Here is a 144,179-nt window from a genome sequence, read left to right as displayed (position 1 = left end):
ATTGTCTCATGTCTGAAAGAAAGAAAGTAAATATGCACAAATTTTTGCCAATGCCACCAACAAAAATGGAAAAAATACATTAAGGGCGGCTTCGTGAAGAAGTTATACAAAGAAGCTATAAGAAGAGCTGCAGTGGAGAAACAAGACAGCAAACATACCCGTGGGATAATGAACGTCCTCGTGACAAATGACACGACTGCGAGTAGGACGAAATCGCAGGAGCCCTTTTGTCGCGAAGTCGCCATCGGTTGAGTAAATAAGAGCGCGGCTTGAGAGTAAAGAAGTCATCGCGTTGCGTGTCGATGATACAGATAGCAAGAGCGGGACCTGGACCAACTAGACATCAAAGTCAGTTTGTCGCGTCCTCTGGACGAATACTTCATATAAAAGTTCTTTGAAGACGAAACAAAAGCACCGCGTAAGGTGTCAGGGAACACGCAGTAACGTCGCTAGGATGCCGCACGTGATGCATTTACTGTGGTACAAAACAAAATTAAAAGAAGGCCGTGTATAGAGTGCCGTCCGAGGGTATTATAAGCACTCCACTATATGGATGTCCACCGCTGTGTTCTAACAAAATTACCGCGGCTCGTACTACATCGCTCTAGACAACGGAAAGCAAGCAAACCTAACCTAAACATAGAATAGCACCATCTAACGCACGCAAGGAAAGCATTTAAAACACCCAGACTACCCTAAGCCGTAAAAATATACTTCTGGGTAAGGATGAAAAAAAAAACAAATAAGGCAAAAGGCGGTCTCGAACCACCGTCTTTGGGATCAATGACCTAAGACGGATTCTCTAGACAACAACGACAGACGCTTCAGCCGGTGCTAGCTTAGTCTTAAATATTCGAATGTCGTCGAACGGCACTCTAGCCATGCCTGCAGCCATCACCTAGAGTTCCGTCGGAGAGCACTCTAGACACTGGGTTAAAAGAACACAAGAATAGAGGCCATAGGAAAACATAATGTGACGGCGTTTTTAGATCGTTCGTCTGGCTTGATGTGTTACAATTCCATACACTCTGTGCATTGTACACTCAAACCGGCAAGGATAAGTCAGAGAATACCTGATTCTGACAGTGTCTATGCCTTTGGGTATGAAGTGTTTGAGGAAAACAAGGGTAAAGTCGTACGTATATGAACCTACGAATAATCTCGGAACTGTAAATATGTACAAGACCAAAATGTTCGAAAAAATTAGCGGTAAAAAAATGCACAAAAATTCGTAAAGAGGAAATGAGGGGACAATTAAGCAATTTAAATTGCCAGGAACCAATGAATTAGCCGTTATCACTGTGGAATGCGCCGGTCGAAGATTTACTGAGCTTTCATTGCCTAGTGAGAACACGTGAGAAAAGGAAACGTTATTGGAGTGTTCAGCGGCGACTGGGATTTTCCATAGTGTCAGTAATTAGATGACGGCGCTTGTAGAGGGAATAAATAAACCTATACTCTAGATACCAAAAATACCAAAACTACGAACTGAGTACCAATGATAGGCTATGGACGCCCCGAGGTACGCCATATCTACTATCGGCGTCAAATAAAAGGCGAACACGAAAATATGAACCAGAACATGCGAAATTAAAAATACTACGGTCCCTAGAAATATTTCCAGGTGCCATAAAAATACTGTTCGTAGAGTTCATACAATGGCTTGGTATTGGTATGTTGGGAAATCCACTTTATCACGGTAGCGGTAAAAAAGAGAAGAAAGAAATTAGCGCTTTTGAGAAGCAGGGCGCGTCGTTCCGGGTCGTAAATTTTACACGCGGGCAAGTCTATCTTGAAAGTGATACACGTGGCTACATTCGGCAAAATATCCGCGCACCACGTTGTCCACAACCTACAATGGAAAGTTATGCCGCAGTCATCAGATATGAGGAGCGTTTTGTTTAAAAATACAGCGCTAAGTCGGAAAAAAAACCTTCCCTGGCAGCACCGAGCCGAAGTCTAGGCTGTTGAATGAGAGAGTTTAAATTGGAACTAAAATATAAAGAATCCACATCGTTTCTCGAGTGATCCCTGCACCTGGGGTAACAAAAATCAGCCCCAGCAGGGGCCGAAGTACCTGAAACCGCTGGCCGCCTTTGAAGGGCGCGACCTCAAACAGGACGCCATTTTCTCCCGAATCGCAGCTACCTTGGCATCAAATTTTACTCGCGACGCCGCCTAGCCACGCGAAATGTAAACAAATGGCGACAAAAATAAAAAAGGGTTTCCAATGAACACGACAGATGGCGTCAATTGTCGAATGGAGCACTTTTGCTTTTTGCGAGAAGTTTGTAAGTCATCGTTCACTCGCAAATGATCGGCTTTGTCGTGGTCGAGAAAGAGTTAAATCAAGCAAGAAGCACCAAAAGTCATAAAAAAAACTCTTGGACACTCCAGGAAGAAGTATGGGCAAACCAGTGTGCACTGGGCTAAGCAGTAGGACGTTGTGATTTCTTGAAACAGATTCAATTGATCGTCGTCAGCAAGTTAAGAGTAAGTATTTTGCGTGTGTTACTAAAGAGGAAATTTTGTGCGCCATATCAAAAAATTTGTGAATATTTTCAATAAAACATTTGGCCGATGGCCGCCATACACCCTTATGCGAAATTTGCGCTCACGATTTTCGCTCACGGCGTTCTGCACTCCTCTTGGTGACGGCGCGTAGCTGCTGTGTTATGCGAAGTGATCGCCGCATCCCCGAACCCAAAAAGACGGGCGATATACTCTGACATTGTTCCATAGCGCGTTATCGCAGAGCCCCATGTCTCGCGTCTTTCGCTTCTTTCTTCTCCCGCGTTGTTTCACTCTTTATGTTCCGTAGCTTTGCTCTGTCGGTTATCTGTTAGGGCGTCATATCTTGCGCCCTCTCGGCGTACCGCACTCCCGCGAACACTTTCACCATACTTCCCTTTTCCGTTTTCCGGATCGCTTTGTGTCCTATACCGGCGGTGTTCTCTTCGGTCGGTGGATTACAACCCGGCACGACGCCGCCGTAAAACCTGTGGAGCGGGCGTTGGAGTGCTGCGCACCAGAATGCAACTAGTTTAAAAAGTATTGGCGCAGCGTAATCGAAAAAAAACAAAATATGTTTTCCCAACAAAACAATTTTCAGAATTGCTGTGATATCAAAGAGAAAAGAAAGTTAGCTTCGAGGGGTTTCTTCACTAGTGGGATAATATGGTTTCCTACCATCTCAGTTAGCAGTTTTTGGTGAAGTGGAAGGTGTATTTAGAACTGAATTGCGTTGTGGTTTGGGGTGGTTCGTAATGATTACTTTTATTTGTAGAGTGGAAGTGCGTTACATCATTCATCATTTTCTCTGAAAATGACGAGTAAAATCTTTTTGGCGACTGTGGAAATGTATATATCGGTGTATTAGCCAGACGGTAACCGTAACATTCATAAAACCTTTGTCGTGTAGTGTGTAGTAAAGGCTGTCAGCATCTTCACCAACCAGGTGGATTACAGTGTTGACAGAATTGGCAATCCAGGATATCGTAGTTTTACGTGGTTGCCGGAGAGATGGTCAAATTCATGGGTGATGGTGGAGTTATGTATTTAAAAATATACGCGACCAACATGTTAGCAATATGTACTACATGGTGGTCATGAAAGACGCCCCGCAGGCTGCGCGTTTCCGACAGCTTCTGTCTCATCGGTGATGGGGCCCACAATCTGCTTAGTCGTGTTTTATGCTTGGTTACAACGAACGATTCTGAATGCGCAAGTAATCACGTCAATAATATTTTCATGCAATACCATTAAAAGCATTCCGTCAAATCTCAATCCAGTGATTTTCACAGCCACACTAACGGTGAACTGGCCACTCAAAGAATCTAAAAACTGCATGAAATCACCGCACAAGCATCATGTCATTCATAATGCACGATGGCGCGAAAAGCGTCACTAGTAGGTGGACAGTGTATTTTATGGACTTAGACTGTGCGGGACGCAACGGGCATGAGCGGGCGGTATTGCTTTAATATATCAACGCCGGCATGCGAGGGTACACTCATTGAAAACCGCATAAATCATCCATCAATAATTGGTGTAGCTGAGTGAAAAGTGTACACAGCGGGCACTTCTACCTCAAAAAAAAAGTAGAGTGCTTTATATCTTGCAGTTTCAGCGAGTGACACAGCCTCTTGCGATGTTGCGTCAAAAAACTCAAGTGCCTCTGTGCCAGTAGGCAATCACACTAACGATACAGGAGGCCGCATCTGCAGAATGTTTTCTCCTCTTCCAAAGAGACGCATGAGGAGAGTGAAATTTCTACACTAATTCGGTTTGCTCCTGTCAAACTGTTTTTTAGCACCTCGTGACTTTTAGGGTGTGTTTAGGGAGCTAAACCATTTGTAATAATAGCGTGCTATGCCAAACACGATTGTATTGGACGCTATGACACATTTGTCAAAAAATAGTATGAATGATGAACATTTGTAGAATGGGAAGACGAGGGACCAGCTCGCACTACGGACGCCCAGTTCGCAAAGCCGGTTTCCGCTCGTTGTAGCGCCCGCGGGCGCGTACCACTTTGGCAGAACTGTGAAAGCCGGCAGACCAAATCGTATAGACCCCGCCAGTCATGCATGATAAAGACGATGATACAGTTGAATATAACAGTGACTCTTACGAACGCATTGAAAAGGGACAATGGAACATGTAAATAAACAATTTCTAACCTAAATCAATGCGTGGTGGTGTGCCCCTCAGTGATACATATAAACCAATCGTCAGCATCATTATGGTTCAAACATAGTGCGACTTAGTGCACCTTCGCCACGTTTTATACCTCACGCGTTGTAACACACATACGCATCTAAGAATTTCTAAAATTGGCCGAAGATTCTAATACTACATAATGAAATTTTGGGCGCAGCATGAATTGCAATCTTATCGTCGAGGGCGCATACCTGCAGCTACGCCATAGTGCAATTCTGGATTTTTGCGTCGACGACGCTGAGCTTATACTCGCGCTATAGTTCCTCTATATCGCCCGGCGTAAGAGTTGCCCGTGTGAATGTCACATGCCATGCGTTCTACTTTAATACAGCGAAGCGCGCTCCCTGTGCTGCGCACAAGACACCCTTACCATTTAGTTATACTCCAGTGAGCGGCGACTGTTGCGGGGGTGGCAGCAGTGTCGGCCGCTCATCTGATAAGCAGCCGGCTATACCCGCAGTCGCGCAGTCCCGTATGGGCCGACTCTTCCCACCCACTACGCTGACTGCGGCACGGCGCTGCGGCACGGCGGAGGCTTCTACACGCGTTAGTGGGTGGCTTTCTCGCACGACTTTATAGCTAAAGAAACTCTGCTCCTAGGGGATCTGTAAAGAGGAACTATAGCTTCAGCTGCTCGATTGGCTGTTGCTGCAGGCGCGACTAAATTCTTCGTCAGCGAAACTGGTGGCGTCATTGGCGAACGCACCAAGACTCGGGCTAGTCTCGCATTATCTTGCAAAGGGTTGTCGCCACAGGGCTCGTCTCGCGCGGAACTTTCGGCAAATCGCCTTCCTCCTCTCTGTTTTGTCAAGGTTTCTTCGCCCCAGTTTTGACCTCGTGCTGTCTGATGTGTGGTTATCGTTGTCTTCTTTACAACGAGGCCGATGGCGAGGGACGTCGGAAAGCTATTAAAGCGGGTGCCTAAGTCTGCTTGTCTAACGTAGCACGTAAAATACTGTGCGTTTTGTGGGTTTTGTGTTTCCCTGGATAGGGAAGCGGTGCTGTTTTCTTGCTCTCAAAAGTTGCAACCCACCTAATCGCCAACCGCGTGTACTGTTTGGGGACCCTTGTTTCCCCACGCCTCGTCTGCACGTTTTCGCAAGTTTGGAGCCGCCATTTTGGGCAGCCAGCGCGTCAGTCAAGTCGCGACCTCTTCGTGACCCCACGCGACGCGCTGAACCGGCTCGGCCCGAACGTGTGCGCGAGGGGGCGGGAGAGGGAGGACCAGTTTGTCGCCTACCTTCTTCGCGCCACCCTCTCCCCGACCAGGGGAAGACCTGCTCTCCCCCCCCCCCCCCCCCGCTGAGCTGACCTGCGGGACGCGCGCGGATTCCTCCGGGGGGGGGGGGGGGGGACTGGGCGATTTGGTCGGAATCGGTTGGCTCGGCAATGCCTACTCCGAATGCCCGATGACGATGACCCCAGTTGGCTCCACGAACTCTGCTGAGAGATTCTGCCCTGATCGGTCGCACGGGATGCCTCCCCTGCTCCCGCGGACGTGATGGCGGGTATCCAGGTCTTAGTCCCGCGCCTTCAGCGAGCGACAGGAGTCACTGTATCCACGCAAGCGATAGTCGTGTTGTCTGGTATATGCCGTGTATCTGCCAGGCAATAAAGCCCCACTTTGGATTGCCGGAGCCTGTCTACCGTCTATGAGTACCCGAACCCGTGCGGGAGCCTTCGGATTCCGCAGGGCTAGTGTACGGCACGTAGCGTTCTCTAGCTAGCCGGGGCCTCTGCTATCAAGTACGCTAACCCACATTAGCGCCCAACCAAAGTTTTTTGCTATGACATGGCGGGACCCCCGCTTCTCTTTGCTTGATTCCGAAGTTGAGGGCTGGTTGTCGGACGAGATTGCTCGTGCTAATGGTTTGCGGGACGCCACTGTCGACCCGCTGCTGCCCGCCACCGCGCTTACGCCAGAGCTTTGTCGATGCTGCGCCGATCTCCTCGATCACCGACGCGCCGCGCAGGAGAGTTACGGGAGCTATGCCACTTCTGCCGGCGAAAGGCACTCTGCCAGCCCGACAGATGATTACCTAGTCCCGTGCCTGTCGGCCGCCACCACTACGCCCAGGCCCATCTGAGCCCAGGCAGCGCTATCCAAGCACGCAACCAAAGCGCCACGCAAGAGAGTATCCCACTTCTGCCGGCGTGCCGCACGGTGTCGGCGGGCGACACGCTTCTTGCGACCACCTGCCGTTACCGCGGGCTGCAACGAGATCATGCCCTCCGGGCCTTGTTCGTAGCAACCCTGCGGTGATGTTTGCAAAGGAAGAGCTGCGCCGCAGCTCTAGTGCACCCGACCCTGCCGTGTACGAGCCTCACGGCTTAGCGGTGCGGTTGCCTAGTTCGGCGGCGCGTTTGCCCCACGAACGTACCCCCCCTCCCCCGCAGACCTCGCAAGCGGTTACGGCTGGGGCGCACGTCACCTGCCTTACGCCAGCGTTGTCTCGTGACGAACCACCCTTGCCTTCGGCAGCAATCGATCTCGTACAAGCCCTGATCAACGCGTTGCGCGCACAACCAAGCGTCAGGCCTAACAGCTCGCTCGGTAGCCTCAGAATACCCTAGTACGGCGGTTACTCTGACCGCATGATGCAGCGGAGTACCTAGAGGCGCTGCACCGCTTTCAGGAGGCGTCGGATATGGACGACAGCGTAATTATAGTACGTGTTCTGCCTATATCGCTGACAGCCCAGGCTGCACGGTGGTACCGGCTGGTGGGGCGCGACGCTCGTACGATGGGAGAATTTAAAGCGCTCTTTCGTAGCGAATTCCTGCTCCCAGATTACGAACGCGGCATGTTGAATGAGCTAGAGATGCGAACTCAACACGTAGATAAGTGGTCGAATACGTCAGAACAATGACGGAGTCGTTTTACTTGCAAAGCCATGGCGTCTTAGGCGGAAAAGGTTGAGAGGGGGACGAGACAAGCCCACCAAACTTTTGCAGCGTACCTTCGAGGCAGTCAGTTTGCCAACCTCAATGAACTGGCCAGCGAAGCAAAACGCATCGAAGCCGATATTCTTGCTGCTCGCAGCTATTGCCCTCCTACCCCAGCCCCCGCCACGCTGGAGCTAAGGTGCGCATGGCAGGGTGCGTCCCTACATCTCATGCTGCGCGCCGCGGCAACAGCAGCGTACGCGGAGAGCACGGAAATAGTGCCGCGCGATGTGTCGGAGCGCGCGCTCGACCCGTACTCGTAAGCCATGCAGGCGCGTCCTGACGCCCAGCAAGGCATGCCGCGACACGGCTATGGCCGGGGACAAACCGCGCATGAGGAACCTAACAGCTACGCCCGTGTGGAAGGCTCGAGGGGACCGAACGCGCAGCGCGACGATCAGGGAGCAGTAGCGCAATCAGAACCAAACTGCTACGCCCGTGTGGCAAGCCAAGGGAACCCAGCAGCGTTACGCGAACAACGGCTTCAAATTGCGTGGTCGCATTGCGGCATCGTCTGCTACAAGTGCCGCGCTACGGGACCCTATTCCCGCGACTGCACCGGTCCCTGCCCGGCGCCGGAAAGGCAGCGCATTTCGGGAAACGCCAACCGCCGTCGGTGAGCACTTCGTCACCGACATCTATGGCTACATTAGGTAGTGAGCCTTAGCCCCTATCCCGATGGCATGCATGGTGGAACGCCCCAACGCACTTGCGCCTTTAATTGCCTTTACGATCGCTGGTCGAACGTTTGCGGCGTCGTTGGACAGCGGAGCGTCTGCTACACTGTTGGAAGATGATGTCCTCGCTCATTTGCATCGGAGAGCTATTGGATAGCGAGCTTGCGACTTCATTTTCAACCTTGCAAGCGGGAACGCCAACTCTGGCGGTTCCGCGAGGCTGATGGTCCGATGGGAGAAACGAGTGCGACACCACATAATCGTACATCTTCCTGGCCTGGCCGTGATTTTCTGGCTCGTACGGGCATTGTGATTGACATTGCTAACGCAGGGAATAGGGAAGGCTTTCATACAGCCCTACTACATTTACAAAGCTGGCCGAGGTATCGGAAGCGCGCTCTGCTCCGAATACCGCCCGCGCGGCAAACCGTCACCCCCGGCAAACACGCAACGCTGCCGAAGACGCTTGGCACTCTGGAGGCGGCCCAAGCGGGCAGGGAAGCCATGTCTCCCACCTGCGCAGCCGTCACCGCGACAGTAGCTCGACGAGCGCGCCTTGCGCTTCCAAGAGTTCGCGCGGGCGCTAGCCGCATCCCGCGGCGCCCCACGCTCCCACCCATCGCGCAGCGCAACGAAGGGAGCCCCTAAGGGACGGCCGCCACCCCGCGCCGAATCCCGGGCAACCCCACCTTACCGCTCATGCCGCCAGTAGCCCCTGCCTACAATTCCGGTACGGCGTTCTGCAGCGATGAGTTCTTTGAGGGTGAGCATAACTATCCGTTTACTAAATAGCCTGTACATCATCATCATCATCAGCCTATCTACGCCAACTGCAGGACAAAGGCATCTCCCACTATTCTCCAATTACGTCGGTCCTGTGCCAACTGTGACCAAGTTATCCCCGCAAATTTCTTGATCTCATCTGCCCATCTAACTTCCTGCCGCCCCCTGCAACGCTTGCCTTCTCTAGGGATCCACTCTGTTACCCTTAATGACCAGCGGTTATCTTGCCTTCGCATTACATGCCCTGCCCACGTCCATTTCCTTTTCTTAATCTCTACTAATATGTCCTTAACACGGGTTTGTTCCCTAACCCACTCCGCTCTCTTCTTGTCCCTTAATGTTACACCTATCATTTTCCGCTCCATTGCCATCTGTATCGTCCTCAATTTAAGTCGAACCCTCTTAGTGAGCCTCCAAGATTCTGCCCCTTAGGTTAGTACGGGTAAGGTGCAGCTGTGATACACTTTGTCCTTCATGGACAATGGTAGGCTGCCATTCATTATCTGAGAATGCCTGCCGTATACACTCCAACCCGTTCTTACCCTTCCAATTATCTCTGCCTCGTGTTTGGGATCCCGGGTCACCACTTGGCCTACGTAGATATATTCGCTTACCACTTCCACTACCTCGCCCCCTATCCCAAACTGCTGTGCTGTCCCGAGCTTATTGATCATTACTTTGGTTTTCGGCATAATATTTTCAGTCCCACGGTTCTACTCTGTTCGTCCAGTGTGGAAAGCATGCTTTGCAATTCGTCCCCCGAGTTACTTAGCAAGGCAACCTCATCAGCAAATCTGAGGTTACGGAGGTATTCTCCATTAACCCTTACTCCCACTTGTTCCAAATCCAACGTTCTGAATACTTCTTGTAAACATGCTGTGAGTAACATTGGAGAGATTGTGTCTCCTTGTCTGACACCCTTCCTTACAGGTATTTTACTGCACACCTTATGGAGGATGATGGTAGTTTTGGACGCTTTGTAGATATCCTCTAGTATTCTTACATAATGCTCATCTGTCTCCTGGTTCCGTAATGCCTTGATAACTGCTAGGGTTTCGACCGAGTCAAATGCTTTCTCATATTCTATGAGGGCTATATATAGGTGTTCAGTATACTCAGCGCACTTCTCTATCACCTGATTGATCGTGTGAATATGGTCCATTGTTGAATAACCTTTACGGAACCCTGCTTTTTCTTTAGGTTGACTGAAATCTAAGGTTGCAGAAATTCTGTTAGCGATTACCTTGGTAAGTACCTTGTAGACGACTGACAGTAAGCTGATAGGCCTGTAATTTTCAAGTGCTTCATGTCGCCTTTCTTATGGATTAGGATAATGTTCGCGTTCTTCCAAGATTACGGTGCACTTGCCGTCATTAGGCATTGCGTATACAGGTTTGCCAGTTTTTCAGGTGCAATTTCTCCGCCATTCTTCAGGAGGTCTACTGTTATCTGATCCTCACCAGGTGCTTTGCCCCCTTTCATTTCTTTCAAAGCCTTCCTTACTTCTTCGGTCGTTACTGGTAGGATGCCTATCTCCTCTGAACTACTGTCTCGCTCGGCATTATCCTGGATGTCCCGGCTACTGTACAGGTCCCTATAGAATTAGGCTAGATTTGAGGAGGGACCGCTACAAGCTAGTACGAAAGATTCGGATAAATCAACTAACAGTAAGACGTAAAGCAGAAGAATTCAGGATCGCGCTGCAGAACCGATATTCAGCTCCTAACGATGAAGCCGAGCTTACGACACAGGAAACCAGCAGCAACCTTACACTCATTATCACGGAGTGTGCAGTAGAACTCGGGGGCACTATGGCTAGACAGGATACTGTTAAGCTTTCACAGGAGACGAAAGATCTAATTAGGAAATGGCAAACCATGACAATCTCTACCGCAGCTGACAGAATAGAAGCAGCGGAGCTTTCGAAATCAGTCAATAAGCGCAAGACAGCTGACATACGGAAGTATAATATGGGGAGCATCGAATACGCTGTAAAGAATGGAGGTAGCCTGAAAGCAGTGACGAGATGCCTTGGCAGGGGGAAAAATCAGATGTATCCACTTAAAGATACGCAAAGCAATGTCATCACAACTAGGCCTGTACATAATATATATATATATATTGTTTTTTGTTGATGTTTTTGTTGGGCTCAGGGTAGAGCCGTGCTCTGAGATGGAGCAAGGTGGCGGGGCCACAGGGTGTCCAGTAACAGCTGGTAATAATGTCGGCGCCAAGTTGTAAATACCGTAATTACCCGATTCTAACGCTCCCCAAATATAACTCGCACCCGATTTTTCTGGCAAAAAAACCGAAAAACTTGCCCCTCCGCTTGTAACGCGCACGGAACTTTGTGAGCAAGAAAAACGAATGCGAGAGAAACGGGCGATTTATTTCTCGAAGTAATCTCACTCACCACACTCCTCGTCGCTCTCCGCTGGCCACAACATCTCGTCGTTGGTGCCGTCAAGCGCGTTCGCGATGGCACACTTCTGAAGGAACGTTCAACCATGGCCTATGGGTCGTGGCCCACGCCTCGCACGCCAGTCCTGCGAGCTTCTCCAGAGGCGCACGCTTCAGCCGACCGCTCGTTTTGAACGAGTAGGAGCCGCTGCTACCATTGCTGTTATCAATCTCGCAAGTGGAACGATTTGACAATTTGTGTGAACGCCGATAGAAAAGCCTAGGCACCTTTGCTATGCTTTATGCGTCCGAAAAATCGTTGCTAAAAGGTTTGGTGCCTTCTCGAGATGGCGATGGCGATGGGTGGGACGAAATTTCCTGTTTTGGCAGTTTCGGTTTCGTATCCGATTCTATTGCGCATGAGATTTTTTGTCCTATTTTTCAGGAAAAGAAGTGCGTGTTAGAATCGGGTAAGTACGGTATTTGTGAACCCGAATCATTTACAGGACAGGAACAGCCCCAAGTCTGAGGAATGAGGCGGCGCGGCCGCCGAGGCGTCCGCTAACACCTGTTATTGCTGTCGGCGCCGAGCGCAAAGCAGTTCGTATTATTCAGGCGCGTTTATTTGCTCGTTTGATTGATTGTTTCGCTTTGTTCATTTTTTTGGTAGTTCCTTTTTTCTAGGATGCGTTTCTGCTGTATCTACAAGGAACTCCTGCTGATATACATCCCATCGGAGGTGGCCTCTGACCCCTTCAAGGTGGTTATCCCGTGAAGTCTGCGAAGAGCGGTTTTTGAGCTGTTTCCACAACTCGCGAGCGGCCGGTCACGTGTGTAATCCTAAGGCTCACATTTTAGGTTCTGGCACTCCGTGATTTGGCTTGATAACCTGGAATTTAGTGTGAGGGATACCGGTGGCGGCCCTCGGCCCTGAGCGCACGAAATTCCGAGTTATCCAACCGCTGAACCAGTGTTAGGGTTTCTTGTTTTGGCGCTAGCCTGGCCCGAGCACCCTGTTTCGCTTTCTCACTCGGACAGCAGCAGCATGGAAGTTGGGCGTTGTTTTGCTTTTACTCCCGAGTTGTTTCTGCAGCCCATCCTCCCTGGCGTTTGTCCCCGGTCTCGTCATGTCGCCCTGAGCCGCACCACCCGCGACCGGTTCCAGCAGCAGCTGGTGCGTACCACCGCTGGAAGCCCAGGCCTCGTCCGTATGCCGCAGCCCGCTTGACGCGGTTCAGCGGCGATTGAGATGCGGCCATCTGAACAGGCACTCCTGGCGCCTCTCCGAGGAACCTTCCACGAGTGCTTCACAACTGGCAGCACCCGAGCACTCCAAAATCTGCTCTTCTGGGCTGGTCCCTTGCTGGCCCGGCCTGCACACTGTCGGAGCCACGACCCCGTGTCGACTGGCTCTTCTTGTGCCCTCACGAAAATGGTGGCCGTCCCTGCGGCGGACGTTGCTCGCCTTGCCGGACGAACGACTGGCTTAAGAGGACCCTCCTGTCAGAGGAGACGTCAGCCCGCCTGCGGTCCTGGCCTGCTGTTTACATCTGCTGCTTTGGCCTGCTGTTCCAGGGCTCCAGTCACTACAAAGACGCGCTGGACTGAAGGTGTGTCGTGGACTGTGCGTGTAGTGTGGTGGTGCTTCGAGATGGGAGAACTGTTATGGACTTCGAGGACCTTTGTTGACCGGGGGCGAGTGCTGTTAACTTTGGGGATGTGTTGTTGCTCGGCAGCGGTTTTCGAAGCGGTGCAGGCTCGGTCTTGAGGAGGGGGGGATTGTGGGGACCCTTGTTTCCCTACGCTTTGCCTGCACGTTTTCGCGAGTTGGGAGCCGCCATTTTGGGAAGCCGGCGCGTCGCATAAGTCGTGACCTCTTCGTGACCCCACGCGACGCGCGAACCGGCTCGCCGCGAACGCGTGCGCGAGGGTGCAGGGGTGGGAGGACCAGTTTGTCGCCTTCCTTCGCGCCACGCTCTCCCCGCAAGGGGAAGACCTGCTCTCTCCCCCCCCCTGAGCTGACCTGCGGGACGCGCGTGGATTCCGCCGGGAGTGAAATGGGCGATTTGGTTGGATAAGGTTGGCTCGGCAGTGCCTACTCTGAATGCCCCGATGACGGTGAACCCAGTTGGCTCCACGAACTCTGCTAAGAGATTCTGCCTTGATCGATCGCATGGGATGCCTCCCCTGCACCTGCGGCCGTGATGACGGATATCGAGTCTGAGTCCCGCGGCTTGAGCGAGCGACATGAGCCACTGTCTCCCCGCAAGCGATAGTCGTGTTTTCTGGTATATGCCCTGTATCTGCCAGGCAATAAAGCCTGACTTTGGATTGCCGGAGCCTGTCTACGGCATGTGAGTACCTGAACCCGTGCGTGACTCTTCGGATTCCGCAGGGCTAGTTTACGGCGCGTAGCGTTCTCTAGCGAAGCTAGCAGGGGTCCTGCGCTATCCCGTACGTTAGCCCATGATTGTAAGCATCAGGAATGGGCATTCATAATATTCCCCGTGAACCCGGCACCATCATCATCCATCGTGGCCATCAAGGGATACGCTCCTCGATCACTAATAGCCCTCCTCGCACTGTCATTATCATCTCTGGATAACCAACATCTCGCGCCCAGTCTTCTCTGAACTTTCAGAGTCAGCAATGTGATAAACGCGATCTCCAGGAATAACCCTGTCTCTCTCAAGTGGTGTAGCATGCTTTTCATTCAGCTGTGCACCTCTCCCGATCCCATCACTGGAGCTCCGTTTAGATCGGAGGTGACTTCAGTCGGGCAGCAACGATGGTCCAGCCTGCCTTCAGGTCCAGCCTGCCTTCACCCTCACCGAACGCCAGTGCGATTATCGGTTTTTGGTTTGTCTTTGCGGTGACGATGTTGAAGAGTGGCTTGGTCAGTTCAACCGGGTGAGCACATTCAACAGATGGGACAAAATTACGCCTACCTTCCCTCGCTGGAACCCTGGTGTAATGCGACGCTGATGGGGGTTCAAGCGTACGCGGAGAGCAACCGTCGACCGAAAGGCCGCCGGAGAGCGGCACACAGGTTATATGCGCAGCGCGCCCGAAGGAAAGTAGACCGGGGAGAGAGAGAGTACTGCACATGCGCAGCACCTAGCGCAGCACCGCACACCGGCGGAGTGAGAGCACGCTGCGCCGCACACGCTCTCACCTGGGCACGCGCCGGCGCCAGTGCGTCGGCCGCGGCTATGACGCAACACAATCCAACACAATCCACATTAATCTAATCCAATCCAAATCCAATCCAATCCAAGCCAAGCCACGCCAATCCAATCGAATCCAATCCAATGCCCCTGAGAGAGAGTGTTCGCTATCAGGGAGGAGAGTGGGAGAGTGGCTGCGGACAACAGCGGACGCACGCGGACAACAACGGACGCAGGCAGGAAGAACAGGGTCGCCGACAAGAGATGCTCTGAGTGTCGCATCTAATAACTTCAAACTACAGAACATCTCATTTTCTCTGTCGAAGAGGCGAAGACCCGGATTCTCAACAATGAGAAAGACCTCCCTGATTGGACCAGCTTTGTCGAAATCGCTGCGTCGCTTTTTTGAGACATCCTCAAACCGGTCAGATGGAGCCAAAAGGAAACTGGCGGTCCGTGTACAGCACGCGGACGAAATGTACTCTTCGTACGTCGAAGATGTCATCGCACTGTGCCGTCGAGCTGACAAGGACATCTCGGAAACCGACAAAGTGCAGCACATCATGAAAGGGATAGCCTCTTTCGCCTTTATGTTCTTGCGGTTCAGAACCCTACCACCACTGCGGATGTACGCACGATCGGTAGGCGTTTGGATCACCTGCAGTCCATTCGTTCACAACATGACTGTTCCTGCTCCTTTTCGGATTCCTGCTCCCTTTCGGATTCTGAGCTCTGTACTCTGATCCGAAAAATCATACGACAGGAGCTACCGCAGGGTGACACACATTAGCTGCTCCCAGAACACTCACGTACAAGCCCATGGTCTGCGTGACTTGATCAAAGAGGAGCTGGCGCACATGATCGACGTCCCGCAGCATAGGGGTACTGCTCCTCGGAACGTCCAGTCGCACTATGAAGCTATTACGAGGCCCTCCCTGTCCATGGAGCAGATCGCCCGTTTTACTGCTATGGTCACGTGACGGCTATTTCTGGGCCTTCGCCTTCACCGCTTTTATTCCAAGCATGGCGAGAATGGCGTCGAACAACTCACCGGCCAGTGTGTTACCACTGGGGGATCAGAGGGCACATTTCGTGGTTTTGTCTGCGACGCCAGCCGGACTAATGCCGAGAGTACGCACTGTATGAACGCGATGCCTACTTTCGATACGCCCCTCGCCAGCGCCTGTACTCGCCATCTCCGCGCCAAACTTTGTCTGCTCATGACGCCAGAAACTTCCCTCGCCATGCCTGAACGACGCGATGTCTTTCGCCTTTACCCTTCCGACGCGCTTTGTCGCCGCTCCATCGTGTCTTCAACTTTAATGTCGCCAACCAACAGCAAGAAAAGTAGACGATGGAGTTTTTGGACGGAAAACTGCATGTTTTGCACCGATTGAAACTCTTCCCTAACTTCCTTGCAACCTGTTATCTGTTCTCCGTGAAGAAATTGAAGTGGAATCGTCAGTGGATAAGGCGCTGGTATTTCTTTGATTCATGCTGATCGGTGTTCTCGTCTGCGTAAGGTCAAGATTCCATATGGCGGTCCCTGTCTACATGGCGAAAATAATCAAGACATCAGGCCCTCCCCTTATTTTACCATGCGCGCATTAATTGGAGGACTCCATCATTCTATTCAATGTGCATTCTATTCGATGTGGTGGATTGCAGATCGGCGCCAGATTGGCGCCGGCTCTATACGCTGCTTGTGAGTATGTGAACACATGGTGATGTACAGGGGAGCTCGTTAGGTGTTCCTAAACAGCTGCGTCGACACAGTCACAGAGCCTTGCAGTTGAGGTTGTGTGCTATGGGACGGAGTGACACCGACGTGGTCACGGCGACCCCCAAGCCCAGTAGTTTTGTCGAACCAGGTCGCAGGGTACCCAATGTGTGATACGACTGTAGGGGGCAAAGCAACGTTCGTGTAGATAACGTGCTCGTGCTTTGGTAGCGTAAGCTGCACTGGCCGAGGTTGAGCAGTTTTGCGTTTACCTTGAAGGGCCCTGGTGCGCAAGCGTAAGAAGCATCCGATTGGATTGAATTGGATTTAATTGAGTTATTTTGAATTCGATCGGGAACCCAATCCAATTGGAGTATGGGTGTGTAGAGAATTGGGTAAGCACATTCGCTGGCCTGCAAATGCTATAGGACTGACGTCATAGCCGGAGCAGACACACTGGCGCCGGCGCGGGCCCAGCTGGGCGCCGCCATTGCGCAGCAGCCTCTCTGAAGCAACCCCGGAGCCGCTTGATAGCCATTTCACGTTGCTCCTAGAGATCCGTGGTGCGCATGCACGAAGACCAGTGACCGGACCGGACTGGATTGGATTGGATTGGATTGGACTCGAAATCGTTTTAGCAGCAGTAAGAATGATGATCAGCTAATCCTAGACCAGCAGGAAACCTAAGAATAATGAGCCTAAACTTAGCTATCCTGGCATGACCGCACTAAGCCACTGCTAATTTTTCCGCCTCTGTGCAGCGGGCGTGGCGTTTCGCGTGGGCCGCTTTTCAACCGCCGTAATGTGGCCCCATGTGGACGGGTAGTGGCTTGCTATCCGTAATGGTGATGTACCTCCCTGGAGGTGCGCGATATAGTCTATACGGTAAACTTTGTGACGGGCAGCCTCTGTTGCACGAAGCCGGTCTTCTTGCGTGTGCCGATTAGTGTCTGTGATCGTGTACAAGTCTTTATAAGGCTGCAGCTGGTCAGCGCTTCGAGATTGGGGAAGCGGGGACGTCCCGTGACAATGCGTCGTGCTTAGTTGAGCAGCCTTTTGAGTGCAACCTTGTTATTGCGACTGACCGGTGGTAAGGAAGTCCGCATGCAAAACTATATAAGAGAAATGGCTGCACCAAATGCCGCATCTTCATTTTATGGACCCCCATCATATTGTTTGAAATGCATCGCAGAGCATGGACAATTGTCTGTACGTCAATAATTTCCTTTGTAACCAGCTGGAGGCTGCAGAATTCTAGTCAAGATTCATGCCCAAAATTCTGATGGACGGTTTTCTTAAAGCCCCTTGGCTTGCACACCACAGTAGGTGTTCCTCCTACTCCGCCTCTGTAGCCGTTAAACGCCTGCCCCATTAAGTACCCCAAATTTAGGTCTTTCTGGTACAATACTGAGTATCTCCAAACAGAGCGTGGCCTTTTGTGCACCGACGGACCCTGGTGCTTCTACACGGTGACATCGTCGGCATAAATGGCGTACTTAAGTCGAGCTACCACTTCCAACCGGCACGGAAGGCCTCTAAAAGGATTCGGATATGTTGATGACTACATTGTCTTCTGCCACGGCGCGGACATGATGCGGGACACGATTGACATTTTGAAGCAGTTTAAGCAGTGCGGGACGGATAGAGTTTCACCACCGAAGTCATTACTGATAACGCACTGAAGGTTTTAGATTTGCTTATAATTTTCGGTTCGGACCACGTTTGATGGGAGTTCAGTCCGAACAGTGAAAAACCAATTTTCATTTCTCATCCTGTCACTAAAACAGAGTTAGCAATAGAATTAACCGTGAATTGACTAAGGTCCTCGTTGAAAAAGGCGTGCAAGCACCGAGCGCATCTAGTGTTGCATGTCAGGTCACTCGCCTCAAGCAGGCAGGCTTAGCTAAAGACTTAAGAAGGGCTTTTTTCGGCAGTGCACCTAGTTGTGAAAGGCATCAAGTGCACGCATGGACTCACTGAGGAAGTGAGTGAAGTGGCCCGTCGGGATGAGAGGATGGTGGTTGTTCCTTGCAATCATGGTGTGGCTCACCGATTGAAGAAGGTTGCTGGGAGGTTCTATGTCAAGGTTGTGTTCTCGGAACCCAAACAATTGACCCCTTTGTGTGGGGCTATTGCCAGAAACGTCAACCAAAAGAAAGAAACTCGAGCAGAAGGCTGCGGGGTCAAGCATACGTAAAAGGTGCAAAAGGCGTTGTTTACCGGATCCCTTTCGATTGGTGGATCTTACTTAGTCCAGACTGGCAGGTGCCTGAACATCCGTCTTCGAGAACACGCCTCTTCCTTAATTTAAGGGGACCATATGTTCACATCAGACCACTGTAGGAAGCATGGCTGTGTGCATCTTCTGTTAGAAGAGAGGTCCTATATATGCATTCACAGCAACGTACTCGCGATGTGGCGGAAGCTTACGTCATTTTTTGTATAATAGGAACAAAACTCGTGTCAGCGCTCCATCCGTGTAACCCGGTAATGAGAAATTTGGCTATCTTGAAGATAGCTTCCAGTGCAGCGAGTCTCTTGGCTTCACAGTGCCCGGTCATGCTGCCATCAATCCGCCAACCTTCGCGCCAAACACTGGCCAAATGTTGTGGCGCATGTGTGATTGCGGATTCCTTCATGATTGCTGTGGTTTAATTATGTTGGTGGTCTTGTGTGTATGATGTGCTGGATGGGTTCGCTGAGTCGGTATTTTCCGCTTTTGGTTTTAATAAAACTCACGTATTAGCGCTCATCCTGTGTAAATATAATCTTTATCCCGCGTTTGTCTGCACTTTTAGTCACTATGACTCCATACCAACTTGCCCAGTTGTCGGCGCTCGTAATATTGCAGAAGGTCTTGCATGAAGCATAGTGGTTCTGTGGCTGCTTCAACTCGAAAGCTTTAGTCTATCTGTCTGTCTGTCTGTCAATTCAGTCTCCCACTGAAATGTCAAAGGAACCCTTCACAAAACCGTTTATGTGGGCAAATCATTTTCAAACAAGCAGATCTGCTGGTGTACTTCATAATTTTAAACATTGCTATAAATAATTGTTTTGCTTGAGGCAACTCATCAGTAGATAACTGATACTAGCTATCTTAATCAACTTTGACGCTCTTAATCAACAATAGACGTGACTGCAGCTTTTTTAGCACAGACAAAAACGTGTTTAAAAAATTAAACGCCCAATACAAGAATGGCTCGCGGTGAAGCCTGGAGCTCGTGTCTTGATCACCAAGCCAAGTTTTACCACAATGCCCAAATACACGGCACTAGAAGCACTAACCCGGCAGAATTCAATTGAATTACACCGAGACAGGAGGAAAAATCGTTAGAAGTAGGCGGGGAGAGTTGAAGGCCAGCGACGTAACAGCGACAGCAGGAGACTATCGCGTTTCTACGACATCAGCAGCGAATCTAGGAGATACGCAATGCATTTTCCGACCACATTTTGATCCCCGGATAGCCGCCCGAAAGCAGCCTTGCTACCCAACGGACGACGGAGCAGAAATCGCCTGCCTAATCGGCACGGCTGTAGCCAAACAAAATACGTTTCTCTGTCTGTCTCTGTATGTCTGTCGGTCTATCTGCCCGTCCGCACGTCCACCCATCCGTTCATAAATTTGTCTGTCTGTCTGCCTTGTCTTGTCTATCTGTCTGTCTGTCTGTCTGTCTGTCTGTCTGTCTGTCTGTCTGTCTCTCTGTCTGTCTGTCTGTCTGTCTGTATACATCAGCACAGTTGCGTAATTTGCTACCGTTGAATGTTGTATGTATTAGCGTTGGTGCTTTTTTAACTACTTTGCAGCATTGCACACTGTAACTTCCTGTTTGAGCACGCGTGATACCTGCAACCTTTTTAAATAGTGCACAAACGCAGACAAAATATCGTACCACTACCCTACGACTCTACTGAAATGGGTTGAGGCAGCTAAAAAGGATAATATACACTGCCACTTTTTGGCACTTTGGCACCTTTTGGTAGTGCACTGTATTGCGAGAGTTTCGGTAGCAGCAATGGCCGATATGCAATTATTTTTATTACTTACTTTCAACCACATTCAGTTATGGTGAAAACAGAGTAAGAAGGACGTTCTAGCGCCCGTGGCAGCCGAAGGGCAGCGTTATTAGAACCCTTCCAGGGTGATTGTGTTCATAAAAACCCCCCACAAACAATAATTAGTGCGCTGGGCAGCACCGTCGTACCACGTGTGAGCACCACACACCACATGCAGTAGGCCTTTACAACAAACTGTTGACTCCTTTTTTATTTTAGAAAAAAATCTCTATACCAACTAGGACTGGCAACATAATGAAGTTTGCAACTATTCAAACTATACAGAACTAAGCACTGCAAACCTTCTGCAGATGCCCGTTTGAAAAAATCGCCATTCGTCTCACGTTTTTGGAGCGAACGACATTACAAGAACCTTTGTGCCGCAGCGGAGAAAACACAAGAAGAAAGCAGAAAGCAGAAAGCAGAAAACACAATTATGTTACTGTTTGTTTGATATTTGGTATTTCTTTTCAGTATTCAGTATTTGTTTCAGTGCTTGGTATTTGTTTGTTTTGTTTGAGTTCCGATTTTATTAGTCGTTATTTATGGAAATTTGCCTCACCGATATTGGGACCAAGCTGCCTGTCTAATGTACCACATTTGTATTTTCTCCTCACGGATCGTTAAGGAGCTGAAACGCTTATGATTATATCAAATGAAATTATATACGTAGAAGCGCAGTCAGGCAGACTTTCGGTGGTATTAGCGCGCTGAGTATGTTATTCTACCTACGCACGTCCATTGTACTATCGTCTTTATTGCCTCATTTCTACGGCAGTTTTTTAATGGCCTTTTGTAGCACCAGGTCTCCCTAGCAAAAAGCCACCTGAACAGAAAGTGTTCATTGTACAAACCTACACTGCTGGGAAATTTTATTTTAATGGAAAAAAGGTTAGGTTGCCTGACTTTTACCAATTATATATATAAAGAAAACCTCGTTCATCGGCAAGTACAGCTCTTTCCAGAACAACATCGTCTAAGTTTTTCTCCAGTCAGCTCTCTAGGTAACCAGTCTAGTCTCCAGGTTAAATAAAGGTTTCTCCCATCACCTGAGAAAGAGAGGGGTGAGAGTTGAATTAGTTTTCCGCACGTTACACATAAACGCAAAGACATGTTTCACGACAACACTATCTTTTTTAGATAGTGCAGGAAATCGCAGGGTCCCGTTGCCTAGACAAAGAACTTAGTAAGAGGAGGAAATTTATTTTTCACCTCAGTTAACGTTTTACCCGTTTAAAATTAGGCCGTATATCTGCGGCTTCCGCTGCAAATGTAGACGACAAACGACAGTCGACTGGCGCCACAACGAAGTAAATAGCTCACTACTCTTTCCCGCTCACCTTTCGTGGTTATCCTCTCCCAGCTCGTTCCCTCCAAGATAACACGCAAGAGGTTTGCTCAATTCAATTTCAATGGACCGAATTCATCTGCTCTTGTCGGCTGCTTCCATGCCAACAAAGCCGTACGAAGCAGACGCGCATGCATTGATGCAGCCTACTCCAACGTTTATAGAATCACATTGCGCTACTCCAAGAGTGCTCCAAGCGGATTGTGGAAGCTATCTCGCGGTATTCTTTCTTAGTGCTGCCGTTTGATTTCTTTAAATGCCTCCAAAGGAACTAGTAGTGCTGGGAATATCAGCCGACGGAGTGAATTTTTTGGTGCAGTTGTAGTATTTCATTTGCTATCGCAAAATCCTAGCACCCTTGAATTTTTCATTTTGTATTAATTTTCTGCCTTACATTTGCACACTGTATTGTTTTTGTTCAACAATGCTAGCAAGTATGAACATCGCGACTGGCCTTAGATGTTCAGATTTGGCGGTGGTTATAATAAAAAATTGCGGCCCTTCTGTTTCTTTTTGATCGGGTGGCTCAATCAAGGCAGACTGTGAAGTGCGGTATTCAGAGTCCCCTCATGCACTCTATTGGATCCCTCCACTCGCCTGAAGGGATCACTCAGCAATGCTTATGCATGGGGAAATCGTTTCAAGAATCCCCTCCTGGAGACTAAATTGGAGAATGAATAGAGAATACCGGGTCATAGTTTAATTTCTGCGTTTAAGTAGCCCAAGAAAAACTATCGTCTGATCTTTGGCATTTTTTACGATAGACCGCATTAAAATAAACAATATTTCTCGAATACGCAGGTTCTTGCAAAGCGGTGCTTTTGAATGGGTGAACATAATAAGGAAGAGCCCACGTTTTGCTTTTCCGAAGTTGGCTGTTAAAAATCCGCAATGATTATCTGCGCTTACTTTATTTTTCTTTACTACGGCAGCACCCATCACTACTATCATGCATCGGCGAGTTTTACGGGGCTACGAGTACATTTTCAGCGTTTTGTTAGCACCTGTTGCTGTGGGGAGCACTTGCTTCAGTGCTAGCTAACTTTCTTGAACAAAGCCGATGAAAATAACCTATCTGACAACGATCAGTCGAGGTATGGAAAGGAGCCTTCATTATATTTCCGCAGCAAGAGCAAAATACGGGCTCCTAGAAATGACGCTTCCGGTTAAGAATTGACTATCCATCTATCGACACACCGGCGATGTGGGAAGGCGAAGCTTATAAAATTCAACTCAAACACCAACCGGACAAACTCAGAAGCAAACGAACACTACTGCAGGAATGTGCGCACAATGCGAACGCCTGTTTTTTTGTCGGCTTTATTAACTGCACTAAGAGAGTGACCTACCGGGCGGTACTGATATGGGCACAGCATGGTTTCCCTAGCGCACAAACATAATCCAAATCGGCGGAGGGATGCACTTGCTCTTTGATTTTGCACCCCCATGTTCTCCTGCTTCGAACGTGCGGAAGGGCACATTCTGATTGACGTCGGCAACGTAGCGCGCGGGGCCAGGGTTCTCCTCCGACGAGTGGCCGCTAGGGGTCAAGCGGGAGCGGATGCGCATCACGTCGGATCCACAAAAATGTTTTCTCTGGCGGTACAAACCAATTTTTTGGTTAGGAAGTGGTGTGTGCTTCTGTCGGAACATCTGCAGAACCCGTGGACACCAATTTTGAACCTGTGAGTGGATATTTAAGACTTTTGTGGACCCTTTACCGATGGACCACTGCGAACGGCTTGCCAGGCCTCGCCTAGCTTAGGCTTAGCTGCTGGGCGTCCCGGGCTGCCGCTGCCGTCGGTTGTTTCTCGTTTCCCGACGGTGGCTCACGCGTGGCCGGCAAAAATGGTGATGGAAGTGGCAGTCGAAGGCGCGGATATTTATTCGTCGGAACTTGAGAATCCATCTGGAGCACGAAAGTGACCACGAAAGTTACGAAATTACAAGACCAAGGACACTGGGAGAAACAAATCACCTACGACATGTGCACTGCAGCAGCCTTTGAATACCAAAAAAGGTTAAGGTGTCACCCGCCAGGGAACGTAAAGCTCTGCAGGCTGGCAGGAAGGCCTAGCGTCTCGTGATTACCACGACTACCCCACAAGGACCACAAGGTAACTCTGCGACCAAATGAAGGATTAGAGCTCAAGCTTTTCTTGTCTATGTTGGGGGACGATTAGACTCTCGCCAACTTACACTGGAAAAAAGGAAAAGAAGAGGATCAACTCGTACTGAACTATATTTAAGGTACCATCACGTAGAGCACGCCGAAGAAGGCAGCCGGCCTTAAAGCACTCGCACTGAAAGTTACAGTCCGGAAGCAAAGTGTACGAAGTTACAACGTACATGGCCGCCACAGAATGCTGCAGTAAAGGCGTGGTGCACGGCATTGACCGACGCATCACCGAAGAGGATTTGGAGGTGGGCCTGTCTCATGCAACGAACCCGCCCGTTCTCGGATTTCATAGGACGGGTACAAGTGGGTAGGATGTGTACAAGTGGGCCATCGGTACGCCGTCAGTAACAACGGACCTTGTGAGAAATGTAGAAAATGTGGAATCCCGCCGTCCCCGAGCGGCGAACACGACTGCAAGCCAAAATGTCAACTGTGCGGAAAGGATCACGAAACGGGGTACAGAAGGTGCAAACCTCTCTATCGCACCCCGTACTTAATTAAGAGGCAATGGGAGCGTAAGCTCGACGAGGAGACAAGAAAGCAAGAAGAAGAGAACGGAAAACAACGGCAAGGCAGTGGGCCTTCAACCAGCAAGGACACGCAGCGAAAAAGTCGTCAAGACCAAAGCCGGGACCGTGGATGAAGAAAATCCCGTAAGCGCAGAGAGTCCAGAAACAAGTAGGTCTCGTTTCTTCGACTACCATTGGTTGACGAATGAAACACCGAACAATACAACGAACTTGAACAGTGCCAGTGTTGGTGGCCGTAGGCTGGGGAAGTGGGGTCAGCCAGGAAGCAAATGCAGTAATCACAAACGAGCTACAGGAGCAGAATAGATCGCAGAAGGAACTATTTAGGGAGTTACGGGAGCAAAAAAATTCTAACTGAGCAACTACAAGCCATGCAGAGACAAATATAAGAAATTAGGTCCGCCAAACAATCGGGGCAACTTGGCGGAGAGTCGATGCTGGTGCTAAACACCTCTCTTTCTGAGAAAACAGAACTCAAACAAATCCTTTGTAAGCTGGAAGAATACGAAGCTAGGTTCGCCACGTTATAAGGAGTTTTCGTAGCACTGACTGAATAGATTAAGAGTTTGAAAAGAATTGAGGGCAGACTTCTTGAACTGCACAAACGTGCGGATCGACTGCAAAAATTGTAAACTAGAAAACTACATTAGGAATAAGGACATTTTTAGAGTCGATGAATCGTGGGACACATCCTCATTTCTTAGTTTAGCAGTGGAATAGTACGGGATACGGCAGCAAATGTGCGGTCTCACAAGCTTTCCCGGACAATGGCGGAAATCGTCCGGAAATAATTGCGATGCAAGAATGTGGGGAACATTCTAAATTGGCAGGATACAAAGCATACCCCCCCCCCGGGTGCCGGAAATGACACTTGGGTAACCACTTTCCTTCGAAGAAACGTAACGACTATGCCGCATGAGACTGGGAACACCGAGATATATGACTCCTTAATTGATGTCATTCCGCTAAACCGTAACGACAATAGCTTATTCGTATTAAACATATACAGTTCGCCCAAAGAAAGGAAATGTGACTTTGAAGACCTGTTCCTTAGAATCAAAGGGCTTGCTAATAGTGCTGCCCTGCTAGTTGTGGGTGGGCTTTAATGCTCCGCATGCGGCGTGGGGGTATAGGCAAACCTTGGTCAGGGTAAGGATACCAAACGAAGAGATTTAGCGACACGACCTGCTGCTCATCACTGATCCCGCGAGCCCCACTCGGCAGTGCAACAGTGTGTCAGTGGGCGCGACAACAGAGGTTGCCCTCACGCACGGGGGAGTCGAGGCCGAGTGGCTTAACACGGGGGAAGACATGGGGAGCGACCCCAAAGTCATATAGATAGTTGTGAGCAATAGTCCTCCGGTTCCGAAGAAACGCAAACATAAAATAACTTACTGGGAAAATTTCCGAAACGCAGATGCGTCGGTGGGCGAACCAATAAGCGACATCGCGTTTGAAGTAGAAAGATATTGGATGCCGCACTAGCGGCAACGGATGAGCTAGAAACAGATAGAAGCATAGAAGCGATTTACAGTCATCTCGTCAGCCTGTGGAGAAAAAAGGAAGTGAAGGGGGAACCTCAAAGTAAGAGGTGGGATTGCTGCCTTTAGGGATTGCTGCCCTAAATTAAAAAAATCGAGGAATACTCTATGGAATGGACTTCAGTAAACTGAGAGAACATATGCGATCAGATTAATGTGAAAATGGAAACGTGAAAACGTGGAAGATACTTAGATATCTCCTTGACCCAAGCACGAATAAGTCCGAAGCGCGACAGAGACTACAAATCCTAACTTATAAATTCGACGGAACCACTAGAGAGTTGTTAGAGGAACTCCGGAGCTGATACATGGGGCCGTCCTCCCGAGAAAGTCTTCCCGACTACAAGGGTCCAGTGAACAAGACTCTCGACGCCCCGATCACGATCGTGTAGGTTAGAGCCGAGATAAATCACCTCAAGACAACGGCCGCCAGACCGGAGAGAGTCAGCAATAAGAAGTTGAAGAAAATAAATGACGAATCGATTCCTTCAAATCACCAGCTATATGCAGCGAAGCTAGGACAGGGGCGAGGTTCCACAGGAATGTAAAACGGCTAATCTGGCACTCATCCCGAAACCCGGCCAGAGACTAGGTTTAGAGAATCCAAGACCGATCTCCATCACATCGTGTGTTTGCAAGTTAATGGAACATGTATTTCAAACAAGACTTGGTGGGTATCTAGAAGACGAGGGGTTGTACGCAGACGCCATTATAGGTTTTAGGGCGGACCTTCCGACTTTGATATATTGCTACATATCAAGGGTCATATAATTGACAGTACGAGTAAAGATACGAGAGCCTTTGTTGGCCTCGATGCAGCCAAAGCTTGCCACAACGTCAGACATTCGACCGTCCTGAGCCACCCGAGCGCGCTAAACGTGGGGACCAAAACATACAACTATCCCAGCGATTTTTTTTTCAAATGGTAAAGCTAACATTGAGTTAGGGACGCCTCCCTCCGGAAAATCGAACTAGGTAACTGGGGCACGCCTCAAGGGTCGCTGCTATCTCCGACATTGTGTAACGTAGCCAAGATAGGAATGTCGGGGAGGCTCGATAAGATAGAATACCTGAGATACACCATCTATGCGGACGATCTCACTCTGGTAATGAACCGAGGTAGTGACGGGCACATTGAAGATGTGCTACAGGAAGCCATATATGAAATCGACAATTACCAAGAAACTTTGAGATAGAAGTGCTCGGCCGAAACATCCCACGCACTGTTCCTCGTCCCTGACGACAAGCGGAAAGCGAGCAGGAACAGCCTCAACATAAGAATCAAACTAGGAGGACGGCGAATCCCCGGGTGGGACAAGATCAGAGTACTGGGGCTTTATGTCCAGGACACCGGCAGAAACACGAATGCTATACGTCGACTAGAGAATGTGGTTGCACATGTTTGCAGACTGGTTAAATGCATCTCAAACAAGCAAGGGGGGATGAAAGAGCCCAACCTCCACAGAGTTTTTCAGGCCTTCGGTATCAGTAGAATCCTTTCCGTAGCCCCGTACATGAGGCTCACAAAATTCGATAAGAATAAGTTGGACATAACATTATGAAAAAAATCAAATGTGGCTAGGTCTTCCCCCGAACAAGTCAACGGCCACATTTCCTAGTTTGAGCGTATCGAACACTTTAAATGAACTCATAGAGGCAGCAAAACCATCTCAACAGGGGAGACTGTTGGGCAGCAGGAGAGGTCGGAAAATCGTCTAACGTCTGGGATACCAGACCAGTGAACTAGCCAAAGATTTGATCAAGGACAAAATTAAGGTAACACCCATGCCCAGAAACATGCATTCTGCATATCACGTAGCTAGACGCAAGAGCAGGGCCAAAACTCTCCAAACCAGATACGGTGGACAGACGGACGTCCTTTACACCGACGCAGCGGCAAAGCAGAGTAAAGAGTTTACGCAGCTGTAGTGGTTACTGAAAGCAGGGCCAATATCTCTTGTTGCACGTTACCGAGTACGAAAGCCACGGAGGCCGATGAGGTAGCCATTGCATTAGCAATGACGCGGCCGGAAACTAGAACGATAGTGAGCGACTCTAAATCGGGCACCAGAAATTTCGACCGAGGGAGGATCTCCAGCGCCGCTTGGAGTATCCTCGCAAACGTAAAGAACTTTGCAACGGAAGAGGTAGCGTTAGTGTGGACACCAGCTCCTTGGGGACTCATTACGAATGAGAAAGCACATGCGACCGCCCGATGTCTTATAGTCCGGGCGATCGCCGACAACGCCGCCGTAGCTGATGTCCAATCATTGGCATCGGCCTTGCATGCCCAACCTTTTTCCCAAATGACAGCGAACGGAGGGCCGACGGACTACAGCGAAATAACGCAATAATATAGACTGGAGAGCAAGACGCTACTTCCGCCAGATCCTCCGCTAAGTAAAAAAGAGGAGATTTACTGGAGACGTTAACATACCGGAGTTTTCCAGAACCCAGTCCTATATAGTTAATGGCATCCCAAAGTCGTTGAAGAAATGTAGTGGTCGAGCGGACCTCGTCCACATGGTGTCGATTTGTCCTTCGAACAAGAAACCGCCCCGAAACGTAGCATCCTGGGAGGCATTTCTGCTCAGCCGAACCTCCGAAGCACAGCCCAAAATCATTGGTTTCGCCCTAGAAGCCGCCAAGTCCCAAGGGATACCGGCCGACTGATGCGGGAGGGGGCACTTAACGCTCCTTTGACTGGTGTGTAATAAAGTTTTCATTGACTGACTGACTCCTTCGACCACGCGAGACATCTTGTGTTCACCACCCACGGTTACAGATGTGGTGAAATTGTTCATTTTCGGAAGGGCGCTGTTTATAGGCTACAGACGACATGACTGCAAGCTTAAAACCTCTCTTCTACAATCCAATCACCATCATCATCACCATCATCACAGTCGTGGTCGTCGTCTTCATCATCATAATCATCATCAACAACAACAACAACAATCTAATCGGCTCCACTGCGGGAAGAAAGCCTTCCCAATTGACCTCCAGCCGTTCCTACGCAGCGCTGCTCTAGCGCAGTGTATACAGGCTCTTCAACCTGTGGTTGCTGCACCACTCGCCCACTCTCAGGTGGAAGCGCCAGCGGCGTAACAGGAAACTTTCTAGGTGCATCGCTCCACTGAACAAAGAGATAGCGGCGTATGCGGCCAAATTGTGCATGGAAAACTGACAAAAAATGTGCAAAGGCACACAAGGGCAATTGTCGGCGGGCAAGACCTGGAAATTGTTGCGTCCCCTCATCGACCCCACCCAAAGGAAGTCGATCACGAATCGGAACCTGACCAAAGTCATCAATAATTACGACGGGGATAACGCCGAATTGCTCAGGGACCTCCAAAAGCGTTACCTCCAGACCGAAAAGGGGCGTATCTGCTAACACAAGTGTACGAGGGTACCCCACAAGCATCGTCAGACAGTTTCGGGCCCTTTTGCCTCTCTCCTCCTTCATAACCTCTAAAGAAGAAAGAAGGGGACCCCTAGCTAGGAGCTCGACACACCCTTCACCATCTCCGAGCTATGGGCCACCATCGATGAAAGCAACAAGAAAAGCTTGGCCCGGGGCGGGCATCATCACCTATAAGCTGCTCTTCAACATGTGCACCAGAACGGCCAACGAGCTGCTGCAACACAACAAAGAGTCATGGAAAACGTTACGAATACCTCAAGAATGGAAGACGGCCAAGGTCCGCTTCATCCCGAAGCCGCGCAAACCACCGTCCATCGAGAACCTGCGACCCATATCGGCCACGTCCTGCGTGGGCAGTGTCATTCAGAGGATGGTGTTGCACAGGCTGCAGAGACACCTCGAGGAAACAGGACAGATGCCAGCGACCATGTTCGGTTTCGGCAAACATCTCGGAATGCAGGACGTCATGGTTCAGTTGCCCGAACTCGTCATCAAAGAAGCAACCAGATCGAGCCCTAGAGCTATCGTGGCCCTGGACTTCAAGGGGCGTTCGACAACGTCACCCACACCCGCAGACTGCGTCACCTGAACGGAGCCAACTGCGGCGACAGAGCTTTCCACTACGTCCGCAACTTCTTCGAGGACAGAGGGGCCGTTCTGAATATATTCATTGCAAAGACGGACCCGATCAAGCAAGGAAAGTGAGGAACACCCCAGGGATGCGTAATATCGCCCCTGCTATTCAATTTGGCACTGCTACCCCTGCCTAACCTGCTGGAACGCATTGACGGGTTAGACCACGCTTTCTACGCCGACGATATCGCGGTCTGGACTAACAGGGCCAGATCGGAGGGGTTGATGAAAAAAACACTGCAGCGCGCAGTGACGACGGTCCACGAGTACACCAAATCATACGGCCTGAGCTGTGCCCCCCAAAGCCCGAGCTCCTAGTAGTCCAGCCGGGCTTCAGCAAGAGGAACTAATGTGGCCTGACAATCGATATGCACGGCATCCAGGTCGAAACCACTCACCAGTGTCGGATCCTGGAGCTGTTGCTCCGCAGCGACGGCAAGGTGGAGGCTGTAGTAGACAAGATATGCCTAATGTCGGAGCAGGTCCTCCGCATACTCCACCGCGTAGCAAAATAGAATCGGGACATCAGGGAGAACAACGTGCTGCGCCTGGTTCAGGCCTTCTTGGTTACCAGAACCACTTTCTCGGCATCTTGCCTTAACCTAACCAAAATTCAGAAGGCAAAACTAGACGTCGTCTTCAGAAAAGCCACGAATCAAGCCCTTGGACTATCCGCATACACGTCGACCAAACGGCTGTACGAGATGGGGTTCCATCTCACTGTAGAAGAGCTCGTGGAGGCGCACCTCTCTAATCAGGGGGTGCGTCTCAGGGGGTCCGAACACGGGAGGATATTGGGAGAGATCGGATGGAGGCCTGAACCGGTGCAAACGTCCGGTCGCGTCCCCGAACGTTGGACAGACAAGATGAACACAAAACCCCTCCAACGTAACATGGCGCCGGGGGAGGATGATGACAGGAGAAAAGCGCCGCCAAGGCTTTGGAAACGCCCTTGCAAGGCAACCCCGACATCATGTACGTCGATGCCGGCCTGGTCAAAGTAAGCGACAAGGCCAATTTAGCCGTAACAAGAGATAGGCGTGTCGCGGTGGCGTCCACGAGGACAAGAAACGAAACAAACGCTCAAGAGATGGTGATCCCCTTAGCACTAATCCACCCAAGGGCGACGCACGTCGTGACAGCCAGCGAGAAAGCCTACGCGATCTACCGGGGGGGGGGAGGGGGTGATCACCTCCGATGCGGCACGTGTCTTCAAACGACACAAAACACCAGACAACGAGGTCCATCTGATTTGGACCGCCGCGCACTCCTCCCTGGTCGGCAACAACATCGCCGACTATTACGCCCGAGGGGAGGTGCAGCAGGCAGGGGTCGACTCGTTGACACCAGTCGCTATCTATAAAGATATCATTACAATGTACTGGGAAAATAGACAAACACTACCGAAGCCTCTTCACTCCCTCACCCGCAGGGACCAGACGATAATACGCGGCAATAAGGCAGGGTCTCTGGCCCACCCAAAAGTCCTGCACAAATTGCACCCACACCAATACTCCGAGCTGTGTCCGTTCGGCCGGACAACCAAAGAAACTTTAGAACACGTCATCCTAGAGTGCACCGCAATAAAGGCATCAATACCCGACACACCCTCCGCTTCCCCCTTCCCCTTAAGGAACGATAGGAAATCCTACGGCTCAGCCCACGTCCACGAGAGCCTGGCGGCCCGTGGGCGGGAGTTGCTAGCCCGGTACGGGGCCAGGAAATGAGGCTCCACTCCTGTCGGCGGGTCCACGCCCCGCCCCCCCGGAAAGCTCACTCTTTCGTATCATAAAGTTTCATCAATGAATCAATGAACCCCCGAATTACTTTATTTCATCCCTCGTTAGAGTAATGGCCTTAAGGCAGGCGTTCGCAGACAGGGAACAAAGTCATACCGCAGTGCCGCCCCCCCTCACGAGAACTACCCACCTGCTCCCACAAAAGGTGTCAGGGTCAGAACGCAGAGCAAACAGGAATGGTTCTAAAATTTATATTTCTATAAGATGGAATTGTAGCACATGAAAGATATTTCTGAGACGTTTTTACTTTCATGTGTAACATCGGCATGGGGAAAAGAATCGCAACACATGCAGAATGTTTGTGAGCAGATGTTTTCACATTCATCTGTAACACCAGAAAGTAGAGTAAGTCCCATGGGCAATGCGGCATCAATTTGCCAACACGGTGCCGAAAGAACGTCAATTCTCCACAAAGAAATGAAACATACTGCACATCTGTCTCTTGTAAACTGTAAAAAAAAGACAACTTGAAAATCTTACTCAGGCAGATGACTAGGTTTGTAAGTGTTTGTCCTTATGATAAAGAGCACGAGACGGGACACGGGGTGAAAGGAATGAATTGACGCATATTATTTACGAGAAAAGGTTGAAAAGGACAACATCTGAAATACATGAAAAAGATAAGTGTTTCTCAAGATGGCCTGCTTTTGATATCCGCCGTTCCGGGGCTGAAAGAAAAGAGCTTTTGGATGGTGCCATCAGGAATCCTCGGTTGCCATAATCATGTCATAACAAAATTAGACACGTCCCATTGCGTGAACGTAAGGGGAAATTTTGCGCCCCTCTAAGGTGATTATAGGTGCGGCTGCCCTCACAACCCTGCCTCCCATGTGCGTACGCCTATCGCCCTTCAAATTCTTCTAGATCCATCTGTTGGGTTCCATCTCTTTTACACTAAATGTCAACCGGTTGTCCATTCCCCTCACAAATTGGCAGCCGGAGTCCATTTATTCTTTTTATTTGACTAACGATATCTTCTACTATAGGTTGCGCTCTGGTAGTTCGTTTCCTGTCCTTCACTGTTACTCCTAAAGTTATTCTATTAATTGCCCCTTCAACAGACATAGGTTTGCCTTCTGGTTGCTTAGAAAGGCACCAGGTATGTCATCACTCGTAGTATGCTCTTGTTGAAGATTTTTTGGGGGGACAGAGTTACTAAATTTTAAATATTGAGACTACTTGCCGAGTGCTCCCCAGCTTGGAGCCATTTCGCATCGGATTTCTTACTCGTGGTTGGGGTTACACTAACCACCTATTCGAGGTAGTTATATTCTTTTACATCATTTAGCCTTCCGTTCCGAAAGCTGAGGAGAACGATTTTGGCATGGTTATTCCTCATTACTTTAGATTTATTCATATTTATTTTAAGCTGTATGCCTTGCTTCATGATTGTATTTCCTCAAGCATTGTTTGCAAGACTTGCACAGTCTCACTCAGCGAGACTATTTCGCCTGGAAAGGTCAAGTGGCTCAAGTATCCCCTTTTTATCATTATTCCTCCGGTTTCATTGTAAAGCTATCTAAATACTCCATCCCCCTAGCCCCCTCGCACGAAGAAATGCTGGGAATAATATCGGTGAGACGGTATCACGTGGCTTAGTCCCTTTAGGATCGGCAATTAGTATCTGCTTGAGGGTAATCCGTTCTGTGCATTCCTTCTGTGTGTGTTCTTGAAGTCGTATGTAGTCTCTTCTATTCCATGGTCTTTTAATGATCCTAGCGCGGGTGCAGTGAGTACGGAATTTAGCTATTTATTATAATCTATAAATGCCTTGTAAAAGGCCATGTATTGTTCAATGCGGATTTTTTTATGCGTTGATTGACTACATGGACGTGACCCATCCTTAAGGGCCTTTTCCTAAACCCAGCCCGCTCTCTGGGTTGTTGGGAATCCAGGCGGCTGCCTATGCGGGTAATTATAATTTTGACAAAGGGCTCGTAGAGAACAGAGGGTAGCCTGATGGGCCTGTAATTCTTCGGAGTTTTGTTATCTCGCTTCTTATGAATCGGAATATTTTGGCGTTTTTCCAGGCTATGAAGAATTTTTGAGTTTTTAAGCATTGCGAAATTAGTACAACCTTTTCCATTAGATTACCCGCCTTCTTCAAAAATACAGTTTTGCCGTCGTCACATGCAGTTTTTCCAATTGTCGTGCGTTTTAGAGCATTTCTTATTTTCTCATTATATACGGGTGGGAAAGCGCACGCTGAGCTTCTATACTCAGTAGTTCTCTTCGACTAACGCCACTGGCATTGAGCCTGCTGTAGAATCGCTCTGCTAGCTTTATAATCTTGTACAAGCGTAATGTTACTCTGGTGGTATTTGACCGCGTACATATTGTTTTTCATTTTTTCTATAGTGTACTACCGCTGGGCACGTCACTCTACGCATACCTTTCTCCTTCTTTTCTGTCTTCCTCTTTTTCCTGATTGTCCCCTTTCCCCCGTGCAGGATAGCATGCTAGCCCGTAGCCTGGTTAACATCCCTGCCTTTCCTTTACCTTTGTATCTCTCTCTCTCTCTCTCTCTCTCTCTCTCTCTCTCTCTCTCTCTCTCTCTCTCTCTCTCTCTCTCTCTCTCTTGTTTTGCCGATGGCTCGCTGACTCATAGATGCTTCCAAGCTTGCCTCTGTCTGCAGCGTCTCCTCTATCAGTTCAATGTGATATGCCCCATGTCGCTTGTTTTACTTCTGTTCTTCTGTTTTGATAGCATCATCATCATCACCATCAAAGGATAAATTGGTCGCAGTTAGCACAGGACCGGGATAAATGCAGATTATTAGGAGAGGACCTTGGCCTGCAGTGGGTGTACATAGGCTGTTGATGATGATTCAGTTTCAATAGCATGGCTAACTTAATTTGATGGGCTGTACTCGACGTTTTATGTCCTTACATGTGACCCCATTTGTTCCTTCGTTTTCTTTGTTTTTTTGTTTCCTAAACGTTGCTTCTCTCAGAGCTCCTGTTGATTCTCCGATTGAAGATTTTCCGATTCTCTGAAATAAAAATATGCTAAACATCACATTATTTTTTACTAACTCGTAACATTCCTATGCCCTCTATCTACATAGTGAGTTTTTGACAGCAGATAAGACTTGAGTATCCAAAGACTGGTAGAATTTATTGGCATTATTTATCTTTTATTTATTTTCACCGATAACGCAAATTTTTAAAACTATAGAAAGAAGTACCTCATTTCGCCAATTATGTACTTTTGCGCAGATACTGGCGTACTAGAGGACTGGTTTGCTTTCGCTTTTTGATTTTTCATATTTTGATTTCCGATTTTTGATTTTCCAGGTTCATTTTAAGGAAATATTTATTTATTCTGCTTTCAATTTCTTGGTTTCTCTACGCTTTGGCCACCGAATAATATCTTTTTGCATCACTTTGCATCACTTTTTGCATTGCATTGTGAACAGGTGGCTTGGCAGATTCGTCGCCACAGTCTTCGGCATGGTAGACCCGTGGAGCGTCTATCGCTACCCGAGCACTACTACGGAACCGGGTGCTCCTCACGTGGCATAAGACCATGCGAGAGCCTGGATACCACCCGGAAGTCGCCGCAAGACACGCCCCCCCCCCCCTTCCCCCCCGTGCGATTGGTATTTCTAAAGCAAAATTATGACTGGTCTCGCCGAGTGGTTTCGCATGCTTGTAAATTTTACCTTCATTTGACCGCAGCTGCGCATAACCTGACTAATTTAGCCAAGCTCAGAATAAGACCACGTTCGCGACTGCCACCACCGCTTCTGTCTTGGCGCCTGCTCCCTCCACAGCTAGTTAACAACCGACCACGGGACTTGCCGCGTTCATGCGAGCTCGGCCATTGCAGAGATGAGTCTGGGCGGTTCTTCCAGCGTAGTGCGGTATCTGTACGGTTTAAGCTGGAGGCGTTAAGCCGCGTTTGACCACCTCGTGGATATCGCCCGCCGACCCGTTGCGCTCGCAAAACGCCTGTGGAAAAAGGTAATTTGCGGACGAAAGGTATGAAACTTGCACCTATATCAAAGGTTTACTAACTCAAACAAAATATTAACCAAGATAGGCGAGCTCTGGCTTTGCATGTTCTTGTCAGCTGAGCTAAGCCGCACTCATATTTTGCTAAAGGCGCTGCAGCAAGATCGTGACGCGCGCTTTCCGCGGTGACTCTTGGCTGTCACCTCACCGCACGCGCACACGTGCCCTAGTGTTTGCTGTCTACTCTGGACGAATTAGTGTCAGCCTAAGCAGTTTTGTTGTTACTAGCGAAAGAGCGCAAACCGTGTAACCCCGAGCTTTTTTACAGATCCATGACGGGCAAAAGTCGCGTAACTGTCATTATAATGACGTAAGGGGAAATATTGATCGAACCAAATTCCGAAACACCAAAAAATAGGACACATGGTCACCAGCAGGCGTTCCGTTGTCCGCCCCCGGGATAAACAATTTACGCCGCCTGGAAGGTTTTCCCCTCTACCTAATGAACAATAAATGCTTACATACACTGGAAAAAATTATTATCTTACCAAAAAAAACTGACTAAATAAATGTACGTATTTCGGGCTTGTCCCAAAACAAAGGCTAAACTGAAAAAAAGCGTGGAAAAGTTACACACTTCCTAGGTCCGCCATGCCGAAGAAGGAGGCGGCGAATCTGCCAAGCCATCTCTGCACAATCCGCACTTAGAGACCGCCACCGGAGCAGCTGACGTAAATATGAATCTCTACTGAAGAGAACACGGGTACAATAGGATTTGGCCCTTGCGCCTGTGACGTGGTGAGACGACGACGAAAGGGATGCCGGCGATTTGTACTGAAAAACATGGTATATACTTCCACGCTCTTGGCGTTAGGGTGTCATACAGAATGGGTTTGCCCAGCCGGAATACCGTTGATTGCTCTCCCCTGTTTGTGTGGGGAGAAGCAAGGTCGACCTCCAGCTCTGGTGTTTCTCCAGCCTAACACTACTTGTGCAAGGTCTGCCGAGATGTAATTTCTGGAGTTCTTTTCGGTATTTGTTGTTGTTTCTTTATTTTCAAGATAAGTTCACTATAGATCTCCTATTAATCTGTTATAAAGATGAAATTTGTTCCTTCCGCAAGTTCGAAATGTTTGTGGAAATATAGGGCGGAACGCGGTAGCCTGTTCTCGCAATTTTTATTACTATGATCAGGGTTCCTTACCAGCTTTTGTAGTCGAGTGTTCAATCAAGTGGGAACGTATATAATGAATATTTTTTCTTTATTTCATTTTCATTAGGCATACTTGTTTTCCCATTTTTGATGTTTTCTAAGATATGTTCGTCTATTTATCTCTGTTTTCTCCTAAAGAGACAATGCTTGTGTTCCTTCACTGAATTCCTCATTTTTTTGCGAATGCAGGGCGTTCAGCCTGTTTGCCTAGTTAGATTTTTTATCTTCATGTCTAAAGATGCATATTTTGGTCTCGCTGTGTACGTTTGGTAAAATTTTTACGGTAGCATTTTTCTCATTGTAGGTTTCTTAAACTTGTGTTTGGCCAAGGAAATTGGTTTGCGCTAATATAACTAATAAATGCTCTACTTCCTGCGTTTGTACATTTCTTTTGAAAAGGACCGGTGACGCAGACCTCTAACTTTCGCAATTTTGTATTGGAATTGCCCATATTAGTTTCCGAGCCAAGTCGAGTTTTCATTTTTGGTGGGAACACACAAGATGCATATTTTTTATCTGTTCTGTTCATTTTTGAAAAATACCTTTTTTCCCACTTTTTGACTTTTTCAAATTCTCTTAACAGTTGGCATCAATTTACTGTGATGGTTGAAGATTTTAGTAATACAGAGGCCAGGTGTGGTTTCCTTAGTGTAGCAGTTGCCTTGAGCGCATATTAGACACATTTGAACGGGCGGTTACATTTGCCAGGCCTGATGCACCTAAAAGAATTGCAACGGGACGCATCTCCAAGCAATGGGATGATGCTGCATGGTCGTCGACCCTCATCATCACAAGGTGAAAATGAAGCTTCATGTGCTCTTGGAAGACAGTTTCAGACGGCGCCGTTAGAAAATGTTTTCTGCCTTCCGTAAGTAACTCGCAAGTGTAGCCGCGCGGAGAAATCCTCACGAAAGGGTTCCACCACCGGCACATCAAACTTAAACCCGCTTTTAAGGTGGATAGCCTGCCCCACCAAATCCCGATTGCAGATGCACTGGCGCTCACCGCGCTCACCATCGTCACATTTTGCAGTGCCTAATCCACCGCAGCCAACGTGTGTGGGAATGTGGCTTCGTAAGGTGGCATGCTGCACCCGTACTTGGAGTTTTGGATGGCGTGAGGACGTTTGGGAACAAGGCAGGGATTAAGGGGAGAAAAGGCTCCTCCAAGACTCCTAATGATGCAGAGATAGGGCAGGGAGTGGCGACAAGAGCGGGAGGGTCTTTGGAGGTGTAGGTGGTGACGGCTGGACGTGTGTCCACAAGACACTACGGCCAGTATCCAGCAGGCCGCGACAACTGTCCGTGATGTTTCCGCATTGGCCGGTCCAACAGGCCAAATGAGGTGGCGATGCCCTCTTCGTTATCCCTGTTGGGTAGCTATCATAACGAAATTGGGAAACACAGAAAGAGAATAAAAATTTTGTGGCTCAAAGATGAGCAAGTGGAAGGAAGCTTCATAGTCGTCGATTGCGCGTCTTAGTGGGATCTGAGATTCAGAGCCTTCCTCGTTCCTCTTGTGTGTCCAGTCTGATATATGTGGACTTATGTCGATATCCGAGTAGCCATGCTTTCCAGGCTCTCAAAATATTTGAATTTCGATACAATTTAACATGCTTTTTTATTAGCAGCGGATTTAGGTAGGTTCCCACCTACTGATTGCGGAAGATTTTCGCCCCTTTTGTTCATCTTGCAGTCCGCGCGTGCGTATTCCTTTTTTGTTGAGTGGTAGTGTTGTCTTATTTTTGGGTAGGTTAGCAACGTTGGAGGGTGAAATGATGTCACTGGAGAAAAGCATGGCTCTGTACTTCCGACAGCTTTCACGGTGTTGATTGATTGATTGATTGTTGGGGTCAACGTGCCGACGCAATACAGGCCATGCGGCGCGCCGTTGTGGAGGGCTCCGGATTAGTTAAGCCCACCTGGTCATCTTTTGCGTGCGGCAAAATATCGTACACACCGGCGTTTTTGCTTTGCGCCCCTATCAGAGAAGCTGCCGCCGCGGCCGGGAATCGAGCCCGAATCGTCGTGATCAGCAGCACAAAGCCTCGGCCACTAAGCCACAGCGTCAGGTAGCTTTCACGTCGTCCTGAACGGCTTTAATGATTTCTTGGTATTTTTTGTGATCTTCTTACGTAGGGGCAGCCCTTATTTCAAACCTGGATAAAACAGGGCAGTGCCCATGAGGGCCACGCTCATGTAAGTTCGGTAGTTTTTTTTCTGGTAACGCTAGCTGATGCAAGTAAAAGCTGAAACAACTCGCCTCTTGAAACCCATAACGTCGTAGCAAGCAAAAGCCTTGGAAATGGATCTTAACATCACTTCTAGCGCCATGGTCCTAGAATGTAAACCCACTTGTTTTAAAGTGCACCGGACGTGAGGTTTCAAAGATCACACTACAACCGATAGTACGCAGTGTGCTTGAGTGTCGTGACGCCAACGGAGGTGATTGGAGTTTTCTGGCTTAACATTGAAAATGCATTTAATTGCGTCGCTTATGATACATTCTTCTCCAGTCTAGACCATGTCCAGGTGCCATATATCATCAGGGAGCGCGAGGTCCTGGTGTACCACACGGGCGCTACGCGGTTGAGTGGGAACAAACCGCTGAGGGCGTCCATCAATGCGTTATGTTCGGTCCTTGAGGGTTCCACCCACCCCTGTGCTTTTTTAAGCGCAGCTATATTTGTTCGCGGTTTGATCGGAGCAAATGAGGTAACCTATCGCAGCGATCTGGATAGCGGTGAGGATAGCAAGCAACATGGAGACGAATGCTTCCACGAGGTGTTTAGGAAGCGACGATTTTATAAATTACTTAATTTTATGGAAGCGTTTACATTTACAAACATTGGTGTGCAAAAAATTCTCTACGCGACTTTTAGGCCTCACCTAAGTACGTAATTTAGGTTGTCGCTGTTCTCAATTAAACGTGAATTTCTTCTTGGTCTTTGGGATTACAAATAAAAGTCCGCATTCTAAAACCAGAACTTGTAGCGGTGCCCCATATTAACAGGTTTCCAAATTGAAAACTAACAAGTCTCCAGTAGGTGGTGCGAGCAGTGGAACACAAGAAAAAAGTTACACCATCCTCCGGTGGGGAACCCTGTGGAGATGAGAAGCCCCCTGGGGGTTCCATGTGGTTCCATTGTGTTGTTTCATTTATCGGAGCACGAATGGGAACGTAATGTGCACCCTATGATGTTTCACATCTACGCTGACGGGACTGTTGGTTCCGGTCGAACTCATCATACCACGACGTAGCAGAATCGGCGCAGAAGTTCCCTCCGAGAAGACTGAACGGGCGCGCGCAGCGCGCACTTGGACCATTGGCTGGTGAGGGAGGGAGAGGAAAAGAGGGCGCGTTCAGCGCACACATTCTGTGTTCGCTGGCGAGGGAGCGGAGAGAGGGAGAGGGCACGTGCAGCTCGCACCTGACTATCGATGGCGAGGGAGAGTGAGAGAGGAGGAGAGGCGCTGCGGACGGGGCACGCAGGAGTGACATATCCCCGAGCAAGAGATGCTCCGCGTCTCAAATAAATTGCCGCGAACGGGAATCGACCGGTTCGCTTTGAGCAGTTCTTGCGAGGTCCCTTTTACACTTCGTTGCCCCCAGCACTAACCAGACTCGGAAAACACTTTCACTGAATAATGCCCGTATCTTCATCACGTCTCCACTAGAGTACTATGAAGCTAAGCTTCGCAATTAGAAAACGCCAGGCACCTTCGCTGGTAGCACCGCGCTGGCGACATTACGTCCGTCTAGCTCAAGTAATTTTTTGTATTGGCGTTCAAATATGTCTACCCATTTGAAGAAATGGCTAGATTGGAGGTTTTATGTTTTATCTAGGAGTTCAAAGTGGAGCAGATGTGCTAATGCGGATTATTTTGCTGTATTTTGTCACTATAGTACCAAACTTTTTTCACACAGTTGACATCGTAATACAGTTTGCGTTGTAGCAGAAGGCCTGGTAAACTGGGGAACGCGAGTGGAGGTCAGGAGCCGAGACCGCCCTAAAACCACAGACATTTTCACAAACTTTTAAAAAGACACTTGGCCCTTGAGGTTTATAATGATAGGGTGCACTACTGGCGTAAGTAAGCTCAAGAGCCACACGAGAAGGCTTACAAAGTGAGCGGATCTGCTTTGTCTGACTTTGCTCCGGAAAATACAAGCAAATTTCGTGGGAAGCAATTGTTTTTGCCATGTAGGTACGACATTATTCCCGGGTAATCCAGCAACAACTTCGTCCAGCTTCCACCCTATATTTATGGGAATAAAGTTTGGAGGTTGTAGGTCCAGCCGAACACGTCTTCCTGCCAGTTGAGTGGGTGGGTTATCAGACTGACCAATGTTTCTAGAGAGCTCATCATTCCGTTTTTATGTTTTCAGTATCTACTCGATACATACTTGGGAACTCTGTATCAGTTTGCTTTGGTTGAGCTTTTCTAGATTCTGTTGCTGCGAGCTGCCGCCAGAGTGGTGGCCTTCACTGCTGCCGAACGAAAGGGGCCAACGCCATGAAGTTTGTGACTATGCGGTTTCCGTCTATAGTATTGGAATGGTGTTTCAAAGATTAATTAGCATGAAGATGTATTAGCGTCAAACATTCTAAAGCTACGTTTTCTTAAACACGTTAGGACAATGCCAGTAGCGCCAGGTGTGAAGCCATTCGTATTTATTCATCAGGCTAACACAGTATTGCAAACACGTGAATGGGAGGACAACGCTTATTTCTTCTGTGGCCCATGAACTGTATACCGTGAACAGCATACCAAACAGTAGATCATGCTTTCGAACATTTTTAATGGTGGCTTTTTGTATGTTCTTCAGTAGACTATGTACAGAAATGTCGCCTTGAGCACATAATTTGCTACCCGGCAGTAGAAGATAATGAAGGTACACCTTTGAACATAATGCGGTCGGGGCTGCAGAGTACTTTACGCCGGGGCTCAGCCTAGGTCGATGGCGATTTAGACGCTTCACCGACTTGGCGCTCTGTCCAAGGCACTCCAACGAACCTAATTGGCACTAGTGTGTCCCCAATTACTGCAGAGTATTGAGGCACTGGCAGTGATCAAAGCTTTGAAACACGGTAACACTACATGGTTATCATCTCGGCTCTCTCTAAATGTTTTCAATTTCCAGTACACTCCCCTGCCATACCTGGACATTCCCGACAATGCAAAAACAGGAGCGATCACGGAGGTTAGTCACTGGGCTCCTATGGTGGATACCAGGGTTAAATTCATTGTGAACTTAGGTGTTCGTATTTACTCTTTACAGTGGGGGCCATTTTGCTGGCTGGAGAACCACTGCAACTACAGCAATTAATTTCGCACGAAAGGACACCAATTGTTCTGCCCTAAAAAATTCTAAAGTATACTTACGACTCGGATGTCCAGTAACTTGTCAGGCTTTGGCTCGACTCTGAGTGTGGAGAGGCCAATCTTTGAGTGCGCTGTTTTCAACGGAGCTTGTTTGCTTTGGATTCCGCTCGTAACCGCGTAGCCATCCCTGTAGACCCTTACAGTTATAGTCTGGGTGCCTTGAGCTTCAGTCACCGTCCCATAGTCGATGTTATCAGTCTTTACTCGTATGCTGAAAGATTACGTCTAGTTAAAACGCGATATCCGAAAATTTATGGGGACATCCGTATTTTACGATAAGTTGAAACAATGAACCTTGTGTCCTATTACCTTTTGATTTCCTCCTTTTCATTGCTACTCTGCGCGAATCAAGCGATCGGTATTCCACACGTGTTTTAAGCTCTCAATTTCAGAGGAATACATAGGGCGCTATCCTTGAAATCTAAAAAAGTACTTACCTCAGTCTTACGAATAGGAGCAGAAGTTAAACTTTCTTCACTAAACAATAGTAATGCAGTGGAGACAAATGACGAACGAGTCGAAGGCCAAGAAAGCCGACGACTGCCCACCGATGTACCTTATAAACATTCGGAGGAAGTTACCTCAAGGCGAACGAACACACGCACCAACGCACGCAAACTTAACGGTTTTAGAAGGCGTGAAACATATGGGTTAGTAAGAAAACTTGACAAGGTTGCGGAAAGCCTGGTTGGTCCGCCGGAGGAGTGATAAAGGTTTTCGAGAAAAAAGCTTCGGTGATCACTGTTTTATTGCCCCCTCGATTTTTCAATACCCAAAATTGTCTTAAGAGTGCAATTGGATTTTAAAAAATGAGTTTTTAACCTTGTTTTTGTTTTTATTGCACGTTCGCTGTTATTTGCCACGTGAGCATCTAATTGTGCGCAATGACAGTAGAAATGTCCTACAAAGAAATTTCCAAACTTCCTTGTGTGAGAGAAACTTTTCACGTGAGGTCTAGACATAGTAGTTTTCTCTATCTTTCTTTAACCGGAGGTTTCAAGAGAGTGCCGCGTCATCGCGGTTTTTCGAATGCTGTAACCATCGAGATAACTGCACATGTACGCTTTCTACTCGCAGCAGCAACCCTGGCTCGGCTGGGCCTGAAGACATGCATGTACCAGATCAATAGCAGGTGTAGCGCTACAGCATACCCTTGCACCGCTGCTCATAGAGAGACGCTGGGACGAACAGGTGGCGCCGCCAATGAAGTAGCGCAGTGTAGGCCAGTGAGCCTATTGAATACACGTCCTCCCTGATCCTTCCAGCGCACTGCGCGATTCTTATACCGTAAAGACGTTGATACGCTGGTGGTTCAACAGGTCGAAATGCCACCTGGAATCTGAGGTTTACCAACAGGAGGTGTCACCCGTTTCCTTAAATCAGGGTGCACTGTCAGAAGATATGGGGAGTCTACTCAAGCGAGCCAACAAACCCAACCGAATCCACAGGGCACAGGTGATGAAGGGGGTGGCCGTCTTATGTGCGGCTTTTGCCGACCAGAGCGGCAAGAATGAGTAAGAGCCTTGAACGAAAACAGCACAACGACTTATATTTATACAGGCAAGTTACAAACACAAGCACGAGGTAACGGATTAATAATGACATTCAACTTAGATGGAATTCAGATACAAGAAACAGTCCAATTAGACAAAATGATACAAACAGGAGCGTTAACAAATGAATGTTACGAAGCGGAGCAGTTAACTAAAAACAAAGCGAACAGTTCGATGCTTATGAGAGACAGAGTCCCAGCATATTCACCGACCGGGCCGGACGATGCACCACTGTCGGAAGCGATTCGGCTACCTGGGAAGCGTGGCTTCGCTGTAGGCCAGGCCGTCCGAGACGATCACGGTGATTCGAGGCCCGGGAGTACGTTGGAGTCCTCCAGGGCGCGGGTCGCCGATGGTGTGATGCACAAATTGACAGGTGCCGTTATCACATCACGACTGCCAAACGTAGCTGGTTTGCTTAGGCGCGGCTGGTCCTTTTATAACCGTGCCGGCGCAGAGAGGGAGAGCACAACACACAACGCGCCCGCCGCCGTAAGCGAATAACTTCACTCTTCTCCCTTCTAGAATTATCGACGCTCTTTAGCACTGGCAAGGCCACCCGTGCCTCCTCGAGAGTCGGCCGCCTGTTGTAGGTTGGTCTCCATTTCCCCCATTGACCCATGAGTGGCCCATATGGTGATGTCATCCGCATATAATCCATGGTGTATGCCTGGTATGGCATCCAGGAGCGGAGGGAGGCCTATGAGAGCTATATTAAACAGCAAGGGGGAAAGGACCGCACCTTGGGGCGTGCCCTTGTTGCCGAGAGAAACTGTATTGGAGTTTAAATCTCCCACCTTCAGAATGGCTTTTCGGTCGTCGAGGAAGTCCCGAATGTATTTGTAGGTGCGTTCTCCGCAGTTAAGGCCATTCAGTTGTTTAAGTATGGCCGTATGGCTGACAATGCACGACAATGTGGTCTATATGCACGACAATGTGCACGACAATGTGGTCTAGCGTGTGCGCCGCAAAAATCTGAGCTGCTTATCGTCTCACCACGTAAAAAACTCCCTCCCGGGTCGCCAACCATCTCCCTAGAAGTGGATGGCCACCCTATTGTTCCAACTCAGCAGGTGAGAATCTTAGGCATGCTTCTACAAGCGGATCGCTCCAACACCAAACTGCTAGACCGACTTAAGCACACCACGGAGCAAGTCTCCCACATGATCCGCAGGGTCAGCACAAAAACGAGAGGTATGAGAGAGGCGGATGTGCTAAGACTTGTCGAAGCCTTTGTAATCTCTAGGGTTACTTATGCCCTCTCCTACGCTGTGCTGTCGAAGGCTGAAAAAGACAGGGTAGAAACTATCATACGCAAGGCGTACAAACTGGCGTTGGGACTACCTGTCAGCACCTCGACACAGAAACTCCTACACTTGGGAGTTTATAATACCTTGGATGAACTCCTCGAAGCTCACCATATGAATCAATTATTACGTCTGAGCTCCACCTCCACCGGCAGGACAATTCTGAACCAGCTGTGCCTGCGCTCACCGCTTCAACATCCCCAGGCCGATTCGACTAACCTTCCGCATGAGATCCGCCAATTCATTGATGTGGCCCCACTACCCCGGAACATGCATCCAACGCACCATCAGGATCGCAGAGACGCCAGAGCTAAAGCTATCTTCAAACGGTACGGCCAAAACGCCACCACAGTATACACAGACGCAGCCTCCTATCCCGGGAGGAGAGCTATGACTGCTGTTGTGACTACAGCTCAAGCCCTCCTCACAAGTGTATCAATTCTTACCACCCATGCACAACAGGCAGAAGAAGCGGCCATAGCCCTAGCAATTGCTCAAACCCCTGCAGAGATCATTATTACGGACTGCCAACAAGCATGCAGAACTTTCTCCAGCGGCTTCGTCTCACCCCCCGCCACACAAATTCTGCTGCAGAATCCTCCACAACACCGCGTAAGGATTATTTGGGCTCCCGCCCATGCCGACGTGCCTGGCAACGAAGCTGCCCATCAGCATGCCCGCGATCTGACACACCGGGCTAGTCAGGAGTTCGGCGAGCAGCGGCGGGACTGTCCCCTTTTGTCCTACAAGGAAATCACGCAGCACTACCGCCTGCAGCGAACCATGTACCCTGCTCCACACAAAAATCTAACCAAAGAACAAGAACACCACCTTCGAGGTATCCAAACCAATACCTTTCCCCACCCAACTAGAGCCCACATTCTGGCTCCCACCCTCTACTCCTCGCAATGCCGCTTCTGTGAGGCTCCGGGCACGCTTTACCACATTGTGTGGGGCTGTGATAAAAACCCTGACCTACCCCCTCTGCCCTTCCCCTCCCCTGAGCACTGGGAGAGAGCACTGTCCAGCTCGGACCCTGATGACCAGCTTTGGCTGGTGAAGAGAGCCCAAGAAGCCGGACGGTCTCAAGGGGTCCTGGAACAAGGACTCTTCCCCAAGGCGAACTTCTTCATAGGGACGTTTATTCCTCCTCCTCCTCCTCCTCCTCGAGAGTGCTCGAAGCTTCGGTGTACGTTGAGCGGCGGAGCTTTTTATTTTGGTATTTTCTTGCCGGCGAGCCGGCGACTGGTCGTGTTACCGCCTCTTCGTTCGCGAAAGTTCCAGCCTTGTCTCGGGGTGTATAGAACCGAACTGAATGAATCGGACGACTGAAGAAGAGTTAGGCGCTGTACAAAAAAAAATGGAAAATCCATACGATACTTTTAGACGTCGTACGCTGGAGTTTGTGACAGGAGGGCTGAAAATTTAGTCAAACCACCCACGGATATTAAACGAGCATGACATCTTCACTCACAGGGGTTACCAAGCTGCTGATATCGTTACCGCATCCTCGGGCTCAGACGCAGAGCGCCCCACCCAACTGGTCCCGTTAAAGCCAATATCAACGCCAAGCACGCGTACTCTCAAATCAAGGCAGTATTTTCGCTGCACCCCGGTGCAGCAAGGGTACCCAAAGTACTTGCTAAGGAGTGCATCGTGTACAAGTCACAAGGCAGAACCGCTGTCGGTGAGCAACCATCACCCGAGGATCATGCCTACGGACACAAAATGTTCGACCTTTACACTCCATGGAGATAGTTAAACACCGAAGTTTAAAGGGGTGGAAAACAGCGTTTACCTTAAGGCGTATCATGAAGAACTAATAAGGTGTTTGTAAACTGTGTTAAGAAATGATTTCTGAGTTTGGGTGCAACTTTGGTCCACGCAATGAAGGCAGAGCAACATTGGGCTAGGTTTTATATGATACGAACCCGAACGCCATCCGTGAATCTTCTCAAAACCTCTTCAACTGTATGGACTGCAAGTTCAGAACAACCCCAGAGAGCACAGAAAGTCTGTCCCTTGACCGGTCCGTCTATTGCCGGTTTGTGGCGTGTCCGGCCAGCATCCAGGTTTTGGCAGCCACTGTTCAGCCGTAAAAAAGACAACATTTTGCTTCCAGCAATTCGGTATTTCTCCGGCTACCCGTGTTCAGACACACAGCGGCACGTACATGGTTACCAGATATCCAGTTTACTTTCAGCGGTCGACGTTCAGAAGAACGGCCGACGGATGGCCATATGGCATCCGTTTTTCATTCGGCAAACGGTGTTCAGCCGAAGCGCGGCAAGCGACCTGCCGCAGAATATTTGTATTGGTGTGGCCATTTGTGTTCGGAAGAAAACCAGCCTGAGTGCGGCTGCCGTGCATTCGCTCTCTGTACGACGAACCATGCGTCCGGCGGCAGAATATTCGTTTTCTTCGGGCAACTGGTGTAATAAAGGAGACCGGCCTACGTACGGTCCCAGAATGTACGCTTTTGATTAGGTAAACGGTCTTTGGCCGGATCAAGGCAAGCAAACGGCCGCAGAAAATTGGCAACCGGTGTTCAGCTGGAAATGAGCCGACGTAAAGTCTAACGCTATCCGTCGTTACTTTGGTAAGCGGTGTACAGCCGAAAAACGGCACGCGTCAGGGCGCCGAGAACCCATGCACTTCTGGAAACTGGCGTTTTAAAAAAGCCGTTAGGGAGCCGAGCGATGCAAACGCGCTTTTCATCCGCAAGGTGTTTCTACGCTTTAAATGAAAGAACTTCGTTTGTCAAGCAGTAATGAGGGGTTCTAGGTGAACGGGCAAGGTGCAAGGAGTCACTGGACATTACCAGAGAACCTTTTGGGCCATCGAATGCCAATTATTCCCACAAGAAGACTGTGCCACACCAACGGGTAAGCTAAGACTCGCCAGTCATAGCCGCTACCGCACCTCACCCGCCGCCTTCGTTGATGCCTCAGCGCGGTGTTATTCGCCCCCGAGAGAAATGGAGAGGATTGGAAACACCAACTCGGCATAGTTGTCCAACTCAAGATGGCCCTGGTTCGACAAAATTAACTGGTCTAAAAAATCACACCATATCCACGGAATGAATGCTGATAAGGAGGGCGAAGCTCGAGAGGGGGAGATCATCGGTAACCGTAACTCTCCCGTGAAAGTTCGCCCATTATATCATTAAGAAAGACGTAAGACTGTGTGCGTACATTGTACAAATCAACTTTCATTTTGTTCTTTTATTTTGTTCTTGTTCGTTTGTTGTTGTTGTAGGGTTCGTGAGGCTGCAAGCAAGCGCTCGTATCGGCAGGCAAACCCCGATGCAGTGAGAGCTCGCGAGGCGGCTGCAAAACGCATCAAGCGAGCTCAGCCCGAAGCTGCCGACGCGCGATTTAAGCGCTACTTTCAAGACGAGATGCTTCGGCCTCTCTTTCGCGCACGGCGGGATCCTGTCGGCGAGCGCGCGCTGCCGCCGCCCTGCGCGCCCTCCGCTCCGCAGCCTTGTCAACAACCACCTCCTCCATCCCTTGACTAGTTGCGAAAGAGGAAGCGCGTCAACAGCGATTGCCTTTTATAGTGTCAGTGACGTGCAAGTGACATCATCATGACGTCTCTTATACCAGCCCCACGTCCGAGTGAGTCATCGAACTAGGCGGGCACGTACCACGAGACACAAGGAATGGACTGACCCACGGCTTTAGGAGCTTCGCCCCTAAAAGGCGTCGAGCAAGCGGCCATCACGCAGAAGCTCAACCGGCGCAATATCAGGAACTCCCAACCAAAGAAAGGCAAGAGTCGCAAAAGCGCAAGTTACCTCTTATTCTTTTGGTAATAATGCGGCAAAAAACAATGTCGCAATATATTTTTCGTACTAAATATATCAGAGGCTAAGCTTGTGCAGTTTGTAGGCTCAACATCATGCTCTGCACTGTTTTTGTATCTAATTTATGACTGCTTATTTAAAAACAAGTGTTATCATATCTTCGCGATAACAACAGAGCTTTGTCAATGACGAAGCGTGGATTTTAAAGTACTTGCGGTGTGTGATGCTGAGCTCAGCTACACTTGGGATACAGATTGCTATGGTTGCAGAAAGTGCGCATGGGCGACAAGAAAACAAGTGTACTTCTATGTGTGTGCTGTGTCCAATAAAAGTTAGTTTAGGGTTTGCGCTCGTCCCGTCCATTCTGCATGTGTTATTTCTTCGCGCTAGGCCAGTGTTTATTTACCAAACTGAGCCAATTCGCCCAAAAACAAGCTCTTCTAACATGGCGGCTTTGTGCTGTTGGCAGCGCGACTATGTCATCTGCTTGCGCTGCAATTAGTGGTCCTCCACCTGGCTCACTACAGTTAACGTACTGTGGCTGAACTCCAATACCTGTTGCATGGCCGAACTTCCAGCAGCTTTAGTCCGGCTGGAGTCCGACGACCGCATCTCGGCTGACCTCCGCTGGCCGTACTTCGGCCGCACACGGGCGGCTTTCGAATGGCCGGAGCCCAACGGCGGGAATCTGGCCATAGGAACGTAAGCCGATGGAATGGCGGACGGAGACTGGCCGTTCGATAGCCTTGGAAGTTCAGCCGTGTACGGCCAAAAGGCCCACATTTGGAAACGGGCCGTACACGTCTACCGGAAAAAGGCCAGATGCAAAATCACTGGCCAAAATACATCGGCTTGAGTTAGGCCGAATGGTCCTGTGCGGCCTGGGATGCTGCCTCTTGCACTTGGCCTCGCATGCCCGGTCATTCAGAGCTGGTGGAATCGAGGCGGCCATCAATCTCCCGGAGCCTTTCGAGGTGCCATTCTTAGTTTTACAAACCACATTCTGCCGCTCACGCCACGTCACGATAGGCGAGTGCACAGTCCCTTGAGGCTGCTGTAAGTCACACTCACTGTGCGGAAGAATCCGACCTTCTCTTTTCATTTTCTCTCTCACGCATAACTCGTGTGCACCGTGCGTGAATGCTTCGAGAGTTGCCATGTCCCCAAAGAATTTTACTTCCATTTCAGAAAACCAGAACTTCTCATCCACGTCCTTATAACTCATCTACAGCTATGTTTTTGCGTGTGCGGACTCATCCGTCTTGAATGTATGGGTGCGATAAAATAGACGCGAATGGGTGCCCTATGTTTGCTATGCACCAGCCCTGCCTTTTCTGCTTTTCCACTTCCCCCCAACTCACGCTATATAAGCTACTGCTATATACACCCACATGCATTTTGTTCCAGAATACTCACTTGTCAGTAACTTGTTCGTCGTCGCGAGGCAATAAATGGCGTCAGAAGCGGCTACCCGACAAAATGTAACTTTTGAAGCTACCAGAAATACTGCGCACGACCAGCGACACAGGCAAGACCTGGAAGCTTTTCAAGCAGAAACTGGAACAATACCTCACGATGGTGCTGCCCCATAAGAAGCCCCCATCGGATGCTGCAAATACAGCGATGCTGCTGAGCCATGCTGGAGAGGAGGGCATCGAAATCTACAGCGTAGCATTTCAACAAGCTAAGAAGAACCATAACTCCGCGGCCGTCGTGAATAAATGCGAGGACTACTGGGATGCTTGGCGAAATGAAGTCTGCGTGCATATTCAGGAGAAGAACACAGCTGGAGGGAGAAACTTTTATGTACTTCTTGCGAGACGTAAAGAATCAAGCGTGGTTAGGCAACTTTGTTACCTTCACCAATTCCATTGATTCGCAACCAAATCGTCCTTGGCTTAGCCAGCAGCAGCCCCGTGTAAAACTGCTACGTCACAACCAACTGACGTAGGCGAGTACTAAGCAAAGCTTCAAGGTATCCGAAGCAGCAGCAATCCAGAATGAAGCATGGGCGACCAAAAAGTACAAGTACATCCAGTTCGCCAAGCTGAGCAGCAAAAAAAAAACAGTATGACGGTGCCGCACACGATATGGCCTCCTCCAGAGGCCATGACGGTGCCCGGATATGTTAGGACTGGTAAGGGCATGTTAGGACAAAAACCCCTTCCCTGCCTGTTGCGGGAGGGCTGAACAAGTCGGCAAGCTAAAAAGCGCCAACGAAGACTTTGACTGCCTCGACATCGGCTGCAACAGCGTGGGGAGGCGGTAAGACTGGATCGTAAAGACGTTCATTAGCAGAGTAAAAGTATCCATCGAAGTGTACACCGACCCCAGGAAAATCTTCTTCCTTTGTCTGTGTGCAAGACGATGCAACCGAAGCCTCCCTCATGCACTGTCGCTCAATTCTGCGTCTTTAAAGTGGGTGTGAAATCAAACACGTTGGGGTTAATAGCGGGGAAGTGACCATTGGCGAGCAGTGCCGAGCGCAAGATTTTTTTATCGTTAAAAATGGTCCACGGACGTTACTTGCGCTGCAAAGAAAGGAGCGGCCGGGTTGGCTTGCTCGTAACGCGGACGTAGTGGCGACAAACAGTTCTGAAGAACTGGGGCAAGAGCTCAACGACATTTTTAAAGGCACCGGCTGCGGACAACGTCAGTAAAAAATGAAGCTTTGGGACTACGCAGTTCCCTGGTGCGCGAAGCTCGAACGCTTCCGTTGGCGTTGAAGGAGCTTCTGCGCAAAGACGTAGGACGCATGGAACAAGGTGGCATCATAGTCAAAGAAAATAAACCAGCAGACTGGGTGAGCCCATTTGTTATGGTTAAAAAAATACGGGAACCTTAGAGTATGCCTGGACCCGCGAAAGATTAACGCGTGCCTAAAAAGAGAACCTTACGAAATGCCCAGCCGCGACAACCTAGGCGCAGACCTATCAAGCGCAAAATTATTCACCCGCCTTGAATCTAAGGCTGGGGTTCACAAAATGCCTCTCTACGATGAAACTTCAAAGGTTTGCTGCTTTGCCACTCCTTTTGGTAGATCTTCTTGAGGCTACCGTTTGGCATCTTGTCCGCGTTGGAAATATTTGAAAAGATCTTGTGCGAAATTTTAACATGATAGTGGTATATGCCCGGATCCAAGAAGATCCGAGTGACGTCATATCCGTAACGGAATGACATTACCAGAAAAACGCGGCTGCGCCAGGATTCAAGCCGGATGCTCCGTTGCTGGCACGGTAGGTGCCAGGCGCTCTACCGACTGCGCTAGGAACTGAAGCTAAAGACAGCCGTAAGAACGCGCCATATATCTTTCTTATAATAGCCTCTATTTCCATGGTGCTGCTGTCTAAGAGAGGGGAAGCGAAGTATTGCATCACGATGCTTTCCAGCTCCGGCAGTTGGCGCTAGCTAAGCTCGTGACAACACAACCGTCTGCTGTACATTCGCGAATGCGACGCGGCAGCAGGTTGTGGCTCACCTAGCACACACACAAGACAGCCTCGCAAATCATGTTCTTTCGCTGCAGCGGATCGTGAGTTCAAAAAACGATTAGCTGGCCACCCGTTCGGTTTCGTTCGAATCGTCTGCAAGCTCGTGTGGTTTGATTCGGATTTTCGCAGTACTCCAGGGCGGGCAATCCAGGGTCTACAGTTGATAAGTCTGACGGGGCCGTACCGACGAAATATAAACAGCAACGTGCAAAATCATATTGATGCAGAATAAATATTCAACTGACCCTGTGAAGGCACATGCCACTTTCGTTCTTTAACGATTCGTACGAAAGAGGGAGCAACCACATTTTTTTTTACTTTCTGCCCAGCGTTCACGTCTATGTTGATGAATTCTTGTCTGTGGGGAGTCACACTAGCAGCATCATTCGCCGTTAAGGACAGTGTTCGAAATGGCGAAACGGGTGAGCCTAACCTCTAACGCCGACAAATGGAAAATAGGCATCCAGGAAATTGAATTTCTGGGTGGTGTGATATTGTGATGTAATCAAACCTAACCGCGCCTTTCTGGATAGCATAAGACAGATGTCTGTCACCAGGGACAAACTTGGTGGGGAGCATTTGGTGGGTGTCGCAAACTTGTTTTCAAAATACATTGCTTTTTTGCCGACAGAACATCAGCCCGGCGTAGCTAACCCAGCCCTACGCAATATTTTAGTGGACACCTAACCACGCAAAAGAATGGCAAGAAATGTCCGACGCTCTGTGTAAAGAGCCACTTCTTGTATTATTCGACCTAACCAAGGAAACCAATGTGACGTGAGATGCGTGAAAAGAGGAGTAGGTTCGGCACTTCTGCAGCACCATGACTGTAACTGGCGCCCGGTTGAATACACATCGGAATGCATACATTAGCTGAACAGCGCTATTCTCAGATCGAAAAAGAGGCACTGGCTACTGAGGTTTCATTATCTTATATATGGCCGCAAGACGATCTTACCCCGCACGGGGCACCTTGAGCAATCTGGGTGACGGTATTGGCGAGACCGCGGACCTTGAGCGCCCATACTCACGCTGTAACCGACCGTGGTAATGAGTTTTAAGGTGAAGGTAGTGTAGCGATACAATCACCATCGTCACCATCAGCGCCCTATCATCATCACGGTGCTTGGCCGGCGTCAGCAGTGCCACGCGACAAGAGATGAAACGTGGAGACGCTTCCGCTAGAGCTGCGCCATGCCCTACGATGATGTTCATGCTGCCGTGTTCGCGAACTACGGCTTCAGCGACAACGGCTGTCGGGCCGCAGCGGAAGCAGCACACGCACGCAACGCGCACGCTCTGCAGCCCCACATTGTACCCTCTGCGCCATCGCCATCGTCCGCAGCCACTAGTGTCGGCCCCCTAGACGCCATCTGCAGCGCGACAGCCGCGCCTTCCACGACAGGACTGGCGGCCAAAGACATCACCGGCGTCCGCCGACCACCGCGCGCATCACCCGCTGCATTCACCCTACGCGTCGGCACCGGAGAGCCACCCATTATTGTGGCGGCGACGTCTCTTTCGCCTCAGCCGCCAACACAACCGTCCTCCACAGACGCCGGTCACGCACCGCGATGATGATTGGGCGCTGATGGTTACGATGGCAACGGTGTCGCTACAGTAGAAACCTCAAACGGTGGCTGTCGGAGCCCAGCTCAAGCTCCGGCGGATGGGCTCCCGGTCTGTTTACCAAGCAGGAAGCTCCGGGACCCCTTCAGGAATCAGGGTAAGGCTGACGAAGAAAGTACCCCCGTGCCCTGTTTTTATACATGCTGTATGTTTTTTTCACAATCCCCCAAACCCAATGATCGGCCACCTAAAGGGGGCCGCACCGAAATATCCTATCCACCCTTTCCGACCATGACTGATCTAAAACCTGATAACTACCCACACATCTTGGTAATTGAATCTCTTGAACAAACCAGGCCTATTGCTTCACAGTCCGTGTCCTTGATTTCGAAGTTCTTAGAAAGTATTATAGGAGAATATTTTAAAGCTAAGAACCAAAGAACTGGCGAGATCTTGGTCGAAGTACACAATCAACAGCAGGCCACAAAACGTCTAAAGCAGACCCGAATTACCGTCCTTGAAATCAAGGTCACGCTTTACCGCAGCCTCCACAGCTCACAGGGCGTGATCTCGGAGCCAGATCTAGCACAAGAGACAGAGGCTGATCTTCTTGAAGGCCGGAAAAGTCAAGGTCGGACAGCTGTCAGGAGCATAGCCATAAGAAGAGAGATAGTACCCACAAAACATATCATTCTGACATTTCATTGTTCTGTCCTTCCAGACCACATTAATCTTGGTTTCATCCGGTGCTCCGTTCAAGTGTACATTTCAAACCCGCGGCGCTGTTTCAAGTGCCAATGGTTCGGGCATGGTACTAACTCGTGTCGCAGCGAAATTACCTGTGCCCAGTGTACCCGACATGACCTTCCCACATATAATTGTAGTTCACAACAACGCCTCTGCATTAACTGTCAGGGTCCACACGCGGCGTGCTCCTGAAAATGCGAGACGTTTCAACTTGAGAAGAAAATAATAAACATCAAGGTCACTGAAAAGATCACCTTCCCGGAGGCGCGGAAGAGGTTTGCCTCTTTTCCTCTGGGGAGGTATGCCGAGGCGGCTCGACGGGGGCCGGAGCGGCGTTTTGTTTCGGCGGAGACCCAGTACCACGAGTCAGACCCGGGCCCGCACCAGCCCCCCCTCGGGTTGCCTCCGGTGGCCCGTCCCGCCACCGCGCCGCTCATTTAGTCAGCAGCGGCTGTGGTGGCAACCTCGTCTGTTGGGAATGCCGCTGCATTCACTGCTTCCTCTCCACCGGCCCAATATAAACGCAGGGGAACCGAGGAGGTGGAGATGGAGGCAGCCGTAGCGACCCCTTCCCCGCTTCACTGCATGTGCCATCTGTGGTGGTCCCCACGCCCTCGGTACTGGCAGCACGGGCAAAGAACACCCGAAAGGGTACCTAGCCCAGGGGCCAGGCTGCTCGGCCCCCCCTTGCCTTGAGATGACGACATGGACTTGGAGCCCTTCCGGCTTTCATCACAGCGCAAGGAACAGGCTGCGACGTCCAGGTCAGTAGAGAAGGTAAAAAAATAGCCGCGTATCTGCTCCTTTCGTTGCAAATGCCATCAAAAGATGATAGTCTTTATCCGCTTTTGCGAAGTAAATGCCTCCCTTCGTTTTCCCGCTCACCTCTCTGTTGTTCCTCTCGCGTCGCGCTCCTCCCAATGTAAAGACGTCAAAGTTTTGCCTAAATCGTTTTAAAATTCCCGCGTTCCACTGCTCCAAACCAGGTTTCTAGATGCGAACGCTGCCGTACGGCGACGACGCACGTTAATCGAGGCGTCCTACTTCAACGTTTATAGAACCGCGTTTCCCTACTCCACGTGCGTTGCAAGCAGAACGTGGAACCTATCTAGTGGAACCTTGCGTAACTGTTGCCGGTTGATTTCTTAAAATGGCGCCAGAAGCTATAGTGGCGCGGGCGACAGCAGGCGACGGCGGAGTGAATTCTTTATCTGCAGTTGATGAAGTATTTAATTTCACAAAACTCAAGCATGTTTGATTTTTTTTATAAAGGAACACTGCAAATATCACTTCTGTATTGATTTGTTGTCTCATATTTGCGTAATGTCTTGTTCTTCTTCAACAATGTTGACAAGTATGAACATTACACCGGACATAGACGGGTAGATTTAGCTGTGACTATATAAGACTATATAAGGCATTGTTTTGATTTGGCCGGGTGGCTGAATCGAGTCACAGATAGACAGACGGACAGACAGACAGACATACAGACAGACCAAAATTTCTGGGTTTAAGTAGCCCAAGAAAGACTACCGCCTTTAAAAAAACCCTTCCAAGAGTCCAAGCCCCGAAGGACCTTCAATAAATAGTCATACTCCAGTAGGTACGAACATTTAATAATAAGAAGAGAAAGTATTTTTATTAAAACTGCAGAGGCCTTCTGAATAATCTGGACGACATGTACGAGAATGTGCATGCTACTTAGCCAAGTGCAGTGCGTGTATAGCAAACACATTTGAAGTCCAATCAATCAAATTTCTAAATGGTTACAGGTTGTTCAAAAACGACAGGTATGGCAGCACACACTCTTTTTGCGGTGTGGGCATAATCTCCTGGAAATCCTTAGCACGCCACACTGTAACTCTGAACACTGTAGTTGAGGCTGTAGCAATTCGAACAATATTATTTAATTGATTGATAACCGCATGCTGCATATATATTCCTTCTGGTCTGGCACTTTCGATCTCTCACTTCGAGGCGCTCGTTGACCAGCTGCCAGAATCAAATTCTCACAGGCGACCTTAATGCTCACAATTCTCTTTGGGGCTGTTCTCGTAGGGAGGCCCGGGGTCGCCTGATAGAGAGGCTTCTAACAACCTCTGGAACATGCCTTTTCAACAATAAGCATCCTACATACCATAACATAGGTCAGAACACATACTCATGTCTTGACTTGGCTATTGGCTCCGCAGTTATCTTTCCTCTTCTCGAGTTGGATGTGGGCACTGACCGATACGGCAGTCACCACTTACCACCTCAGTAACATATAAAGGCAAAGGCCCATGCAGTCCATATTCCTAAAACAGGTTCAATGAAGCAAGAGCTAACTGTAATACATTTACAGAGACATCCCAGCTATACCACACATCTATTGGACACCTACACGTAGACGAAGCCGCCCAAGTACTCACGGCACCCGCCGCGGTGGCTCAGTGGCTAAGGCGTTGCGCTGCTGAGCACGAGGTCGCAGGTTTGAATCCCGGCCGCGGCGGCCGCTTTTCTGATGGAGGCGAAAGCAAAAACGCCCGTGTGTACGAGATTTCGGCGCACGTTAAAGATCACCAGGTGGTCAAAATTAATCCGGAGCCCTCCACTACGGTGCGCCTCATCGCCTGCGTTGCGTCGGCGCGTTAGACCCTACCATCAATCAAATTAATCAAGTACTCACGGCGCACATCCTCCACGCCGCCGGAAAGTTCATTCCCCACCCCTCTGGTGCCCTGCGCAATCAGAGGACGCCGTGGTGGAATGAGGACTGTAGGCGAGCGCGAGAGGCCAAGAACAAGACGTGGGGTATATTTCATCGATACCCCACGTCGGGTAACCTCATGTTGTTCAAACGGGTAAGAGCGTTTGAAAAACGGGTGTGCCATGAGACAAAACGAGATAGTTGGAGCTCTATTATACTATCCATTAACTCAAACACTGGTACACAAAGTCTGGACACGTACACGAAAACTCAAAGGACATGAGACACACAGCCTGCCTTTGCACTGTGCAACAAGAGACACACTGGAAGACCAGGCTAACACACTCGCACAACACCTCCAACATGTGTCCAGATCAGCACACTACAAAAACACTTTCATGAAACACAAACTCCCAGACAAAAAGAAGCCTTTACATGACAGCGACAGATCCACCACATCCTATAACTCCGAGTTTTCGCTTCATGATCGCAGAGGGGCACTGAGTATCTGTAAACCCTCAGTTCCAGGCCCAGACAACATCACATATACAATAATACAAAACTTACACGCATACACTCTTGTTACCTTCCTTCACCTTTACAACAAGATATTTCTTTCGGGGCACAATACAAAGTCTTGGATGGAGGCTAGTTGGAGCAGTTTTGATAGAAGGAAAGGACCCTTCCTCTCCCGCTAGCTAGCGACCCATTGTCCTGACCACCTGCCTGTGCAAGCTGTTCGAGATGATCATGTGAAGGCTCGTGTACTTCTTGGAGTACAACGGTCTTCTCGAGAGCTGTCAGGCAGGCTTCAGGGTGGTTCGATATACGAACGACCAACTTGTCGCTGTTGAATCAGAAATAAAGGATGCCTTCGTGCATAAACAATTTTGTCTTACGGTGTATTTCGACATTGAGAAAGCCTATGACGCCGCTCGGCGATACGGCATCCTTTGTGACCTGAAGTAAATTGTTGTTGCAGGCAACATGTTCAACATCCTTTGTAGTTATATGTGTGGGTGGACCTTTTGCGTCAGAGGTGGTCGTGCACTGTCAAAGGTTAGTGTGCAAGAAAATGGCGTGCTACAAGGTGGAGTGTTGACCTGCACTTTTTTCATAGTTAAAATGAACTCTCTTGGAAAGGCATTGCCACCTACAATCTCTTATTTCAAGTATGTGGATTACGTCGAGATTTCTTTTAAATCATGTAATATGTCAAACTGTGAACGTGAAGTCCAGCTCGGCGTCAAGAAACTTGCCGGCTCGGCAGTCAATAGTGATTTTATTCTTAATCCTGCAAGGAGCTCTTGTGTTCTGTTCTCCTGGAGGCGTGGGGTGCACCGGGACTCAGACTTCACTCTTAATGGCGTTTCGATTCCTGTGAACAAGGGTCACAACTTCTTAGATATTTTATTTGAAGAAACGCTTACATTCGCCCCGCTTATCAGACAGCTTAAATGCAAATGCTTAAAAACAATAAATATTCTCAAGATCCTCTCACATCAGTATCATGAAGCCGACAAACAACTTCTGCCACGCCTTTACACAGCCTTGGTGGGGTGTCGGCTCGACTACGGTGGTGTTGTGTATGGGTCGGCTACAAAAACAGCAGTGAAAATGGTCGACCTAGTACTGCCTCTTCGTCTTCGCCTCTCATGCGGCGCTTTCCCCACTGGCCCTGTCGAACGTCTGTATATCGTGTGCTACAAATGGTGCCTAGGGCATCAGGGGGAGTATGTTGACTTGCTGTATGCATCTAAGATCGTGTCTCTCACCAAGCATCCTTTTAATCCTATGATGAACGATACATCAAACTTACAACTCTTTTTAAACAGGCCATCTATTTCCTTACCTTTCTCTCTCAGAGGGAGGGAGGAAGCTGCTGCACTCAAAGTTCCCCTTTCAGACACGCACAAGACACCCTTCCATAAGTTATTCCCACCGTGGCATCTACGTACTATATTATGCGACCTGTCATTCACACTAGCAGGAAAAAAAAAATTAACCAGAGTGCGATTTTGCAGCACTTCCTGTTCCTGCAGGACAAGTACAGGTGCGCAGAATTCTAAAGCGACGCGACCAAACCTACTTTTGCTTTGTCTTGTGCAGCGTACGAGGGAAATTTTAGAGTGAGCAAAACAATAAATTTTTATAGCAGTATTTACACGGCAGAAGCCTTTAGCATCTTACTCATTTCAAATCGCATGATCAAATGTACTTATACTGACTTTTCATGTCCACCGTGTACACACATTCCCTAAGCGTTGTACAGCACTTTCATCAGGAAGGTCATCCAAAAACTATGTGATCAATGCTGTTTTAAAGGTACTAATGACTGCATATGGCTTAAATCTTCAAATAACTATGTGCTGGGTACCTAGGCACTGTGGAATCCCTGGCAATGAGGCCGCCGATGAAATGGCTAGTGCTCCTGCTCTTATGACTACAGCTGACATTAAAACAGTACCTTACACCGACCTAAAGGCACACATCCGACGACAGCTTCGTAACACATCGCAAATACACTGGAATCAACAGACAACAAACTACATGTAATAAAACCACAATTGGGACGCTACACAACAGACTCACAGAACAGATCACACTGAAATCGTTTTGGTTAGGTTGCGGATAGACCAGACACACGTAGCGCACTCCCACCTGCTCACTCGACCTTTGGAATCCATGTGTAGCAGATTTGGAAAGGGCCTATTCATAGTCCACATACTAATCTCATGCGAGGCATTTGACAGATCACGACACAAAGATTTGCCCTGAATTATACAGACGACAAATTACACTGAAGCCATCATACGTTTAAGCAGACGAACCAATGTTTTCTAGTCAACGTGTTTTTAATCTTTTAGCTGAGGTAAAATTTTTGCAGCTCTTGTTTTATCACGTGCAATCATTCTGGCCCTAAACGCCAGCAATCACCATTGTCTTCTGTTTTGCGTCACTAAATTCTACTCACAGGTTTTAGTATTCAAGTCTCATCAACCATAAATAACTTCTACTCTAGCGCTTTTTGCCCTTAGCTGGCCTTGAGCCATTAAACACCAACCACCACCATCATCATAATCATCGTCATCAAGAGGACCTCAGAAACTGAACGCCGGCTGCTAATCGCAACCGCCCACAAAGCCATATGTGAAATGCCACCCAGACTACAACGGTTTTTCCTGTGGTTGCTAAAGCACAATGAGTGGCACAAAACGTTCCAGGCAAGCACCTCCTTTCCGATAAGCTGTCTGGGGCCCCAGCACACCTCCCTCACGACACACCGGACCGAAATGACGTCGAGGTTCACGCAGTTAGTGCTGTAACAGCTTGGCCAGGGACACCACCATGAATCGGCTCACCGAAGAAACGGTAAGAAACGCCTACCTAAATGCGGTGATGGAGCGCGTCCGCTGTGGTACCCCGATCAATGGGGAGCTAAAACCATTTGAGTACGAACTTTCTGTCACTAAAGGAATTCTACTGAAAATGAGCAAGGTAGTTATTCTGGAAGCCATGAGGAAAGACACCCTGCGACGCATTCATCAAGGCCACATGGGCTTCGCCAAATGCAAGGTAAGGGAGCGAAGATTTGTATTTTGGCCGCACATCAATGCGGAAATCGCAAATTTGACTCGAGCATGCCGTGTGTGTAGCCTATATGCATACAGTCAGCCAAGGGAACCTCTCATTATTAGAGACACCAGCTTTTCCATTGGGAAGGGTAGGCGTTGACTAATTCCAGTACGGTGATGAGTCGTATCTCTTTGTTTACGATGCAATTTCAAATTTTCCAGTCTTAGAAGAGATGCTCGACGCTTCATAGAAAACGGCCATTTATGCCAGATATGGAATCACGGCCCAAGTCCGCAGCGATAATGAACCTCAGTTTGCAAACCACGAGTTTGCCGGGTTCACACCGCTCGTCAAGCCCAGGATTCCCGCGCTTGAACTGACTCTCCCAAAAAGGTGTGCAGGTGATAAAACTATTAATAAAATGCTGGTGAATTCCTCGGTCATAGGAATCGGTAAAACACGAAACTAATACGTGCAGCGAAATCTGCAGCTGAGCATAATTTCCGCGTTGGTGGCTGTCTTGTGGTCGTGCTTGGAAAGCGACGACCTGTTGGCGGGTCCCTTCGGAAAATGTGTCAGTGAAATCTTGGTGTATCCTGGGATAAAACATGTTCATCTTAAAACATAGATCCCGAAAACGAAGAACCCAAAGTACAACTTACTCTGCGGTTCTAATGTATTGCTTTCCCGCAAGGAGACCCTATGTGCAGGGGTGCACCCTCTACAGGCCGCTTTGACGTCATATCCCTCTACAGGGATATGACGTCACTGAAATGTTTGTGTACCCCGGAATAAAACACTTTCGTGTTAAAAAAACTCAAGAAGCGCAGGTGGACCTTTGGTTTGGTCTTCTAAGCTACAAATGGACACCTTTGGAAGTAAGGCGTTCAACCATAGAACTTCTGCAAGGAAGACGGTTGAGATAAACTCTACCAGTCTTCAGTTGCCGGCCAGCAATTCCAGTGCTTAATTATGTACAGACCACCAGTCAAGAGGCCCTCTTGCACCTGTCAAAATACGCAGTTGGTGTGAATCAAAAAATAATCCTGGGGTGCTAAACCGAAGGTCGTCCCAATATTTAGCCTAGGGTCCTACTAATTTGTTACGGAAGACAACAAATTTCTTCGCAGTAACAGGCTGCATTTGCTACCCACGAATGAGTCTTGCAACCAAGCCAATTTAGCAGACAACAAAGACGAAGACAAAATGCATGACAAAGACACTCGATCGAGTTTCGCTGATGCGACGTTCCCGACTTACCAGCACACCGCAAACCAGACTACTCCGCTAGATGCCACACTTCCACTACGAAGATCGGCTTGCCAAAGGCAGACCCCACAGAGGCTTCGATATGATTTTTAACTCAAACTGCTATGCCATCGGTGTCCCTGTGCCTTTTCTTTTTAAGGAGAAGGATGTATCGGTGCGATAAGATAGAGTCGAATGCCGCCTTCGGTTTGCGAGGCACGAGCCCTGCCTTTTCTGCTTTAACAATTTCCCCCAACCCACGCCATAAACACTGCTACTGCATAAACCTACGTGCATTGCCTTCCAGTATGCGGCCTTTTCATTAAGTTGTGTGTCGTTTCGGGACGATAGATTGCGCACAGACAGCGTTTTCCCTTCGGCATGTAGTGGTCCACCTAAAAAGCCCACAAGCTTGTTGTCCAGATCCAGTATTCTACTGCTGTCACTGTGATCAGCTGGACGGCATGCTGTACATTGCCTGGACATAAGATCGATGGCTTACTTGGGTGTTCCGGGGTTGCCATCACAATTTCTAAAATTGAGCGAAATTCTGGTTAATCGTGCGCACGCCGCTATGCTTAACAAGGTGCTTCCATGCTGGGAATTTCCCCGCAACGAGGGAGTGGGCAACGGAACGGCAATCCGTAACCTACACCTCCTCCGAATTGTCCACTGCTGCTCCCGCTAACACTCCAGAACCTGAGAACAGGATATATGCTTGGTTGCAACAAAAATATTTCTGCACGTAGCAAAGATTCTTCATCTGAGGTTGAGAACGCTGCATATACCTTGGGTGCAAGGGATGAGGACAAACCGTGGATGCCGAACGTATTTCGGTGCTTCGCACACTTAGTAAGAATCCCGCACTCTGGTGCAGATGTTCTTGAAGAGGATAATTTTCATTGCATTAATAGGATTCGGTCATGTGACAAAATAAGAGTTCCTTCCAAATACGAAGATTCGCCAAAGTTTTCACCTAGAGCGGACAGCACTACAAGAATAGGTAATTTCACCCGGCAGTGAGTGCTATTAAGGTGTTGTGGGATCAACACTGTGATGTTTGTGACCCTAGGTAGAGCAGTTGTTTTCAGGTAACAGCAAAATTTGGTCTGGTTGATTAGGGGACACGACATAGCATAAAATAGAAATGCCTCGAAATTTTTGCAAGTTCTTGTAGGGATTCATTACGATGTTTAATGCAGCGACGCCGCACAGTTGTTGAGGCGGCAGCAGTGGACGGGCCTTGGTAAATTTTTACAAAATGATGACATTTTAATGGCCGCCGAAATCTGAAACACACGGGCGTTTTTTTTTTTTATTTTTGATGGCGCCAGGAAAGAGGCCGCTGCATCCGGAAATCAAAACCGTGCATTTGGCCTCAGCAGCACAACACCTTTGCCACTGAGACGCCGCGGCAGGGCTTACGAGGCGAATACTTTTTACTGTGCCTCTTGATCTTTTGATCATTTACTCCTTGATCCTTCACCCTTTCATCCTTGGTCCTTGAATCTTGGTCCTTGGTTACGTTTTTCTGAACTCCATGCTTGTTGGTGGTTTTTACCCAGGTCGAAAAAGTCACTCTCTAAGTGCGGATCGGATGGCTCAACGCTCGAGATGAATGTTATTGGGCCGTAGTGTCTGAAGCTCTCGTTCTGAGGCCGTTACCTTTGTAAAAGGGGTAGGCAGGTAAGAAGCTGATGAATTTGCTTATAAGGCGCTTTTATCTGCGTGATTTTTTAAGGGGTAGAACTGGGTGTCGTGAATCTTTCAAGGACAAGGCCGAATTTATAAAACCAAAGACTACTCTTTTCCCCACATGCATGAACTTCGCACTGTTTAAAAAAGAAACCAAGTGTTTGGACGTTTTTGAATAGTGATTTCATCGTACAAGCAAAAATTAACAAAGTTAAAAAACCAACGGGTAGCATGCTAGAAAAAACGTATTCCATGCCACAGAAATACGAAAGAAACCTCTGTGTATTATATTAGGGAAGCCAAATCATCAAAATAGCGGGACCATACAAAACTGTTCCCCGAACGTCACTTTGAATCGTACCATCAAGCCTGACAAACATTCCAGCCGATGTCACAAGGCTTAAATTATTCTCACACATGTACACCCATTACACTTCTCACATGCACAACCAGTTCTCCCTCTCAGAAAAATTGAGTTCCTTTTGGGACAGGGCAAGGGCGGTACCCTTACGTATTTTTTTCTGTTGTCAGCTCGTGGTAAAGAGCTTAAAAATTTCGCCGTGTCTTTCTGATGAAGATCCCTACAAGATGCATGTCTGCAACAAGTATGGAATCTAACCAATGTGCCTATGGCAAGGATCAGGCAGCAGGTGATCTCATATTTGCGCGTTTAAAGCCTCTGAGCCTTACAATATGCAACCGCCAGTTTGTTCAACACAGAACTTTTTGCTCACACTCGGGGACCCGTTGACAACCGTCGTTGCACAATTTAAAAACCAACCTGAGGGCTTTATGACACGGGTATGCTTGGTGAAACTTAATTAGCGTCTCGAGTGCGGCTGGTTGGTTCATTCTGAACATACAAAACAGCGCAAAAAAAAAGACTAAGAAAACGCAGAGACAGCGCTCTTCTCTTCTCTCAGTGCTCTTTTTTTGCGCTGTTTTGAATGTTTGGTGAAAGTGTCATTGACCATACTTGCCATCGTTGAGAGCATCTTTGAGGCGATGACAACACAACCTGTATTCCGCACTTACCCCAATCTCCTTTATGTGCACATGCAGCTGAGAACCTTTCTGCCTTGGGCATTCGGAACCCGGCAAGTGATCACTTTTGAGGTCCTTCAGAAAGCTCTCTGCTGTAGAGGCCACCATTTCTGATATAAAACCTTTCGTTTTTAGTATTTCATGCCAGAAAGACCTGGTGAGGGTCACCCACATAGTGTTCTTCACTATGCCTTATTTCACAAGTTTGAATGGGCGGACTAGTAGTGAAAAAAGCCTTTTTTACTTCAAGGCACACAATGCCAACACGCCTGATCACTAGAGACCGGATTTTATGCACATGGCTATTTTTTTCCTTGCGTTCCTATCGCCCCATTTCGATATATGAGCACGAATGGCACGAAGGTCAAGGATGGCTTTTATGGTGGTTTTGTAGTGCCTATAAATGCCTATTTTGGGTGTTGATGCCTAAACTCCGATAAATGCCTATAAATGCCTTTTTTCTCAAATTGGCGCTACATCATCACTATGTAGGGTCAAGTTTCGCTTTCGAGTGCAATTTCATACTTTTATTCATTCTACCTGGAAATATTTACTGTTCTGAATTTAATGGGTTTGAACCTGGTCCTCTTCACTAGCCCTCCCCCCTCCCTTTGCGCCGGTGCAACCGGAGCGGCGGCTTCTGCATGCTTTACGGGTGGCTTTCCCGCAGGACTTGGCGGTGGACGCACAACTCTACTCCCCAGGGGAACTATTATACCGTCAGGGGCAAAGAAAGTGATGGGGAAAAATTACGCCCACCTCCCGTCGCGGGAACCCTGGTGTGATGCAACGCATCTGGGTGGTTCCATTGGTGTTTCCGTTGGGTTGATTCTCTAAAGAAACCGCTGCATGAAGCAATCGTCGAGTACTGCGTGAGAGTGCAAACAGAGCACAGACAACCGTCGACTGAGACCGCGTTCGCTATCGGAGAGAGGAGAGGAGGGGAGTGGAGGAGAGACGCACCTGTGCCTACGCCGACGCCGCCGCCACCGCCGCTGTTAGGCGAGACCGAGAGCCCTTTTCAGCCATGCCGAAACGGAAGACGCCCAGAAGTGCGTTGATCCGACAGTGGACACTTTACTCCCCCTGCTACAGAATAGACGGATAGACTGTGTTCTGCCAACCGTGCGGAAAAAAAGGTGAGCCGACGATTTTTTATGTGGCGTGAGTGTTTCATGTGTTATTCGAAACCACGGCCCCTCGATCAAGTGCGCTTGATCCAGGGGCCGTGGTCGAACTCGAAACTATGCGAAGTTGTCTATTGCGCCGCCTCGGTTGGCGCCAGGGCGTCATGGCCGCGATTCGCTCTTACTGCTTTTTGTTTATACTCCCCCTTCTTCTGAGAAAAGAAAGGAGGCACCTGTGTATTTTGAATACGGCAGACAGCATTCCTTTCGGCGCCTGCATTTTTTCAAACGTTGGTTATTTTGGTTGCTAGCGTTGTTTATAAGTTCTAAACTTTCATTACCATTGCTATTATTGAAATAAAATATTTTAGATACCTTGGGAAGGAGATTCACATTTTTATGTAACGTCCCTGTGTTGTGCGTTATGAGAAAATCCAGAAATATCTTTATGAAACGAGCAATTGATCTGTTGGTACTGAAGGATAATGTTTCAATACTAGCGCTGATGAACGGAGCGTGTTTTTAAGTTATGCACTGGACATCCGTTAAATCGAAGTCCACACCGTAGCTACTCAGTAATTACATGCAGACGCGAGCTAGAATTACCGAAGTACGCCACGCTAAGTTAACACGCAATCGAATCTAGTATCTTACTCCGCCCCCCCCCCCCCCCCCCGCCATGCCACCGTGAAATAAAGGGTATTGATGGCGCGCGCCGAGTCAGTTGAACAGAACGTCAATGGAACCTCACCTTCTTGTTTTTGAAGTACGTTTTGGTGATATGACACGCGTAGCAGCGCGGTGATCAAGTGCAGTTATACCATCAAATAGACGCAGCAGGGGTGTTCGAGCGCTTCTCTGCGGAAGTTAGACTGTTTATTGATGCTTATCGTACTCCTTTGTCTTCTCTTAGCATGTCAACACGCTTAGTATGCTAGCATGTTTATCTGCGCTGTGATGGGGAATATACGCTTCGCATTTAAGAAATCCTAACGCATTTGCGCAGATTCCTTGCGATAAGAAGTACCACCTGGCTCAGCATGAGAAGATGGCAGGTCATTTGGCAAACCTTAAGCGGGACAAGCCCTCAAAATCCAAACAGTCTTTTTTGACAACAGCCTTCAAGGACGACAGGACGAAGGCTTTCAACGTGGATTTGTGCGAGGCCCTGGTGGCCGCAAACATCCCTTGGACCAAAATTTAAAATCCCGTGCTGAAACAATTTCTACAGAAATACTACAATCACACCGTGCCGTCTAAGTCAACTTTGAGGAAGAACTACCTCCGTCATTTGTATGGAAAAGAGATTAGCAAGAATCAGAGAAGAGGTTGGCGACTCCTGCATTTGGATTTCCGTAGACGAAACAACAGACGTCAAAGGGCGCTTTGTCGCTCACTTTCTTGCTGGGAAGCTTGCGGCGCACGAGAAGACAAGTGCTTTCCTCGTGTGTTCGAAACCTTTGGAGAGAACAAATGGGGAGTCTGTAGCATTCTTTGTAAATGAATCCCTAAATCTTTACCCTACAGGAGTGAATGCCACCAAGATTCTGTTGCTCTACAGAGACGCTGCAGCCTACACGCACAAGGCCGCTCATCTCCTGAAGGCCTTCTACCCGCAGATGCTCCCTGTCACCTGCCTAGCGCATGCGCTTAATCGTGTTTGCGAGGAACTGAGGATGCACTTCACTGACGTCAACGAGCTTATTGGTTCAGCCAAGGCCGTGTTCCTGAAGGCACCCTCTCGCGTGCGCGTCTTCAAGGAGATGCTTCCTGATGTGCCCTTTCCGCCAGAACCCGTCGTCCCACGATGGGGAACGTGGCTAGAAGCTGTTGAGTACTACAAATGCTATTTCTCGGACATCAAGGCCGTGATCAACGGTCTTCCAATTGACGAGAGTGTTGCAGTCACAAAGGCACAAGCTGTCCTCTCCGTGAATAGCCTTCCAGGAGACCTCGCGTACCTTTGCAGCAACCTCACGTTCTTAGCGGATTCTACCAAAAAACTTGAAAGTGCGGGAGAAGCTCTTGTTACGAACGTTGCGCTAATTCTCCACGCACAGGAAAGAATCGCCGCCGTTCCTGAAGTACCCGTCGCCGAAAAGGCACGTGCGAAGCTGCGCTCGGTCTTGGACAAAACCAAGGGGTTTTCTGTTCTTAAAGAAGCTTCAGAAGTCCTTGCCGGTGAGCACTGTAGGATCCCAGCGTCATTTAACCCATCGTATCTTCCCAAGTATAAGTACGCACCAATCACATCTGTCGACGTCGAGGGTTCGTTCTTCGCGTACAAACTCATTCTCAGTGACAACAGGCACAATTTTGAACCCGGAAATCTGGAGATGCTGGTAGTTACCTATTGTTTCTATAATTTTCATAGTGATTCTTAAACTAGGTTCCGCGTTCTGTCTAAACACCATGCTTAATATTGATATTTAGAATGAGCGTTTGTGTATTTGGCAGTGTTGAAAGGTCTTGTCTGTATAATTAAGGTGCCTGTAGAAAATTACTAAAGTTTGTACGTAAGTTCTTACGTAACAACACGTTAATTTCTTAACAAACCTTGTCTATCTTGCATTTATTATTGTCTTGCTTTATTGTAATTTAATTGCGTCAGGCAGACATAACTTTGCGCTTTTATAAATCAGTATTACCATATTTCAAGTATTGTTTCTCCTGCCTGTTTCACAATATGCGACGCTTGAGTGACTTTCGCATCTGAACATATTTGTAAGCAATGCGCTTGTGAAATTAAGCCAATTGATCGCCATTAGGCGAGAGGTATTACGGGGCAATCCCACTTCTAAGGCTAATGTATAGAATTTCTTATGAGAGAAAATGAAGAATTGAATTGAATTGAACTTTCACTGCCACTGTGGCCTCTAGCAATGACATTTTTGGATTACCTGCCGTGCTTACAGTTCGCTCACGTCTTCACTTGAAATTATTAGCATTTATATAAACATTTATTGCGCCTATTTTATACTTTTTAGTGCCTAAAACGTTGTTTTTGCCGCCTATTTTTGGCGCCTAAAACGTGCTTTTTGAGTGCCTAAAAATCTGGCCTCTACTGATCACCACCCAGTGGCAGGTACGCATCAAACAGCTGTTGAACCTCCATCTTAGGATATTCGTCCTTGAGCACGAGGCGATCTGCACGGTCAAAGAAAATACGTAACCCATTGCCGACGATGTCTTCTCTATCTGCTGGCACAACCTAATCCTAAATAACAAGGACATAATTTACAGGCCAGCCGATCCTCACAGCCGGGCTACCCTCAAGGCTACAAGAACACGGCTCGCCACACTGTGCCTATAACAAGTGATTCAGTACTGGGCTATTGCAGGTTCGTATTCAAACACCCTCTTTTTTCCGCACAAGCCTATCTTCAAAGTTGATCAATAGAGCTGACATATAGAGGTACATACATTACCCACCGCGGTGGGGCAGTGGCTAAGGCGTCGCGCTGCTGAGCACGTAGGCGCGGGCTCGATTCCCGGCCGCGGCGACCGTTTTTCTGATTGCGGCGAAAAGCAAAAACGGCCGTGTGTACGAGATTTCTGCGCACGTTAAAGATCCTTAGGTGGTCAAAATTAACCCGGAGCCCTCCACTGCCACGCGCCTCATCGCCTCCATTGCGTCGGCACATTAAACCCTACAGTTAATCAGTCAGTCAATCATTCAAACAATCAGTTATTCAATCAATCAATCAGATAAAATTATATGAATGTCACAAAGCTATTAGCAGATATGCCGGTGGGATTTTGAAATGACGCAGCTGCAATCGCGTCTATGCTCCTCAGAACAGCGCCCAGCATTACATTTTTCGGAATGGAGTAAAAAAGGCTCTTGCACTTGAATCGAAAATGCAAAAAGCTCATCCCCTGTCAATTCATCGTGCCCAAAAAGCTAATCACTTCAAATGAGTTAGGAAACAGAAAAGAGTCCCCGAACTTTCCGCCATTCAACTGGTTTCTAAATGTTTAAAGCTTACCTAGCCAAGATCAGTTTTCTGTCACAATCACGCGAAATGTACTAAATCTTGTTGTGGTTTTGCAGTGTGAAAGATTTACAGAGCATCTGTGTGTTACCAGCAATGAATTTGCTTAGATTATGAAGGTTCAGTACATCGGCAACGGGCAGGGCGTCGGTTTTAACAGTAACAGGATTGGCTTGCGTGAACACAAAGTTCTCTGTTAGCGTATTCTCTTCCTTTTGATTGCGCGAATCTTTTTTCTTGACAACAAACCCTCGTTATAAAATGCCGAGGCCAAGTTTTTTGCATGCACGAATGCCTATACTCTTCTTCACACAATTACAACACCGCTCCGCTGTCCTACGACCACCCACCAGGCATTCTAACCCTTCCGCGATGCACCTCTCCTTATTCTGACCAGCAGGTACGCAACGTTTCTGAAAATTGACATCAAAGTAACAGGATGTACCTTAGGCTCATAACAAAATTTCGGACTACTATGACACGCTGACTCTACTTCGCTTGTCAGAGTGACATTCCTGAGGTACTTCTACCCTTTGCGGCAGAAGATTTTTCTCTCAAGAAGCTTCAAGGAACATTGTGTTGGAAGGCACCGGGTTCACAAAAAATTCTTCATCTTTTCTCTTGAAACTGATCCAACGTCGGTGCAGTCTAGGTCTGCCTTCAGATTAATCTGAATGACGAGCCGAGAGTACACACAAGCATTTAGGTAGCAAGGAACAAGCGGTAGAAATGGCGCAGGCGCAGGTAGCGTCATCCTTCGGCCGATCTCCGAACCATGCGCCGCGTTGTCGGGTCGGACCGTTGAACCGCCGTGGCCGGTCAGCGTAGGCTGAGCATCGCGGCAAATGTATGATCGCTGCTTTTAAAATCTGCACTCTAACCAATTATTATCAAATTTTCAACCACACTAACATTTGGTTTCTCGCATGCGGAACTTTTTTTGGCGATCATATTGACTTGTACCGGTGCCACCAAGCTGTTGCTACTGTCGAATGTGCAGGTTCGAGCCGCTTCGTGGGGCGTGCGGGTAGGGGCGGCAGGCGTGTGTTGGGACTGTTAGCAATTGTAGAAAGACTTCCAGATTTCTTGCCTAATTCAATTCTTGGAAAGGATTCCTGGAATATACAAATTTGGCTCAGCAATCATTTCAGTCAATTGGGTGGATGGGAACGGGAGCCGCCGATTTCGCTTCAGCGGCGGTCACGCGCCGTCACGCCGCATGCGAGAGCGATGGAAGGAACACAGCTCTGCTTGAAGCGAGCTTTGTGGCACTCGTTAGTTGGAAAAAATAGCGTTCGCGCTAAATGAAACCTAAAATCTCAATGTTGACTTGAGTTCCGCACATGCGAAGTAAAGGCGCCTTAAGCCCCTTGTGGAACCCACAGCCTTGGGGCCACAAATTCTCTAACTCTCTATTGCTTCGACTCCTTCTATTTGCATCATAGCATCTGTGGAACCGTTTTTCCATCGTATATTGGTAACTCAAACTCCTTGCCCCGTAAAAAAAACGCCATTTATTTCTACTCTCGAGTCGCTGCATATGCACTAGAATACTGCTAGTAAAGCTTTTAAGCTAAATAGTACATATGGTCGAAGAACAACTCGCAAATTGGTGCAAAATATTGCGGAAGCATTGGTTACCTTGCAGGCGCTAACCATTCACCGTAGAAGGTCGCGTATCCTCCCATTCCGATCTTCTGCTTGTTAGTAAAGCGGAGGCCATGATACGGCTGCAAAAAAAAATTAAACCACAAAAATAGTGACCTTGTGAACGTTACTGAAAAGCGTGAAGGCACGATTGAACTTTACGGCTTTAAACTCACAACGCACGGGGGATGAAACTGTTGTGCTCACAAGGGAATAGGGCAATAGGTGCCGCCTTGGTAAATTCATTAACATGCTTCCTGTAAGAGTACACTTCTGGTAGTACTACTATTACTACAGCTACTACTACTATCAATTATAATATTAATTATATAATATTACTACTACTACTACTATTATTATAATATATAAGTAATAGAAGTAGTAACCGTAAGACGAAAAAAATCAGCCTGTTTGGGTGCATTCCATGATAAAGCACCCCCCCCCCCTAAATACGTACCTTCAACTCCACCAGATGTTCTTAGAGTCCCTCCTTTCATTGTGAACTTAGTTCGTTTCTTCATACATTTTTCGGTTTTACCGTTATTGTCTATTACCGCCCTGCAATCACTGTCAAACTAATGGTCCACCTGCTGTCCTCTATTCGCGTTGTGCGACCGGTCTACCCCGCTCCTTAAATCGATTCACTCCGCCCATTTAATCCGAAACCAATTGAAATATTTTGTAATATCTCCCTGGGCATAATGTATAAATGTGTTTCCATTGTAGCTCTATTTTTCGCAGTGTTTCTGTTATGTCGAATCCTTATATGTAATCCTGCAGTGTTCGATGTGCCTTTGTTTGTATTGCTACAACTGGATGTATATATGGGCGCGCCGGTATAAATGTATTGCTTTCTCCCTTTCCTGCTCATTTTTTATGTATAGTTTACTTGCTGCCTCCTCTATCGCTGTTCTTTTACGCACCTTCTTACAGAAGGTCTCCAGATAGTATTTTAACGGCGGGACCTCATTCTGTATTATTTGTACGTACTTTTCAAACATGCTAATTAAACTCAACCTTCAATACCTTCAACTTTGCCGTCCAAATCCGAGACACAACAAAGTGTTCGCCTCACGTTCATGGAGGTAAGTACCTGGAGATTCTTAGAGGGTCTCTTTTACGATGCAAACTCGCAAACGTTCGGCTATCTGTCTGGAGACCTATTCAGACAGGAAATGCCCAGCTGGATAAGTCACTTGTAAACCTGCTAGGGTCTCTAACTCGCTGATCATTGACCGGTTACCGTGGTCCCCCACTAGCCACCCCAACATAGGCTACCCATGAGTCGACACTGGTGGTGCACCCATGGTGACTGAGAAGCGACCCCTAACTGAACAAATGGCGGGGTTCCCGTCCGAACCCTTGGGCAGGCGGATTTCACGTGGCCACTGGGGTCCTTGTAGTGACCTACCGATGGCCTTTTGTTGGTCACGTGACCCCCGATACTACACAAAATGTGAAAACCGAAAACGTTACCAGGACGTTATCTGCTTAAGACCAAATAAAGCCCTGAAATAATCTAAGTCCTTCCCCTTATGGTCGCATGTACACCTGAAAACCGCGATATCGGATCACGAGCGGCAGTTCTTTACTGACGTTCATCGGTTCCCGCCTCAATGTCGATGGCTATTCCCCGCGACCAGGCGCAAAATAAAGCATTTGCTAATTGTAAACTTGGACTTGTGTTTCTTATCTAGCCGCACATACTATCTTCTCAAAAGCAGGGCAGGAGAAGACTGTCGCGTATCTATTTTTTAGTCAATTTTCCTTATCTGCATGCATTTCTCTGCGGTGTGCATACCGTCGAATCTGCAACGATTGGTCAGTGCCTGCTTTCGCTATTTACAAGCGGTGGAGGCGGACCTCGTAAGGGCGGAATGTCTGGAATGTGTGTGTTACGATAACAGTATCAGGTCAGAAATGCCGGCGATCAGGTTGCTGCTTTCAGTGACTACGTCACGGTCTGTGGGTAATGGTACAAGCTGCGGTAACAGTCGCTTTCGTACGGTCACAGTGTCGGCTACCAGGAGTCGCCCATGAATCAGCTGGTCATATCACTGGCGAATACGCCATGACACACAAACTCCCACTGGGCCACCAACGATGGGTGCCTGAAATTGTGAGTAACGTGACCTTGAAGGGGAATATTTGGATAGGTTGGGCCGAAAAGGGAGAAGAGATGAAGATGAATATAGCTGGCCGGGAAAGTAGAATGACGACATGAGGACCGGTTCGTAGGGGAAAGAAAGAAATGTGAAAAAGGCCAGTAAATGACATACAGTAAGTGTGAGCGAATATTAAAGAGCACGAGAACTCTGGATTGGCGAGTAAGGACATGATAGGAGTAAAAAGCAGTGGAGAAAGAAGGACATAGGGTGCACCCGAATTCTTCACCGAATGCGGTAAAGATTCTCCCATATAACTGGTCCTACCAGAGAAATGTACTGCTTATTTGAATTTACAACCTCTATGCGAAGATCCCAACAAAACACGCCATACCGCTATCGAGGGGGTTAAACAATCACCTGGATATATTTCCAGAGACCGAGTGGTTCATCTCGAAGGAAAAAAAATGGGTGGCTTAGTTAAACTTACATGTGATGGTTAAGATGACTCTTATCGGAGTTAAAATGATAGTGACTCGGCCTAGTTCCAGCCTTTTCTCAAGTAAACTGCGTGTGTGGAGATAACGCTGACAACGACCCAGTACTTAGCCTCAACAGGACATTCCTGCGAGCTGCTTTCTTCATCTATCCATAGTAGATTGTCGCTCTGGTCATATACAGGGCCGATGTGTTTGGCCTACAAACTATGCCCCGCAGCCACGTAGGACATTCAAAAGGGCGCGTCGCCCGACTAGGTTGTCGACCCAGTGAAGTTTCACAGGAACGTGCGCTTTACAGGAACGCGAAGGTTCACAAGCAGCATGCCTAGCCTTACAAGAGCACGGAGCTCCACTTGCAGGTTGGGAGCCGAGAAAGCAGCTGCGCAGCCGTGACGCCAAAGGAAAATGTGAAGGCTGCAGGACAGAAGGTTACTTGAGAGAGACATCTTACAACCACCCTGTGAGCTTTCACGATTACTTCTCGGCGAGGTCGCAAATGAGGCCCGATGAACGAGCATGTCTCAACGAGCACGTCGGGCTCGTTGAGGCAAGTCGTTTTTTTGAAGACTGAGGCTATTATTGCAGCCTAAATTGCTGCCATTAGTGTTCGTGCAGCGTACCTCCTTGCTCAGGGTTTAATGTCGATGAAAGGAAATAGCGTTTCCACAGCTCCGGCAACGTATCACCCCTTCTCACTCTCCTCTCGTCATTGCCAAATACGGCGGTGGGCTTCAAGCTCCTCCGCCACTCTATCAAGCCACCTAGAGGCCGCTGTCATCCGGAGTGCATGACTGAGGAAAGGGGCAAGCAAGATTAGTTTGTTGATACGAGCGGTGTTGCAATCGCTGGAAGCCTGTAGACGTTTTCTGTCATGTTCCCGATTACATAGACCCTGTTGAGCCTGTTCATCTACTTGCGCGCAACAAAATGACGCCGTAAACACTTTGAGTGTGTCTGGCATCACAACCAGCCCTTCCCAAATTTCACAGCTCAAAATTACTGGTTTGCAAAAACCAGCACTTCTAACACCAGTGCCAAAGCAACGCTGGGCAGCGAATAATCACGATAGTAATTATACCCGACCACAATTTTCCTCGCATCCTTAGACAGAAAACTCTGACTTGGATGAGTTGGGAACGCTTGGGGATATCAAGAGGAAACATGCTGACGAGCGCCAAGGTCAGGAGTGAAAAAGAGACGTGAAATAAGGCCCAAAACAGCCACTTGAAAACAGAAAAACAGCCACCAAACGCTTCGACCCCTACATTTCTTGGGATAAGATAAACTCTCGTCTCAAAGAGAGTTTAGGGTATACGGACAGATTGGAAATCACTAAATTAGCACAATGCAACTGAAAACTGCTGCTCAACCTGTGCTGACTGTAGACGTAAATTGCTAAGCAGGCCGCCACGTCCGCTTGAAACGAATGGCGCCAGATTTCACATCACAATAAAAGCCAACGTCCTGCCCAGAATATCCATGAGCGATACACTAGTCCTGTACGTGAATCCTGCGATGTACAGACACCACGAGCCCTTCACCACAGTCAGCGGTTGCAATTGTTCAATAATCTCGAAAACACCCCCGAAAATATGTTGAAGAAAAGAAATAGACAGGACAATGCGTTACTAGCAGCTGGCAACATTTATTAAGAAGCGGAATCATATAGCGCAGTTAACCGACATAACCCAGCTGGTTAATACTTATAACCCACCCGACTTATAACCAAAACGCTCTAGACACCCATCCCAGATGTGATGCAGATAGCTCTGAACCCTTCTCTCCACCCCGGTCGCGTAGCCATCATTAAAATGCGTTGCAAATGTTTATCGCTGGACACGTTTTCCCACTGGCGCTGATATTTCGCGCCAAAACCCGCTGCAACCCCAGTAAAGGGTTTTGGATCCTCGCGATTTTGATCTCCAGAGAAACGAGGCCGTGCATGACCTAATACCACGACTTTTATTCCGTCTGCGCCAAGCCTGCATTCCGGCCACGAAGCCCCGTCAGCGCTTAACCGCTGATCGGACCCCTCTCTCTTGAACCCATCTCTCCCGCCGGATATACCCCCGGCCACATGTATACATCACCTTAGATAATTGCCACGCCCGGCGCCAACTTCAGACTGGAGCCTGCCACAGTCAGGCCCCGACCACCACTGCTAAACCGTGGCAAGCCACGTCTGTGGGGCCCACAACATCCCCATCATCGAGGCACGCCCTATGGACCTGTTCTCCGAAATCCCTCCACAGGAGAAGTGGGACGCCTCCCTTCGCATTCTGAGACGGGCCTACAGGTTCGCCAGGTCAAGTGAAGAGGGCCAAACAGGTCGCAAGCAGACAGGGTGGCCCACGGCCACGACAGTACTACCAAGCTGACACATCAGGGAGGGGAGGAATTAGAACCACTCTCACGCCGCAATCATCATCACGTCTTTTAAATCAAACCTTTGTGGCTGTACCAGACAATGGTTATGTCGTAGCGTGCGGAACCACAAACTCCCAACGCGGAGTAGGCGGCGGCAGGGGGACGATGAAGATGGAGCGGAGGGTTTCACTTACGGAGCACCCTGTAGTTGGCCCTGCGAATTTAATTTAGCCAGCGTTGCCCGCGCGCCGATCTGCTCAGCTCGGTTGTCACGTCGCCGGGATCATTCAGGCGGCTTTGTCGTGAGCTTTAGTGACGGTTGTTTTGGGCCTGTTTCGGAGCAGCTTCGCTTCCATTGCGCACTTTCGTCGCATGGCTTTATTAGCCCCTGGGTAATTCGGACCCGACGGAAGTATATGGTCGTACAGCAAAGATACGTTAAGGTTTGGTTTCCAGGGCGCGAAAGCAAAATAAAATATAAAGACCACATATAGACATCTGGATGGTGGAGAAACGCTAGATAAATGCACTGCTGGCCAGGAATGGGAGCCCGTTTTTTTATAAAAATTGGTGAATAACAATTCGGTTGTGTTTTAACTGGTATAACAAAAGGCTAAAGGAGCAATCGGTTCTGATAAATAGCGGTTGAAAAGTTCCCTCACCTTTCACGCAATTCTAAAACTTACAAAACAAACTAGTTTAAATAAGTATACACGAGAATCACTAGGCTCACACGCCGAATTGTTTCGGTGTCCGTGCTAGTGTCGCGCGTTGATGTAGCCTCGAACTAGCAGATCGGCATGACTACGGTCCCCTTCTCTGACCCTTAGAATGATGCTATTCGCCGTTTTCATTCTCCCGAAGTACGTCGTGCTACAGCGGCAGCGTCCCCCGCTCTAGCCCAGCCGTTACCGTGGCTTCTGCGTTCAGAACGCCGCCCCTGTGAATTCTAGGTAATGGCAGGCATAATCTCTGGTTTCGATCGCTGTAGAGTCACGTGTGAGAATTTAGGTGACGTCGCATGGGAAATTTTTGCGGGTGTCGTTTAAAGCTTTGCTTTTTAATCCCCTTCACGGCGTGGATTGGAGCCAATTTATTTATTAACCAGTGTAATAAGCCAGTTACTGTTTTTTTCTCTCTCCGGTATTACTTTTTTTGCTTTCCAAGGACGCACTCCTCCGCTCTCGATCCAAGTTTGGGCGCCTCATGATTGCCTGTATCCCACAACACATTATATGAAACATAAGTCCTGTATTTATGGACCCTTTAAACAAGGCTGAGTCAATACTAACTCGTTCTTCGACTCAACCCACCATCGTGGAAGCAAAAGCGTTGAGTCTAAAGGTTGTCGGGGCGAGTCCTTTCGACACGTTGTCAAGGTTAACTAGATCATGGAGCTTAGTCGCGGGGGCACGAAAACGGAATTGTCCGCCACTTCTACGAACCCCACAAGTCTGCACCTGTGATTTACACTCCTCGACTGTTTCCGTGCATTTAAAAAGCGGCCGGGCAGGCGGAAGTCAAACCCGTCAGCCCAATCGACCTTCCCTCGTCCAGCGCATGTTCGAAGTCCTACATGGATTTAGTTTATTTGGTTACATTACCTGTAGTTCCTGATAGCCGATAGAAGCAATGTCGTTACTTACGGAAAAGCCGGTTGTTATATCTGCCATCGTAAAATGCGTTTCCCACACAACAAAAGGCTTGTTCAGACGATCGTCTTCGGAAAATTTTGTATATTTGTAGAACTCCTGGGTCACCGCTCCTCTTTCTATGCAAAGCTGACCATCTAAGAAAACCTGTTAAATACAAAGGTTGAGGTATACTTGTAGACAATGTGTTTGGAGAAATATTGCCTGTCTCGCCTATATAATTGCAGGTTTTTGAGAGAACCTGGCGATGCTGCTGAAGCACCCTGTGATGATGCCAGGTCAATGCTACTGGGCGACTGGACAACACCAGCTTTGTTATTCATCAGGGATGTAAGTTCGGACTCTGCCGTTTGGTCATCAGCTGCCGACTACGGCAGCGGCTGCAAAACGAACATCGTTTTTCGTACAATCGGGCCGATCACACTAAAAAATGCATGGACGGTACAGTCTGGAGTCGCGAACAAACGGACGGTTCCGTAGGCAGTGCAATGGAACTGGAGGACACACTGCGACGCGGGTCTCTGGTTGGTTCGTGTGCTCCGACGAACGACGAATAAGTCGGTCTTCCGGTGTTGTGCTCAGTTGAGCAACCTTACTGAAATTTTCCCCGCACGGGGCACCTTGAGCAATCTTGGTGACGGTACTGGCGATACCGCGGACCCCGAGCCCCCATACTCACGCTGTATCCTACCATGGCTAGGAGTTTTAAGGTGAAGGGTAGAAACCACAAACGGTGGCTGTCGGAGCCGTGGTCAAGCTCCGGCGGATGGGCTCCCTGTCTGTTTACCAGGCAGGGAGCTCCGGGACCTCTCTCGGCATCAGGGTAAACCGAGCGAAGGAAGTACCCCCGTTCCCTGCTTTTTTTCCATGCTGCATGGTTCTTTAAAAATTTTCTAAACCCACTGATCGGCCCCCCAAAAGGGGCCGCACCGAAGCGAACTTTCCCCCATTGCCTGCCCTATCATTCCAAATACCTGACAACTTTCCCCGGTTCTTGATCATTGCATCCGAAGACAATACAAAGCCAGTGACATCTACATCCGTTTTCTTAATAGCTAAGTGCATTGAACGTGTTGTGGGAAAACACTACAAAGCCAAGAAACTGACCTCTGGAGAGATCCTTGTAGAAGTAAACAACCCGGCACAATCAAAAAAGCTTCTTGTACAAACCCTCATTGGCGACCTGAAAGTCAAAGTCACTCCCCACCGAACGCTAAATACATCCCAAGGTGTGATATCCGAATCTGATCTCTGCAATGAAACTGACTCTGACATCCTCGAGGGCCTGCGCGACCAGGGCGTCATTGCAGTAAGGAGGATCACTATGCGTCGAGAAAATCAGGAAATCAAAACCAAACATGTTGTCCTCACCTTTGACCGCAGTACCTTACCCGAATTTGTGAATGCAGGCTTTCTTCGATGTACCGTCCGACCATATATCCCCAACCCGCGTCGGTGCTTTAAGTGCCAACGTTATGGGCACAGTACTAACAACTGCCGTGGGCGTTTAACGTGTGCAAAGTGCTCAGAGCACGACCACGCCAAAGAGAATTGCAACAGCACTTTGATTAAGTGTCCGAACTGCAGTGGGCCGCACACAGCTTACTCAAGGACGTGTGAAACATTCAAACTTGAGAAGAAAATACTCAATCTTAAAGTCAGCGAGAACATCTCTTACTTAGAAGCGCGGAAAAGGCTCAGCGCTTTGCTTCTGCGAAGTATGCCGACGCAGCTCGCCGGGGGGCGGAGCGGCGTCTTGTCACTGCGGCCACCCAGTACTGCGAAGCAGACTTGGTGCCGCCCCAGCCCCCCAAGGTGCTGCCTAAGGCAGCCCAACCAACTGACGCAACACCTGTGGCACCCGCAAGTGTTGCGTCGGCCACGAACGCCAGGAGTGACGGCTCTGCCGTTGGTCCCCTTCTTCCGGCTACCAGACCTCAGGTGGCCATGGATGTAGATGTGGCGGGTCCTTCGACCGCCTCTGCGTCCAGCACGCAACAAACGATGGTGGGAGGAAATCCTTCCACCACTTCGAACATATTCCGTGTCGGAGGCCGCAAGGACTCCATCTCGTCGCTGTCTCAGCACTCAGACGAGGACATGGACATGACACCGTCTCGGCCAGCACCAAAGGCGGTGAAAGAACAGCGCTCCATGGCGGGGCGGGGAAAAAAGCCAGCAGCCCCCCGTGTCACTGGCCCAGATCATACCTGAGTGTGGTAGGTGATACATCCATCCCTACTCTTCACCAGCCAAAATCTTCTTTAAACATTTATGGTATCGCAAATAGTTACGCAGTGGAACTGTAGAGGATTAATTAAAAACCTAGATGATATATACGAAATCCTACACAAAACTCAAACAACTGTCCTCTGTTTACAAGAGACTCACTTGAACTCTAAGCATACCAACTTCCTAAACCAATACTCAGTATTTAGAAAAGACAGAGACAGCTGCTCGCACTGCTCTGGTGGTGTGGCAATAGTTATACAAAAAGCTGTCCCTTGTCAATCTATCCATTTGCGCACCGGCCTAGAAGCGGTTGCTGTTCGGGCAATTATATTCAATAAGTTAACAACAATTTGCTCACTGTACATTCCCCCTGAATATCGTCTGTCCAGTTACGAATTTGAGTCCCTTATAGATCAACTGCCAGAACCGTTTTTACTAGTTGGTGACCTTAATGCGCACAGCCCACTATGGGGATCGGAACGCACAGATTCCCGGGGCCGGTTGATAGAAAACTTTCTCTTGTCATCCGGAGCTTGTCTCTTTAACAAAAAGCAGCCGACATACTACAATATAGCACACCACACATATTCACACATTGATCTTGCTATAGGCTCCCCCGTTCTTTTTTCATCCATCGAATGGGAAGTGGGTACGAATCTCTACGGGAGCGACCACTTCCCAGTCACCCTCAGATATTTAGAAAAATGCCCCTACAGTTCCACTTCACATGAAAAGTTTAAAGAAGCTGGTGCCGACTGGGCAACGTTTAAAGAGATGTCGAAACTTACTTACACATCAATAACACACTTAGGTATTGATGAAGCGTGCTTCTTTATCACAGCACATATACTTGATGCTGCTAGCGTTTCTATTGCCCAGACCTCCGGTATCACACGTAATCTTCAGAGGCCCTGGTGGAATGACGATTGCAAGAAGGCCAGAAATGCTCAGAATAAGGCCTGGGGGGTCCTCCGCAGGTATCCTACTACAGAAAACCTAATTTCCTTCAAGCGCGCAAAAGCCATGGGACGGCGAATCCGACGTCAGGCAAAAACAGATAGTTGGAGGTCTTTTCTATCATCAATAAATTCCTATACAGATGCGCGCAAAGTTTGGAACAGGATACGGAAACTGCAGGGGCAGAAAACATATGTCACACCTCTTGTCAGCACCACTGGCGATACACTTGAAGACCAAGCAAACACCCTGGGACAGCACTTTGAACATATTTCAAGCTCCTCCCACTACACTGAGACATTCCTGCGATAAAAAGAATCTATTGAAAGAAAGCGTATTCGTGACCACAAGAAATCTAATGATGGGTATAACTCTCCTTTTTCGCTGCAGGAACTTATGGTAGCCCTCAACACATGCCGTGCTTCGGCGCCAGGAGCTGATAAAATAACATACACAATGATTCAGCACCTGCACATAGATACCCTCAATACTCTTCTCTTCTTGTACAACAAGATATGGTGTGCTGGGTACTTTCCTCATGCTTGGAAAGAGGCAATTGTGTTGGCTATATTGAAAGAGGGGAAAGATGCCTCTTCTGTGACAAGCTATCGCCCTATTGCTTTGACAAGCTGCTTGAGCAAGCTCTTTGAAAAGATGATCAATAGACGGCTTATCTATTTCTTGGAATATCATGGTGTCCTTGATAGCTGCCAGGCAGGCTTTCGCTTGGGCAGGTCAACAACTGACAATCTTATAGCTGTTGAATCTTATGTTAAAGAAGCTTTTGCCCATAAGCAGCACTGTATATCTGTATTTTTTGACATCGAAAAGGCCTATGACACCACTTGGCGGTATGGCATCCTGCATGACCTTAAATCTTTCGGCATTTGTGGAAACATGTTGAACACACTGGAAAGCTACTTATCAGATAGAACATTCCGGGTACGAGTTGGTGCAGCATTATCCAGGACGTATACACAAGAAAATGGCGTTCCCCAGGGTGGAGTACTTAGCTGCACACTTTTCATTGTAAAAATGAATACGTTAGGGAGAGCACTGCCACCCACCATTTTTTATTCAATCTATGTAGACGATGTTCACATCAGCTTCAGGTCATGCAACTCCTCTATCTGTGAACGGCAGATCCAAGTTGCTGTGAACAGACTAGCCAAGTGGGCAGACAAAAATGGTTTTATCCTAAATCCGCAGAAAAGCACTTGTGTTCTCTTTTCCAGGAAGCGGGGGATCCATCTGCAACCAACCATACAACTTAAGGGAGTTGACATACCCGTAAAAAGAGAACACAAGTTCCTTGGAGTAGTTTTAGATGATAAACTTACATTCATCCCACACATTAAACAACTTAAAATGAAATGCATGAAGACTATGAACATCTTAAAAGTCCTTTCCCGCCAGTCATACGGTGCAGATACAACATGCCTTTTACGTGTTTTTAACAGTCTTGTCAGGTCCCGTATAGACTATGGAAGTGTAGTGTATGGGTCTGCTTCAAAAACAGCTCTAAAAATGCTGGACGCAGTGCTGCACTTGGGGCTCCGCCTGGCGTCCGGGGCTTTCCGGGCGAGTCCTATTGAAAGCCTCTATGCAGAAACGGATCAGTGGTGCTTAGAGCACCAGCGTACATACATGGCACTTTTGTACTGCGTAAGGGCAACATCCTTAAATAGTCATCCGCTAAATGCTATTCTTGAAAACAAAGCGTCCGAAAGGCTGTTTTTGTGCCGTCCGTCGCTTCCTCTGCCTTTCTCTATCCGAGTGAAGGTGGATGCGGAGGAACTTGGGGTTATTTTATCAGAATCTTACAAAGCTGACTTCGTTGAGTTCATGCCGCCTTGGCAACTGCGCCCTGTCACCTGTGACATGTCGTTCAAGGAAATTTACAAAAAACATTCACCCGCACAACTCATCCGACAACACTTCCTGCACTTGCAAAACAAATTCCCGTACACTGCCTTTTACACAGATGCCTCCAAAACTGCCACTGCTGTGGCATGTGCTGCACACGGTCCCAACTTTGCCAGCACAAGGACACTAAACAGAAACACAAGTATATTTACGGCTGAGGCACATGCTATATTAATTACGCTAGAACACATAATACAAACAAAGACACAACAATCCATTATATACACAGACTCATTGAGTGTTGTGACAGCACTGCATTATGGAAAACCAAGTAGGAACATTGTGCTGAATAGGTTAGTTAAAGAGATAATGGCAGCCTACGCTTTAAAACAGGTCATAGTCGTGTGTTGGGTGCCTGGACACAGTGGCATTCCTGGTAATGAACTCGCAGACCAGAGCGCCGCTGCGGCAGCACTTCGCTGCAGCGTCGACGTTCAGCAGCTTCCCTATCTTGACTGGAAACCATTCATTCGAAAGGCAATCCGACAACGCTGGCAGCAACACTGGGACACTCAGACAGATAACAAACTCCACACTATAAAACCCCAATTAGGCAGCTACTACACAGAAAAACACAACAGAACAACGGAAGTATACATGTGCAGATTACGAATAGGTCATACATACGCTACTCACTCGCACCTTCTGCAGGGCAAACCACCGCCACAATGCGACAGGAGCGGACATCGCCTATCCGTCAGCCATGTCTTAGTTGAGTGTGGGTACTTCCACAAGGCAAGGAAAAAGCACTTCCGGGAACTCTACACTCACATGATTCCTCTTCATCCCTCGATGTTTTTAGCTGATCAACCCTTAATTCCAAGTAAACGCCTTTTTGCTTACCTGGGAGACATTGGCTTTTTAAACCGCATATCATACCATGTGTAACCTCGGGGCCCCTCAGAGTGGGAGGACGCTATGAGTGTCTATTTATTTTTTACATTCTTACCCTGCCATTCCCATTTCCCCAATTTTATTGCTGTTTTAAATGAGGGGCTGTATACACCCCCCACACTAACCTCTCTTAAGATCGTCACATTTACAGCACCATTTTATTAAAACATCATTCAAAATGATCAACCATTGCATTGGCGCTCTTTGGCCATCGTTGCCCTTGCGCCATAAAACAAACAGATACTACTACTACTTACTGAAATTTTGCTACCTGAACGATTCTACAACCTAACGTTTTCTCACCTTTATCGTCTAAAAAAGCTGAACTAATTATGTTAGAATATTATAACAGCATTTCGTTATGCTCCAACACCTTAATGTGTGGCTGTACATTTTTTGTATCGCAAAAATGGTTTTGACCACATGCAACACCCTTCGGTTTGTGAAAGGGTTGAGCAGGTACGAAAGGAATGTTCGCCAGCGAAATAAAGAGCACGGCTGGTGATGGAGATCATTTCCTTCATTTTCGCTGTTTGGCGAGATTTGTTTGGGCTTTCCAAAGTTTTATTAGCATGGCCATGTTGTTGCTAGTGAAGCCAAAGCCCTGATAGGTGGTGCCAACGTTTTGTGGATTTGGTAATGCCGTTACCATGGGTCTGGCACACAGACAACATATTGTCGGGTCACACAAGCTAGGTCGACCAACAGCTTTGTTGCTGCTCCGAGTTTGCACCACTCGTGCCAGCTGCGCCATTTTTTGCGTTTTATTGGCCGAAGAAACACTATCACATGTAAAATGGTGTAGAACAGGTGTGACCAGGGCAGGCGCGAACGCACGGTCCACTGGTAAAATAGCCCGTGAGTGGTGGTGCACGCGTTAAACGCGGTGGTGTTTTTTCTTGGTATTCTTTTGCTAACGCCACGGGGCTATGCTGAAGCTTGACCAGCTCCGATGCTGCTAAATTCTGCCACGTCGTATTGTTTTAAACACGGGGAGGAACGAAGCATTCACATGCTCGAAAAAGCCTCACGCCCACCCCTGTAAATTGGTAGAAACCACCTCCATGTATGGGGATTCTTTACAATTTTCCTATAATTTCTCACACCCTAACTTGTAGCTTTACGCCCACGTGTGAAGGCGTGTGTTGTAAGAATGAACACCCTTCTAAGAGATTGTCAAAAATGTGTGCAGTAAGTGAGGGCTAAATAATAAAATCTTCGTCTCGTTGTCTTTCTTGTCCAAGATTTGTTTTTGCGCTGTTTCTCATTATGAACCTATACCAACAAGCCCAACTCGCAGTTCTTCTAAATAAAATATGATGATTTATTGAACACAATCACAACAGCAGTTCTTGCGTTCGGTCTCAATAATGAAAAGAAACATTTCGCTAATCCGCCAGCTAACTATTGGGAAGACAAGATACTTAATTAAGGAAGTAGCGCTGAATTACTGGATTTTAGTAATAAACCCATCGACTCTAGCCATGGGCGTCGGCGGGGGGTGTAAAATGGGCAATTGCCCCGTTTCACACCCGAGCCAGCACACCACAACAACCCCGCCCCTTCGCCCTCTACTCCGTAATACATGGGTTTGCCCCCCTTCACTCCTCCCCCCCTCGTTAGCCAACCCTCCGACGTCCAAATTAGAGCACTTGCCTATGCTGGCTATTAAAGCAATCTTAGCACATAGAGTAACTATATACTGCCTCTCCATCCGCATCTTGTATATTTTCTTGCTCAGTTGATTACTGGTGTAATTTATTTAGTGCGTGTTTAATGTTTCCGCATGGTATACTACGCAATCATCCGACCCACATTGTCACGCGTAAGTGTCACGCGTAATTAAGGGTGTCAAGCACACCATATCGTTATCCTTACACCAAATGTTTTGTGAAAACACATTTTAAATGCGTCGGCTATTTTACAAGGATCTTACAACCATCATCGCAAAAAGAGTGTCAAACGTTGGTTTCGTAACGAAACATCTTTCGCTAAAAGTCGGCTTCAAAATTACTGGCGCGGGACAAGCACGGTCAGAATTAATATCCCTTTCAATGCGGCAACCCAGTGGCCACTAACACCTCCCGAAATTCAACTCAATATAATCCTAAATGTTAAAATTACAAAATCTTATGTAGCCGTTCCTAGATACACACCTTACATACAGTGCACTTGATGTTCAATAGACACACACATTGAATATCATCTGATACACACATTGTGGGGGCAGTTCGCATCCCTGTGTAGTAGTTATGGCTCTCTATTGATACCACGTTGAAGCATCTTTGAAAAGCCAAGAGAATATTACATGCCGGAAGCATGAAGAACCGAGCGGCATCACGTACAGGCGTGAGCAGGAGACAGGAGTTTGCAATTGCCCAAAGCAGGTACGTTAAGAGAACTTTAAAAGTTCCGGGCCGAATTTATAACAAAGCAGCGGTTAAGCGAGTGCTGCATGATATCTGAAATTATAAATGTTAAGGCAGTTAAAATCGCAAATATTTGATGTGTTAGCTGCTCCAGTTTCATTGCGATCAAGAGCAGGACAAGCACGTTGTTGAAAAAGAAGGTATTTTTTGCACAGTTGCGTGCGTAAAGCAACACGTCATCGTCAAAGAAAATGGTGGCAGGTTTTTACATCTAGGCAGTACAGTCAGCGTGCTAATCATTGTTTTTGAATTTTTTTGAGTAAACGTAACTCGGCGTGCGCATTATCAGAAGGTGAAAATTGTGCCAATACCCTTATTCTTAAGGCCACCACCCGTCTCAGTATATGGTATTCCGTAGGGAGCAAAGCAACTTGGTGATTTACAGACGTGAGAGAATTTGTCATCATCTTCATTTTTAACAAAGGCTTGAGCCTCTATTATCTATCAACTGGAGGATTTTGCCTAAATGTTGTAATCTCATCGCGGAATTCTCTCTCTTTTGAATGTGAACTCTGGCAAACGAAACAGCCCCGTATCTGTTAAGCGAACTTTATTTGTGCGAGGACAAAGAAGTGATCTCTGATATTGAAATAATAGGATGACGAGACACAATGTTGGTGATCGGACGTGTTTTGTCTGTCATTTAATGTAAATACAGTTTGTTTTTCTTTACCAAAGCCGTTGTAGTCGCAAAAAACTGGTACCGAATACCATTAGATCAGCGAACTACTGTATGCACGCAACAGTTGCGAGCAATGCCTAAAAGAACTGAGACCGCTTTCATCATGACCTAACCATGAACGCAGCCTACTGAAGATAAGCTAGATCACAAACGATGTGTTCAAGGATCTATTATAACGACGCTGATCTCACAAGCGATTCACGCCATTTTCAACGGGGACACACAGATGAAGACGTTTCGGCCATTACTTATCACCTTGACTACGCGTCCATTCAAGTACGGAATAATAACCGCATTATCGAACGAGTCTGACTGGTCCCCACGCTGAGCAAGAGTTTAGGGATGGTTTAGAGTTTCGTGACGTCATCGTAACCTGTCAATCAATATTAGGCAAGCGATGCAGTTCCCACGAAGCGAACTTTATGATGCTTGTCTTAGATATGGTGAAGTCGCGTCGCAGCTTCTCGACCTCACCGACACTAGCAACTCCAAGAACCCCGGTTACGCATCACGCACCAAGATACCTCTTCACGACTCAAGCAGCTCTCTGACTGTTTGCTGCCACGTCGAGGACTCTAGCGGCGACATCGAGATACTTCAAATAACTCCAATATTTTCCGTTCTACTTGAACCAAAACTGCAAGCTATGTTTCCGAAAAATGGTCTATATCTTGACGATGTGCTTGACCTATATGGCGAACTCCTTGGAGGCGTCGGTGCCTTCGCGGAAGAGGACGGAAATCTTCATCCCTCCAAACACCATGTGCAGGTGACGCACCAAGCGGCAGTTGCAACAGATAGTGCTCACCTCCGGGCGCTGCGCCATCTTGTGAATTCGGTAGACATCTCTGGACCACATGCTCGAACACAGGCCATAGGAAACACTGCTGACCTTCTCGATCACTTTGAGGGGCATGTCAAATGGTGCCAGGCACGTTACTACCAGGAATATGTCCTCTTGCATTCAACGTGATAAGTGAGGGAGGTATGTGATCACCGTTGGCAGCAAGAACTAGCCATTCTTGTTCTCCTTGGGTAGGTCGGGCGCCTCTCGGATGCCTCCGCAGAGTATCATGCCGCCGTCTTCCATGGCGAACGGGATGCACAACTTAAAATTCTTCAAGTGCTGCTTGCAGCGCACCTATGAACACAGACTCGCTCTGGGGCGGGCCTACCTTGAGCTTCATTGCCTCCTGAGCGAACGCCTCTGTAAACGTTTGGTATAATTTCGTGTGAATGTAGATAACACTCGTGCAGATGCAGATGTCGCCGTGGTTTAGGAAACAGGCCTTAATAACTGATCCGAGGCACTTCTTCAGATCAGTGTTTTCGAATACGCTGGCTGCATTCTTGCGTCCCATCTTTAGGGAGAGCTTCTTTCGTGGGGCGCGGACATTTACGCGATGATACTGTCGGTCTTCGTGCTGCCAGTGCACAAGATTTTCTTCGTGCTTGGGACGCACCAGTGCGTCACCGAAAATCTGGCCGAAGCCGAACACGACGTTAACCAGTCCACGGGGCGCCCGGCATCCACGAACACTTGGCCAGCATCTAGGCAGTGATATAGGTAAGCTCGCTGGACATGGCCACAACAGTGTTGCCCTAGACCATTGTCGGTGCCGGCTTTGAAGGTGAGCATGTGCAGGTGCGTATTCCAGGGCGCGATCACGGCTACAACTCCCACCTCCCAGCGGACCGTGTAGTGCAGCGCGTTCGACGCCTGTTGCGGCTTCGCCATTTATCAGTCGCACTAGGCAGTGGTGGCAAAGTGGGGCAAATTCACTTGCATCCAGCAGGTGATATTGAATTACGTCACGTTTACTTATCACTGTACATTTGAACGGAAATAATCAGTGTGTATTGAACCGCTGAAATAAAATAAGGTCGTCATGTAAATTATGCATGGCGATAGTTTGGCTTCCTACCACGGAACGTTTTCTACACACGCATTTTTTACCGCAAACGAAGGAATTCCTGCACTCGACCAATATTATCGACCAATGCCCCCATAGCGTCTTCTCCAGTGGGAGTATGCATGCCAACTATTGGCACCGGAGCACAGAAATTTTGGTCGGCGACCAAAGAGTCCAGACAAAAGATACTGCCTAAATGCAACACCCGAGCTAATGCTCTCGCATATAATATTACGTGATCACTCTTGAATATCCCGATTAACATTCCCAAACATGACTACTTTTCGTAGCCCCTTATACGTGCTTCTTTATCAGGATGATGGGCGTCACTGCCTAGAAGAATTTTCGTTTGCTTGCTTTAGTATGTAGTACTATATTCCTCTGCAAAGGGGTTTGAAAAGGCACTGCCTTGCGGGTACATCAGCATACCCACATTCACCAGTCTGCAGCACCTGCAGGACAGATGCTGCTCAGAAAATAAAAGCCCATCCACCCTTTGGGGAGTGAAGTCGAGCGAAGCTGGTGTGCTGGCGGAAATACTTGCTTTTCGTGTTAGCGAATTTTGGGGATTTGTCACGTCTAATTACGAGAAAAATTGCGTGATGTCTACGGTACACAGAAAGGAAACACTGTTGTTGGGCTAAGACACGGACGTCTGAGGAGTGCCACAGAGGTGACCCCGAGGAGTGCATGGCAATCTGTAACCTCACCGGGAGAGAGACGCCACGTGTGGGCAGTTGGGCACAGTTTTGGGGAAGTGGCGGTTGCGGTTTAGACGAGTATAATGTGAGGCTGTAACATTACTTCTTCCGTAAGTGTTCATTCTTCACTCTACAACACACACTGTTGGAAAGGCAGCTTACAGAAACCAAGGTAATACCAATTGATTTAAAGTAGGCTTCACGTGTAAACTGATATACAGTGCTGTGAAAGCATCTACCTTAGGCAAAATAACCCGCCTTATATGAAGACCTGCGGGGTCTGGGAGGTTTTTATTTAAGATGTTCCTACGCACACACTAAATTATTCTTTTACGCTCGGCTTTTTCTCAGAGACGATCTGCTGCACATCTTGCCGTTGTAAAACGTCAATTCAGAAAAGAGAAGTGGAGAGGGCTCCCTGTACTTTGAGCTGTCAACTGCGGGACCTGTTCTTCCATTACCGAATTGTAGGGAGGAGGTAATCGGTGCAAGGCCCCGAGTAGTGTGCGGAGTAGCAATCAGGTGCATTTTTAGCTGGAGAAGATGTGGTGGTGGTTGACGTGGCTTTGATAGGTGAAATTGTTACAACACACGGCTTTTGAAGCTATTGAAGATAGGCCTTTTTGGGTACGTTTTCGAGAGCCCCTTGCATGTCGATGGCTATGGTGTAGCCACAGTTTGTTTTGTGAAGGGGGTAAGAGATAGCTTCTTTCTACTCTAGGCACCCGTCATGAGCACACAGATGAGCCCAGAAGCTAACATGATGTGGTAACATTGGCAGGTCCGATCTAGCTGGCTGCTAAGGCGGCCAGAAACCAAACATGGCTATAGTGTATGCACAGACTAGGATATAACAGGGGACTTAGGTTGCCGAATGTTACGAGCCCTTTGATTTCGGTTACTTGTTAATGTCACCGTATTGTCACAGCGATCCTAATCTTCATGCTAGAATCGGCACTCTGGAGTGCCGGTTTCCCCAGTCGAAGAAGAAACCCTAATGCTCGTCGCTGAGGCTTCCAGGTGGCTTGTGTATAATTAAGCCATGCACCCACAGCGTATTCCTCTTAGCAAAGTCAGTGCTTGTAAAAATTCTTCGCGTGTGGATTTGCCTACTAGGATCACGTCAGCGGCCTTTTGGAATTCTAGAAGAGAAGTGGAGAACGGAGCTGTCGCGGAGCCGAATAGGTACTTTTGAAACAGAGAAACAGCTGATCTGGATTGACTGTGATTAGGAATTCGACCGGTGATGTTCTCAGTGGTAGACAATTTGACGTTAAATTACCAAATATATGTCTCAGTATGTTGCGTGCTGTCTATATTGCTAAGCTACAAATGGGGTTTGTCGCAAAACGTGTCGCAGTTTTGGTTTTGCAGAAGTTTGGTGTAAGAGTAGGCCTTCTGTGTGTACTTTGCGATGCGACGTCCGACTAAGCGGTTGTAGAGGTTGCTACGCCATCTATTGAGTATATAACAGCGGGCAGCCCCAAATGTTTAGGTTGCATATTCGCTGCAGAGAGATCCTGCGTGGAAGTGATGTTCTTACTGTAGGTCTCTTCTATTTCGGCCATCTCCTGTCCCTTCCATAATGTCGTACATGGAGAGAATACAGAGAATGCGCTTTACGTACCGCCTTCTAGTGGTTAGTCCAACAACTCCGGTGCTGTGGCGAAAAGAGTATTGTAAGACGGAGGGCAATGATGAAATAGTCACTCCCCCAACAATAGGTATCCGTTCCGAGTTTATTTTTAGGGGATGTCGTGTAAACATCAGATTGCCGACTGATGCCCGCTTTTTTTCGAAACAGCAGCTGAAGCTCATTTCTGGCTGCAAGGATTGGGTAAATGCTGTAGTGGTCAGCCGAGCAATGTTGCGCCCTGTGGTGAATGGCCACGCGAGCGATTCACCGCGCCATTTCGACAGAGAAGATGAGAAGAAAATGGATCCGCGCGGGAGTGATCGCGAAGGCTCGAAAGACGACGGCTGGAAGGCAAGAGGCAGAACTGGGCGCGGTTACGCATAAAACGACCCCGTGGGACGCATGGTCAATGGGCTACCTGTACCAAGACCGTCGCTATACTGCGCGAAGGCTCCAGAGCGCGTCTGATCACCGTCATTAAGGTGCGGCTGCGCCGACTTCCGACGCTCTGGCCTGGCTGTTGGGTACTTCCGTTCCTACTGTTGGAGCCGATAGAAGCACATCGCGACGGAACGTGAGCTGCCTTGTTTATCGGCCATTCCTCTCAGACCTTCCGAACTAAGAGGCTATTTTGTGTACCTTCGAACTGTTTACTGTGCTTCTGTGTGGCTCAAATCTGTACTATCTACAACATCTCACCGTCTACGAAGTTGCGCTTGTATTTCGTTCTTTTAAATATACTTTTCGACGTGTTAAACACTGTTCGACTCTGCCTGCGTCGTTCGTGGGCCATTCATAACAAGCCCCAAGCGCAGTCAGTAGATGATTGTGTAGTTGGTCCCCGGGAGGCTGTGTACGCGATCTCAGTCTTGCCGCCTTGAAAGGTGGTGTGTCATGTGATCAGAGCGCAGAGACGTCCTGATTGGTTTGCGAGCCCTGAAAATTGCTTGGCTTGCGTTTTTTGTATTCTGGAACTATGACCTTTCAGGGGAAAATGTGCCTCCAGTGAGCGCTTCGATTTTCATATTGGCGGTCGCAGGTTTGCGAGAGCGCACAGATAATGAAGTCGTTAGGCAGAGATTTGGGTTTTGTTTCAAAGAGCTGGCCCACAAAGTCTGCACGGCGGGCGCGGTGAGCTAGGTAATTCGCTTGGCAGACAGTTAGGGCTGGCAAAACCCGAGTTTGCTAATGTGAGGCCATCTCGAAATCCGGCGTGCAATAATACCGGTCTTTTAGGAAGCGCTTACGTGTATTCGTAGTTCGGGGTGCTGACACGGGAGCCGAAGCAATGTTCCCCTTCCTGCAGCGGCCTGCGGGCGGCAGCCAGAAACACGTTCCAGCCAATTCTAGCGTATGAAAACTCCGCTTGTCGGTCCCAATTTTCTCAGTCATTATTTGTATAGAGTTCTGGGCCTGCCTATTTTGGGTTTACAATTTTTTAGTTGCCACTTCGTTGCACGGATGGCAGTCTGTCTTCCGCCATCCGCAATATATGCCTGCCCGAACTCCGCTTTTTCCACTTAGTTTTATAAAAATGTTTCCCAGACAAGTCTGTTCTCAATTCAAAAAACGTGACTTTACCAACTCCACTTCCTCCGCTTAGTTTTATGAATATGTTTCCAAGACAAGTTTATTCTCAATTCAACACTGCTTTGTTATCTGTAAATGTAACCGCGGCCTTGAGGAATTGACGGACCCATGGTTTAACCAGAGGTTTCGTTTAATGTACCTAATGAGATCCCAAGCTTTCATACCTTATCTGATTACGGAAAGTATCAAGCACATTTGTAACTGCCCCTGACCGGTGTCTACCTCGGGTCTTTCCTACGACTTCTGTGTCTTCTCCTATTTTTGTAGCGTATGCTACACAGGCCAAGGTTGAGCAGTTTCACCTGGATCTTGAAGGGCCATGCTGCACAAGCGCAAGAAGCATTGGATTGGATTGCATTGGATTGGATCAAATTGAATTGTACGGATTGGAATATAAATCCACTTCAATTGGAGTACGATTGTGTAGATAATTGTGTCTGGGCATTCGCAGGTCTGCGCATTTAGGAGGAGTGACGTTATAGCCGTGCCAGACGCACTGACACCGGCGCGTCTCAAGCTGTGCGCCTGCGTTGCGCAGAAACCATGTCTGATGCTGCGCCGGAGCCGCTTGATAGCCGTTTCGTGTTGGTCCTGGAAAGCCGTGCTGAGCATGCGCGAAGAGCAGTGACCGGACTCGGTTAGACCAAACTGGACTGTAATAGACTACACTAGACTGGATTGGATAAGAAATCGTTATAGCAGCAGTACGCATGGTAATCAGCTAATCTTAGATTACCAGGAAACCTAAGAATAACCAGCTGAACCTTAGCTCATGCTACGTATGTGCTGGCATAGCTCAGCTAAGCCACTTGTTACTTTTACCCCGCACATTCCGCCTATTCGCGGTCCAGCTCCTTCTGTTCGGTACGTCATTTGTTAGCAGAAACAATTTGGCTAACTTCTTACCACTACTCCACGCTTGGTGGTCGGTTTCTGCGCTATGCCACGTGAGTGAAGCAAGATGAGGGCGAAATATGGCTTAGATATCCGGTTTGAATTCGACTGTTCGTGGGCGGTTTGCAGATGGGAGGTGTCATTGGAACAAACTCACAATCCGAGGACACCTATGCATTTTAAGGGTTCTGAATGCGAAATAAAGAATGGCCAATCTGTTTCCCGAGGCATTCTGAATCCACACTGCTCTATCGAAAGGCTTTGTCCTCCCGGCGTTTCCAAAAATTGGACTCCAGTTTTTTTGTCTCGATTAACAATGGCTTCGGTCTCTCTCTTAGGCGGTGCGCCACTGCTCGTTGCCTTTACCTAGTGGTGAGTTTTAAACGAGGAGCAAGAAAGTTATCTAGGTATGGTACGCATCGCGCTTCAATGGCACCTGTAGCTTGGTAGTTTACGTTTAAGACCTTAAATTATTTTGTAAAGTACATGTGAAAAAGCGTCTAATATGACTCTGCTGCCAATATTGATCCACGAGAAGCGTCAGGCAAATAATCTGTGGTATTATAACAAAGACAAATAATTGTCCCGGGTTGTAGCGTTTCCGAGCCAATGCTAAAACGCTGCTTTACCTTTCTATGATCATCCCCACAAACATTAAGCCGAGCAATTTTTATGTTACGCAAAAGGGGACGGATAGCGGACGCTTTAAAAGGCCTAGGACGGGAACGGAATGTTGAGCACGTCAGTTCGGCAGTAGACCCAAAGCAGCTGAACGAGATATGCCTTCGCCGCAATGGAGAATAGCGAAATACACGGAGCTACGGAAACCTTAAAGATGCCCGTACGTCACTTCTAGTGCAGCCGGAAACAATTTTATGCCAGCTTGTTTTGCTTGTTGTTTGCACACAAGGTTATCTTCCTTCACTTTCGCTCGCGAAACTGTCGCTTGCTTCGTCTGTGTAGGCGGACGATAGGCCACCGGCCGGGCCCACAGTGACGCCGTCTGTAGGACCGATTTGCCAGCGGCCTGAAATGTAGGCTAACAAATTACGTCACCTGTCCCACACTTTTTTCAATACGCCGTTTGCCAAAGGGGTATCTCTAAGCTCTCCTTCCTCCATGGTGAGATGTAAGATATATGCTTGGGAGGACCAGGAGCTGACGTTTGTGTAACACGAGCAAAGGGAGCCTGGTTGAAACCCCATCGCAATGTCACTAGAACGATAAAACTTTCTGCACAGAACACCTGTGTCCAGGTCATTGATGCAGGCTTTATTCAACCGTGTCTTCCTATTGCGGAACTATAATTGCCGAGGTCCAGAGCGCGCGTTCACAGAGAGCCTTCTGCCCGGCCTTAACCTGCACTCTCGCCGAAGGAAACAAAAGGATTTGGTGGAACGCGGGTGTTGGGGCCAGGCTTGGTGATATGCATTTCCCAATAGTGAGATTTGGGTAGGAAGTACGGACACAAGGGGCAGGAGGGGTGGCCGGAGTTTTGATGTAGGACGTGACCAATGGGACAGATAAGGAATGAGGGGGTTTCTGCCTACGGAATGAAGTACGCAGACTCACCAGTTGAAGGCATGACATGCTGCACTCTCAAACTTTTTGATCGGTTTCTGCCATTCCGGAGATATCATGTGGTGTCGTTGGGTCGACAACTAGAACTGTATTCCGACAAGGTCGAACCTGAATTCCGACAAAGTCGGTTAAGCTGTCAGCAAAGAAGCCGAACCTCTGTTGCTAATCGGTGATTTGTAGCGTTATTCTTCAATACAGTGGACGTAGTTTTCCTGTGACCTGAACATTGCCATTGAACGAATATCATGGATGCAAGAAAAAATAACGAATGAGCATGCTTCAGGTGTAGCCGAGTTATTGAAAAGCCAGGGTTTTATTTCCTCTAAATAAGAGCTTAGTGGGTTGCCCTCCACAAAATGTGACTACTATCGTATTTTTCCTGGTGGAATTTGTCGTCCTCGAAAAGATCCAGCAAGGGTAATAGTTAAGGAATCGCCATAAAACTCGAAACTGCGAGAGATACAAAAAATTACTCCCACCTCCCCTCGCGGGAACCTCTGTGTAGATGCGACGCATAGGGGGTTCCGTTGTTGTTGCCGTTAGGTTGATTCTCCCATCGCGTGAAACGTGCCGTGAACCCCCTGCCGCGGCTATGACGCAACGTGGCGTGGCTATGACGCAACACAATCCACTTTTATCCAATCCAATAGAAATCCAATCCAATCCAAATCCAATCCAATTTAATCCACTCCAAGCCAAGCCAAGCCAATCCAATCGAATTCAATTCAATGCCCCTCGCGAGGGAGTGTTCGCTATCGGAGAGGAGAGGGGGTGAGCGGCGGAGAGCGCAGCTCGCGCGGCGAGGACAATGGGGGAGGGGTGTGGACGGACAACGACAACGCCGTATGGAGGGACAAGGCGAATGAATGAGATGCCGTCGCATCTAAAACCTTTATTGTTAACTAATGCGATCAGTGAAGCGAAGATATCCATGGGCAGGATACGTTCCAATAGGCGCCCGCTCGCAGTTTTCGCTTCATTGTATTGACGCTATAAGACCACCGAAACTGAGCATCATGCGTATAAAAAATCAACAGGTACCCATACATTTTTGAGAATTACTATTGGGATGGCGCCGAATTTTGGCTTTAGTGCTGACACCTTTATTTTTTTTTGAGATTGAAAGAAAGCCGAAATCTAAAAGGGTGCAAGACGTAACAAATATGAAGTAAAATAGTAGGCTTATAAGGGCTTCGACGATTCGGTGCTTGTTGGCCCTTCCTCTTCCATGTATGAATTGAACAGAAATGCCCTCCATCATTGTCTGCACGATCGTTTTGGGGTGAAAGTTAGGACCATAAAGGTTTATTTACTATCATTATCATTTGTAATAATGAAATTGGACAATTTTGCTTACATTGCACCAGCCCTTTCAGTCACCGGGCTCGATGCGAGTCGACCCGCACCAGCAAGTACGTTTTTTGCGGCACAAATTACGTTCTGCCATCTTTTATATTTTTCGAATCTCCGGGTGCCTGGTTTAGTGAAAAATTACGCAGCGCGGTATATAAAATTATTGTACAAAATAAGCTATCACTGACAACAGATAAAAATGTATTTCACGTTTCAGAACCGCATACTGGTTTCTCGGTGACTGCCTTGCTTGGTGAATAGGACACCGTATGCGGTTCCGAAACGTGTAATATATTTTTATTCTTCGTCATTGTTCGCTTTTAGTACTTTCTCGTGCCTGACCAGACGATATTTCGTCAAGCCCTGTAGTATGTAAAATTATTCTTTTATTTGGTGCTCCCGATACAACAGTACATAGTTACCAAATCACCATTTGCAGTTCGACTAGAGCGTGTTCACTGACAGTACTGTTGGGAATCGAGTGTAACCAATTTACAGCAAAATATCTCGGCTATTCCACGTTTTATAACATTACAGTTTCCCTAGAGGAAACCTAGAAGCTCAATGTCTTGTTGGTTTGACGGAAATCTCGTACCATTCAGTGTTATTCCGGATTTTGTTTGACAGCCAACGATGGTCGGTTTCTCTCTAATTAATAATTCCAACTTACATCCTTCCTTTCGTTTGCCCTTCTTTTAACATCGAACTTCAAAACTTTTACATTAAACCTGTAGGCCTTACGTCGTAAAAGGACAACTCGCTTTTTGCCCGAAATCGAGACATATCAATTCAACCTCATCACCGCATGAAATAGAACATTGCCAAAGATGACACTTGACGTACGCAATGGCTCAATCTTACAAACAAATAAATCAGGAAAACGTAACACGGTATGTGGTTTTTCTTTTTTATTGCTATCCTAAAGAAGTCAATACCCCACGGTAGCTTTAACAGATAAATTGTGGGCAAAACGCCGCAAATAGCAGGACGGCACAGAACCATGGCAACTAGATTTCGCCAGGGGAGGTCAGGCGCCTCTGGCAGAATCCACGAACACATCGGATCTTCTGCCATTCCGCCACTGCTCCCGTCCTGTCCCTTTGTTATTGTCCTGTCTTTTAAGCGCAGTGTTTTCCACCTTATTATCAGTTATCGAGAAAGTGCGCCGTGTACAATCCGTAAAACTATTATTCAGGGTACCATGGCATGTGTGACAAACGGGGCCGTCGAGACGTACCCGACGCTGGTCTCTTTTTCGCTTCTTGCTAGAATTCTCGAAGAACTAGTAAACGTGTTCGTAACATAAACTGACATCAAATACATCAAATTATTTTTATCTCGACAAAACCACGTACGGTTGAGTTAGGATAACATTTTGCAGAAAATGAAAAAGTAGGCTATGCCAAAAAATTGCCTCAGCTTGCACTAGTGATGGAACGCCAGAGAAACAGCAGCGCTGGTTGCTCCTCTCCTATCATGGGAGACCATGACGTCGCGTCTCACATGGATTTCCTAACTCCACTGAAAGGTATCCATGGCGGGGAAGGCCGGAAATTTTTGCCGGCAGGCTTTCACGTCTCTCCCAAAGTGCACCGCCTTAGCACGTGCTGGACCACGAGGCACCCGGCTGCGTGTAATCGGCATCTGTAGCGTGAACGCGACGTCACTGCTCCCCACTTCCGGCGCGAAGCCAGGCGATACGGTAAGCAGACGAGGGAGCGAGAGCATGCCACGAACGCTGGGGAGTGTTCTCGAAGGCCGAGGTAGGCAACGCCCGGCGGTAGTGACGAGGCGCACGGTCCCGTGCGTTCAGGATTTTTTTTTATTTTTTTTAACGCTAACTTAACTGTTCGACAGCCCTGCTGTTGCAAAACAATTAGCAACTGGCCCTCGAATTTAGGCCGTTAGTGTTAAAAACCGCGACTCTACCGCTGACGTTGCGGCTTTATTTATTTCTTGGCACGCTTTGGTAATAGCAACACATTACTGATCAACAGTGTGAAAGAAAACACATTCATCATTGACGTGGTTTGACCGCTGAGCTGTGGCTAGTGATGAAATGCCAAATTTCCTGAATTCCGTGAGCTGTTCTATTTCTGGCCGGCTCATGGCATTATCTCCTGGGATTTAATAGGTTTCCAGAAGTGACCTACTCTTTCCATGAAATAATGATTTGCATAGAAGACATCACCGTCGCTGTACAACCTTTATGTGCGGGAGGGACATATGCGGCGGAAGCCCTCTTCCACTTCCAAGTTAAAAAACACCCGATCAACTTTACATACGCATACATTATTCATACCATGAGGGCGCAGCAGGAAATTCACGAGGAGTGTTCTTTATGACAGTCCCCAAAAATACACCCCTCTCAGCAATACAAAGAAAACATGGTCCGTTGTCTCCCGTGTTTTTCTACTAAAATAATATGTGCTCCTTTGTACAAGACGGCCCCTTTTGTTTCAAACAGTCAGTATTAACAATTTCCCCACATTCAACCGAACGAACAAAACACGCCTCATGGCTGTACGTGTATTCTATCTAGCATTTTCAGCAACATCCAGTATTCCGTGTGCGCTTGTGCAGAGATATCTACTGTGGCGACCCCTGAGTCTGAAAACAGAAGCCTGCACAGAAGTTGCTCAAAAGAATAGAAAGATGGTTGAAAGCGAACCAGTGGATGTTGAGAGAGGGTGTCTGTTTAGGCGGCAAGATTGGTAAACCAAGCGACCCGTTGCGCATATATCTGAACGTGAATTTCACAATCTCTACTCAGCGGGATCGGCAACAAAAACTGACTTGGAATTCCCCAACCAAGTACATTTCAGGATAATCTCGCCTTTATAAGACCATCTTATATCAACGCCGAGCGTTTCTTCTTGTTCAAACCCCTGCAGACGAGAAGAGAAGGCTGGCGTCTCGTAGGGGTTGTTAAATTTCTCTCCCCCCCTATCCGAGAATTAATTCTGTGCAGTGCGCTTCGCAGCTATTGCGCGCGAGACCAGCTGCCGCCGTCGCGAACGACCGCCTTGCGGTCTTCAGGCCGCGATATTCGTCGTGATATGCGTTCCGTACTCGTGGAGCTCGGCAACAGCGTCAGGCATCATGAAATTTCCCTAATCGCCTGCCAACGCCCCCGACAGCTTGCGCGTCGACCTGGTACTGGCAGAGTTCTGGTGGAATAAAAGTTGGCAAGAGATGAGGATGCAGCAGGTGTAGTTAAACAGATGAGAATTTACTAGGTGCAGGGGAGAAAATTGCATGCAAGGGCAGGAAACTGTGAAAGATTTCGTAGAGCGCGCCAGCGAGCAAGTACGGCAATTTCACGACGCGTGAAATTGTTGCCGAGCTTCACGAGTACGTCACGCATATGACGACGCCGGTCTTAGAGTTAACGTAGAGTTCATAGAGACAGAGAATTCACATACGCTTAAAATAAAGGTGATATGCGTGCATCTGGCCTCGCAGGGATTTAACATAGTCTCGCGCTAGGAAGGGATTTCACAATGCCTATGTGGCGCCTGCCGAAGAGAGTACGTGCACAATCTAATCAGCGTCGACACGCCCTGTTTTCGCATGCAACCAAAGCGGCCAACGCACACCTCACTCCCAGGTTACCGCATCAGGATGTATTTCTCTACAAGGACTAGCAGCCGGTAGCGACCCGGCGAGCATCACAGACAAGGGTGCGCGAAGTGATTTTCATGCAATGGCGTGTCTACTGGCCGGCCCATGGGAAGCCGGGACTGCACAGACGTGCCGGGTAAGATCTGGTGGGAATCCTGTGTTCTTTATACCCATTAGGTGCGTTTTGTATATATCCTACATTACTGCGGTTTGAAAAGTTTTGGGTTTCATGCTACATTTGGCACTAGGGATATTTTTTGCGACGATGCTTTTTGGATGCGATTGCAGTGCGTTTCGGAACACTTTCGGAAATGTTCTTTTGCAGGTTTGAGTTCCCATGTTGTCGCACACTAATGAACACAGTATCGTTTTTTTTACGTTCGTCTGTTTTGAAGGAACGCCTTAATCGAATCGTCGCCGCTGCTACGCCAATGAAAGACTGTAGCCACACAGTCCTGGATCTTGCGAAGAAATGTGTAGTTATTTAAAAAAAATTACGAAGAATCAGAATCAAACTTTAAGAGATGCATTAGACTACTGGAAAGTGTGTCGCCCTCAAGTCAATAAAATGTTTCGAGTGATTGTGTATCTTTTATATCGGGGATTCTGTAACGCACGGATAGCGTGCAGTGGGTTATATTTTTTCTCGCACTGCACTGTTCCCCGTTATTTTATTCGACAATTGCGTGCACAGCTAGAAAAAAAATCATGTGACAGTAGCATATCGGGCTATGTTAGAGCAGCGGTATTTGCAAAGAAAGTGATATTCGTGGTATCCGAAAGATCAGTTTTACAGCGCGATAGCCAGGCGTTTATTAGGCGTCCTAATCACCGATTCAGCAATACAGCCCAAACAAATTTTACAGGTCGTTTATGATTCCTATTGCCAACTGTATTTTTCTCTACGTTTACCAAACCAGAATTAGATTGTGGAGGAAAGGCTGAGCCAGCCAGACATCAGCAGAGACATAAGATAACGTCGCGACGGCGGCCGTTGACTCCGAATCTGTTTTTAGCTATTTTATAGTGCGCAGCAGTTTGGTTCCCCGAATGAACATTTCGCGTTTACGGCAACGCAGAGGCGAAGGTAATGTCCGCGTAACCGTGGAAATGATCGAGATGCCCCAGGCAGAAAGAAAACGCTGGAGAAGAGTCTGGCAATACTATGAGGGGTATGGTGGCGCGCGCTGCTAAAACGTCATTTTCCAGCACTTCACCACAGGCTCAGTACAACTCACCGCCTCCCCCTCATACTTGTCGGCATGCGCTCCTACCAGGTAGCACCCTTTCTTCAAACTATTGCCAGTCGCGTCATTTTCGCTTGTGGCACCTCTGAATCACGTGGAATTGGTGTGGGAGGTTCGAGCACAATTTGCAGCTACAAGTTCGGCGGCGCCGAAGCGCTGCGAGATAACGGCAGGGTATCACACGCCACCATTCGGTCGCTCATCACGAAATGACATCCTGAGGCGCAGGAGAGAAGCGTTATGACCGAGAGGACTGCACTTCGCGCTGGGCACAAATTTCCCAAAAGAGAGTATTGTAATTTTTAGTACATTTTTTTCTCTAGGATAAATCCAGCATAAATGTTTTGTAACCTTTCTGTGCGGGCTGTGTTGCTTGGCTTCAGCTGATCTGGTTGGGTTATCGGGCACGTTTTCCCGAGAACAAAATTAAGAAGACCTCCACCCTAAATCCTAATGTGTCGAGAATGCGGACCGGAGTAAACGAAGCAGGTAGCCACGACCTAGACGGACGTCTGGTGTAAAAAATAACAGCAGCTCCTTTTCGGTACTCATGTCTGTTACAAGTGCCACTAAAGGTTTCGCTTAAGGGTGATCGATAGGCAACGTAAGTGCCCAACTGCATCTCCGGCTACATTCGCTGCGCATTGAGCAATCGGCTTGAAATTTTGAAGGGTACGTAAAAACTGCTTACTAACCCTTCCAAAATGTTTTGCTGAAATATTTATTCCTTCTTCAAGTAAAAATCCAACATTGCTGACCTTTTTTCTGCTTGAAAGCATTGCAAAATTGTAGATGCCTGAAACATTTTCTTTAAGTGTAAAATTCTCCAGGCGTTCTTCTAAGCCACAATTTAATTGATGCCCATAACCGTTGATTTGTAAAATAATTACAAGCACTAACACAAATGTTATTTATTTTGTAGAGAAAAAAGTATGAATAAAACTTGTGGTTGGTTACAACATACTTATTCTTGTTCGGTATGGGTTTATAGCGTTGATAAAAATCTCACAAATATGGTTTCAGAAACTCCAAAGTTGAAGAGTGAATATTCCTTTTCTCAGTGGAAATTCTTTTTTGAAAAATTTCACTTGAAATTTTTTGTTTTATTTTCGAAAATGTCAGATCTCACACGGATTCTGACAATAGCGAGGCAATCCTATTAGCACAGTGGACGTGGGGAATAAAAGATCGGTCTAATATGTCCAAGAAACTAATTACATGCGCACAAACGGTATGATAGGCGACCGACGTAATGTAAACAAACGTTTCGCAATGCACCCGCAATGCTATCGCAACTGACATAGCGCCTTCGCGGCATAAACTGATCTACAGAAACATTCAACTAACCATGCCCTATGTTTCTAAGTAATTATATAAATAATCATTATCACGCGTTTTGAACTAAAAATGACAAGGTAAATACCACTGTTCATCACACAAAACTTGCAGTGACTAGGCGTGGCCACGTGTGACGTATTTGGCGCAATTGTTAAATACGTTTTGGGGCCAATCTGCGGATGCCAGTTCGTAAGTACATTCCAGAAGAGTTTTAGGATAGTTTGGCGCTACAATAAGAACATGCAAGTTTTCGTCGGTTTTCCTATGCACCGTCACTTAAAGACAAGACATTGCTGACCCAGGCTCTAGTGCGTATACATAAACCTAATATTTGGACCACGTCGAAGCATGTTACAACTTATTGCGCATCGTTTCTCGTCTCTGCATTGTAACTGCTTGTGCTGCAAGCGCTGCTTGGTATTTATTTCTCATTTTTAAAATTCCATTTGCTTGAGTCTGCGGATACAGGATGAACAGTGGGCTTCTTTGAGCATGCACAGTAGCATACTGACAGGGAAGCGAACGTAAGTTCGAAAAGTCACCTCGGAGCATCTGTAGGCCGTCACGTACCTCTAGGCTAGCGGCAGTGGCCTGAAATTGCAGCACATGAAAACCCTTCACAGGAACTGTAGTCTCGAGGCCTTTTCCTTGATCTTTCAAGTTGATTAAGTATTGTCCCTTCCACTTGCCATCCCAGGATACATCAACACGGTCACGTATATTATTTTTCGAGTGACATAACCTAAACCCATTCGGGATTCTGAAAAGAAAAATATCTTCATGTGAAAGCACAGTTGATCGAAAGCCTTTGAGGTAAATTCCAAGTACGAAAATATCTGCAACTTCCCGCCCCAATGCCTGGATAAGATTCCTCAACACACTATTCGGTGCAGCAAAAGACCCGGATATATATATATAAATATATATATCCAGAAAGAAATGCCTGCAGTCTACAACGCCAAAGAATGCATAGGGGAATGGTTAGACTATTTTTTTACCGTAACTGACGTTACATTCCTTTTTTTTCTTTTTATGAATTACGTGAGAAAGAAAGAAAGAAAAACACGCGCCCAGAGTAGGGACCCAACTCACGCCAGTTACCCGCTTATGACACGGTGTAGACGTTCGCGTCACGCCCCGGGGGTTGAAAAGAAGGTCTCCTTCTCCCCGTGTAGTCCGAGTGGCGCTGGCTACCACCCTCAAGCGTCAGATACAGTTGTAGTAAATATAAATACCCCAGAAAGTGAAGGAGAACACAGCCGCCCAGATAGCCGAATTGGTAAGGCATTCGAGATCTAATCGAAAGGCGTGGGTTCGGTCCCCACTCTGGGCACGTGTTTTTCTCTCTTTCTCACATAATTATTAAAAAAACTGATGTAACGTCACTAACAGTGAAAAATAGTCGAACGATTCCCATATGCCTATTTTGGCGTTGTAGACTGCCGGCATTTCTTTCTGTATTTCCTAACGAGCCCCTCATTTACAAACCCCATATATATATAAATATATATTTATCGCCCCTCCCCGCACGGTAGCATAATGATTATGGCACCAGACCGGTATTCTGGAGGTCGTGGCTTCGGATCCCACTTGGCGGGCATTTTTTCTCCACTTTCTTTCTTTCTTTCTTTCCAAATTTTATATCTGTTTCTCCCCTTTGCTTTCCGAGGATTTCGTGACTTCCAACTCTTTTTTCTGTCTTATTTCCAACGAGCCCCTCATTTCCCATTCTGATTCGGTACATGCAAAGCGAGGGCCTCTGTTCAGACAGTCTTGGTGCCATAGGAAGCTTAAGAGTGTCCAACGCTATTCGACTACTCTTGTCATGTCGTAGACACTCGAGTCACGGCCCGGGGGTAAAAAGAAGGTCCCCTTCTCCCCGAGTAGTCCGAGTGGCGCTGGCTACCACCCCCAAGCACAGGAACAAAAAATACCTTAACATATATACCCCACAAAGTGGAGGGGAAAATCACCCCGCCGGTAGCGTAGTGGTTATCGCACCACACCGGTATTCTGGAGGTCGTGGGTTCGCCTCTCACCTGGCGGGCATTTTTTCTCCCCTTTTCTTTCTTTCCAAATTATTTATTTGTTTCTATGACCTACCACAACCTCCCCTTTGCTTTCCGAGGTTTTCTTGACTGCCAACCCTTATTTCTGTATTATTTCCAACGAACTCCTCATCTCCCATTCTGATTCTCTACATGCATAGCGAGGGACTCTGTTATAGTCTTGGTGTCATGGGAAGCTTAAGATGGTTCAACGCTGGCCGACCACTATTGACATGTCGTAGACACTCCAGTGACGGCCCGGGGATTAAAAAGAAGGTCCCCTTCTCCCCGAGTAGTCCGAGTGGCGCTGGCTACCACCCCCAAGCCCAGGAACAAAAAATACCTTAAAAGGGCCCTGAAAGGCGTTTTGAGCACACTAAATGAACTGGAGCAATCATTAGATTGGATCGTCAACATCATATGTGCCAAGTATTTCTCTTTTACGCGCAGCGGAAAGCTGACACTTTTTTTGCAAAGTTTGTCCCTTTTTCCTTACCCATCCCTTCGTATCTTCGACGCCGCCATCTTGACATGTCTGCATCATCGATTCCCAGATGTTCGTCTTGAGCTAGACATCCTGCTATTGCGCGACTTTTTCACGCACTTCCGGCAAAGAGATGAGTCGTCTGCTCAGCGTTGGTTCGCCGGCTGATCTGCCAGCGTAGTGCCGGAGTGCTTGGACATTTTACGACAAACGAAACAATTGTAAACAAACGCTTAACCGTTTATATTGAACGCAACACGGCCATAACACGACATGGATATTCTCTTACCTGAGTACGTTCCATAAAGAAAGCGTTGAAGACCCCTGGAACTTGTTTCGTGCAATCGCAGTGAACGCCCTTAGCCGAATTCCCGGGTTTGACGCACACATTTTATTCAACTTCAAAACAATCCAGAGATGCGTTTCGAACGAACACAACGTCACAACATGCGTTGCAAGTCTAAACATCGATTGACAGACGATGGGTTGCCTCCTCCTGACTGTCGTAAATTCGGCACTCATGTCGCGCGCGGTTTGCGGGGACGAACAGCAGGCCACACAGCTCTGGCGCACTAGCTGAGATGGCTTTTAGCCACGCACACTGCACATACCCCATGCGACGTTGAGTCGTATTTCGCTAGAGAAAGATAATCCAGACGATGGGAAGCACTATCCACCCGCAGAAGCACAGCGTCACATTTCGTCGCGAAACAAAGGCGTGCACAACACACACACCATCACCTCCTGTAATGCCAAACGCATCTTGCACTTCCCAATGGGAGTGAGTGGTACGCCTGCAGTCGCCACATGTCGTGAGGTGGGGCCCCGAGCTGAACCAGAATCACGGAACCGTAACTGACTTCTAGAGCGGTTTGTGCGTTGTTGCCAAGGCAACCGATGTTTGAGATTGTCAAAAAAATGGCGCGCGCTCCAGAGCTGGAAAGCTCAGAGCGGCGGCGGAGCATAATTTGCCAACGTTGCCGCTCTCCACAACGCGTCGTCCAAAGCTGAACTGGTCACATGATTGAAGCGTTTTGTACACGGGTTCTATATCGGTTCAAAATGTCTTTTCCACATGCCACCGGCAGGAATTATCACCGCCGCAAAATAAGAGCCGGCACAAGCGGGGCCACATCTGATACAGCGCTTTTTGGATAAACAGTGCGCGGTGCATCAAAGAGAACGAGCGCGCGATCGTCCCCGTGCGGCTGCGAGTTCGCCGCCGATAAAAAGTCGCGTTCCGACGATAGCAACTGCAGCAACTTACACTGCGAAAGGGTGAGGCCAGGCCTCCGCACACATGCGGCCAGATTTTTCGTTCGCTTTTCCAGCCTTGAGCGGAGTGCGGGATTCATGGTGTCAACAAACCTTGCCCGTAGCAGACGGCAGTCTGAGCAGCGCAATACGGGAAGTCCGTCACCGCTGAGGAGCGCAGCATCATGGGAGGGAAGGCTCGAGTGCCGTAAACAGCGGAGAGTAAGTTGAAAAGAGGATGAAATGCGTCGCGACGATAATGCGCAGTTTTTGATTTACAATTTCTCTGCTAATACTCATCGCTTTATTAACATTTTTGCGGGAGGAGATTGCTCATACATTGCTTTATTTGGTTACATATACATCCATGTATCGGTGGAAGGTATTTCAGGACCCTTTTAACATATATACCCCAGCAAGTGGAGGGGAAAATCGCCCCACTGGTAGCGTAGTGGTTATCGCACCAGACCGGTATTCTGGGGGTGCTGGGTTTGGATCCCACCAGGCCGGCATTTTTTCTCCACTTTCTTTCTTTCTTTCCAAATTCTTTATCTGTTTCTATGACCTACGACAACCTCCCCTTTGCTTTCCGAGGTTTTCTTGACTGCGAACTCTTATATCTGTCTTATTTCCACCTAGCCCCTCATTTCCCAGTCTGATTCGCTACATGCATAGCGAGGGCCTCGGTTCTAGCAGTCTTGGTGCCCTATGAAGCTTAAGAGGGTTAAACACTGATCGACCACTCTTGACATATGGTAGACACTCGATCCACGGCCCGGGGATTAAGAAGAAGGTCCCCTTAACCCCGAGTAGTCCAGGTGGCGCTGGCTACTAACCCCAAGCGGAGCAAACACAAAATACCTTAACATAAATACCCCAGAAAGTGGAGGGGAAAATCGCCCCGCTGGTAGCGTAGTGGCTATCAAACCAGACCGATATTCTGGAGGTCGTGGGTTCGGATCCCACCTGGCGGGCATTTTTCTCCGCGTTCTTTCTTTCTTTCAAATTTATTTTCTGTTTCTATAACCTACCACATCGTCCCCTTTCCTTTCCGAGGTATTCTTGAGTGCCAACTCTTATTTCTTTCTTATACATACGTATGTATATATATATATATATATATATATATATATATATATATATATATATACATAAACAGAGAGATAGGTGGGTAGTCTAGAACGCCAAAGGAGCCATAGGGGTGTGGTTAGGCTCTTTTTTAAATACGGGTACTGAAGTTAACATTTTTTTTAATATACGCAAGAAAGAACTAAAGGAAAACACGCGCCCAGGGTGGGGACCGAACTCACGCCTTTCGATTAGACCTCGAATACCTTACCAATTCAGCTATCTGGGCGACTGTGTTCTCCTTCACTTTCTGGGCTATTTTGTATTTACTAGAAGTGTATCTGACTCTTGAGTGTGGTAGCCAGCGCCACTCTGAATACACGGTTAGAGGAGGCCTTCTTTTCAACCCCCGGGGCGTGACTCGAACGTCTACAGCCTGTCATGAGCGGGAAACTGGCGGGGTGCCCTCGTATGCTACCTAGGCATCAAGGCTGCCAGAACCGATACCCTCGCTAGGCTTTCGCAGAATAATATAGTAAGAAAATGAGTTGCTCGTTGAGAAAATATAGAACGATACGTCATCAGTCTACAACGCCAAAGGACGCAGAGGGCTGTGGTTAGGCTCCTTTTTTACTACGGTTATTGAACTTCACAGTTTTTTAATATACGGAAGAAAGAAAGAAAGAAAAAACGCGGCCAAAGTGAGGAACGAACCCACGCCTTTCGATTAGATCTCCAATGGATTACCAATTCGGCTATCTGGGTGACTGTGTTCTCCTTCACTCTCTGGGCTATTTATATTTACAAGAAGTAAATCTCACGCTTGAGGGTGGTAGGCAGCGCCACTGTCACTACACGGGGAGAAGGGGACCTTCTTTTCAACCGCCGGAGCGTGACTCGAACGTATACAGATTGTCATGAGCGGGTAACTGGCGGGAAGCACTCTTATGTTACCTAGGCATCAAGGCTGCCAGAACCGAGACCCTCGCTAGGCTTTCGCAAAATAATATAGTAAGGAAATGAGGCGCTCGTTGAGGAAATACAGAAAGATTGGTCGGCAGTCTACAACGCCAAAGTTGTCATAGGGGTGTAGTTAGGCTCTTTTTTTACTACGGTTAATGAAGTTAACATTTTTATTACACGGAAGAACGAAAGAAAGAAAAAAATTCCCCCGCACCTCCCCGAAGGGGATCGTGTAGAAATGTGAATGCATTGGGTGCACCGATGAGTGCGGTGCGAGTAATTATTATTAATGGCGTAATTAATGAAGAGAGCCGTGAGTGTGAACGTACCCATTTATTCATTCATCAGCACCTGTTTGTGTTATCGTTGTACCTGACGGCCACAATGACCGCTTTGTGGTCGCTAAAGTGCACGGTCAAAGGGTTTTTGAGAAGCATACGCGCGCGCGCCCTGCATTTATATACAGTCCGAGTTCGGAGAGGAGGAGCGCCCGAGCTCTCTCTCCGCCCGAGCGTGCTCTGCGATGCGAGCGCCCTCACCCGACCGGGCACACTCCTCCACTCCCTTACCCTCTGCTGCTCCGCGATGCGAGCACCCTCACCCGACCAGCACACTCCTCCTCTTATTACCCTCCGCTGCTCCGCAATGCGAGCACCCTCACACGCCCGCGCGCACTCCACCTCTCCCTACCCTCCGCCGCTCACCACCTGCTCCGGTTGCTAGGCGTGCCGCTGCTGTTGCTAGGGGCGAGGAGGAGCGCGCACGGAGAGATAACACCTGCGTGCGGTCGCCGGCCAAAGGACGCAAGACAACCCCCGACTAAGAAATGCATTCGCATTTAAAACACGCGCCCAGAGTGGGGACCGAGGACATGCCTTTCGATGAGATGAATGGCTTAACAATTCGGCTATCTGGGCGACTGTGTGCCTCTTCACTTTCTGGGCTATTTTTATTTACTAGAAGTGTATCTGACGCTTGAGGGTGGTAGCCAGCGCCACTTGGACTACACGGGGAGACGGGGACCTTCAATTCAACCCCCGGGGCGTGGCTCGAACGTTTACAGCCTGTCATGAGGGGGTAACTGGCGGGGTGCCCTCGTATGCTACCTAGGCATCAAGGCTGCCAGAACCGATACCCTCGCTAGGCTTTCGCAGAATAATGTAGTAAGGAAATGCGGGGCTCGTTGAGAAAATATAGAAAGATAGGTCATCAGTCTACAACGCCAAAGGACGCATAGGGCTGTGGTTAGGCTCCTTTTTTTACTACGGTTAATGAAGTTCACAGTTTTTTTAATATACGGAAGAAAGAAAGAAAGAAAAAACGCGCCCAAAGTGAGGAACGAACCCACGCCTTTCGATTAGATCTCCAATGGATTACCAATTCGGCTATCTGGGTGACTGTGTTCTCCTTCACTCTCTGGGCTATTTATATTTACAAGAAGTGTATCTGACGCTTGAGGGTGGTAGGCAGCGCCACTCTGACTACTGTGACTACACCTTCTTAGATATATATATATATATATATATATATATATATATATATATATATATATATATATATATATATATATATATATATATATATATATATATATATACAGAAAGCTAGGTCGGCAGTCTACAACGCCAATGGAGGCATAAGGGTGTGGTTAAGTTTTTTTTTTTGCTACGGGTAATGAAGTTAACATTTTTTTTTAATATACGAAGAAAGAAATAAAAAAAACACGCGCCCAGAGTGGGGACCGAACCCACGCCTTTCGATTAGATCTCGAACGCCTTACCAATTCGGCTATCTGGGCGACTGTGTTCTCCTTCACATTTTGGGCTATTTATATTTACTAGAAAAGTATCTGACGCTTGAGGGTGGTAGGCTGGGTTTACGAGGGTTCTCTGTCGATGCCCCAAGCCTCCGACCCGCCAGCTCCCTACTGAGATCGAAGAATACCTATCCAGCACCAATCGAGGACCACCATGCTTCCACTCTTCACCATCGCCCTACCCGTACCAGTCGCCGAACCGGCGTAGCACTGCTGACTTCTCACGTGGAAGGTCACCTATCCCACGCTTGGGAAACTAAAAGCAGCAACTTCTGGAGGAAAAGTTGCACGACCGCAGAAAAATGAAAATCCTCCAACGACGCAGCGACTCCGAGGACCATGATTCCCGACATGCCCTGAGCCCGACTTCTGCATTTAACCCTGATAAGACTCCGAAAACGACGACAGCAAAAACGGCGTGACGCGTACCCGACATGACCGAACCTGCCGCTGAGAATACAACGAAGACGAAGACGCATAGTACCCGTCCGTCAAAACGTACAAGCCGAGATACGACGGCCCGATGCACGCGAACTCGGGGAAAGCGGCGTCCGACGTGCAGCTGTTCATCGACGGCTTTGATGTAGTCGCCCTCATAGACACGGGAGCGAACTACTCAGTATTGAGCGGACCATTTCCGTATAAGCTTACGAAAGTTATGACCACATGGGACCGTCCGCGCATATGCACAGGAGGCCACCTCGAGATGCCACGTGGAACGTGCACATCGCGCATCGCCATAGACGGCACAACGTACCTGTAATGAAGGAGTGACGTGACCTGCACACAGCGGCACGTGTCGCATACTGATCTTTAATAGACGTTGCAGAACAATATGCATACACAAGAACACAGTGTTGCAAACCCAAACACTGAAACCGAAACTGAAACTAAGTAACTATGTACAGGATACAACATATTTCCCTCCCTCAAACTTTTAGGAAACTTGTGAGTACGTTAGTAGAGGTTAATCGCGCTTAGTTTATACTTGGCAAGAGAAAACACCGCAAGAAGAAATATGTACGCCTAATTACAAATACGCATCAAAATACTACATCTCGGAACACACTGAAAAATAGGCACACTAACACTGAGAAAATTCCTGCACACATTCACAGTTCGTGTCCATAACTAACCGGGGGCCGTCTTTCTCGGTGTGGTTGAATACGACGGTCGGGCGGGCACGACACAACTGGTTGTTGTCCCGTAGTGTTCACTGGCGGGTGTAGCCCAGTTTGGGATGCAGAACACTGTTCTGCGGCTGACCTCGTTGGGGATGCGGGAGTGCATCCCGCACTAGGCACAGGTTGCGCTGCGGGAACATTTGCCTTGGCAGACGCTGGCGGCCATGTTGCAGCGAGAAGTGTCGCATCGCCGTGGTCGTGATGACTCGACGAGTCACGCCAAACGGGAACGGGATGTTGCTAAAGGCTATTGCTGCCCGTGCGGCGAGCAGGCACCTTGCTCAGCTTTGCCGCGTTCCATATTCTGCCGTCGTCGAGGAGGAAGGACGTTGGACCACGTTGCTCGATGACTTCCCTGGGCTTTGAAAAAGAAGTGTCACCCTTGAATGAAACTGATGGTTTCTTCACCCGCACCATCTCTCCTACCGCCACCACCGTCGGCTTTTCCGCTCGCCTCCTGTCAGTGTAGGCTTTGCTATACTTTCGCTTGTGTTTGACACACTGCTGAAGCCTGGCCAGTTCCTGGAAGGGCGTCTTCGCGAACGACTTGGGAGATAAGCCGAGGATGTCAAGCATGGTTGTTGGCATCCTTCCGTGAAGCAGCACCGCAGGGGCCACTCCTGTTGTGGCGTGTGGTGTACACCTGTAAGCGGTAAGATACTCCTCTACAGCAGTTCCAAGAGAACGCTGTTCCAGACGAGCCAGTTGGAGGTACGTCTTGAATGGGTGGTTAATCCGCTCGATATATCCATTTGCCTGCTGGTAATAAACAGATGAAGGCGACAGGCGGATCGCTCGTTATTTTAGGAAGTCGATAAATTTTTTTGAGGGGAACTGGTTCTCATTATCCCAGAATATCTCTTCAGGATATCCTTCCCTCGCAAAATATTGAGCAGCAGGAACTCGTTCATGGTTCATGCAGAAACGTCTCTGCACAACTGCACTTCAGGCCATTTTGAGAAGTTGTCCACGAGCGTCAGGGCAAACCAGCAATCTGGAGGCGCTTTCTCCATGGGACCAACGATATCAATCGCAAGTTTCTGCCACAGTCTCTCCGGCTGCTCGACAGGTTGCAGAGGGGCAGGGGGCGTCTTGGCCGATTTACCCACTTCTTGACAGATGCTACAATTGTGGACTGCTTCTTCCACGGGACTGTTCATGCGGGGCCACCAAAACTGCTCCCTAAGTCTGGCTTCGGTGCGTCCAATACCCTGGTGGGTTCCATGCACTGTTTCCACCAGTTGAGCAACAAAAGATAAAGGAACGACTAGCCTCTCCGCACGCAACAACAATTCTGCTATGACTGACAATTCCTCTCGAACTCTGAAATATGGTTTCAGCTCTTCAGGCAGGTTCTTATGCGAAGGCCAAGACCCATGTACGTACGCCTTCACCTTTTGAAGAGTGGCGTCACCAAGAACTGCTTGTTCAAACTGCTCTTTCGTCAGGCAAGTGGGTTGGACCATGCAAAGAATTTCTTCCTCAAAAGTCAGCTCTGAATCTGCCATATGGACTAGTAACCAGAAAGAGCATCGGCTACTCTGCTTGACGGGCCTTTGTGGTACTCTACCATAAAATTATAATGCAGTAGCCTTGCACACCAATGTGCAATTCTGAGTGGGCGGCGGCCTGAGCCCTGCGAGGACAGCAGTGAAACGAGTGCCGTGTTCTCTTTGTGATCGGAGAGTGAAGCTACGCCCCCACAGGTATGCATGCCAATGTTCGCATGCCTAACTGCAAGTCAGTGCCACTCTTTCGCCAACTGCTTACTTCCTTTCATCCGACGAGAGCGTGCGCGATGCAAAGCGACAGTACGAAGTGTATGACCGGCACGCTGCTGGAGTACTATTCCAAGTCCATATTCAGACGCATCAGTGGAAATCACAATCGGAAGTCCCGGATCAAACATCTGCAAGACGAGATCTGAGGACAATGCAGACTTTACCGCGCGGAAACGTTTATCCACCTAAGCAGACCAGGCGAACGCTTGGTCTTTCCGAAGTAGAGCTCTTATTCGCTCCACTATCTCGGCTAAGTGGGGCATGAACTTTGCGTAGTATTCCACTAACCCGAAAAAAACGGACGGAGTTCGGTGGCATTATTCGGGACTGGAGTTTCCACAATTGCGTCGACTTTCCCTGGCATTGGCGAAATACCGGAACAAGTCACCTTGTGGCCCAAACATTCAAGCTCCTGAACTCCGAACACACATTTACTGTTCAGGTTCAGACCTGCGTCCTGATACGCTGTAGAACTGTCTCAAGGTTCGTTGGGTGCTCCTCAGCCGATTTACCAAGCGCAATAACGTCGCCAATGTAGAAGAGGACACCAGCACAATTGCAAAGAATGAGAGACATCATACTCTGGAAAGCCCAGGTGCTGATGATAGCCCAAAGTAAACGCGTTTGAAGCGGTATAGACCTTTATGTGTAATGAAAGCCATCAAGTCCCTACTCTGAGGATCCAGGAGAACTTGGTGATAGGCAGAGGCTAAGTCAAGCTTCAAAAAATGCGTTGCCCCCCCCCCCCCCAAAGCATGAAGCAACTCAACCATGTGCGGCAGCGGGAAGCTGTCCGGAACGATCGCCTTGTTAGGTTCGCGTAAGTCTACACAAAGCCTAATACTGCGATCTTTCTTCTCAATGTCTACAATTGGGAACACCCATCCTGACGCATTGATAAGTTCAATGATGTTCAAGCTTTCCAAGCGCTGCAGTTCACCAGACATGCGTGGTCGTAACATCAAAGGAAGACGGCGAAGCTTTGATGCTACCTGCTGAACACCCGCACGTGTCTTAATCTTTTGAACAAAACTATTTGCAAGACACTGCTCATTTGTGAAGAGGGAGCCAAACTTCTGCTGAAGTGCTGGTGGCAACTGCGTGGGCGGCTCGAACGGACATAACATAGCTACCGATACGTCCACAAAAGAAGCATTTTCTCCTTAGCTGGGCAGCGTTGCCATTAAGCGTGTTGCTGGCTAGAACGACAACGAAAACAATGGGAAATATTCGCGTGTTGCTGCAAATTCAATGGAAGGCACTCTCGAGGCGGGGGGCGGATCCCATGCGTAACTCCCTTATCACATTAACCGAAAGTGCGAGTGCGCGGCCATGAATGCTGCGATGGCAACGACGCACTATCTTTTGTGCAAGAATGCACACATACTTTCTCCACAGGAACAGCAAATTCCTTCATTTCCATGGCTGCTTGCTCGATTTGACTCGAGAGAGCAACTGCCTTGTCAAAGGACAGCGAAGACCCTACTAACAAAAGACGTTCCCGAATACGACGCGAGGACACACCGGCAAGAAACTGGTCACGTAACGACTCTTCTGGCGATTTAAACGAGCACATCGCGGCGAGCTCGGAAAGAGCGGTCACGTACTCTTGAACAGACTCGCCTGGGGACTGAATCGGGTGATGAAATCGGTGGCACTCGGCGACAAGATTACAGGTGGTATTGAAGTGCTTGGGCAGTGTCGCTACCTCGGTGGCATACACGGCTGGCGTAGCTGGGGTGCCTTCCTTTTCTTTTGTCTTCTCTGCCGCCTGCGAAACAGACAGGCTGTTGAAAATACGTTGACCTTCCGGTCGCAAGGAATGTAGCAGAAGAGCCTTCCGACGCTTTGCGGGGAACTCGGAAGCACCCGATGCGAGCACGTAGACCTCGAACATGTCGTGCCATCGTGACCATGGCTGCACGGGGCGACCGGGTGTCGGTAGGGACGGCTCCGGTGGGGCGACGTCGGCGAAAGCCATCTGGTAGGCGTGGCTGGTTGGGTCCCGGAGAATTACATGAAAATGCGGTTCTAAATCCTCGTCGCCATTGTAATAAAGGAGTAGCGTGACCTGCACACAGCTGCCCGTGTCGCATACTGATGTTTATTCGACGTTGCACGAATATATACATACACAAGGGCACAGCGTTGCAAACCCGAACACTCAAACCGAAACTGAAACTAAGTAACTATGTACAGGATACAACAGTTCCCTGCGGCGTTCGTCATTTTGCCTAACGGCTACCGCGACGTAATTCTTGGAATGAACTTTTTGACGGACAACGATGCTATAATTGATCTACAGGCCAAGTCTATCACTGTTTCCTCCGATCACTCTAGGACGCCACAACCGAAAACCGAGCACCGGGCTGCTGTAAGGATCACCGACAATCATGTCAACCTGCCACCGCGCGCAATCTTGATGATCATCGTCTACTGTAAAGACGGTGTTCCTGACGTCCAAGCTATCGTAGAGAGTGATCAAAGGTTGCTCCTCGAAGGCGGTATCTCTGTCGCAAGAAGCAGAGCGTGCTTTAAGCAATGTCAATCCCAAGTTTTGGTCACTAATTTCAGCGAGGAATACCAACATATAAACAGGGGCGCTGGAATTGCGTTCACAAAAGAAACGCAAAAAGAAAGTGACGTGATCGCGGTTGCCGACTTTGAACGTGCACCCGAAGATAACTTCCAGCTTCCGAATTCCTTCGAGGTCAATCCCGCGTTACCACAAGAAGAACGGAAGAAATTGGTTTTGGTGCGTCGCTACAGAGAGTGTTTTTCGTCGAACTCAAAACTATGTAAGACGCCCCTGGCGAAGCACCGAATAATAACCGAAGATAGAGCCCGACCACCCGACAGTCCCCGTACCGCGTCTCTTCGCAGCAGCGGGAAGCCATCCGGACTCAAGTGGACGACATGCTCAACGACGACATTATACAGCCATCGAAAAGCCCCTGGGCGGCGACGGTCGTACTCGTGAAGAAAAAAGACGGCACAATAAGGTTCTGTGTTGACAACAGGCGACTGAAAAAAATCACCAAAAAGGACATGTACCCGCTCTCCCGAATCGACGACGCCCTCGACCACTTCTGCAACGCGAAGTACTTTTCATCGATGGATCTGAAGACCGCTACTGGCAAATTGAATTGGATGAGAGATACCGTGAGAAGACCGCACTTATAACCCCGGACGGCCTCTATGAGATCAAGGTGATGCCTTTTGGGCTGTGCACGGCGTCAGCAACATTTCAAAGAGTCATGAACACGGTGCTAGCTGGCCTGAAGTGGCACACCTGCCTCGTATACCTCGACGATGTTGTGGTATTCTCCCGGACTTTCGACGAACACCTTGCAAGGTTGGAGTCTGTACTCCAGGCCATTCGTACGTCGGGGTTAACGCTGAAGCCCGAGAAGTGCCGTTTCGCGTGCGAGGAACTCAAGTTTTTTGGCCACACCGTCAACACCGCAGGAGTCCTGCCTGACCCGGCAAAATCTTCAGCCATAGCGAACTTCCCAAGAGCAAAAGACAAGAAGGGCGTGCGAAGATTTCTCGGACTGTGCGCATACTACCGGCGTTTCGCTGCTAACTTCGCACGCATTGCAGAGCCACTCACGCGCTTGACGAAGAATAGCACCCATTTCAGCTCGAAAAACGCCACATAAGAAGCAATCTGCGAGCTGCAACAACGCCTGCAAAACCCACCCGTGCTCGCTTATTTCGACGAAAACGCCAAAACGGAAATGCACACGGATGCCATTGCTGTAGGCTTAAGTGCCACCTTCGTCCGAAAGCAATGCGGTTGCGAGAAAGTAATCGCGTATGCCAGCCGTGGTCTACCGAAGCAGGAGAAAAACTATTCAGCTCCTGAGAAAGAGTGTCTCGCTATTATATGGGTGATTCCAAAACTTCGCCCATACGTGTATGGCCGACCATTCAAGGTTGTGACAAACCACCATGCGCTGTGTTGCCTCGGAAATTTCAATGACCCCTCTTGCCGTCTTGGGCATGCTGAACACTCGGTCCAGTTACCTGTCCTTAGGAACATTTCGTGTCAGAGTTTGTTCAGAATTTTCAAACGCTCACGTGCAGGATAATGGCGTGCCTTAAGGTGGCGTTTTGAGCTGCACCTTGTTTATAGTCGAAATAAATTCGGTTCGGAAGGTATTGCCACCAACAATCTCTTCTTCGATGTAGGTCCACGACGTACAAATATCGCTTGAATCGTGTAATATATCCATATATGAACTCAGGTCCAGCTTGCGGTAAACTAGCTTGCTCGCTGGGCAGATCAAAACGGTTGGAGGCTTAATGCTGAAAAGAGTACCTCGGTTTTGTTCTCAAAGAGGCGCGGTATCCAGCCCGACCCTGAAACTAAATTGAATGGTGGCTTGATTCCTGTATAAAAGGAACACAATTTTTTGGCGTCGTATTAGACGAGCAACTCATATTAATCCCTCACATAAAACAACTTAGACAATGCCTCATAGCAATAAACATTCTTAAGGTCCTTTCACACCATTCCTATGGTGCAGACAGTGCAACTCTTCTTTAGTGTCTTCACAAGCTTGGCGGGATTCCGCATGGACTATGGGAGTGTGGTTTATGGGTCGGCATAAAAAACAACCCTGAAAATTGTAGACCCAGTGTTTCACTTGGGGCTTCGCCTTGCGTCGGGTGCTTTCCATACTAGCCCCGTACAAAGCCTATAAGCCGAGTGTGATAAATGGTCCCTAGATCATAGGCGAACATACACCAATCTTCTTTCGCTTTTAAAATATCATCAATAACCCACCATTTTTTCCAACCTTTTATTTCTGATACACCCATGTCCCAACTTCTAAATCGTCCATCTATCTCTGCTCTGTTCTCGCAAAGAGTGAAACAGAAAGCATCAGAATTATCTGACCTTTTGAGACACGTACAAATCAACCATTTCCAACTTTTTACCACCATGGCAGCTTCGCCCCTGTGGTGCGACTTGTCTTTTGTAGCGGTTGTTAAAAAACGAATACCCACAACTGCTATTCTTCAGCATTTGTTGTTCCTTCAAGAGAAATACAAGTGTGCAGAATTTTTTAGCGACGCGTCAAAAACAGCGCTTAACATGTCGTGTGCTACGCACGGACAATATCTTAGGGTATCTCACACCCTAAAATCGAGATGCAGCATTTTTACGGCTGAAGCCTATAGCATTTTTCTGGTTTGAAAGCACACCATTCATAATAAAATTCCTAAGTCCATCACGTTGACAGATTCCGGAAGCGCAGTACGTGCATTGAAATCTAAGCGGTTCTGTAAAGATCATGTTATTTATTTAGATTTCAAAATCATTATGTCAGCATATTGTCACGTTTCCAAAGACGATGTAGTTGTCTTCAAGAAAAACAAGTTTATCGGAGCGATCTTGTGCTCCCCTAACAACTCCAATAATACACGGGCGGCGAAGCAGCAGTCAGCAAAGTGACGTACACAAACGAGCGTCGGAGGTGGAATGCCGCGGAGTCTGCTCTGCACGCTTTTATCTTTCGGCACAAGTGTTTATGGAACCGTCGATTCACATCCAGAACTTTGTAATTGCAGAAGAGTATTCTGGGCTAGTGACGTTAGGGCGAAACAGCCTGCTTATGTGAATGTGATAGCTATGCAGCATAAAAGTAAAGAATAGAAGACGCGCTTAGCTTGGAATGCAGATAACACAGCCGGGCGTGGCCCGGCAGTAAAAACAAATATTAAATAAACAAACCCATACCTGGTTCGTACAATTACCCCCCGTCTAAGAGTGCATTGACCCGATGCTAAAATAAAGACAGTCCGAACGAACAACAACAAAAAAAGTCCGTCATCTCACATAGTAAGATTTCAAGCGATCCACGTGGACGACTTCGGGCCGCGTGCGTAGTCGTGATGTTCTGGAATCACCATCGGGGATCACCTCCTAGGTAAGGTGGGCAACACGTCGTAGAATCTGGTAGGGTCCCAAATACCGTCGCAGAAGCTTCTCACTTAGTCCGCGTCGACGGATGAGAGTCCGAACCCACACACGATCCCCAGCGTAGTACTCAGCGTCTCGGCGTCGGAGGTTGTAGGGCCTGGCATGCCCCAGCTGCTGGTCCGCTTTACGAACTCGAGCCAGCTGGCGGGCCTCCTCCGCACGCTGAAGGTATCCTTCGACGTCGGCGTTGAGGTCGTCGTCTTCTACGTGCGGAAACATGTCGCCGAGCATCGTAGCCGGCCGTCTTCCGTAGTGAAGCTCGAATGGCGTCGTCTGCGTAGTATCCTGGATAGCCGTATTGTACGCAAAGGTGACATACGGGAGCACTTCATCCCAAGTCTTATGTTCAGCGTCGACGTACATTGACAGGATATCAGCGATTGTCTTGTTCAGGCGTTGCGAGAGTCCGTTCGTTTGGGGGTGGTACGCCATCGTTCTTCGGTGATCCGTATTGCTCTAGCGTAATATCCCTTGCATCAGCTCCGCAGTAAAGGCCGTTCTGCGGTACGTGATTAGTACTTCGGGCGCTCCATGTCGCATCACAACTTGGCTTATGAACAACTTTGCGACTTCTTGTGCAGTCCTCCTCGAAAGAGCGGCGGTCTCTTCGCAGTGCGTCATGCAGTGTGTCGCTACAACAATCCACTTGTTCTCGGATCGGGATGTATGGAACGGGCCCAGAAGGTCCATTCCAATGTGTTGGAAGGGCCTAGATGTGACGGCGATCGGCTGCAGAAGTCCGGCGGGTCTCGTCGGCGGCGTTTTTCATCGCTGTCAGTCAAGGCAGCTCGGCACGTAGTGGGTGACGACGGATGCAAGGAGGGGCCAGTAGTACTTCATCTTGACTTTCCCAATTGTGCGAGCTGTGCCGAGATGTCCAGAACACGGGTCGTCGTGGCATGCTTCCAAACTTTCGTCACGTATATCTCCCAGGAGGACAAGAAGATAATTCGCTCTCCTTCCGGGGCTGAAATTCTTCACAAGGACGGAGTTTGTCAGGCTGAATGCAGGTAAGTTGCGTTTGAAGGACCTTGGCACGGCGATGGAGGTAGTCGATCATGACGAGTAGATCGGGGTCGGCACGCTGCTGGGCGGCTAGCTCGCTCCCAGTCAAGACTCCGAAGAACGTGCTGTCTTCATCGGAGTCTTGCGGTGATAGGTCGATGGGCGCACGGGACAGGCTGTCGGCGTCGGAGTGTTTCCTGCCAGTTTTATAGACGAAACTAACGTTGAATTCCTGCAGGCGCAAGCTCCACCATCCAAGACGGCCAGAGGGTTCCTTCAATTTGGCGAGGCAACACAGCGCATGGCGGTCTGTCACAACCTTGAATGGTCTTCCATACACGTATGGGCAAAATTTTGAAATGGCCCATATTATCGCCAGGCTCTCATTCTCAGAGGCTCAGTAGTTTCTTTCTTCCTTTGACAGACCATGGCTGGCAAAGGCGATTGCTTTCTCGCACCCGCTTTGCTTTTGTACGAGGACGGCACCCAAGCCTATATCACGGGCATTCGTGTGCATTTCCGTTTCGGCGTTTTCGTCGAAATGCGCGAGCACAGGCGGGCTTTGCAGGCACTGTTGCAGCTCGCAGAAGGCTGTTTCTTGGGTATTTTTCCAGCTGAAAGGGGTGCTATCTTTCGTCAAGCGGGTGAGCGGCTCTGCAGTGCGGGCAAAGTTTGCGGCGAAGCGCGTATAGTATGCCCGTAGTCCAAGCAATATCCGCACGCCCTTCTTATCTGTTGGTCTTGGGAAGTTCGCTATTGCAGAAGTTTTCGCCGGATCAGGCCGGACTCCCGCGGCGTTGACGACATGGCCCAAAAACTTGCGTTTTTGGGCCATGTCAAACTGGGACATCAAACGGCCCAATGTGACATGTCCAGTGTCATCAGTGGTCGAGCAAATTGGGTTGGTGAGCTACACAAACACTAAGTTACCTACCACGCAGGAAGGTGACATTCGGCCCATGTTCGTCCGCTAGAATAAAGCGCGTCTTTTTCAAGATTATGGAGCTTATTGGCTACGAAGTATGCTCAATTGCAAAGTGCAAAGCAACGTGGTTGCTTTCGTTTTTATTCACAGAGTGGAAGGGTACTAAACATTTTTTGCCTTTCTTCAATGTGCAGCACTTTGTACCCAACACTGCCGTGACGGTAACGCGGCTTCGGTATTTCTGATTGTAAAGAAATGAATCGATAAATAATGTGGAGGAGTGTCGCGCTGGTGGCTCCACCACTAATATTTTTTGAAAAGATTTTTGAGTGGCAGTGACTTCATGCCAGGAGCGTTTGGCAGCTGTTCTAGAGTCTTTTGATTTCTCAGCCAATGTGGCTTGGGTTGTGCCTCTGGCTCTTCGTGCCTGGTACGTTGGTGCAGGTTATCTCAATATATGAGTCGAAGGTGCAGAACATAAGTGTGGCCGCTACAGGTAGCTACGAAGTCACATAAAAAGAAAATACACTTGTAAATTCTTGAAAGAGAATATTCGGCTTCTTTGCATTAATTTAAGTATCGAGCATAGGGCAAGGGTGCGAGCGGAGATCTGCCTCTGCTAAGGCTGTACATGAGCTTCAACCTCATTTTCATCTCTACTGGACGCAACTCACATAATTTCTTTGTAAGTAATGGTCATACTTACGTTTGTGTGTCTTTCTTGTTGTAAAATAGGAACGTGAAAACGCTTTTATTAATCATCGATCCAGGGAGCTCCATAACCAGGTATGAGTTATCGCTGATGTCCCATCCATTCTGAGAAAAAAAATTACCCGACTTTTATGCATTGTAAAGACATAGGTGTCGAGGGTATGACTAATTTAGTGCTTGATTTTCTGAGCATTTTTATTGCCTTCATGACTGTCTCCCTCGACACGTGTACAAGCTCTGGTTGAACCATGGCAGTACATTTCATTGATATAAATAAATGAGTCAAATATTACACGTTATACTGTGTTGATGACCTAGTGCGTTTTCTGATATGATTAGGTAATAACTGACAAAATAGCGTCGCATGGATCCGCGCAAATGAAGGGCTCAGGTTACGCTTCCCTAATAATTAAATGGATTCCTATTCACTTAACTGAATTCCCTAATAAAGTGGATTCTGAAAAAGTGCGCCGTATGGAAAATGTCTGAAGGAATTGGGCTAGTAAAACGCAGCAGGGATGAAAACGCTTCGTAATTGTGTTTGCTGCTACATAAAGATGCAAAACGCACTTACAGTGGTCAAATCATGCCTTCAGAACTGTACGTCTCAATGCTTAAAACGTTTCTCCCAATCTTTCCCCGAAACTTTACTCTCTAACCCTCGCTGATTGTCATCTGCTGCTTTCGCGCGCTGTCTTTCCCTGCCCTGTTGTCTGCTCCCGCACATTCCACACAACACATCCTCACCACATTGTAATGCATACCTGGAATGCGTAAACACGCCCCAAGTTAACCAACGGGTGTGAAAATATTACAAATGTATCATTCAATGCAGAACACGTTTTCGCAGCGCCAAGAACAGAATGGTGTGCAAAAGCAGCATTGAAGGTGTTGGCCCATGTTCTGTAGAAAGTAAATAGTAGTATCTGCGTGGCTATCGTCACTCGCCGCCTATGGATCTATACCGCGATCTAAAAATGATTCCAATTAAACGCCTATATTCACATATACTTCTACGATACTACATAAAGGAAATGAAGGCTCACAGCAGGTTGTTAGACGATACTGCTAAATTAACAAAAAACACAACTCGAGCGCTCCGTAGCATCCTGCATTGGCTTATCCCCTCTCCAGGACAAACTACGCAAAGCAACGAGCGCAATATCAGCTGCCTTACAACTTAAACTAAGTATAGCTATGCAAAATCTTAACGCTTAAATCATGGAAGCATTACAATGTTGATTTGCCGCTCTTGTGCTCCATGTGCATACATGTTATCGGTATACATTCATTCGCGCTTGTTTTTAGGTTGCACCATGGCGCAAGTTGTGAAATTCTCTAGGATGAAAATAACGTGCATATTTGTTTCGTATCAACTGTGCATGGTATACTGCACCATTTAGAAATTGGTCTGCTCATTTGTTTCCCTTTTCTTTCATGTTCTTTCATGTGTTTCTTTTATTTTTTACACTTGGCTGGTCTTTTGAGGTTGGACTTGTTTCTGTTCATTTTTTGTATCATATGAACCTTGTTTTTTAATTAGAGGCCGGCAGTGCTGCGCTGCCGCCGATGTGTGTGCACGGGGTATGGTCCTCGTCAAACCAGCGCCTGTGCTGGCTTTTTGACCACACTCCGTGCAACGTGACATGTTAGTCCATAAATAAATGAAACTGATTTGAATTTCAAATTTGAAATTAACACTTTGGTAGGCTTTACACTTCGCACAGACGATTCAAAGTACTGGACAACACTCCTCGGGCTTCGCGAAGCTGCCAAGGTAGCTTTTAATGTGAGAAATCTGGTATCTGGCCAAGTCAAAAGCCAAATTTAAAAGTTTTGGGTACCATAGGAGATTCTTATTCACCATGAGGTTCACAAATCTAGTTCGCCATAGCTCACTATAAACTAGGGATCTTGTATCGGATCCGAAGCGTCAGAATTACGCCTTTCAATCGGTGAGTGAGCGATACTTTGTTAGTAACTCCAGAATTGACCAGACAGACTTCATTCAAGCCACGAAAAGCGAATTTTCCTCGAGGAACCACCCACTTCTGGAACATAAACAGACGTCGATTGTTTCCGACTATTGTTTAATTTCGCAGTCCTTGCAATGTAGTTCATTTATTGATTTGACTTCATGATTGCTTGGATAGCGCCCAGACTTAACCAATCTGGTGTATTCTTGAGTTGTATTTGTCAATCTAGAGCTAGAAGTCGCGACAACAGCGGTTTGGCATCAGCCGCACTCCTATTTCGCGTGCTCGTAAAGGCAACCGAGATCCTGCTGCCGCTTTCGCGAGTTATCAGCCATTCTGGTATGCTGGACAATCGTTCACAAACGGCGTATGACCTCGCATCGCCCGGCCAGGCGCTCTGTCGCTCTCACCCAGAGACCCTTTAACTTCTTGGGTTTCGGAAACGCGTGAGATCAACAATAATGATTGAGACAAAAATTACGCTGCAGATTCACATGGGGCTGCACGAAAAGGGCTACTTAAAAGGGACGGCGCGTGCGACGAGAGCACTGGCTCCGACGTCACATACGGGAGTTACCTGCTCTGGAGACTAGTTAGGCGACATCCACTAGGTGCTCCGAGGGCTGGTGCGGCGTGTTTCAGAACGGCTTTACTAAAATACCGCTCTATGCGAACGTACGGAGTTCAAACTAGGTCACAGAATACTTTACTGGTATTTACCACACAATGAAACCGAATTCGGGCAGTTAAGTGTTCATGCGCTGCTTTTGGTAGAAATTGGAATATCACGAGAAGTAAGCTTCATCTGTCCCTCAAAAGGCGGGTATATAACCAACGCCATGTTTCAGCAATAGTGTGCTAGGCACATACTTGGGATATCACTAACCGACTTAACAGGAAACTTAGGTGTGCTGAATGGACTATGAAGAGGAATGCTCGGGTTCCCTTTTAGGGATAACAGAACACCTCTGTGCATTGTGGAACAGGGTTGGTGTGGAAGGCATTGTTGGCCAAATCAAGCGAGGAAATTGGAAATGGACCTGTCACGTCATTGCCTTTATAGAGATCCGGTCGGTTCGCGATACTCTTAATACAGTGGCTGGTTGTATACCGTAAACTCAGTAGGGTCGACCGATTGCTACATTGAGATTTGCACAACGAATACTTTGGAAAAAAGTTGGTCTCATGTAGCGCACAGTAGATTTCAATAAAATGGTGGGAGAGGCAATCATCCTCTAGCGAACACAAACAGGATGACGACAATAGAGTAGTAGTCGCAGGTGGATTTTAAGGTGGGTTACCCTAGGGCGGCTGGTGTAAAAAGGTAGCTTCAGCTGAGCAAGACGGAGTAAGGTGGAATAACACGGAATAAAATGTGTAAAGGCAGTTGGTGGCTCATTTTTTTAAGGTTGATTTTGCTAGATGAAAGAATTTTAGGTAGACGATAAGGTAGGTATAATGTGGAATACCATGAAGTATAGAAACTAAAAGCATGAATACTGTTTAATGTAGATTGCACACCTCTAGTGCTGCCTGTAGAGGAGCCACTGAAATCATTTTAACGACCTGTTTTGAAAACAGCTGACCCCCCCGCCCCACCCCCACGGTCGCCGCTGCTTTTGGGGCAAGTGCACTACCCAAACGTACCGTTTGCGTCGTTTGAAATTGATAGTAATGTGAAGCGGTCACCCTATTCGCAAATGCGGTTTATTTACGGACATGCTAACGTTACTAACCTGATCAATGTATGATACATTCGGCATGAATAAGCGCCAGGTGCGTGTTACGGACCAGTGTCCAGAAGCCGCCGTGTGCATCAACCTGATTGTAAATTCACTGCACTCTGTAAGCATCGCTTTCTTATATGGTCATGCTGCGGTTATACACTGTAATGCAGCTGGTAATTCCTGCGCTTACATGATCTCGGAAGCTTTCAAACCTGAAAGCCTTCAAGTTACGCTTGGCAGTATCGTACCTCAGGTGATAGTCATTACCGTGGACAAGAAATGTGGCACTAATTTCGTCAACGTTTTACGAAAGAAATACGGGAGAAAATACAAAATTATTTCCAGGGGTGACACATGACAAAGTATTTAAGGCTGAGTCGTGTTATCCTGAGGTTAGCACTGGCAGGCACTTAAAATGTGCTACACATATCCACCGCGAGGATCACGGTGACGGAATTATAGGGCAAGAGTGCCTGCCGCTAAACGCGTCTTTTACAAGTCACCATATGAACAGAGGTCCTGCATAAACTAGCACAAACTGAAATGAGGCGGCCTTAGCAGATGCGACACTATTGAAATAACGTACTTTACCTTTTGTAAACTGCTTGCTGTCTGTACCAAAAAATGCGGCTCCCGACTAATCCCCAGTTTGTTGAAATCAAGAACGCGCTGCTTGTGTGTGGGTTTGATTACTGATACCTTCATTCCTTGATCTGATTTTGCAGTCTGACTAAGCAATAGCTAAGAGATACACTCTCCCCGCGATGTCCTTCGCCATAGCAGTGGATTTGCCATCTAGTTGGGTGAAGTAGGTCTACCTGGCTGAAGTGTGCAAGAACGCCTCTAGCATTTCTGACGATACACTGCTTTTTTCATTCCTGCACGAGCTATTCTGTTTCTTCCCGACTTGCGCAAACTTATTATTAAACAGGTTTTTTTTCGTCCCTTGGATTCCGCTAAAACACGTGACTGTGCATATAGTTAACGATATGGAGCTTGGCAGTATTTTGAACGTTTTGTGTGGCTTATATTGCTTTACAAGGACAAGTTGTAGTCACGAGTTGTAAAAAATCCCACACTCAATAAAGATTTTTAGTGTGTGTATATTCCAAATGAAGCCGCATTCGTTGTACGCGCTTCAAGTGGCTACCAACATCTCACTGGCCCTGTATCACATCTAAAGGAGACGAAAATAAAATTAACCTGTGCTTGACATGTTCGGAGGTGACAGCGGTGATAATCTGCATGCCCCCGTAGCAGAGTCTTGTAAATGTTGCTCGGAAGCACGCAGAACCCAGTCCGTCTTCTGGAAGCTGTCGCTGGCGTTCGAGCGCTCTACAAAGCCTTAACTGGTTTTTTAAGTGTCCAAAACATACTGTTTGCTTATATACGTTACTATAACACGTTGTTGAGGGTGCGTAAAGGTAAAAAGAAGCAAAATATAACAAAGCATTCAATAAGCCCCTATAAGCCATATATAGTAGAAATTAAGAAGAAGAAATGGACGTGGGCAGGGCATGTAATGCGAAGGCAAGATAACCGCTGGTCATTAAGGGTAACAGAGTGGATCCCTAGAGATGGCAAGCGTTGCAGGGGGCGACAGAAAGTTAGATGGGCAGATGAGATCAAGAAGTTTGCGGGGATAAATTGGTCACAGTTGGCACAGGACCGAGATAATTGGAGAATAATGAGCGAGGCCTTTGCCCGGCAGTGGGCGTAGATAGGCTGGTGATGATGATGATGGTGATGATGAAGCCATTTACTGTTCATACCGCAGACACCTGTTTAGAACGGTGGAAAGCAGGGATGCCACCGCAAGTCTCTATGCGTATGGCGAAATAGGAGTGACTAAGCTCGATTTAAACTGAATAATATACAATCGGGCCGTTAAGATGGGTGTGCCCTCTTTCGACTGGTGGACGTGCATATAACAGGTTCCAGAAAAAATACAACTACCGCCATTAGCCATTAATTAGGTAAGGAGTTAGGAGTGCCGATATTTTTTTCAAAACCTCAGTACACAGAGACACGTGCAGTGTCGTCTATGCCCGTCACAACCAAAAATTGAAACGTTGTGGCTACTAACCGCAGTCAAACAAGCACCACCATAACTAATGGGCCTGAAGCGTATGCGGGGAGGGATGCGTGTCCGCACGTAAACTCCTCCGACACCGGCCAGGAGCCCGCATGAAGACTATGGGGACGATTTTGAACACTGAAAACACGCCTGCAGAAACGCGTCGCATTCGCACACGTGTCTGCCTGAAGTCAAACGCCCCACCATCACGCTATTTCCCATAGTCTTCAACAGTACTATCCTAAGGTTGCTGCCTTAATAATGTTGACTTTCTATGCTTATAGAGACTACCCTATGGTGAAACGAGTAAGCACCCAACTCCCGAAATCCTGCTGTTCCGTGCACAATGTGTCGTCAGGTTGTGGAGTATGCAAAGGCGGCGTTGCAACATTCCACAAGGTCAAGGTGGCGTGGCCTGCGGGGGGCCATTTTGTACTCACCGTGAAGAACTGATGCAGCCCTCCTTTCTGCCTCTCAGGAATGAGCATCGAGGCCTGCTTAAGAGAAAGGGAGGCTAGGTTTATGAAACCCTGACTCATGGCTTCGCAGCAATTTCACTCTGGAATGAGGAGCAGTGTCTACGCAACCGGAATGCTCTCCTTCAAAACGGCAACTGCGTACTCGAATTTTCCGAGGTAACTTCGAATGGGCGCGCAGACAATGAGAGCGATGCGATGCATGATCCCGGAATGTTGTATATTCGATGCCCGCCAAAGCAAACGCAGGTGCGCATGGCGTCCAGGTTTCCGTCGATTGCTGCCACTTGAATTACGTTAGGTTGGTACAATAGCACTGGGTATTCGGGGAAGTGCACCGTGAGGCAATCAGAAACTTTTGCAGCCTTCTTTTACAACCGTTCGGTTCCTCTGAAGATTACGGAAATGCTTTGTTCCAGTAAAGCTAGAGACATGTTTTATTACAGTAAAGAAAGTTTTCGCCCCATAAGAGATACGAGAAAGGAGACTTAAGAGGAAGAACCGCCGGGCCATGTATGCGTAATAGACCTTATGCAAAAAATGGCGCCCTCTTTCGGTGGCCGCGTGCGCTTCTGCCATGTTAAGGTACTCCCGGATCTCCCGATACCGCAGTATGCATGGTAGCCCGGGGTTAGCGACACGCACGTGACCTATTATCGTTGTTAAAAATGCCCAAATGCTGCTGCGTACCTTGGTGTACACAAAGATGATCCAAAGATGACCACGGAAATAGCGTAAACACGTTTTTATTTACCGTCGGAAGCATAATTCGATGCTGGCGGGAAGCCGCTTGCGGGGGTCGAGTTCCGTTCCAGCTGTAATATAACAACTATATCGCATACATAGCCACAAAACGAATATTATGTCCAGGAATAAAAAGCTCCCAAATTGAGCTGTTTTATTTCCCTGTATTTGCCGTGCAGCACTCCTGCCTGCCTCGTGGTAGTTAGGGCGAACTGCATCGGTCGGCTAGTACTTCGTCATGCGGGATGAACTCCGAATCTCCCGTTCACCTTTCCGCGCCCGAGTTTTCTTTTTTATTCTGGACGTTCGGCGCTCTTTTATATATTTACTACGCATTCTTTCGTTTGCTAAACGTTGTAGGAAATATGGGATCCGCGAGATTTACAACTTGTGGGTAGCTTCAATAGTAGCGCAACTAACGTACGCAGTAACTATTGTACTGATGATTTACCCCTAGTCGCAGTCTGGTTGGTGTTAGCCTTTTTTCTCAAGTTAAAATGTTCCGAGAAGAATTTTCTAAGCGGTAGTGTGCACCCACACTGCAGCCGGAAGTTGCTCTTGGGTAGACACTATCCCCAACACCCGCTTTCGTGCATGACACAAGTTCGTGTGGTAGCAAAGATTATCAGGTTTTTATGCAGAAATGCATTATAGTCGGGGGTTTTCGTGCGTCCCTTGGCCGGGGTGCGCAGCGCGTCTGATGATGATTGTGGCATGATGCTCCTAGGGATTGGCCAACCAAACAATCCATCACGAGATAGCTTCGCCTTCAACCCCCATCGTCATCTTCCCGTAGGGGAACCGCTGAAGAAGAAGAAGGAGAAGAACACAAAGCTGCGAAGAGGAGGGCTGCGTGAGTTTTGGCTACCGTTATCCTCCTCGGCCGGCGCATCTTCCCGATCTGAACCCGGTCGAAGAGTGGCTCATCGCGCCTCGACACCCCTTCATGAGAATCAGGCGGCTGACTCGAGGCAAGGGCAGTTTGGAATCAAGGGAAAGGCGGTGAACGTGCCCATCGACGTATCGAAGGTTGTGCGGTGCCTTCCTCGCATGGTACCCGAGGACGTTGCGTTCGACGTTCACATCAAGCGGAGTCTGGTGAGTCCGGCAACGTACAAGCGCGGGTTGGTGAAGCGCGGCAACATCCTGGCTTGGCTCAAGCCCCTGGAACACACCCCGCTGTATCGCGCCATCAACGTTCGGGTCGATTGGAGTCGGCTCGATCACTTCGATGGCGGCGGCGAACGAGAGGAACCGCAGGAAGACAACGTCTATGATGCTGACGGTGAGTTCGAAACGATTCCCGACGACTTTGACGTGAACGATCCTCTGCAGTTGGCGGTTGCGTTCAACGCGGTCTCGAAGACGCTTCTCTATAACGAAGCGGAAATGACGGGTGTGGGAAAAGAAAAAATAAATGATTACGCTCACACTCTCGCCTCTCTCTTCGCCATTATTCGCATCACACTCATCGGTGCACCCAATGCATTTCTGCATCCTCACAATCCCCCTCGGGGAGGTGCGGGGATTTTTTTTAATGTGATAGATTGCCCTACGGCATAACAGGGAGGTTTATAGGTACAACATCGCACCAGTTGCACGCGGAAAGCCAAGAAGAGACCGGTACTGGGGCGACAGTGGGGTCCCCATATCCAACGCTTAAGATCGGGGGGCCTCCCAGGATGGAGCCCTGTGCCTCGGAGGTGTTGGATTCTGGCGTTTCTAAGACCTGAACAAGTCCACAACAGGTGTTCAACGTCAGCTTCTGGAGCAGGACTCTCACAGAAGGGGCAGGTGTCCGCAAACGGGGTGTGGTATCGGGCAGGCCAAGCGTGAGTAACTGCTGGGGATAACGCCACCCCAACTCGAAGCCTCCGCAGCAAGACCTCTTCCCAGCGAGCGGGCACACTGGGGAGGTCAGTTCCACGGGGTGGCGTGTAGGGCTCCATGTAAATGTGAGAAGAGCTCATAATGTTCTAATGCTCGACGAAGTGTTGCACTGAGCTAATAAAGGAATAGCTTTCTTTGTGGGACCCATGGCGTTCTGTTGAAAAACTAATCCACTTGTCCATAGACCGGTAGGTCGACCGGAAAGCTCTGATAATATGCCCGGACACATGCGCGTGAGAGAAACCGGGCTGCCACGCTCTCAACACGGTTACTTGAGAATCGCGAATAAGGGACATGTCTAGAGAAGATAATACATGCATCCAATATAAACCACGTATCAGTACACGTTTTGATCATTCATGGATGCGTTTACTTAGTCCGCGAGAAATAATCGCATGGGTTTGGTCTTTATTTGTGTTTGGGTCTTTGAAGGCATGACCATCGATTGGGCGCAATTGTAGCTTTCGCGCTTCTGTCAACTTTCTTTGCGAAAAGATGGCATTTTTTAAACACTTAGCACATCGGAGCGTGGTAGAAAAGTCAACTTGCTATTGGGAACCAAATATGGGTTTCGAGAAGATGGTAACCTAAATACACCTCCTAGACCAAAAGTAAGCAGGTTCAGGCGGGCAAAGCATGCACTGAGATATGGGAGAGAAAAAAAATAAGCTCGCGATACTTTCACTTAGTTACGCAAGGCTTGAACCACAGCGAGGCTGCAAGATTTCTTTCTACGTGAGCCCTGAAGGACACATCGCCACGTATTTGTACACGTTTAAACTTGTATATTTACATGTTTTGTCGTCGCTTTCAACTGTTCTAGTAGTAGTCATTGTCGTGTGCATCTATATCTTCGCGTTACTGGTGCCAAGCATTACATGCGCGGTAGGGCTTGACGACAGCTGTTGCGCAGCGGCCGCGCTACGTGCACGACGCTTGGGGGCTTTCCCAGAAGCCCGGCGAGATTCCGTGGAGCAGGTGTTGCACCAGCTGTGAAGCTGTTTTCTATGCAACAAGATTCCCTCATCCGGAAGCCTCCGCACGCGCTGGGGACGTACGGCGGTCGCCGCGAGGCATGCGATCACCAGCGCTCGTACATGTATTTTTGGTTTATTTATTTATTTATTTATTTATTTATCATTTATTTATTTATTTGTTTATTATTTATTTACCTATTTATTTATATTTTATTTATTTATTTATTACCAATGTTTAGCGGCTTATGCTATGTTCAGTCTATGGACGCAAAACCCATATCGTGATCTACGGACGTAAAAAAACGGCGGGTCACGCAGTTTGTCTAGCTGAGACGTGAAATGACATCACCTTTTAAAGTGATTACGACTGTTGCGATCAGAGTCTGAACCCGGCCTTACACGTCAGAAGCGTTCCACGCTAGGCGCCACACATTACGGCTTGCTACAACGGCTCCGCTGTTAAAAAACGTTTCCAGGTGTGCAATGTATTTTATTATTTGTTTTTTTTTCAGGTTTTCTCCGTGTCCCAGCGGATCCTAAGCGCATCGGTATATTGCAGCGGACAGCTCCTCCCTAATTTACGCCTTAGGACCGCCCGCATCGCTTCCAAGCGTTTAAGAATTGACTGCCTGAGAAACCCGCACAATGCAAATCCCCACGGATGTATTCCCAGTGTTTGCGTTCTCAAAGCAAAATAAGGAGGAGGAGAAGAACAACAAGAAGAAGGCAACAGCTTTCAAAAGCTTGCTCTGTGTTTGCTCCCATTTCTTGGCAAATCCCCTGAGTTGCCATGAGCCGTTCTTCTGAAACCAACAGACAGACCGACAAATGTTTTATTTGGATGGCTTGAGGCCGCAGGCTTAAGGGAGGGGGTTAATAATGTCCGTCCATGGGTGCCTCGCAAACGAAGTGCCACAACGCAGCCAACGTAGCTTGGTCTCATAGGAGAGGACCAAGGCGGGACGATATTTGCCGCGAAGCCGATCGAATGCCCCACAGTCCCAGACGAGATGGCGGATTGTGGGGGTCACTTCTTTCTTGCAGGAAAAGCAATGGACTGGTCTAGGAAACGTTGCAGCGGAACCACTGTTAGAGAGGTTTCCATCGTGGGATGTAGGTTGCGGAGCGTGATTCCGCCATCGAGAAACCACGTCATCTGTATATGCGTACCCCGACCGCGCCCGGTTGAGGAACACCTGAGCACCTCGGGGTAGACCAGGGGGTGTGGGGTCGTCGCATCGGGGAATAGTAGTGGCCAATTCCTGCCTCCTTCGATTACGTCGACGGCGGCGCTCCACATCTGGATCAGTAAGCAGCGTATATGGTCTTACAGGAAGCATGAACTGGGAACGGTGTAAAGAAGCCTCGCTCGCAAGTTCATGAGCCTTCTCGTTTCCTGGGTGCCCTTGATGGCCAGGAATCCAGCGTACCGTTACCAGTACTACAGAGTCAGCCCTAAGTTCCTCGCATTTCTGCTTGATAGCGTGGGCGGTGCTGTTTTGCCTGGGTGGACCAATGAGGCATTTCAATGCCTCAGTGCACTCAGTCATTATTTCCACCCGGTCGTAACGCCGTTCTGGGTGATCGGTGACAACCTGGCGTGCAAATTAATACCTTCCTCTATGGCAAAATGTCAAGTTCCGTTATATCGTGGTCGGCGTCCAGCGATATTAGTCGAATGCTTTGGAGTTCATCGGAGTTGGACACAGCGGCTACTTCCGCCATACAGGACTCTGCCCGCAAAGACGCGTCCACAGCTATCTCGAGTGTTGTACTTCTCCATGAAGTAGCACCGGCTACAAATAGCGAGGTCCGCTGTGACGTGTGCCTCCGACGCTTAGTTTTCGAGGGTGCAGGTTGTTGCGCTGTAACAAGCGTGTCCTCCCTTGGCGGGATATGCTTCTTTATAAGTGTCGTGTCCGCCGGTGCAATATGGCCATCAGCGGTCAGTAATCAGCGCCCTTGCGGTGTGAGCTTGTGGCGATCGGAGACTTTTCGGTACCGGGCAAGGACCGTTTCTTCGAGAGTAGGAAGGCCAGCATAGCGGTACAGCTCAGTGACCTTCGTGTGTCGCGGAAGCCCCGTGATGACACGAAGGGCTGCCCTGTAAAGCGTCTCGAGCTGTTCTGTCTCACGTTTCGTGAGACGGAAGCACAGAGCCCCGTAGCAGGCTTTGCTCCCCAGAATGGCTTGAACTAGTCGGCGGGCGATGTTTTGGCACGCTCCACAGAAGGTATTGGAAATTCTTCGGATTAAACTTAGCAGAGGAGTCCATTGCGCCTTCAACTGTCGAAGCCATTCTGAAGCTCCTCCGGACTCGTGGATTGGAATGCCCAGCACTCTTATCCACCCTTCTGGGGCCCGCTGAAGTGTTGACCTCCCATGGTGAAAGCAACTAGGGCTTGCTCTTCTGGTCTACCTCTAATTATAATAAAGTTGCTTTTTGCCAAGGAAACCTCCAATTCTGTAGCGGGGAGGAGACTAGTGAACGTATCAAGAGCTTGTTGCAGACTACGCACAGCGCTTTCTGTCGAGGAATGATCCGCAGCTTCGGTCCATATAGTGACATCATCGGCATATGCCGTGACGTGGACGCCGGGGATAGCTACAACTCCTCGCACAAGCTTAGTCATGGCCAAATTGAACAGAGTTGGAGATAGGATGGCCCCCTGTAGAACTCCTGAACGGTTATCAAAGTGTAGAGTGTCGCGGCGTCCAGAGCGGATTTCAAAAGTCCAGTTAGCCAAGAAACTCCGAACAAAATTGTTCAGTCTAGGACTGGTTCAGCGCCAGCGCTTGAAGCGCCAGCGCTTCAAGAACAGCTATGTGAGTGACTGTGTCATAAGCTTTGCGGAGATCCAACGCAACCATGACGTGCGGGCGCTTGTGATTTCTTTTCCGTAGAATACGCCGCAGGAGCAACAGGGAATCATGCGTCCCCAGATTGTGCCGGAACCCAGTTTGACAGGGGTGGAAATACTCAGCTTCCTCGTCGAGGTGGTGATTCAGTCTGGTCACTGCCATCCGTTCCATTATCTTACAGAGGGTAGACGTAAGTGAGATAGGTCGAACATCGGCCATATCTGACGGGTCTTTCTCTGGTTTCAGAATGGGAGCTATTACAGCATGTTTTAGAGCTGCCGGCACCTGTCCGCTTATCCAAATTTCGTTTATCTTATCAAGAAACTCCCCCCGTAAAGGCGCGGAAAGGTTCCGAAGCATTGTCCACGTGACTCCATCCTTCCCAGGTGCACTACGAACATTGATTTTCTCCAAAGCTGCCGTAAGTTTGGCAATAGTGAACAAAGACTCGATAGGCTGTGATTTGTCCACCTCGAGAGGAGCATATATAACCGGAGGAGGCAGGGTTACTGGTTGCGGGAAAAAGATAGAAGCCGATTTCCTTTCGAAGAGCTTCTGATCCATCCCGGTGCGGAGCTTCACCGCCTGCACCGTTCCTTGGAGCTTACCGCGTCTACAAAGAGACCGGAACGTTGACCAAAGCTTTCCTGCTAATGTATGTCGTGAAAACGTTTCACAATACTCTTCCCAGCGCTTGCAAGCGAGTAGTTTTGCATAAAGGCGGATCTTCGCGGTTTGTTGCCGTATTTTCACCAAGTCGTGGTACGTGTGGCCACCGGCAATGTACATCTCCTCCAGTTCATCCCTGTGCTTCCAAAGGTTGACCAGGTGACGATCCGCAGGTGGGGAGTCTCCTTCAACCTCTGAAATGCTAGTAGCGGCTTTCGCCGCCTCCAGGATGCGATCTATTAATTCTGGGCAGGGTTTGTCTGGTCCGTCGTGTCCTGTCGGCTGGATAAGTAGGTCTCTGAAACGCTGCCAGTTCGTGTAGAGCACGTGTTTCCGACACTTCTTTTCTATACCGGAGTGCTGGATCCAGATGGGGTAAATGTCGCTGCTCCACGGTGTCGGCTCGCGAGACCAGGTGGCCACAGCATTGGCTGTTGGCAATGTCAAGTCTGGAACGATATCACGATGTGCAGGGTTCTGTCTTCGTCGAGTTTCGTGACTAAGGTCGTTTACAAGGTGTAGCTCCGCCTCGTCAGCGTCTTCCAGAAGTTGCAATCCTCGACTGCGCCAAATTTGATACCCCCAGGCATTGTGCCCTGCATAAAAATCTCCAGCGAATACCGCTGCGTCATGAGGGTAAAACGCGCGAAGGCGCCGCATCCAGGAGAAGTTGACCCTCGTGAAAGCATGTTGGGCAGTGCGAGGGCGCACGTATGTGGAGGCAACCGTGAAGTTGCAGCGTCCAACACGGAACCGAACAGCCACCACCTCTTGGGTGTCGTTACCAAAAGCGGCAGTTGGTATCTGGCAGTGGGCTACTGTCTTTAAAACGCAAATGATTGTTTGGCATTCGACGACAGTTTGTGATGGGTCTGACCGGGATGAACGTGTAATACTGGGTGCCGTGTACGCTCTGTAGCAGTACAGACTGGGGCCGGTTCCCTGTGTTTCTTGGAGCAAAACCGCCAATGGTTTGGTATCCATGCTTCTGATGCGCTCATATAGTTCGGGTGCCGCCGCCCGGATTCCACGACAGTTTCATTGCAGTAGCAACAGTTTATCGCTGTTGGACATGGTTGTTCTCCCCGCTATGTAACTTCGAGCTTTGCTCTGTTTCAATAGCAGTAACTTCTTTTGCCTTCAGATACGGCATACGTTCCCGTTATATAGATCTCACCAGCGTAGGAAGGTCAATGCACGGAAATCCCGAGCCTGCGGCACAGTGTGGCGTCTGTGTTCGAGAGGGCGAGCATTCCTGTAATGACTGGCTCGTTTGGCCTTCGCTCTCCATCTTCTCGTCAGCAAGGGCTAGGTCAAGTTGCTTCTGTAGTTGCTTCTGAAGAGATTGTAGATGGCGTCGCTGGGAGGCGATCTCTTGCCGCAGTATGTTGATGCTGTCTGGCATGTGTGGTTGCCTGGCCTGGCGTGGTAACCTGTTGGTCCGAGAAACCTGTTTCCTCGAAGCTGTGGTCGACGTAGATGCTGCGGACTGCTCAGACATTTCAGTAAAAGATTCAATCATTACCTCGGTCTCACAGACGGGGTGTATTCTTCCCCTTATCGGTGCTGTCGGATTTATTTTGCTCTCTAGCGACGGAAAAGCAATGTTATTAGCAAGGTCGGGTGGTGCCGTATTATTTGTTGCCTTGGAGTCTCTTGCATGCTTACGCACTTTGTGCTCTATGCGCTCCCGCACCTTTTAGCCTTTGTTGGGCATAGAGGATCACGTGCTGTGTGCCCTTCCGTATGGCATAAATTGCAATAAGGAGTCGCGTTTACGCAGGCCTCGTTTTCATGACCTCTTCCGCAGGTTACGCCGACAGCCGCATTTAGGCAGTGTATCTGGAGGTGCCAATTCTTGTGACATCGGTTACAAACCAACGTTCGGGGCGTATACGGTTTCACAGGACATAATTCGAAATAATTCTCACAATCTTAGGTGGATGGCTGGTGTCAAATGTGACCAGAGCATAGTCGGTCCTACCCACGCGTTTGATGTGGAGAATGTTTGCCAATTCACAAGTTGTAGTAATGCGCATGTCCTCATCAGTGTCATTCGGGTCCCCCCGGATCACTCCGCGCGAGCAGCCGTGTGACGTAAGAATCTGTGCGTCGAACTCAATTCCGCACAGGTTTTGCGCATGAGTCTGATTATATAACGTGACTGTCGCGGAGTTGCGTCGAAGGTCAACGCGAGTCGATGTGAGTACGTTCAATGAAGTATGCGGTGCTACTTTGGCTATGACCGCTGCCAGTCCACGTTGCGAGGTAGCGGAGATGCTGGCGTTGTTTTTAGTACAAAGCAGCACCACAAATTTCTGTTTTGACATACGAGTGCAAGCTTCTGCTGTATGGCGCGGCGGCTTGCTGCGGCGGTGAACAACAGTCGTCCATGCGCCACCATCACCGTTGTCCTCCGATGCTATCGACGCTAATTGCGGCGTTTTAGAAGGGCTGCGGAGCCATCAAAAATTTTATGACTGAACTTGCGCTTACGTACATCCTTCAGGTGCTGTTCAGTTGGTGGTAGGTTGTGCGTCCCCGTAGCGGTAGCCATGGCCGAACGCGGCGGGACCGTGCCTACCGGAGGTCAAGAGGTGGGAGTCAGCGTCTGGACCAATTAGCTTGAAATTTCGCAGGAAGAAGTGGTAACGTAGCAGTACTAACTGATTAAAAGTTGGTGATGGCCAAGTTAGCAGGAACAGCGTAAATTATACCGACCGCACCACCGAACGGCGGTGGGCATCCGACACGCTCCGTCTTCCTCTTCTACTTCTCTGGAACCAACCAACCAAGTCTCCAATCAATACACCAGTTGAACCACCACACTTTGGTTCCTCTCTGACTGTGTTTTCGATGCAGAATTCGTATTTAATAAATCGCTCGGAGATGTGTGCTGAGAAAGGTTCACAGACCACTCGTCGCACGTAATGCTTCGCCTAAATGTGAAAATAAACGGATCGCCAAGCGTAGAAAGCGCCTGACACGCTCCGTGTCAAGCAATCCCTCGACCGCATTCCCCAATATGGCTTCGCGTGCTTGTTTACTTTTTGTTTCGATAGATGGCGGTACTTTTGCAACAGGTGTACACGTCTTTCAAATTCAAACCCAAGACGTTTCAGGTGAATATTTTATGTCTCCACTAGTGTTGACCACCAAGGCAACACACATCCCGCAGTCAATTACTGTCGGACATTTTGTCTTCCACTCCCTTTCTGTGCCACTACCTATATAGATCTGGCAACCACACATGCACGCGTGAATGGGCAGAAAAAACAATATTAGACACCCTTTGTTCACTCTTTCATGACAGACATTTGAAGCCACGGGATAAGAACAAACGTTTGTTTCCCTTAGTGTGCTTGTGGAGATAGTGACCTGTGCTCCGTAAGTCGTCTCTACCTATGCACGATACCAAGAGTTTAGCTGGTACACACGTAGAAAATAACAATATTATAAAATTATCTAGAAGTTACGAAACTTTAAATAACCTTACGTGTTATATGGCAATGTTAACGTAACACATAAAATAAACATTCAATAGTTATGCCTTGTTCGAAACGTCATTTTTTACGTTTAAATGAAATCTTCTTGTTAACGTTTTATTCCTAATATTGATATGAATTTCAGGAGGAAAATTAATATCAGCGTTAGAAATAGTAACACAACTACCATGCTAAGGACGTAACTATAACGTAATGTACACAGCCGAACAATAAAATAACAATCAGGGCATGTATAGCACATATTTCTTAAACATAAAAAGTAGAAACTTAAGTATAATATATATATATACTACAAAGAAACATTACAGGCACTTCTTTATTGCAGCATTTTATTTATTTTTATTTATTTACAATACTGCTAGCCCATGCGGGCTGTGGCAGGGGTGGGAAGTGAACAAGTGAACAATACACACTATTAGGCAAAAAACAAGTCCAGCCGTCGTTGAAAGTCCTGTGAGGATCTACATCCTGTAAACACCTCGGGAGGAAGCGCATTCCAATCAACAATAGATCGCACTAGAAACGAAAACTTTAATACATCCACCCGCGGTACATACGCCTGCACAACAAATGAGTGATTGGTACGAGCATTTTGCAGCATTGTTACAATGCTAAATGCATAACGGTAAATCGCCTTTGGAACTTTAACGTTAATAAAACGCTCATAATGAAACGTTCAGGTAACACGACAAACCTGAAAATCAGTGAAATTTTTAAGTTTCTACACCAGAGTCATATTACGCTTCAAACGTTAACTCATTTGAACATAGTGTTCCAATTAGGCGGTCAATACGAAAACTGCGTTTTACCGGACTCCTACATCAAAAGACTAATTTTGCACAGTGACGTGTCCAGGGATAGAGAATTCAGCGAGTCAAAATATTCTGCCCTGATATTTCTCGCGGGCGGAGGGAGGCATGCGGGGGGGGGGAGGAGGGGGGCGTACCGGCATCTAGGAGTTCGATTCGCGCGAACACAACGCCAGTGTTTTTTTGTTTTTTTTGCGCGTGCGGGAATCGCACGCACAAGATAAAGCTTTCAGTCTCCAGCCCATATAGTGTGTTCTTCTGGCCCTCTCTTCACTATTTAAAGAAATTAAGAAGGCTGGGCGACATTTCCCTTTATCTCCTTATTTCATTTATACAAATCTGCATCTTGTGCCGTTTTCGTTGCCTTGTTTATTCCGCTGTCTCTGGCGTGTCTCCCACGACCAACTTCCAGCTCGTTTGAGAAGCTCTGGAGGCTCGGAGCAACAGCTGGCAGCAGAGCATATACCAGCATTAGGCTGACAGTCCTGTGCAACCCACATGTGTTTTTAACCGGAGATCGCCTATCTTTTTTGTGCCGAGGATACAGACGGCACAGCTAAAGGGAGCAGGGGAGGCAACATTTTTATCTTTTTGTCCACGGGGGACGCGTGCCTCTCAAATCAGTTTTTTTCGCTTTTTCCGCAGCCCTTACGCAACTTCCAGTGCCTTGCGAGGCAGCTCCGAAAAGTCGCGTTACGGAATATAAAAATACATTTGATAAATAACCACAGCCTTGGTCGATGACTGCAGTGACAAGAATGTGAGATGTTTGTTTGGGCTCTTGACATTACAAAGATCGGAAGTCTAGTTAACCCGCAGGGAGTGGTAGGCGTTTGAAGTTGTTCTGACGGCGTACATGTGCCGCGCTTATTGTGTTGGAACCCCTTCCGCCTATTCCGCTCATCAGCCCGGGCGGATATTTGGACCGGAAGAAAGCTCCCCACATGGTACTTTGTTAACTAGCTTCACGTTGTTTGAATGAGTAACAATCACTCGACCATCTTAAAAGTAAAAATGGTAGCTTAAGGGGATCAGCTTTACGAGTGGGGACAGGAAGGAAGCCTAGCACGCCCCCAACAATATAAAATCCTGGCTACACCAGGGCGTTGGTGCATTTTCAGGCTTGGGATGTGCTGCCACAACGGCTGTAAGTGTGCGTGCGAGCGTGTGTTTTCGCGTCTAAAAATGGCAGCCTAAGGGATCAGCTTTACGGGTGGGGACAGACAGGGAGGCTAGCAACCCCCAACACAAACGGCTGTAAGCCTGTGTGCGAGCGTGTGTGTATTGGGGTTATGTGTCCACTCCATGCACTGAAAATAGAAATGAGGCATACCAATGTGTTGAGCATGATATATTACAGCGTTATTCAAGTCATCAGTGGCGGTTTTAACAGCGGGGAATCAGCGAGAAATAGTTCCGGCCGAATAGAACACTTTCCCTTCACTCGATGTCACTACAGTTTCCGCAGTTTACTTCAGGGAATAGTCCCGTTTGACCGGTCCCCTTCATGACTAGTCCTATTGTTGTCCCGCACAGCTCCTTTCGTTTTCGAAGGCATATATACAGCGTCACATGCGGGTGCCCGCTCGGGATTGCTCGCCCAATCACGAGCAGCAGGGAAAGTACGTCAAAACCCTTTTTTGTGTCTTCTATTCAGCTGTCTGGATGTCTCGTATTTTAACACGAAAGCGTTTTAAGCCGAGGTACAAAATCTTCACCGACGTCATATCCCTCACGAAAGTGATACCATTAGAAAAGTTTAATTGATGCGGCGGCACCAGGTTAATAACCAACGGTCACTCTGGCCACAACGGGTGGTGTGAAGCGCTCTACAGACTGAGCCACGCAGTCATTTCCAGAAAGCTGTAAGAACGTGCCCAATGTCCTTCCCTCAAACATTCAGATGGTGCTGCCGCCTAGGAGATGTTAAGCGTCATGACGCTAATGAGCGCCCATAGTTGGCGCCTCAATAGCTGCTATGTTTACCCGTCTGCCGCGTATATGAAAAGCTCAGCTTGTGGAACGCCACCACCGCGTTCCACAAGCTTAGCTCGTCAGCAGCGAAACATCCCCTCTTTGTCTTTTGCCCCACTACCAGCCGATAGCTGCAGCCGCAATACTTCTGCTTGGCCACGGTCGCCTGTTCCGGCCACGGTCGCCGTGACCTACAAAATGTTGTCACCGATAGGATATTCAGTGGCAATATTTAGGTCAGAATAAGTTTCTTGCCTCTTTTTGTGAATTAATTTTCCGGAAAGAAATTTGCAGCCGAAACAAACCAGACAGTCGATTCAATACCGTTCTTCCTTAGAATATAGCGTTTGGGAAGAAATGCGAACGTTCTCGCAACCAAAAGAAAAAAAATATTGTACTCTTTCTGTTGATGTGCTAAACTGTGCCTTTATTATTCGGGCTCTTATAACGTTACCTGCTCACCAATTAGTCAGGGACTTTGCACTTATGAAAATTGATACGGTTGTATTCTAATCAAAAGATTATTTACACCAATCGTCGCAAACACACACACGAACAGACCCATGCCACCGCAATTTAAATAACATTTTTTTCGTGACGCAGCCAATTCTTGTTACAAACAGTACGCTTCCAAAACCAATGATCAATGCCAGCCCAAAATGGCTTTTTGAAAAACGGGCGTTCGTTTTAAAATTGTTTGTCTTGGATTACCATTTGCGGTTGTGTACTGCAGTTTTCTTTCCTCGGCATGCAAGCATATTTTACTCACCTGGTTGTTCTGCTTCTGCCTTTTTAATGGCGGAGCTGTTTAAGCTTTAGCTCATGCCGTGCCGGGTGCCGCACAAAAATAGCCGCCGTAAAGGTAAGAGGGGGAAATACTTGTACAAGAAGTATTAGGGGAGGTGCGGAGCAAGGAGCCTACGAGCAGGTTTGGGAAGTACACGTGGCGGCGCAGATGATCGGGTGGGAGGTGCGTGTGAGGCATTGACTGCTCGTAGTGGTGACAACGTTCCAGAACTGCAGATGTCTATTTGAGAGAGACGGCGAGCGCTCGTCATAGTTTCGAAGTTTGGCTATAAATACCCATATTGGGCTACTTATTATTGTAAGTTGTCGGAAATAATTGTCAGTTGGCTATATGACTATTTTTGGACTATTCTGTACCCTTTGTTCCAACACCTTCAATATAAAAATGATTGTAAAACAATGTCTAGAAATAGTAAACGTGGCACATTAGGGCTCGCATGCAAACCAAGCTAAGAAAATAGTAGCGTTTCTGTACTCTCACAAATTTCATTTTCTAACCGTAAAAAAGTGCCGAGAAGGTACAAAATATTGAAAAGTTGGTAGCAGCGATTGTTTGAGTAACGAGTGTTCGACCTCTAGGTCCTCCAGCTGCGGCGCGATGCTCAAGAAGCGGAGCGACACGCCTGAAGAGGATAAGGCTTTAATGGCATCTGGTAAAAGTGGCGTGAGCCGACGCAGCCAAGAGAGCATGCGGCAGCTCGTGAAGAGCATGATGAAAACGATGATGATCAGCGTCGTCTGCTAGGAGGGGTGAATATGAGGAAGTCACAACAGTCTCCCCCGCCGACAGATGACGCTAGGTGGCTTTCAAAGGGTGCAGCATCTGTACGAGGCACTTGACGGTAGTGCCGCAGGGCAAAC

At 48.2% G+C, this 144,179-nt stretch overlaps 1 long non-coding RNA gene, 2 other non-coding genes and 2 pseudogenes across 3 annotated transcripts; 1 reads left to right on the top strand and 4 right to left on the bottom strand.

The window, feature by feature from the left end:
• Positions 1-42,593: 42,593 nt before the first annotated feature.
• Positions 42,594-129,203, bottom strand: LOC144166284 (uncharacterized). The gene is made up of 4 exons (XR_013321623.1): positions 129,045-129,203; positions 122,820-122,929; positions 71,967-72,055; positions 42,594-42,687 (listed from the first exon to the last, which is right to left on the bottom strand). It is a non-coding gene; the product is annotated as an uncharacterized LOC144166284 (long non-coding RNA).
• Positions 88,405-89,505, bottom strand: LOC144166289 (2-aminomuconic semialdehyde dehydrogenase pseudogene; annotated as a pseudogene).
• Positions 104,855-104,926, top strand: Trnar-ucu (transfer RNA arginine (anticodon UCU)). The gene has a single exon. It is a non-coding gene; the product is annotated as a tRNA-Arg (tRNA).
• On the bottom strand, positions 111,137-111,208 carry Trnar-ucu (transfer RNA arginine (anticodon UCU)). Its single transcript has one exon. It is a non-coding gene; the product is annotated as a tRNA-Arg (tRNA).
• Positions 115,321-116,172, bottom strand: LOC144166286 (uncharacterized; annotated as a pseudogene).
• Positions 129,204-144,179: the final 14,976 nt, after the last annotated feature.

Source organism: Haemaphysalis longicornis, unplaced genomic scaffold, assembly GCF_048455015.1.
Source record: "Haemaphysalis longicornis isolate Haplotype H1 unplaced genomic scaffold, Haemaphysalis longicornis Haplotype H1 scaffold_166, whole genome shotgun sequence".
Lineage (NCBI taxonomy): Eukaryota > Metazoa > Arthropoda > Arachnida > Ixodida > Ixodidae > Haemaphysalis > Haemaphysalis longicornis.
Note: the sequence above shows the minus strand (reverse complement) of the source record. Positions and strands in the feature narration are given on the sequence as shown.